We start from the raw sequence: 142411 nt of genomic DNA, 5'->3' as shown, positions 1-142411 counted from the left end.
TCAAAAAGAATCAGACACAACTGAGTGACTGAACCGAACTGAACTGAAGCCTTGAGTTGAAAGCAGTTTGGGTATAATTTTGGCTTTGTCCACACTGATCTGCATCTCTCAAACTCAGCCTTTACAATGTAGGGAATATAGCCAATATTTTATAATAACTGTAAAGGGAATATAACATTTAAAATTGCGGATCACTATATGGTACACCTGTAACTTGTGTAATAGCAATTATCATTGATATTACATCAACTATCTTTGTTCCGTCTTTAAGTTGCATCTGGCTCTGTGGACTGTAGGCCGCCAGGATCTTCTGTCCATTCTTGCCTTGTCCATTCTTCCCAGGCAAGAATACTGGAGTGTGTTGCTATTTCCTTCTCCAGGGAATCTTCCCAGACCAGGGATCAAGCCCATGTCTTCTGCATTGGCAGCCGGATTCTTTACCACTGAGCCACCACCAACTATACTTCAACTAAAAAGAACGACAACAGCTTGTAACTCCTGTTACCTCGGTCCCCCTGAGCCGGACCACCGTGGAATACGTGTTCTCCGACTGGAACTTGTAGGCTTGTCGAAATAACTGAGCTCTACGCTTCCCTGGTGGCCCAGCAGCTAAGACTCCGTTCTCCCAATGCAGGATGCCTGCAAGCCACCACGAAGACCTGGCACAGCCAGATACATAAATAAATAAATATACTATTTATTAAAGAAGTGACCGAGTTCTGGGAGGGGGTGGTTCGTGGCTCCTTGGTCCTCATTTGCTCCTTCTGTGAGCACACACCCAAGTCTGGTGGTCTTCGCTGGGGGCCTTCTCAGGTGACAGAGGAAGTGACGATGGAGAGGAAACCAAAGTGGAAAAAATAACTCACAGGAAAGCAGGAGAAGTAGCAGGCCCCAGGGAAAAGCAAGGACCTCAGAGTCAGTGAAAACTGGTTCTGGACAAATAAAGACTAGGCTCTGACCTGTGGGCACCTAAGGCGCAGGCAGCCACGTTGGGGAGTGGTGGACGCTGGCCTTTTCCTAAGAGGATGCCTCTGTTTCTTTCCTTTTCTGACTTGGGATTTTTCCACTTTGTCTTTCCTGCCCAGGCTTCTCTGGGGATCCTTGCCCTCCTTCTGACCTTGCTGGTGAGAAGGGCTTCTATAAATGCTCCATGGGGTGCTCAGGACCCCCTCTCTGAAGAAGGCAGCTGGATCCCCTTCCATCCCCTATTCCCCCTGTATCTGTTTGAAGGATGAGGGCAGGGATGGTTGACCTTCCTGCACTGGGGCAGCAGAAGCCAGGTGTGGCCACGTGGGCAGCGTCTGGGACAGAGAGGCTGGGGAGTGTGTCTATTTTCCATTCCTCTTGACTTCCTCTTCTGGACCCTCTCCTTCCTCCCCCAACCCCCCTCCCCACCAACACCATTTTTTTCCCAGACACAGAAAGGTGTGAAAATCAGCGTGAAGCAAGAAAAAAAGAGAGGGAAAGAGCAGAGAGAGATGGGAAGGTGGTGCCCGAGGTCACAAGGTGAGGCTTACCTGATGAGCAAAGTCAGCTTACCTTTCTTACCTGATGTAAGAAAGGCTCAGGAAGCAAATCAGGGGTGCTAAGTACCTTCTAGAGAGTTAAGACTCAGGTTGGATTCCTTCAAGGGTAGAGTGGCTCAACTTCGGACTATGAAGATTGAAAATGGTCCCTGAAGGGACTTCTCTGGTGGTCTGGTGGTTGAGAATCTGCCTTTCAATATGCAGGGGACACAGGTTCGATGCTTGCTTGGGGAACTAAGATCCACAGGCCGCAGGGCAACTAAGCCTGCGAGACCCAAGTAGATAAGCCTGGATGCCAAAACAAAGACCCAGTGTGGCCAAAAAGCAATCAAACAAACCAACCAAAATTGGCCACTGAAAAAAATGTATATGAAAGGAGAGAGGCTTCCACCTGCCCCATCAGGTACAATCTGAGTAGTGAGGGGTGATACATATGATGGGGTCACACAGACACACACGCTTCTGCACACACACACACACACACACACGCTTTGGCTTAGAATAAATCTATCTGGCCCTTGGCTTGGGTTAGAGAAGTTCTCAGTGGCTTACGATGGTGACAAAGACAGGACGGACGCCGAACCCTGGAAGGTGGTTTTTGTCTGATGGCGCCAGGACTAGCCCTCAGGTATGATTTTTAAAGTTATTTTATTGTTAACTAAAACCTAAGTATACACATGATAATTAAATAAATTTTAAAATAAAGTATAGGTACAGAGCACCATGCAAAACAAAGGTGTGACTTTAATGAGTGATTCTAAGGTGAACCTCTTTATAACTACTACCCAGGTCTGAAGGGAGACTCTTCCAGCCCCCCTGAAAGTCCCTTCTGCGTCCCCTCCTAATCCACATTCTTCCTTCCCCAAAAGTAGCCTCTCTCCCAACTATTATAGGAATCACAAGCTTGAGCTTTTTACAGTTTTATTGCCCAGGTGTGCATCACTAGATATTATGGTTTATTTAGTCTTGTTCATTTTTTTTAAATATTTATTTATTTGGGGGCACCAGGTCTTAGTTGCAGCATGTGGAATCTTTCATTGCTGCACAAGAACTCTTAGTTGCAGCAAGTGGGATCTAGTTCCTTGACCAGGATTTGAACCCGGGCCTCCTGCATTGGGAGCACAGAATCTTAGCCACTGAACCACCAGGGAAGTCCCAGTCTTGCTCATGTTTTAATTGGATGTGTCTTTTCAGTCTTTTAAAATTCTGGATATTATTATGAATGTTATTGTTATGAATGTTACCAGGTCCAAACTTGTATGTTCACTGCACGACAGGCCAACATGGAATAGCAACTTTATTCAGAAAGCCAGCAGACTGAGAAGATGGTAGTCTAGTGTCCCAGAGAACCATCTTCCCCAAATTAGAATACAAACTTCTTTTATACTAAAAGGCACGGGGGCTAAAAGTACTGGTTCCAGCCAGACTGCAGAGGGAATATGTTCATTTCTTCTCTCCTGTGGCCACTCACAGGTGGGCCTGCTCACGATGTTTCCTGCAAGCTAAAAAAGTGTATTTTAGCTTAAGGTTCATTGCTTGGGAGGCAGGGTTCCCAGAGATGGGCCATTATGTATAATTTAAGCTTATAGGAAACCTTCCATTAGTGACTAACTTGTAATAGAATAAAAAGTTCTTTCCACACTAAGAATTACTTTGGGAGGATCAATTCACCTCCTCAGGCTGGTCATGCAAAGAATGACCCATTCTTTTTTTGTCCCACAGGTAAAAATACATGCCTTTAAAAACATGTCTTAATAAGTTGAAATATGTGTCTGCTTTCCTTCTTCCTACAAGGCTTCTCTTCTCCCTTTGCTCTGGCATTTGAATGTGTCACAGACAAGTGAGTCAGTTGAGATGAGGTCTTCAATTTGCTTAAACCAGACGTGCGTCACCCCTCCTCTGGGGAGGGAGCGGGAAGCGCCCATTTCATACCTCACGTAGGACACCCTGGCTGAAATAACCTCAAAACATGCCCTGCCTTCCCCGAGGGTCTGTTTTTTTAATTTTTGGAAGTCTAGCTGATTTATAATGTCGTGTTAATTTCTGCTGTACAGTGAAAGGAGTGAAGTGATTCAGTTATACACACACACACACACACATATATAAACATTCTTTTTTTATTTTCTTTTCTATGGTGACTTATCATAGGATACTGAGTACAGTTCTCTGTGCTATACCGTAGGACCTTGTTTATCAGCACAAAAACAGGTCTGCTTGGAGGTTCAAACAAGGTGATGAAAGTGAAAGTTGCTCAGTCGTGTCCAACTCTTTGCGACCCCATGGACTATATAGTGCATGGACTTTTCAGGCTAGAATACTGGAGTGGGTAGCCGTTGCCGTCTCCAGGGGATCTTCCCAACCCTGGGATCGAACCCAGGTCTCCCACATTGCAGGCGGATTCTTTGCCATGTGCTTCAAATCCCTTTAACAGTGGAAGCACTGACCAGGGGCTAGTGGTGTTTTTATGTATTTCTTTCTTATAGACCAGGAGCACAGTAAATGGCTCATCCTCATGCCTGGCTAGTGCCGCATGTTCTGGGACCGGAACTGAATCTTGACCCCCCTCTGGGGTAAAGCCTGCTTGACTGCATGCTTAGCTGGGTCTCATGTCTCGCAGCTCCTTCAACTAAAAGCAGTTTAACTGGGATGCAACATGGGAATCTCCATATAGCCAGGCCTCCTCTTCATCAGTTAACAACATTTTGGTTTGAGAAGTTGTGGAAGGTAAGGTGGACAGGACTTGGTGATTAATTGGATAGTGGGGGAGGGGGTGGTGAAGGAGAGGAAAAGAGAAGGGGGAATCCAGAATGATCCCAGGCCTCTGGCCTGGTTTGGGGAGACAAGGGAAGAAGCTGAGCCAGCCTGGAGGGAGTCGATGGGCTGAGTGAACAGAGGCTCTCTGGAGCAGTGGCGGTGCTGTGATGTTTGAAACACCCAACCTCCAAGCTCCTTACACTTGGACCTACTAAATGAATGACCAAGGACACTGGGTAGTGAGTTCCACGGACGGCTTGGCTTGCCTGAAGGCTGAGCTGGGGTGAGCTGGCAGTCTTTGCTTTCTTTCCTCTCTAATCCTTAAACCTTGGTTTGACCTTGTGAGAATGCCTGAAAATGAAAAATAACCAGCCGTTCCACCGCCCCCCTCCCGCCCCCACAAAAAAGAGAAGTTTTGCATGTGAACAGAAAGATGCAAGAGAGTGTTCTAGAAAGCCTGGGCTGATGGTTCCACTTTCTGGGGACCTGCCCAGACTCTGCCCCACGTGACCCTTTTCTGGGGATTAGAATTCAGCTCGATCTCAAAATGGCCCACATTCACTCTCCGCTGTGCCTGTCTTGGAGTACATTGAGGGTGCACAGTGGTGGGAACAGAAGTGTCCCAGGGTGGGTCACGCTGACCTGCAGAGGATCCCGGGTGGGGAGCAGACCCCTCCTCGTGTTCCGGACCCAGCTTGTTTCACTTTTTAGGTCAGGATAACACTGCCTGGTCCTGCTTTGTGGAGGTTCCAGCTTGTCCACCACTGTTTGCCGCCAGGGATGGTATCACCCTGCGGCGCTGACCGTCATAATTCCATGTGACTGATCGCCATTCACGGAATTATGAGCCACACCAAGTGTGCCCTTGAGTCTGTCTCTATTGCCTCTGAGGTGTCCATGACTCTGACACGCAGACCTGAGTCACCTTGTGTACATTTGTTACCCAGGAAGCCCTCCGAAGTGCTGGCCAGTCCAAGGCTGCCACAGTCTTTGTCTTCTAGCCAAAAAGCCAAACAAACTGCTCCCTCTCTGTTAAACTTCTACCCACTTTCTAGACCCAGCACAGTCTTCAAAGAGGCCTCTCTTTGCACAGTAATGTATCCCATTAACTTGAAATCCTGGATATGCTGATCTTCACACACGTGACACTCTACCTGGAGCCATGATCACGTTGTCTGGCAAGTTCAGCGCTGCGCCGTCTCCCCAGCTGGATTTGGGGGACATGCTTCTTCCCTTCTCTCCAGAGGCGGCTGTGTAGAGTTCCCCAAGTTTGATTCTTTCAGAGGCAGTTCATCTGGTTTTATTCTGCCCCAAATATCGAGATGGAAGCGTAAGGTAGCGAAGGTCCCCAGCACAATCCAGGATTTTTGAGCTGACTTCAACATCAATGATGCCCACAGGGATCATGAGGGTGGTCCAGGAGGCATGTGCTGCTGCCTGGGGTACATGTGGCCCCAGGGTCAACCTGCTGCCATAGTCACATTTTGGTTACTAAGACTTTCAATATTTAAGCCCTTCAGGTTCAGTGAACTCAAATCTCCTCTCAATGCCATTGAAAAAGCAATGGCTTGGTCTTGGAGGGAGTATGTGGAAGTGAGCAAAGAGGGTTGTCTTTTTCCTCACACCCTTTCGCTCTTGCATTTTCCTCTTCTTAATTGGAACACAGTTGATTTACGATGCTGTGTTAGTTTCAGGTGTACTTCAAAGTGACTCAGTTATGTGTCTATATCTGTATATCTATTCTTCTCCATTATAGGCTATTACAAGATATAGAATATAGTTCCCTGTGCTATACAGTAGGTCCTTGTTTCTTGTACTTATTTTTTTGTGTGTTGAAAATGGAACCAGGGAGAGGAAATTCAATATTTCTCTGACTGCTCATGGCAAGCCATCCTGTTTCTCTTTTTTGTAACAGTGCCCATCCACGGTTGTGGCTGCTTTTCAGTCTCGCTCTGGTCATTCCTCTTCTTTGAGCATCAACAGCCTGGTGCCTCTCCAGGGGGGCTCAGTTCTTGGTTCTTCAAAGGACCCTAAGAAACCTCTCTGCACTGTCCCCCACGGGACCAGCTGAGGCCCAGCCTCTTCCCTCCGGGCCTCCCCTAGTTGGGCTCAGTGCTGCTCAAAGCCTCTAGGCTGAAGGACAGGGTGTTTTTCTTTATGGCCAATGTGTCACAGATCACTCATCCCATTGTTGTTGTTCAGTGGCTCAACTGTGTCCAACTCTTTGCGACCCCATGGACTATAGCACACCAGAGTTCCCTGTCCTTCACCATCTCCCAGAGTTTGCTCAAACTCATGTCCATTGAGTCGGTGATGCCATCTAACCATCTCATCCTCTGTCACCCCCTTTTCCTCCTGGCTTCAATCTTTCCCAGCATCAGGGTCTTTTCCAATCGAGTCAGCTCTTCGCATCGGGTGGCCAATGTATTGGAGCTTCAGCTTCAGCATCAGTCCTTCCAAGGAATATTCAGGGTTGATTTCCTTTAGGATTGACTACTTCTGTAAAATACATTAAAAATTCCTAGGGAAGAGTGGCAGAGCATGCCATTCTAAAATATGCTGCTTTGGGACTTCCCTTGTGGCACAGAGGATAAGAATTTGCCTGCCTATGCAGAGGACATGGGTTCAGTCCCTGAAACAGAATGATTCTGCATGCTGAGGAGCAACCAGGCCCCTGTGACAAAACTACTGAGCCTGAGATCTAGAGCACGCGAGAACTGCAACAAGAGAAGCCATTGCAATGAGAAGCCCATGAACTGCAATGAAGGGTAGTCTCTGCACACCACAACCAGAGAGAGCCTGTGGGCAGCAGCAAAGACCCAGAGCAACACCCCCTCCACAAAAAGCCATTTGGCTTTGGCATAAAGATTAGTTTAAGCTAAATACATTTTTAACAAAGTAGGTGCAAGAAGGGTATTCTGATTCTCCCCTTTTTCTCCCTAAAAGCAGGAAATACACCCCCAGATGGAAGATGCCCTCCCTATACTGGGAGAAAAGTAATATTGCTATCATCAGGGCCAGGGAGTTGAACCCAGGAGAACTCTGTACAAACAGACCTTGCTGAAATAATTCTCATCTTCCCTTAGCCTCCCTATGCTTTTGTTTCTTTCCTACAGTTGCCTCTCTTTGTTCAACCTACTATAAAAACCACTAAGGGTTTATCCCTTTCTTTGGGTCTGCATTTCCTTACGAGGGCTCTTATGTCATATAAGACTCGTTTTAAATAAAGGTGTGTGATTTTCTCTTGTTAATCTGTTTTATGTCAATTTAATTCTCAGGCCCAGCCAAAAACCCTAAAAGGGCAGAGTAAAAATTTCCTCCCTTACACTAAGAATATGATAAATCCAGAAAACGCAAGCCCTGTTTTGATTATTAGACTCGATGGTCAGAAAATTACTCTGAGAAATTGCTATAGAACTTGCTTAAAAATTTCTCTTGCCTTCTGTACTTATTACTTCTTGGACCAGCCACACAGTTCATGGATCAGCCCCTGTCACTGGAACACAGTGTGTATGGTCCTGATCTAACCCACATTGAAAGAATTTGCTGTGTTTTAATAAAACACATTCTTTACTATTGTGTGTGTGCTAATTGCTTAGTAGTGTCCGACTGTTTGCAACCCCATGGATTGTAGCCCACCAGGTTCCTCTGTCCATGGAATTCTCCAGTCAAGAATACTGGAGTGGGTTGCCATTCCCTGCTTTAGGCTTTACCATTGTAAGTATTAATAATATCCTAATTTTTTGTTGTCTAGTTGCTGAGTCATGTCTGACTCTTTTGCAACCCCATGGACTGTAACCCACCAGGCTCCTCTGTACATGGAATCTCCCAGGCAAGAATACTGGAGTGGGTTGCCATTTCCTTCTCCAAAGGATCTTCCCCACCCAGGAATCGAACTGGCTTCTCCTGCATTGCCCTTAGGATTCTTTACCTCTGAGCCACCAGAGAAGCCCAATATCCTAATTAGTTTACAAACAAAAAAGAAAGCCCAGTATTTATCCTTCCAATTTTCTCACCCTCTCCCCTGCAGGCCAGCACCCCTTCCTACTTCCTTTTCTCCTTCCTCTGCCTTTTTTTTTTTCCAGTCCCAGTAGCCAACTAATTGGATAATTTGACCTTTTGTTGGGAGTTCATTTCTCTCTGTGGGTGGCAGCTTCTCTGGTGGATCAGGCAGGAATGGAGTCAAGGACTCACTCTGAATACAAGCAGTGCCTTGGGTCATATCTGGGGGCAGAGGTGCTGTAACAACCACTGATTCTGTAGGTGAGATAAAAGGAACTAAGCAGTTGGTTGCTCCTGGATTCCACTTGATGGAGGTTCTGGCTCCGGGCACCTCCACCTTTGCTCCTTCTGGCGCAGTGAGGTTCCAGAAGACACTTTCTTAGTATTTCAAGGAGCCCACGTCCCTGTTGGCTCCAGTTCTGGCTCGGCCACTTTACCAAGCTGTCTTTCTCCCTGTGACCCAGCCTGTGGGCTCACCCTTGGGGTCCTTGGTTTCCTAATCACCCCAGTTAGGATCACAGCTGCTGGTGGTGGGTGCCAGACAATGGATTCAGCTCCACACTCTTGTTTCAGCATGCTCTCCCTGGCCCGTGATCAGCAGAATGACAAAAAGATTTGAACGTAAGAGTCCTCTGAAGTTCAGTGAGGAAACAGGGTTTCACATTTATCACACAGGGTTATCACATTTATCACACTGAGGGTTATCACATTTATCATTTCATCACATGAAGTGGAGCCAGATGTTTTGGGGGGCAGGGAGCAGCCAGGGAAGGTTTGTAGTGGGAACTGTGTTCCCTGGGTTAGAGGACTACAGAGATGGGGTGTGGGACCTCCCTGGCGGTCCACTGATTAATAACCTGATCCCTGGTCGGGGGACTAAGATCCCACAGGTCAAAGGGCAACTGTTGAGTTTGAGCATCGAAAAAATTCCATGTGCCACAGCTAAGACCCAACACGGCCAGAAAGAAATAAATAATTTCTTTAGAAAAATGAAATGGGGTATGGGATGTGCAAGGGGATAAGAGCAGGGTGACTGGAGGTGTGAGTGTGAAGTGTGGGTGTGTGGGTGTGAAGGAGGCGCATCCATGGGGCCCCTAACCACTCCCCCCATCCAACTCTCACAAGACTCCTGCAGTCAGGTCCTTACCTTCTGGTCTCCCTTCCTCCTCTCTTGTCCCCTTAAAATCCACTCTCTGCAGCCAAAGCAATTCTTTTAAAAAGTAGTTCAGACTTGTCACAGCCCTGCTCCACTCCGTCCACTGGTTTTCGAATAAAATCCAAACTTGCCACCTAGCCTCAATGCCTGGTGTCAGAGTCTCTAGCACCACCCTCCCTGGCACACTCTGACAGGTGCCAGCCTGATAGTGGCACAGCTCAGCATCACCTGGACAGGGAGAGGAGATGCTGCAGTGGCAGAGCCTCCAGCCCCAGAGGACCACAGGAATGCCATTTTCTTTGTGCAGCAGGCTCTCACGGGCTCATTTGCTTGAGGGGGTGGGATTTCCATTTTCCACATGCTGAATATAAAACTAGGCAACAGTGGGGCTCCCCTGATGGCTCGGTGGCAAAGAATCTGCCTGCCAATGCAAGAGACAAGAGTTCGATCTCTGATCCAAGAAGATCCCACATGCCACAGAACAATGAAGCCCATGCGACGCAACTATTGAACCTGTGCTCTAGAGCCCAGGAGCTGCAACTACTGAGCCCACGCACCCTAGAACCTGTGCCCTGCAACAAGAGAAGTAACTTCAATGAGAAGCCTAAACACTGCAGCTAGAGAAAAAGCCTGGGCAGCAATGAAGATCGAGCACAGTCAAAAATAAATAAATAAATAAAATTATACACACACACACACACACACACACACACACACAGACTGGCATTATCCAGTGAGGGTAAAGATGTGTGAACCCTACAACCAGCCATATGTTCCTGCAGAAATATTTATGTACATGTATGTGGATCTCAGAGGGCAGAGAGCAATAATAAGCTACAGCCCACTGCCCAGTCCTGCCCCCAGTCTGATTTTGTACAGCTTGTGAGCTAAGAATTATTTTACAGTTTTTAGAATGACTTTTCCTTTTTTCCATATTTTAAATTTTATTTCAAAATAAAGAAGAATGTTTGACAAAGACCATTGTTTAATGCTAAGTCCTGTCCGACTCTGGGACAGCGTGGACTGTAGCCCGCCAGGCTCCTCTGTCCATGGGATACTCCAGGCAAGAATATTGGAGTGGGTTGCCATTTCCTTCTCCAAATAGAGACCATATTTGGCCACAAAATGTAAAATATTCCTTCACAGAAAAAATGTGCCAATCTCTGATTATAGGAATGCTCACACAGGATTGTTTGTAATAGCAGAAAACCAGAAACGTCTGAAATAGCTGTTATTTGTACACAGTATTCAGAGGTCCCCAACATTTTTGGCACCAGAGACCAATTTTTTGGGAGACAATTTTTCCACAGACGTGATGGGGGATGGTTTCAGGATGATTCAAGAGCAATATATTTATTGTGAGCTTTATTTCTATTATTATTACATCAGTTCCACCTCAGATCATCAGGCATTAGATCCTGGAGGTTGGGGACCCCCCTGGTGCCCCGGAATAGATTGTTACATTTTAGTTTGTTCACATGAGGAATATTACTCAGCAGTGGAAATGGTCACACGTAACAATCTGGATAATTCTCACAAACCTTCAGTTCAGTTCAGTTCAGTTCAGTCGCTCAGTCGTGTCCGACTCTTTGCGACCCCATGAATCACAGCACGCCAGGCCTCCCTGTCCATCACCAACTCCTGGAGTTTACTCAAACCCATGTCCATCAAGTTGGTGATGCCATCCAACCATCTCATCCTCTATCGTCCCCTTCTCCTCCTGCCCCCAATCCCTCCCAGCATCAGGGCTTTTTCCAATGAGTCAACTCTTCATATGAGGTGGCCAAAGTACTGGAGTTTCAGCTTCATCATCAGTCCTTCCAATGAACACCCAGGACTGATCTCCTTTAGGATGGATTTGTTGAATCTCCTCGCAGTCCAAGGGACTCTCAAGAGTCTTCTCCAACACCACAGTTCAAAAGCATCAATTCTTTGGTGCTCAGCCTTCTTTATGGTCCAGCTCTCACATCCGTACATGACCACTGGAAAACCATAGCCTTGACTAGACAGATCTCTGTTGGCAAAGTAATGTCTCTGCTTTTTAATATGCTATCTAGGTTGGTCATCACTTTCCTTCCAAGGAGTAAGCATCTTTTAATTTTATGGCTGCAGTCACCATCTACAGTGATTTTGGAGCCCAAAAAATAATATAAAACAAAACATTTATTTATCATTTAAAGTATAGGAGATAGAAATTTTAAAAATGGCACTATAGAGAAAGTACAGCAAGGGAACAATGAAAGAAAAAAATCAAAGTACAAAAAAGCAAAGATTACCCCTTGTACCTTTTGCATAATGAATTAACTAGTAAAGACTTAACAAAACAAATTTTAGCTAAGTACCCTGAAACCTGACGAGCTACTTATGAACAATTTACCAAGAACCAACTCATCTATGTGGCGAAATAGTGAGAAGATTTATAAGTAGAGGTGATACACCTAACGAGCCTGGTGATAGCTGGTTGTCCAGAAAATGAATATTAGTTCAGCTTTTAAAATACCAAAAAATCGAAATAAATCCCACTGTATTTTCAAAAGTTAGTCTAAAAAGGTACAGCCTTTTAGAAACGGATACAAGCTTAACTAGAGAGTAAGATTTAACACCACCATAGTAGGCCTAAAAGCAGCCACCAATTAAGAAAGCGTTAAAGCTCAACAATAAAATAATATTAATCCCAATAATAAGTAATCAACTCCTAGCCCCAATACTGGACTAATCTATTAAAAAATAGAAGTAATAATGTTAATATGAGTAACAAGAAGCACCTTCTCCTTGCATGAGTTTAAGTCAGTATCTGATAATTACCCTGACCATTAACAGTAAATAGAAACAACCCAACAATAAACAGTTTATTAACCACAAACCTCAGGGAGCAGATAAGATAGGACACACAAAAAATACAGACAGATTCCATTCACATCAAGATAAAAAGCAATCAAAATTGAGTATAGCATGGAAACATATACATTACCATATGCAAAATAGACAGCCAGTGGGAATTTGCTGTGTGACGCAGGGAACTCAACCCAGTGCTCTGTGACAACCTGGGGCGGGGGTGGGGTGGGAGACGGGAGGGAGCCTCAAGAGGGATGGGACGTGTGTATACCTGTAGCTGATTCTTGCTGATCGACGGCAGAAACCAGCACAATATTGTAAACAATTATCCTCCAATTTAAAAAAAAAAAGCAAACTAATTTAAGAATGCACATATGGATGATAATCTAGGAAGAAAAGTAAGAGTTGTTTTTTTTTTTTTTAAGTAAAATCTGTGGTTATATCTAGGGCTGAGAGAGGAGGTGGTGATCAGGAAGGGCACATGTAGGTTTCTGGGGTGTTGAGTGATGCTTTATTTCCTTCCCTTGGTGGTAGTCCTGTGGGTTTTCCTCAAATAACTAATCTTAGTTTGTGTATCTACGTTTTATGGACTTTCCAGGTGGTGGAGTGGTAATGAATCTGCCTGCCAGTGCCAGAGCCTCCAAAGACGCGGTTTTGATCCCTGGGTGGGAAAGATCCCCTGGAGTAGGAAACGGCAACCCACTCCAGTATTCTTGCCTGGACAATTCCGTGGACAGAGGAGCCTGGCGGGCTACTGTCCATGGTGTAGCAAAGAATTTTACTATGTAAGATTGTACTGGTTAGCTGTTGCTGCAATCATGGTGTGTAACAAATCACCCCAACATTCAGTGGCTGAAGACCACAGTCCTTTAATCTCACAGCCCTGGGTCCTGCAGGATCAGTGGCTCTGATGCATCTGCAGTCATGGGGCCGCTCTGCTTCTGGCTTTAGGTCTGCACGTTGGCTGGGGCAGCTTCACTCTGTGTGTGTTCATTGTAGGCACAGACTCAGGAGGCAGGGGAGGCTCCTTTCACAGCAACGCCAGAGACTCAACTAAGCCACAGTGCCACTTCTACCCTACTGGCCAAAGGAAGTCAAATGGCCAAGCCCAAAATCAAGGGGTGGGGTGAAGCCCACAGTGAAGTAGAGGGTGAAGGATTGGAGCCAGTCATGCAAGTATGTGTGTATTAGTTGCTCAGTTGTGTCTGACTCTTCTCGACCCCATGGACTCTAGCCCACCAGGCTACTCGGCCCATGGGAATCTCCAGGCAAGAATACCAGAGTGGGTTCCCAGTTCCTTCTCCAAATGCAAGTTTATCTCTCCCTGTAAAAGCATTAGTTAGGAACTTCCTTGATGGTCCAGTGTCTAAGAAGACTCTGCACTCCCAGTGCAGGGGAACCTGGGTTTGGTCGGAGAACTAGATCCCACATGCTCTAACTAAGAGTTTGCATACAGCAACTAGGAGTCCACATGCCGCAGCAAAGCTAGAAGACCCCTTGTGCTGCAACTAAGGCCCAGCACAGCCAAACAAATAAATATTAAAAAAAAATAAATAAAAGCATTAGTTTGGACAGAAATTGAGGCTACTTTGGGGCACCCAGTTAGAAGTTAGAAGTTCTAATCAGAAGCTCAGAAAGCTCTCAAATGCAGACTAAAACTTGACTCATCTGCATTTAGGTAGCAACCTCTGCCCCACCAGTGACTGTGTTGTCTGGGGACAGTGTCCCAGGGTGAAGCAAGAGCAACATGTGAGCTGAGCTCAAGACAATCCGGTATGTGTAAAATACACAGGGAGCAACAGAGGGGCTGGAGGAGGAAGCTGAGAAAGGAGAGATCTGAAATTGAACAAAGCAAATGGCATAGACAGTGTCGAGCACGTAACAGTGTGCTGGGCTTCTGCTCTCAGAGGATCACATCAGAGAAAGGAATTTGGTGGCTCTGTAGGGACCAGAGCCCATCTGCAGTGGGTTGAGGCAACTGGAGAGGAAACAGGGCTGTTCTTTCAACCAGTGTGGCTACCGAGCAGCGTTCTCAACCTTCTCCCCACTCCACCCTTCACTGGCTCTTGCCCTGTTGGCTCAGACAGTAAAGAATCTGCCTGCAATGCAGGAGACCTTGGGTTGGGAAGATCCTTTGGAGACTGGAACCGTAACCCGCTCCAGTATTCTCGCCAGGAGAATCCTTGGACAGAGGTGCCTGGTGGGCTACCAGTCCATGGGGTGGCAAAGAGTAGGACGCTATTGAGCGACTAACACACAGCCTACACTAGACTAGTACTTCCCACTGACATCAGTAGCTCATTCACCCCCAGGTGACTTTCAATGGTCCTCACCTTCCTCCAAACCCGTTTTAAGAAACATTGCTATAAAAACAAGACAGAGGGACGATGACTAAGAAAAGATGCTGCACCCAGAGAGGATATCATATGACCGATAAATAGAAGAGCTTGAGTTTCTGCCCTGCCCAAAGGTGACTCCACGGTCAGTGTGCTTGCAGAATTTATTATCTATGGGGAAGTGACCTGTGAATGCCCCACAGCAATCCAAGACAGGGCCCCAGGAGCGCTGAGTACCCTCCCCTGCTATTTGCAGTGCTGGCATTGAGGAAGCAGCAAGAGGGGGCAGTTTACAAAGGAGGAAGCCTTCAGGGAGTGGGCTGAGGTGGAAGATGGATGGGGGAGGGAGAGTGGGGAGCAGAGGGGCACGTGGAGTTAGTCTAGGCAGGAAGGGCATGGGGGAGAAGGCAGCAGATGGGGCCAGAAATCAAATCTGGGGCTCCATACAGAGCATTCCAAATGCAAGGGGTATTCAGGCATACACTCTGCAGGCAATGGTGAGCCACCGTGGGTTTTTGAGGAGGGGAGTGGATGATCAAATTCACATCTTACTGGTAGCACTGGAAAGAATGAATTGACTGTCCGGAAACAAAGAGGGATTACAGGGGGCTATTGCAAGAGAGACAGAAACAAGGTAAATGTCTGGGCATAAAGTGTGACTCAGGAATCTTCCAAGTGAGCATCTCCTGTCCTCTCTGGCACGGTGCTGGGCTGTCCTTCCTCTGGAGGGTAGTGGGTTCAGCTAATATAAAGTCCTCCTCTTCCTGGGTCTCCCATGACATCAAGAAGACTGGTCACAGGACTTCCCTGGGGGTCCAGTGGTTAAGAATCCACCTTGTAAGGCAGGGGATATGGGTCCAACCCCAGGTTGGAGAATTAAGACACTTTGGGGCAATTAAGCTTGCGTGCCACAACTACTGAGGCCACACGCCACAGCTAAGACCTGATGCAGCCAAATACTTAAACTGAATGAATGAATTTAAAAAAAAATGAAAAGATGACCGGTCAGGGCCGAGAGCCAGTGTGACCAGGGAGGATGGAAGCCCGTGTTCCGAAGGAGTAGAAATCTGCCGTCTTCCTGATGTGACTCACTTTTACCGAGAGGAGTCACCATCCAGACTCTCAACCAAGTTGGGTAAATCTCTAAATGAACCCTGACACACTTGCCAGATACAGCAACAGGCCCCTTTCTCCAGAACAGGGCTGGTTTAGAATATCTGTCTAGGTGACCCAGTTATAAACCTTCAGGATGAACCACGACCTCTGACACTGGGGAAAGTGAAAAGTCGCTCAGTTGTGTCCGACTCTTTGTGACCCTGTGGACTCTATAGTCCATGGAATTCTCCAGGCCAGAATACTGGAGTGGGTAGCCTTTCCCTTCTTCAGGGGATCTTCCAAACTCAGGGATTGAACCCAGGTCTCCTGCATTGCAAGTGGATTCTTTACCAGCTGAACCACAAGAGAAGGCCTGACACTTGGGGGGGGGGGGTTCCCATTCAAATGACACCTCCTAGCTCAGCTTTTGTTTTTGTTTTACCAAGAAATACTAAAAATATCAAACCAGGCATCTTGATTGGGGGGTTCCAGTAACATGGGTTTCCTATGTGTATTAATAAAAAAATGTGGACACATGATAGCCAAACTAGAGCCTCTTGCTTTAGTAATAAGTTCCAGGCTCTGGTGGAGTTTGGAGTCTCCTTTGGCTCTGCTCAGTGGGGTCTGCAGCAGTCACGAGTTGCACTGGAGTCCTGACTCGCTGGGATTCCCAGGCAAGTGACTTTCTCTCTCTGTGCCTCCGTTTCCAAACCTAAAACGTGTCAGTGATGATGGAACCTAACTCACAGGTTGCTGGGAAGATTAAATGAGTTAATATAAGTGAAGTGTTTAGAAGAGTGTCTGGCACACAGAGACTGCCCCAAAGTATTAGCTATCATGTTGTTGAAAGTGTGAAAGTGAAAGTGTTAGTTGCTCAGTTCCCTTTGACTCTTTGCGATCCCATGAGCTGTAGCCCCCCCGGCTGCTCTGTCCATGGGATTCTCCGGGCAGGAATACTGGAGAGGGCTGCTGTTCCCTTCTCCAGGGGATCTTCCCCACCCAGGAAGTGAACCTAGGTCTCCTGCATTGCAAGCAGATTCTTTATCGTCTGAGCCACTATGTGGAGGCTGTAGATAATCCATGTGTGGAGGCAATCCATGTGTCTATCATGGATGAGCAAATAAACAAAATGTGGTCCATACATACAATGGAACATTATTCAGCCTGAAGTCAGTTCTAAAGGAAATCAATCCTAAATATTCATTGGAAAGACTGATGCTGAAGCTGAAGTTCCAATAGTTTGGCCACCTGATTCGAAGAGCTGACTCATTGGAAAAGACCCCGATGCTGGGAAAGATTGAACACAAAAGGAGAAGGGGGCGGCAGAGCATAAGATGGTTAGATAGCATCACTGATTCAATGGACATGAATCGGAGCAAACTCCAAGAGATGGTGAAGGACAGGGAAGCCTGGTGTGCTGCAGTCCACGGGGTCGCAAAGAGTCAGACACAACTTGGCGACTGAACAACAATTTGTCCTTTAAAAGGATGGAAATTCTGACACATGCAGCAGTGAGGATGAACCTGAAAGACATTATGCAAAGTGAAACAACCTGATCACAAAAGGACCAATACGGTATGATTCCACTTAGGTATGGTACATAGAGCAGTCGGATTCATAGAGACAGAAAGAACAGTAGTTGTCAAGGGCTGGGGAGGAGGTGGAACAGGGACTTGTTTAATGGAGGGGAGGGGGTAGAGTTTCAGTTCAGGAAGACGGAAAAACCTCTGAGATGGACGGTGGTGATGGTTTCACAACAGTGTGAAGGTTCTTAATGCTGCAGAACAGCATATTTAAAAACAGTGAAAATAATACATTTTATGTTATGCCTATTTCACAACTTTATGAAAATAAAAATATATATGAGCTATTGTTATCTCTAGTCTCAGAAACAGACGTGGCGATTTCTGTCTGCCCTGTGACTGGCCGACAAGGGCTCAAATTTTGCTCCCCCCAAACCCCTTGGTTATAGTAAGTAATCTTCCCCTTTAAATCCAACCCGATCTTTGTCACAGGCTAGGAGAACTATAGGCTTCATGGCTGGGGCTTCCCTGGCGGCTCAGACCATAAAGAATCTGCCTGCAATGCGGGAGACCTGGGTTTGATCCCTGGGTTGGGAAGATCCCTTGCAGAAGGAAATGTCAGCCCACTCCAGTATTCTGACCTGGAGAATCCCATGGACAGAGGAGCCTGGCCGGCTACAGTCCATGGGGTCACAAAGACTCAGACACGGCTGAGCGACTAAGCACAGGAGAACTGTGGAACAAAGAGCCTCGATGGTGGAATCCAGGAAACCTGGAGGAAACAGACTGAAAGCTGTAAGCAGAGGGGCACGCAGATTCCTCTGGAGCTCTCGCCACAGCTCCCCGTTCGCACCATCCTGACCCCATCTGCCACTGCATCAGAGAACAAAGTATCCCCACGAGCTGGATGGCCGCTACAGAGCTATGGAAATGGGTCCTGGTGGTATCTCCTCCAATTAGCACCAAAAGAATGGAGGATCTGGGAGGAGCGAGGCTACGGCTTGGGTGACTGTCGAGTTTGAAGGCTCCTGGGTCTCATTTGTACCCTCAGCAAAGCTGTTTTCCCCGGGACCCCAGGAGGTGAGGGCCAGCACATCTGTGCCTTAGACGTCTGATTCTCATTTACAGTGTGGTCCAGGGTAAGGACCCGTCATCAGTCTCCACAGAAGGAATCCTTTATTGTGCTTAATTTAATGCATCTTTTCTGAATATGTCCCCTAAGCAGGACTTACGCAAGCCGCATGCTCTGAAAGATACAGCAAACTAGTGAATGTAACAAAAAAGAAGTCAACTCATAGATATAGAGAATAAAGTGTTGGTTACCAGTGGATGGGAGGGACAATCTAGGGGATTAAGAGGTACAAATTATTAGGTATAAAATAAGCTATGAGGATATATTGTACAACACAGGAAATATAGTCAATATTCTATTATAACTATAAACGGAGTATAACCTTGAAGAATTATGAGTCACTATATTGTAGATCTGTAGCTTAGATAATATTGTACAGCAACTATGCTTCAGGAAAGGAAAAAAAAAAAACAGCTGCATGTGGGGACTACTTTGGGGAGCTTAACCAATACTGATTCCCACGCTCAAATCCCAGAAGTTTCTGGTTTCACTGGGAAGGTGAAACCCAGGCGTTGTGCTCAGTTGCTTAGTCATGCCTGACTCTTTGCAGCCCTGTAGACTGTAGCCCACCAGGCTCCTCTGTCCAGGGGATTGTCGTCCATGGCAAGGACACTGGAGTGGGTAACCATTCCCTTCTCCACGAGATCTTCCCAACTCAGGGATCAAACCCAAGTCTCTTTCATTTCCTGCATCAGCAGGCAGATTATTGACCATTAGCGCCACCTGGGAAACCCAACCCAGGCACTGGGATTTTTAAAAACTCTCCAGGTGATTCTAAGATGCAACTAAGGTTGAATACTCTCCAGTTCAAACAGTAAGACTATGATCTCAGTGAATGAGGAAGGAGCTGCAGCAGCAGCACATTAGAAAAAATCCAGGGAAACTCAGGTACCACCATCGATGGGCCATATTCCACTATTCCTTTTTTTTAAAACATTTATTTTTATTTATTTGGCTGTGCCAGGTTTTAGTTGTGGGATCTTCTATTTTCGTTACAGCATGCAGGATCTTGAGTTGTGGCATGCAGGCTCTTATTCGTGGCGTGTGGGATCTAGTTCCCTGACCAGGGATTGAACCCAGGCCCCATGCATTGGGTGCATGGAGTCTTAGCCACCAGACTTCCTGGGAAGTCCTTCCTATTCTGCTGTTTCAGGTTGTCAGAAGCCATTAACCTGAAGTTGGTTTGGTCTGTGCACACACAGCAGCATGCAGACCTTGCTTTCTGCATTGAAAACATCGTTTCATAAAATGTAAATAAATTCCCCCAAATGGTCACTTTTCTGCCAGTCATGGTGTCTGGGCTTTTCCCTTTGGCTTATACTGTAACTGCTGAGAGAGGTGTGGTCAAAACATACCCACATCCTGTGGCTATCTGCTGAGTTCAGCTTTCTTGATGTCATAACAGAACTGTCTGATGAATTTCTTCAAGGGGTGAAGTCTGCTGTCTCTTCTGTTTTGAAATCCACAAGTGGCAAGACTGACTCACTCCCCTTAACCTATGGAGTTCTGCTTCCTGGGTCACAAACCCGGCGGCCACGGGAATTTCTGGAATGGGTGAAAGCTACCAGATTTAACTGCAAGGGCCTTGAGTTCAAGTTCCAACTCTCCCACCATTGTTGGGGGAGGCGTGGGGACTTTATGTGGGCAAGTAGGTGACATTTCTGGGCTTTGAGATGCTTTTAGGAAAGGGGAGTTATAAATATAAAATGTGGTGAACCCTAATTCAGACCTTTGAGGGGAGGATGGGAAGATTTCTCTCAGTTTGTGGGCGACTCTGACACCAACTAGCTTTTGTTCAATCATTCAAGAGATATTTGCTTGGACTTTCCTGGTGGTCCAGTGGCTAAGACTCTGAGCTCCCAATGTAGGAATTTGATCCCTGTTTGGGGAACTGGATCCCACGTGCCACACATAGATATCTTGTGTGCCACAATAAGACTTGGCATAGCCAAATAAATAAGTAAAAATAAATATTTTTACAAAAGACTTAATCACCACCAGAAACTGCTCTAGGCTCCTAAAGAGAATGGTTGGTGGGGGGAACCTTTATTTTTTAGAACAAATAAACGGTTATAACAAAATTGAGAGGAAGGTGCAGAGATTTCCATGCATTACCTTCCCTTCAACATGCATTGCTCTCCCTGTTGTCAACATCACTCACCAGAATAGTACATTTCTTACCAAAGATGAACCTACACTGACACATCATAATCACCCAAAGTCCATAGTTTACCTTAGGGTTCACTCTTGATGTTACATATTCTATGGGATTAGACAAATGTATAATGACACGCATCCATCATTACAGCATCACATAGAGTATCCTCATTGTTCTAAAATCTCTCTGTGCTCTGTATTCATTTCCATTCTACTCTCCCAACCCTAGGCAATCACTGATCTTTTTATTGTCTCTATAGTTTTGCCTTTTCCAAAATGTCATAAAGTTGGAATCACACAGTATGTAGCCTTTTCATATTGGCTTCTTTCACTTAGTAATATGTATTTAAGTTTCCTCCATGTCCTGTCATAGCTTGATAGCTCATTCCTTTTTAATCTAAATAATATTCCATTGTCTGGAATATAGTTTATTAGCTCACCTACTGAAGGATATCTTGGTTGCTTCCAAGTTCTGGAAATTATGAATAAAGCTGCTATAAACATCCTGTGCAGGTTTTTGCGTGAACATGTTATCAACCTCTGGGATAAATACCAAGGAACAGATTGCTGGATCTTATGGTAAAAGTATGTTAATTGTGTTCAGTTCATTTCAATCGCTCAGTCGTGTCCGACTCTTTGCAACCCCATGGACTGCAGCATGCCAGGCTTCCTTGTCCAACACCAACTCTCGGAGCTTAGTCAAACTCATGTTCATTGAGTCGGTGACACCATCCAACCATTGCATTCCCTGTCATCCCCTTTTCGTTCTGCCCTCAATCTTTCCCAACATCAGGGTCTTTTCCAATGAGTCAGTTCTTCTCATCAGGTGGCCGAAGTATTGGAGTTTCAGCTTCAGCATCAGTCCTTCCAATGAATATTCAGGACTGATTTCCTTTAGGATGGACTGGTTGGATCTCCTTGCAGTCCAAGGGACTCTCAAGAGTCTTCTCCAACACCACAGTTTGAAAACATCAGTTCTTCTGTGTTCAACTTTCTTTATAGTCCATCTCTCACATCCATACATGACTACTGGGAAAACCATAGCTTTGACTAGACGGACTTCTGTTGGCAAACTAATGTCTCTGCTCTTTGATATGATGTCTAGGTTGGTCATAGCTTTTCTTCCAAGGAGCAAGCATCTTTTCATTTCATGGCTGAAGTCACCATCTGCAGTGATTTTGGAGCCCCCCAAAATAAAGTCTGTCACTGTTTCCATTGTTTCCCCATCTATTTGCCATGAAGTGATGGGACCAGATGCCATGATCTTCGTTTTCTGAATGTTAAGTTTTAAGCCAGCTTTTTCACCCTCCTCTTTCAAGACTCTTTAGTTCTTGGGTTTCTGCCTTAGGTGTGGTGTCATCTGCATATCTGAGGTTATTGATGTTTCTCCTGGCAATCTTGATTCCAGTTGTGCTTCATCCAGCCCAGAATTTTACATTATATACTCTGCATATAAGTTAAATAAGCAGGGTCACAATATACAGCCTTGACATATTCCTTTCCCAATTTGGAACCAGTCAGTTTTTCCATGTCTGGTTCTAACTGTTGCTTCTTGACCTGCACACAGATTTGTCAGCAGGCAGGTAAGGTAGTCTGGTATTCCTATCTCTTGAAGAATTTTCCACAGTTTGTTGTGATCCACACAGTCAAAGGCTTTGGTGTAATCAATAAAACAGAAATATATGTTTTTCTGGTACTCTCCTGCTTTCTTGATGATCCAGTGGATCTTGGCAATTTGATCTCTGGTTCCTCTGCCTCTTCTAAATCTAGCTTGAACATCTGGAAGTTCATGGTTCATGTACTGCTGAAGCCTGGCTAGGAGAATTTTGAGCATTACTTTGCTAGCGTGTGAGATGAATGCAATTGTACAGTAGTTTGAACACTCTTTGGCATTGCATTTCTTTGGGATTGGAATGAAAACTGACCTTTTCCAGTCTTGTGGCCATTGCTGAGTTTTCCAAATTTGCTGGCATATTGAGTACAGCACCTTAACAGCATCATCTTTTAGAATATGAAATAGCTCAACTGGAATTCCATCACCTCCACTAGCTTTGTTCATAGTGATGCTTCCTAAGGCCCATATGACTTCATATTCCAGGATGTCCGGCTCTAGGTGAGTGATCACACCATCGTGATTATCTGGGTCGTGAAGATCTTTTTTGTCTAGTTCTTCTGTGTATTCTTGCCACCTTTTCTTAATATCTTCTGCTTTTGTTAGGTCCGTACCATTTCTGTCCTTTATTGAGCCCATCTTTGCATGAAATGTTCCCTTGGTATCTCTTATTTTCTTGAAGAGACCTCTAGTCTTTCCCATTCTATTGTTTTCCTCTATCTCTTTGCATTGATCACTGAGGAAGGCTTTCTTATCTCTCCTTGATATTCTTTGGAATTCTGCATTCAGATGGGTATATCTTTCTTTTTCTCCTTTGCCTTTTGCTTCTCTTCTTTTCTCAGCTGTTTCTCAGCTATTTGTTAATTGTGTTAGAAATTGCCAAACTGTCTTCCAAAATGGCTGCACCATTTTGCATTCCCACTGACAATCAATGAGAGCTCCTATTGCCCCACATCCTCACCAGCATTTGGAGTTGTCAGTGTTCTGGATTTTGGTCATTCTGTTAGGTGTGTAGTAGTATCTTACTTTGTTTTAATTTGCATTTCCCTGATGACATATGATGTGGATTTTTGGTATGCTAATTTGTCATCTGTATATTTTCTTTGGTGAGATACCTGTTAAGGTCTTAGCCTGTTTTTTAATGAAGTTTTTGTTTTCCTATGGTTGAGTTTTAAAGGTTCTTTGTATATTTTGGATAATAGTCCTTTTTTTAAAGATTTTTTTGATGTGAGCCATTTTTAAATTGTTTATTGAATTTGTTACAATATTGCTTCTGTTTCATGTTGCAGTTTTTTGGCCTTGAGACATGTAGGATCTTAGCTCTCTGACAGGGGATCGAACGCTGGCCCTCGGCAGTGAGAGCGTGGAGTCCTAACCACTGGACCGCCAGGGAATTCTCTCCAGTTTTATTGAGCTATATAGTTGACGTATGGCATTGTATAAGTTTAAAGACATTTGAACTTTGGCATTTGATGTATGGCATTTAAAGTTTACAATGACTTTTTAAAAAACTTACTATTCTTAATCATTTTATCATTTTTGTGTGTACAATTTAGTGCCGTTAAGAACATTAACATTGTTGTGCAATCACACCATTATCTCCAGAACTTTTTCATCTTCCTAACCTGATCCTCTGCCCATTAAATACTAACTGCCCCTTGCTCCCTGCCCCCAGCCCCTGGAAGCCAGTATTGGACAATACTCTCTGTCTCTATGAATTTGACTACTAGAGATCTCCCGTAAGTAGAATCAGACAGTATTTGTCCTTTGTGCCTGGCTTACTTTACTTAGCATAATGTATTCAGAGTTCATGTGTGTGATAGCATACAACATAATGATTTGACTTAGGTATATTGTTGAACTATTCTTCTTAATTAATTAGTAATAGCAAACCCTTAGGGCGTGCTTACTGCAGGCCAGTTTCTGTGCTAAACACATGGTTTGCACTCCTGTTAGAAACAGTTGTATCCTTTTATCACAATTCCCATTCCCCTGACACAACCATCCTGACTTGTTTTGTGTATGTCCTTGTTTGTGTTTTTGGGATTTCAGGTTGTTTTCTAGACATGTGTTTAAATTTATACTGATGTCAAATCTGCTTGTGTAAATTAGGGTAGGTGCACTTTTTCTTCCAGCCTGTGTCAGTATGATCCATAGGTGTTGCTAGCTATACATCTCCATTGCTTCTCGCTGCTGTAGAGGATTCAGAGAGTGCAGCCGCCGAGTTTCACCTGTCCACTGCCACACGGGAGGGCCTTGGACTGAGGCCTGCCCCCGCCATCACCCCATCCACAGCCTTGCCCCCGCCATCAACCCACTGCTATGATGAGCATCCTCATGAAGATGTCCTTATGTCCCTGCATGAGGGACTTCAGGGTATATCTATATGTAAATTCCCAGGATTATTGATTATTAATAATCATTGATTATTGGTTATTATGGATTATTGATTATGTGGTATAGATACAGGTGGTCTGACTGAGGAAGGCTGCACCACCTACCCATGACCTCCAGTAATGTAGGAAGCTTATAGCCTCACATCCTAACCCATTTGGCATTTCTTAGCTTTTTAATTTTTGCCAAACATGTGGCAAGTAGTATCTCATAAGTTTAATTTGCAATTACTTTGTAACCAGTGAACATCTCTCCATATATTTTTCCTTTCAGTTTCTTACTCTGAAAATGGCCTGTTCCTCTTCTTGGCCCATTTTTCCCCTAGTTTCTTCTCTCTGCCTTGTTGATATGCAGGAGGTCCTGTATTGTTTAGACACTAGTCACTTTTGGGCTTGAGGTATTGCAGTATCTTTTCCCAATCTGTTATCTGGTCATTATCTTCTTTTTAACTTTTTATTTTGTATTGGGGCACAGCAGATTTACAATGTTGTGATAGTTTCAGGTGACAGCGAAGGGACTCAGCCACACACACACAGGTATCCATTCTCCTCCTGGTCAGTATCTTTGACCATTGTGTCATTTGTTTTCCAGAAATCCTGTAGTTGGAGGGATCACGTTAATCTTGAGCCTTATGATTGTGCTTTTGGCATTTTTAAGAAGTCCTTCACCTCTTGTCCGTAAAGACACTATTTGCAGTTCTACTACCAGCAGAGTTTGGGTTTCACAGGTAGGGCTGCAGCTCTTCTGCACACTGGCTCTGTAAGTGATGATCCTTGGGGATCCAGTTGGGTTTGCCTTTGCTTACTCTACTCGCTGGATCTTTATAACAGCTCACCGACGGAGGGGAGGAAACTGGGGGCAAAGGTCAAAATGCTGGCAGGTGGCAGATTCCAAATCTGATTTTGTTTCTTTAAGTGCCAGGTGGCTCTACTATACTACGGATTTCCGGGGCTAGGGTGCAAAGAAGCCTGCGGCTCAGCACACATTTAGATATACGTACAGGTACATATAGATATCGCCTGGAGTCTCTCATTTGGGGACCTAGAATTATTATTATTCCCCACTTGATGGACAGATGAGGCCCTCGGTTTCCTGTCTTGGACCTAGCTCAATCAGAAATGGCAACAAACCCTCAGGAAGGGCCACACTCAAACCCCAGTTTCAATTGGAAGCCCGTTCCCATCTCTCTGACCCCTGCACCACATAGCTACACATGTCCACTCCAAAGTAACCTCTCCTTCCTTTACCTAGGACCTCCTACTTCCTGTCCTCATATTTTGTTCTTATGAATGCTAAGCAGTCATAATCACTGAGAAATCAAGAGTAGTTTCCATGTGCCAGGCACTGCTCTAAGCACTTAACATGTAGACATTCATTTACTATTCACAACAACCCTATGAGGTGGGTGTTATCAATGTACCCATTTTACAGATAAAAAAATTGAGGCCATGGTTCTCAGTGTGAAGTAGCAAAGCAGGGATATGAACCCAGGCCACCAAGCATAGAGCCTGCATTCCAACCGTTGTGTCACATGTCTCTTGTAATACCTTACCCTCTTATCCAGATTGGGTAAAACTCTCAAAACTATAAAATACAGGTAACAGGACAAGGCTCTGACTTTTTTTTTTTCATTAAGAATATTTTTTTCAACTTCTCTTGTAGGCCAGTGGTTAAGAATCTGCCTGCCAATGCAGAAGACGTGGGTTCAGTACCTAGTCCGAGACGATTCCACATGCTGCAGTAACTGAACTCATGCACCGTACCTACCGAAGCCCTCATGCTCAAAAGCTCGCCAACAAGAGAAGCGATTGCAATGAGAAGTCCACTCACTGCAACTAGAGAAAGCCCTCCCCAAGCGATGAAAACCCAGACGCAGTCAAAAATAAGTAAAATAAAAATTTTTATTGAAGTATAGTTGATTTACAACGTTGTGTTAATTTCTGGCATAGAGTGATTCACTTATATTAATACATACATATATGTATATAGAAGTGATATATATTCTTTTTCACATTCTTTTCCATTATGGTTTATTACCAGATGCCAGACTATGGTTCCCTGTGCTATACAGTAAGATCTTGTTGTTTATCCATCCTATATATATAATAGTTTGCATCTGCTAACCCCAAACTCCCAATCCTCCTTGCCCCACTCCCCTGCCCCCTGGCAACCACAAGTCTGACTTTTAGTTTGAGCATCAGTGTAACAGTGATCTGGATTGTTGGTAAGAAGGTAGAATAAGGGGGCCGCCCTTGGCAAGGTTGAGTTTGCCTGGAGAATGGGGAGCTCAGGAGTCAGCAGATAATCTACTGCCATTTGACCTTCTAGCATTCAGAACTTCCTGGGTTTGTCGTCATCACAGTGACATGGTGTGAGTGAAAGACCCTGAATGTCTTGATAAGAAAGCCCACCTGACTCGTGAGGGCTTTCTGTACACCAGAACGTTTTGTTCAGCAAGCATTAACTAACTGTAGAGCTGCAGTTCCCTCCCAGCCACATAGCAGGGTGCTTATCCCTGTTTTTGGCAGAATCTCTTAGTCCCCTTTGTATAGCCAAATCTGTGGGCTGCAGTATGAACGCTTCCAGGGCTGTGCTGGCTCTGTCCTGGCCTTTGTTCTCCTCTCCCATGACCCATTGTTCTCCCATGACCCATACTTGGCTTTCTGCATTGTCATCTTGTTTTTACCCCGTCTTGGCTCTGTTCATCATCGCCATGTTTCCCCCATCCTTCACTCTTGCCTCCAGCTTTCATCTCTTCTCTCTACCTCTTTCTGGCTCACATTCAGAAGGACATCTTATCTACCTGTCCTTTCGCCCTTCTTTCTTCTGTATTCTTTTGTCCTAAACCCACACTGGAGCTGGTTCTGAGCAGTCACTTTTTCCTGCCCTGTCCCCACCTCCCTCCTCCGTACTGACTCCTGAGGCCCCCATTCTCTGGGCAAGCTCAGCCTTGCCAAGGGCAGCCCCGTTATTCTACCTTCTTACCCGCAGTCCAGAGAACCAGGGGAGGAGGGCAGTCCGCCTGACTGTGATAATGCCTCCAAATTGTCTTTTGGTCACGTTTGAATGTAATCAAAAAGATAGATCGGGCTGCTCCTTGCTGTGGTTCTAATCAATGTCTCTTCTGCAGAGAAGGTGACTGGTCATGAATCCTTACTGTTGTCACTTTCCTTTCCAGAGAACAATGTTCTTTACTCAGCTCTTCCAGTTAACCCCGTCACTTCCACCCCTCCTGGCTGACCCCTAGTTAGTCCTCCACCTGATGATGTCTCTGAGCACATTGAATTATGACTCCCACCTTATCAAGCATGTCCTCTTTATCCTTTTTGTTCAGGGCACCTGCTCCGACCACATGTTTTTGAATACCTGAAGTCCTGTGTTGACCCAAGAGACTCACCAGTGAAGTTCTTTCAGGGGCATTGATATACTGCTAAAGGCACGGGTGGGTTAATCTAGCATACACAGATTATTTCCCAACACAAGAGTTAACGCCGGGTACTCCTTGACCCCCTCCTGATTGTGAACACCTTTTGCTGTCAGCGTGTTCTTAGCTTAGCTCATTCTGTCCTTTTCCTTGCAACACTCTCCTGTGGCAACCCCCACAGCTGAGACTGCCTCCAGGGCTTTCGCAGCACAATCCTGAGCATCTTCTGGAATCTGACTTGAGTCCCTGAAGATCCCTCCCTGCTTTCTCTTCTCTGAGACCCCACAGCTGTCCCAGCAATACCAGGGCACTCACATCCTCACCGATTGTTGTTTTTCAGTCACTAAGTTGTATCCGACTCTTGAGACCCCATGGACTGCAGCACACCAGGCTTCCCTGTCCTTCACTATCTCTTAGAGTTTGTGCAAACTCTTGTCAGTGATGCCATCCAGCCACCTCATCCTCTGTCACCCCTTCTCCTTTTGCCCTCGATCTTACCCAGCATCAGGGTCTTTTCCAATGAGTTGGCTCTTTGAATCAGGTGGGCAAAGTATTGGAGCTTCAGCTATCGCTAGGAAAATTTTTTTATCTGCTTCTGTTTTTGTCTCTCTAGGAAGATATTTTTCACCTTCATAGCAAAGGATCACATTTTCAGCATTTGGAGTCCAGATGGGCAGAAGGGAAATGATTTGAGAGCCTTCACGAGTATCTGAATGAGCAAACGTGGAATCTCAGATCTCTCCCTCCCGCTATAGTCACAGGCCACCTTGGTCTGTAGCTGTCCAGTACATATCATAGTTTCCCCTACTAGACTGTAAATTCCTAAAGTGATTGGAGTGGGAGTCTCTGAAAGGACCTACCCTGTCCCCCGCCCCCCAGAATTGGCACTGTTGCAGACTAAGCAATTGCCAAAAGTTGTCAAATAGGCATGGAGGTCAGAAGACACAGTTCTCTGCCCAGGGCAGCAGGGAAACAAGGAAGTTCAGGGATCATGGGGAGAGATCAGAAGCACTTGGGTGTCCATCAACTGGAAAATCCATCTTTTCATGTGCAAGACCCAGAAGAGAAGGCCTAGGCAGTTAAGCCCCAGACCAGGAGTACCTAGTATCTTGGCTCTGGGGGGCCCGGGAGGAACTGAGTATTTGAGGCCCTGGGAGTGTTAATGCTGACCACGCATATCAGGGCTCTTGGCTCCATGAGCCTTTGGCCTCCCTGCTTTCCTGCTGAAGTTAGACAGTGCTGAGTGGACTCTAGGGAAACCCAGGACTGGGGATTCAGGAACCGGGGGAGGACAGCTGTGCCATCCTGAGTGGGAGGGGGGGCCCTTTCCGGACTTCTTGTTCCTGCTCTGAGAAACTGTATCACCACCAATTGGTGTAGTTGCTGACGATGTCCAGATTCATTTCCTATTGCTGCTGCAACAAATTGCCACTTGTGGCAAATTGCCGCTTGGTGGCTTCAAAAAACTCAAGATCATTCACAGTTCTGGAGGTCAGAAGTCTCCAGTGAGTCTCACAGGGGCCAGAAACCATCCTTCTGGAGACTTGGAGAGAAATGGTTCCCTGACTTTGCCAGCTTCTAAAGGCTGCCCACTTGGAGGAGGAAATGGCAACCCACTCCGGTATTCTTGCCCGGAAAATCCCATGGACAGAGGAGCCTGGAGGACTACTCCATGGGGTCGCAAAGAGTTGGACATGACTGAATGACTGAGCAAAGGCTGCCCACGTTCATCAACTCATAACCCCACAATTCCAGCTACTAATTCCATCTTCATATCCCCTCTGACTGAGGCACCTGACTCTCTGATAATGAATGACCTGTGATTCCAGCAGTAGTGCTCAGTTGCTCATTCGTGTCTGACTCTTTGTGGACCCATGGACTATAGCCTCTCTGGCTCCTCTGTCCATGGGATTTCCCAGGCAAAAATACTGGAGTAGGCTGCCATTTCCTACTCTAGGGTATCTTCCCAAACCAGGTGGATTCTTTACCACTGGGCCACTGGGGAAGCCCTGATTTCAGCAGGCCCACTGAGATAATCCCTAGATCCCCAAATCCTTAACTCGATCATACCCACAAGGTCCCTTTTGCCTTGTAAGGTCACATATTCACAGGTACTGGGAAAATGACCGGAACGTCTTTGGGGGGATCACAATGTCCCACAGAAGGATCTACATGGCAATCTAATTCTAATTATGAAATATTTCAAGCTTACAGGAAAGCATAGACAATAATGTAATACTCTGACAACAAAATGACTTGTGAATCTAAACAACAAACCTGCCGGGATACTGCACTGTGCACAGATTGACTTCCTCCAGCAAAGGCTTTGCAGGTTTCTGCTGATTACAGTGCTTATTTATTAGAACATCTGTCTGAATGTCTACATCTGATAGAACTCTTTGACAGATTAACTATTGGTTGGAATAACTATTAACATGCACTTCTCAATACTTAGAGAAATGAAATGTTCCACTTACTGTAAGCTGTTAAAATCCTAATTGTCTCCTTGGAGCCCAGCCCTCCTCTCAAGTTCAGAAACCAGCTCATTTACAAAGGAACAAAACCACACACACACACTGGGTGGGAGACTTATGTACCTATCACCCAGCTTTGCCCGATGTCAACACTGTACCGTGTTTGCTTCTTATGTTTTTAAGTAATAAAATGTTAAAACATTACAGGTTCATTTGAAGGCCCTTGTGTGGCTCTCCCCCACATCTTCCTCGCTTCTAGAAATGAAAGCCCATGGAGACCACACCCAGAGGGCCCTTTGTGTCCAGCTGCTGGTATGGGTTTTACTCTCCAGATGATAGATGGTCAGCCTGCAGAAGTGGGGGTTAAGGTCAACAAGTTCAGTTCAGTTCAGTCACTCAGTCATGTCCAACTCTATGTGACTCCATGGACGGCAGCACGCCAGGCTTCCCTGTCCATCACCAACTCCCGAGCTTAGTCAAACTCATGACCATCGAGTCAGTGATGCCATACAACCATCTCATCCTCTGTCGCCCCCTTCTCCTACCACCTTCAATCTTTCCCAGCATCAGGGTCTTTTCAAATGAGGCAGTTCTTCACATCAGGTGGCCAGAGTATCAGAGTTTCAGCTTCAGCATCAGTTCTTCCAATAAACATTCATGACGGATTGCCTTTAGGATTGACTGGTTGCATCTCCTCACAGTCCAAGGGACTCTCAAGAGTCTTTTCCAATACCACGGTTCAAAAGCATCAATTCATCAATGCTCAGCTTTCTTTGTAGTCCAACTCTTACATCCATACATGACTACTGGAAAAACCACAGCTTTGACTAGATAGACTTTGGTTGGCAAAGTAATGTCTCTGCTTTTTAATATGCTGTCTGGGTTGATTATAGCTTTTCTTCCAAGGAGCAAGTGTCTTTTAATTTCATGGCTGCAGTCACCATCTGCAGTGATTTTGGAGCCCAAGAAAATAAAGTCTCTCATTGTTTCCATTATTTCCTCATCTATTTGCCATGAAGTGATGGGATCAGATGACATGATCTCAGTGTTCTGAATATTGAGTTTTAAGCCAGCTTTTTCACTCTCATCTTGCACTTTCATCAAGAGGCTCTTTAGTTTTTCTTCACTTTCTGCCATAAGGGTAGTGTCATTTGCATATCTGAGGTTATTGATATTTCTCCCAGCAATCTTGCTTCCAGCTTGTGCTTCATCCAGCCTGGCATTTCTCATGATGTATTCTGCATAGAAGTTAAATAAGTAGGGTGACAGTATACAGCCTTGACATACTCCTTTCCCACTTTGGAACCAGTCTGTTTTTCCATGTCCAGTTATAACTGTAGCTTTTTGACCTACATACAGATTTCTTAGGAGGCAGGTCAGTCAGGTGGTCTGGTGTTCCCATGTCTTGAAGAACTTTCCATAGTTTGTTGTGATCCACACAGTCAAAGACTTTGGCATAGTCAATCAAGCAGAAGTAGATGTTTTCCTGGAACTCTCATGCTTTTTTGATGATCCAACGGATGTTGGCAGTTTGATCTCTGGTTCCTCTGCCTTTTCTAAAACCAGCTTGATTATCTGGAGGTTCACGGTTCATGTACTGTTGAAGCCTGGCTTGGAGAACTTTGAGCATTACTTTGCTAGTGTGTGAGATGACTGTAATTGTGTGGTAGTTTGAACACTCTTTGGCATTGCCTTTCTTTGGGATTGGAATGAAAACTGACCTTTTCCAGTCCTGTGGCCGTTGCTGAGTTTTCCAAATTTGCTGGCATGTTGAGTGCAGCACTGTCACTGCATCATCTTATAAGATTTGAAATAGCTCAACTGGAATTCCATCACCTCCACTAGCTTTGTTCATGATGCTTCATAAGGCCCACTTGACTTCACATTCTAGGATGTCTGGCTCTAGGTGAGTGATCACACCATCATGGTTATCAGGGCCATGAAGATCTCTTTTGTATAGTAGAATGAAGAGACAGAGCCAAAGCAAAAACAACACTCATCTGTAGGTGTGACTGGTGATGGAAGTAAAGTCTGATGCTATAAAGAACAGTATGGCATAGGAACCTGGAATGTTAGGTTCATGAATCAAGGAAAATTGGAAGTGGTCAAACAGGAGTTGGCAAGAATGAACATCGACATTTTAGGAATCAGTAAACTAAAATGAACTGGAATGGGTGAATTTAACTCAGATGACCATTATATCCACTACTGTGGCAAGAATCCCTTAGAAGAAATGGAGTAGCCATCATAGTCAACAAAAGAGTCCAAAATGCAGTACTTGGATGCAATCTCAAAAACAACAGAATGATCTCTTCATTTCCGAGGCAAACCATTAATATCACAGTAATCCAAGTCTATGCCCCAACCAGTAATGCTGAAGAAGCTGAAATTGAATGGTTCTATGAAGACCTACAAAACCTTCTAGAACTAACACCCAAAAAAGATGTCCTTTTCATTATAGGGGACTGGAATGCAAAAGTAGGAAGTCAAGAGATAACTGAAGTAACAGACAAATTTGGCCTTGAAGTACAAAATGAAGCAGGTCAAAGGCTAATAGAGTTTTGCCAAGAGAACACACTGGTCATAGTAAACACCCTCTTCCAACAACACAAGAGAAGAATCTACACTTGGACATCACCAGATAGTCAACAGCGAAATCAGATTGATTACATTCTTTGCAGCCAAAGATGGAGAAGCTCTATACAGTCAGCAAAAACAAGACCCAGAGCTGACTGTGGCTCAGATCATGCACTCCTTATTGCCAAATTCTTACTGAAATTGAAGAAAGTAGGGGAAACCACTAGACCATTCAGGTATGACCTAAATCAAATCCCTTATGATTATACAATGGAAGTGAGAAATAGATTCAAGGGATTAGATCAGATAGACCGAGTGCCTGATGAACTATGGATGGAGGCTCATGACACTGTACAGGAGGCAGTGATCAAGACCATCCCCAAGAAAAAGAAATGCAAAAATGCAAAATGGTTGTCTGAGGATGCCTTACAAATAGCTGAGAAAAGAAGAGAAGCTAAAGGCAAAGGAGAAAAGGAAAGATGCACCTATTTGAATGCAGAGTTCCAGAGAATAGCAAGGAGAGATGAGAAAGCCTTTCTCAGTGATCAGTGCAGAGAAGTAGAGGAAAATAATAGAATTGGAAAGACTAGAGATCTCTTCAAGAAAACTAGAGATACCAAGGGAACATTTCATGCAAAGATGGACTCAGTAAAGGACAGAAATGGTGTGGACCTCACAGAAGCAGAAGATATAAAGAAAAGGTCAACAAGCCAGAGTGGAAATTGTGGCAGTGTCGCTTCTTGGCTGGTGTGACCCCTTGGAGGTCAGTCAGTCTCTTTGCTCCTGCTTCCTCATCTCTGAAACCAATGCAGTACTTAGATTTATCAAGAGAACTAGTTGAGATAAGATTTGGAAAATTTGCTTGGAACACGAACGGCATTCACTGAGCTGCCATCACACTCCTGTTTGCTTGAAGGTATTAACCGTGTAGGAGAGTGGTACAGGAAGGAGAGAGGATCTACAGCTCCAGAGGTCTGTGGGCGGATCCTTTCCCGGCTGACTGCAGAACGTTCCCTGCAGAAATTCCGAAATTCCGGAGAGGGGAGGAGAAAGCACGGTGGGTGGTGGGAACTTCCCTGCAGCTCAGCCTCCCGGGGAGCAGTGAGGAACCCTGAACACCACCTTTCCAGAGGCTGGGACTCCGGTTTTCTGTCCCCTCCCCCGCCATGTAGCCTGGCCGCCCACCGTTCCCCCCCAACCCCAGCACCCGCACTAGTCCATCAGCAGGAAGTGAGCTGAGAGAGCTGGCAGGGCAGGGATCAGGGACCTTAGGATCTTGGATCCTCCCATTACCATCCTCCCCTTACTCTGTGCTGCTCTAGGCAGGCTCTTCCTCTGATTCATCTTTGCCTCCTGCCCCCACCCCCGCCCCCGCCCCATCCTCCTCCATGTCGCTGCACCTGGCCTCTGGAAGCCCAGCAGGGGTTCAGGTTTCCCTTCCCACCATAGGAGGATCCCAGAGTGGCATTTGCTGACTGTTGGCTGTGGGCCCTTCATGGCCCAGGATTACTTGTGCTTCCAAGAAGAGGCTCAGACACCAGGAGCCTGGGGACAGCGGGTTCCCTGTGAACACAGAACGTACAGAATGTCCTATTCACAGATGAGGGCTCAGAACACCGGCCCTCAGGGAATTGGTTGAGATACAGGGACACAAAAGCAGTTAGTGGCAGAGCTGAGACCAGAGTCCAGTCTCCTGACTTGATTCACTGTCCGTTGTCTTCTCCACCCCCGCCTACCATCAGTACTGGGGGGGACCTCCCAGCCCCCGAGTTCATGAGTCCAGGGTGGTAGCTTTGACTTCTCATGTGATCAAGACCAGACCCAGGGCTGATGAGAGGGAAAGCCCACTGCAGTGGGGAGGGCTCGCATCAGCCATTCCCCAAGTCTTCCCTTGCCAGAACCCACAAGCCCTCCCCAGCTCCCAGCTGAAGCCCCAGGCAGAGGCATGTTCCTCCTCCCTTCACCTGAATCTCCAGCCCCAGGAGGCAAAAACTCCACAGGGAGGCCTCCAAAGGGAGACACTCCCCGCCTTTATAAGCAAAGTTCAGATCTTCTTGTCTCTAAAGTGAACACGACTCATATTACAGTAAGGAATGCATTCAGTTGCAAAAAAAAAAAAAAAGACCACCAATAGTTTTATTTTTAAATTTCATTCATTTATTTATTTAGGCTATGCTGGATCTTTGTTGCTGTGTGCAGGGTTTTCTCCTGTTACAGCAAGTGGGAGCTACTCTCTAGTTGCAGTGCACAGGCTTCTCCTTGGGGTGCCTTCTCTTGTTGTAGAGCATGGACTCTAGGCACAAAGGCTTCAATAGTTGCAGCACATGGGTTCAGTAGTTGTGGCACATGGGTTTAGTTGCTCCATGGCCTGTGGAATCTTCCTGGATGGGAATCGAACCCATGTCCTCTGCACTGGCAGGTAGATTCTTAACCACTGGACCACCAGGAAGTCCCCTGACCAGCAATGTTTTAAAGAAAGAGTAAAGAAGATGATAAGGTTCTGAGTTCCTAGGTTTCCCCTCATCATTTCAAGATGATTGCAGCAGCCCCACACATCACATCACATCACATCCTCACACCATGTTCAGGAGCAGAAAGCAGGTGATGATGTCAGGCAGTTTCTTCCCCCAGCTTCCCCCTTATCAACAAGTAAAGATTGTTTTCAAGAACCCAACAGCTGACCTCACATCACTGGCCAAATAAGGGTTATAAAGCCCTCCCCAGCAAAGCCAGGAAATGCGTATCTGGCCATCCCAGGCTTTACAGTAAGAAGAATACAGGACGAAAGATTTGGGCAATGACTCTGGCTTAGGCAAACAAAAGTACCTTTCTCAGTTAACCAGTTTGAGAACTCCTGGGTTTGAGTAATTTGAGCTGGGTTAAAAATTCACATCATTCTCTGATGAGAAAACCAGAGATTAACCTGCAAAGTTGAGGAAAAGTCATCTGGTTTGGATGAGAGAAGAGAGAATTTAAACCTTATCCCTGAGTGAGACAGAAAACTTCCTGATGAGACATTACTTTTGGGTGGTGTTCCAGTTGTCAATTGCCGTGTAACAAACCACCCTCAAATGTAGTGGCTTAAAAGGTTAAGTAACTATCTTTCACCATCTGGGACTTGACTGGGCTCAGCAGGGCAGTTCTTACTTGGGGTCTCATGAGATTGCAGGATGGCTTGAAGCCATTTGAAGTTGTGTTTACTTAAATGTCTGGTTTCTGGGCCAGGACAGCTAAAATAGCTAGTTGTTGTTCAGTTACTAAGTTTTGTCAGACTTTGCAACCCCATGGTCTGCAGCATGCCAGGTTTCCCTCTACCATCTCCTGGAGTTTCCTCAAACTCATGTCTATTGAGTCGGTGATGCCATCCAACCATCTCATCCTCTGTTGCCCCCTTCTTCTCCTTCCCACAATCTTTCCCAGCATCAGGGTCTTTTCCAGTGAGTTGGCTCTTCGCATCAGGCAGCCAAAGTATTGAAGCTTCAGCTTCAACATCAGTCATTCCAATGAATATTCAGCATTGATTTCCTTTAGTATTGACTGGTTTAATCTCCTTGCTGTCCAAGGGGCTCTCTAGAGATCTCATCTATTAATTTATCTACAATAAATAGTTAAGGGACACACAAAACAAAAAGATACCCAATGTTATGTCAAAAACATTAAACCCAATGGTTGGAGGAAGTAAAAGTACAGAGTTGCTAGAATGTGTTCAAAAACTTAAGATTATCAACTGAAAATAATCATGAACATATAAACCTCATAGTAACCACACACATGTATATATATAAACCTCATAGTAATCACAAGCCAAAAATCTATAATTATAATAGATACAAACAAGACAGAATAGAATCCAAACATAACACTAAGGAAAGTTATCAAATCACAAGGAAAGAGAGCAAAAGAAAAAGAAAGAAGAAAAAAAGAATTACAAAAACAAATGGAAAATGATTAACCAAAATGGCAATATAAGGGTATATTTAATACCAATCAATAATTACTTTAAATGTAAATGGACTAAATGTTCCAATCAAAAGACACAGAGTGACTGAAGCAACCTAAGTGCCTGTCAGTTGGTGAATGGATAATGAAGATACACAATGGAATATTATTCACTCATAAAAAAGAATGAAATCTTGGGGGAATTTGCTGATGGTCCAGTAGTTAGGACTCTGTGCTCTCACTGTCAAAGGCTGGGATTCAATCCCTGGTTGGGGAGCTAAGATCACAAAAGTTGAGCAGCATGCCCCCCCCCAAAAAAAGAATGAAATCTTGCCATTTGGGGCAGCATAGGTGGATCTAGAGGGTATCGTGCTAAGTAATGTCGAACAAAGAAAATGCTGTACCAGTTCACTTATACGTGGAGTCTAAAAGCAAAACAAATGAACAGACATAACAAAACAGAAAGCGTCATAGATACAGAGAACAAACAGAGGTTTGCAGAAAGGTAGGGGAGTGAAGAAAGGAAAGACATAGGTGGGGGAGATTAGAGGTACAGACTTTCAGTTGCAAAACAAATGAGTCATGGGTATGAAATACATTGTGCAGGGAAAGAAGTCAATCATTATGTCATATCTTTGCACGGCGGCAGACGGTGACTAGACTTACTGTGGTGATCATTAGAAACATCAAATCACTACACTGTGCTCAAGGAACTAACATAGGATTGTAGGTCAATTATACTTCATTAAAAAAATAAAACAAACTAAAAAAGCTACATTGAAAAGTGTTTGTAGCAACAAGGATGGACCCAGAGATTGTCATACTGAGGGAAGTGTCAGACGGAGAAAGAGAACTATTGCATGATATCACTTGAATGTGGAATCAAAAAAAAGAAATGAACTCATCTACAAAACAGAAATAGAGTTCCAGATGTAGTAAACAGGCTTATGGTTACCAGGGGGTAAGGGGGGAGGGATAAACTGAAAGATCAAGATTGACACATACACATTACCATACATAAAATAAATAACTAATAAGGACCTACTCTATAGCACAGGGATCTCTGCTCAGTACTCTGTGATGGCCTATAGAGTAAGAGAATATTAAAGAGTGGATTGTATATATATACACATATAACTGAATCACTTTGCAGTATACCTGAAACTGACACAATACTGTAAATCAACTATACTTCAATAAAAGTTTTTAAAAAATTTAAAAAGATAATACACTGGTGTTTTAAAAATATCATTTCCTCAAGTGTGAGTCATATAGGGATATCAAGGAGAAAGGACAATGGCAACTACCTGGAGTCATTCGTGCTCAGATGGAATCAAATACCAGCTGTGTACATTCTTAATATTTGCTCCTCAAACACCTTAATAAGCGGCACCACTGACACATCATATGTCTCTCCTAGACAGCAGTAGCTGGACAAAAAGGAAAAACCCAAACATAGCTGACGTGTGTGCTAACAAGGCATTCTAAAATTTTCCTTGGTGCATGGACAATGCACCTTGACCCTGCAGTACTCCAGTCTGTAGTGTTCGAACTCCACTGTAACCCAGTTTGTTACCATATCCAAGTATAACACTTATCACAGCATGTCTGCCAAAACCTACCCACTAAAGACAGTGTGAAGCTGAATACATGGTTATATTGTCAAAATTATACTGATTTTTGTCCCCTAACATACAGTTAGTTCATGAATAACTGGGGTGTTTTTTTATATTAAAAAGGTGATCCATTTTGGAGAAATGAAAATACAACTGGAGGATGTCAAACGTCTCTCTTTCCATGTGTTCTCGCCACTTGACTAGCTTGGACTTCCTCACTGCTTGGCTGAACTTCTTTCAAGGCAGCTGGCCTCACTCTAAACAAGTGTCCAAAAGACAGGCTCCATCAGAGCCTGCAAGGCTGTTTACGGCCACACCCTGGAAGACCTAGAACGTCTCTTCCACCTCAGACGGAAGACCTACTCACACTCAAGTTGGAAGAGGGGTAACTGGACTCCAGCTCCTGACAGGAGGGAGGGAAGGACTTGATGGCTGCCTTGGGGATGGGGAGTAAAAGGTGACCTCAATGTAGCTACGCTTCAGTGAGCAGAAGAGGGACGTGAGCCTCGGCTGGAGGCACAGAGCGGTCCTGAGGGCAGGAGTCATGTTGGGAGAGGCACTTGGAGGGTCCAGAGGGAAGCGTTGCTGCTGAAACGCTGACCCAGCCCGCAGGGCTCCCCAGTAGCGAGTCCTTGAGCAACCGGTTCTGAGCGTGTTTGATCCTGAGAAACTGCCAACAAAGGAAGTGTAGCCAAATCTCCCCCAAGACTCACGGTGCTTGTGCTAAGTCGCTTCAGTCGTGTCTGACTGTGACTCTATGGACCGTAGCCCACCAGGCTCCTCTGTCCATGGGAATCTCCAGACGAGAATACCAGAGTGGGTTGCCATGCCCTCCTCCAGGAGATCTTCCACACGTGGGAATCAAACCCGCATCTCTTATGTCTCCTGCATTGGCAGGCGGGTTCTTTACCACTAGTGCCACCTGGGAAGCCCAAAACTCACAGGGGGTAAGAAATTATCCTGTGGGAGAAGCCTAAAAACAGAGACGGTGAAGGGCCATTCATGGCTGGGAAGGGAATGATTATTTGTGGTCAGAAGCTGCGTGCTTGGAAAGCGATCTTCTGGTTGAGCAGGCAAAGGTGGAGGAGGCCCAGATTGGAAGTTTGAGACTAACATTTACACGCTGCCATATTTGAAACAGATAACCAGCAAGGATCTACTTACTAGACAGCACGGGGAACTCTGCTCCATATTCTGTAATAACCCAGATGGGAAAAGAACTTGAAAAAGGATACGTGGAGCCTGGTATGCTCCAGTCCATGGGGTCGCAATGAGTTAGAGATGACTAGGCAGCTGAACACATATGTGCAAAACTGAATCACTTTATTGTACACCTGAAACCAACACAACATTGTTAATCAGCTATACTCCAATATAGAACAGAAATTAAAGTAAGAAGAAGAAGCTGAGTGCCTCGGGACCACTAGTGACACCACAGGCTCCTATCTCTCTTGGCGTTTGCTCTTCTCTCGTACAGCCTTTATACTAAATCCAGGCCTGGGCTTGTTTTTATACAACCAAGAACTGAGATTGGTTTTAAAGGATTGCAAGAAAAGAGGGAGGAAGGGAGGCAGAATATACCGCAGGGATGTAACTGGCCCTCAAAGTCTAAAATATTTCCTATCTGCTCATTTACAGAATAGGTTTGAGGACCCATGCTTTAGACAAAAGTGCCCTGGTTGTAGATGAGATCTGAGCTGATTTTAGGTGTCAGCAAGAAAGTTATTCTAGGACTTGCCTGGTGGTCCAGTGGCTAAGACGCCACACTTCCAATGCAGGTGTCCTGGATTCGATCCCTGGATGGGGAACCAGATCCCACATGCTGCAGCAAAGACCTAGTAGAGCCAAATTAAAAAAAAAAAAAAAATTATCCCCTCTTAAACTCTCTTCCAACCCTGCTTTCTTCTAGGAGCAAGCTCAGTTGGGTGTGGGAACATCTTGCAAGCAGGACTGACATTTGAGAATCTCCTTTTGGAACAAAGGAGATTCTCAAACTATCTAGCTAGAATTGCAAGCTATTGTTTGGTTTTCATTGTATTTATTTTTATCACCAATATCTATTTATGGTAATTGTTAGAAAACGCTGCGGGAAGAAAGAGCCACCTCTAAGGACCGTTGATGAAGGCCTTTATTGGGCGATCGCTCTCGGGCAGAACTCCCGGGGGCGGGTGAGTGAAGAGACAAAGGGAGTCTGCAACCTGCGGGAAGGGGGGCGGCACCTATATACCCTGGCGGATATGGAAGCGGCGGGACCTTTTCGAATACGCTTGGAGTCAGGCTCTAGGGTGCTGATTGGCCTTTTGTCCCGTGTCGGTTTTTCTTGATTGGCCGGAGTCTTGGCACCTTCGTGTCCATCAGTCTGCCTGGCAACGGGCTGCTGATTGGTGGATGTCTGTCCCTGGTACTTATCTGGGACCTTTTGGCGGGGACAGTCAGTGTGACCTTTCAGTAATTATATTGATTTTTCATCTAATTATGTAGATTTCCCTTTTAGATAAAGCCACTATGTCGAAAATGAGACAACTTAAAATATTAAATAGAAAATAATAGAAGTAGCATACTGAAATGGCAAATGCAGTGAGGGTGATGTGTGTGATTGTGTTTCAATGCAGGGGTTTCTGACGTTGTGCCTTTATCCTTCTTCTCAGCCCTCTTTCCCGTTCCCTCTGCAGGTTTCCTAGTTCTCCCCACTCAGGCCGTCCACTCCCAAGAGCCATTTATGCTGATGACCTCCAAGCCCACATCACCAGTTCAGCTCCCCCTGAGCCCTAGAACAGAGAATCAACCACCAGTGGGATAGCTCCACACTGATGATCCATGGGCACCTAAACTAGAAAGTTTCCAAAAGCAAACTCCTGGTGACCCCGCCTCTTCTTTCTGTGTTCACATCCCAAGGAAAAGCATCTTTATTGGCTCAGAGCCCCATGAGTCCTCCCTTCCTGGACCGTACATCTGAACCATCTCCATGACCTATTGTTGATTCTACTCCTTAAATACCTTTTGATCCTGTCCATGTGTCCTTCCTGCCACTGCCAAACTCTGGGCCCGCCATCTCACACCTGGATATACTCTGGCTATAACAGACTCCCCCGGCCATCTGGAGTGATCTTTCTAAACTTCAACCCCACTCTTCTTGTTGTCACTGCCTTCAGGATAGAGTTCAAAGTCTTCTGGTTCAAACAGGAGTCCTGCATGGCCCAGCCCCTCCCCACCCAGGCTCAGCTTCCAGGCTCGGCTCTCCTGAAATACACTGAACTCTTCAACTTGCTAAATATGTGCTATTCCTCTTCAGCCTGAGGCCCCTGCATCTGTGTTTCCTCTTCTTAGAAGTCTTGATATCCAGCCTGTGTTAATTCCCACTCACCCTACAGGGCTCCAGAGGACCACTGATTCCCATAAAACAACTTCAGGAATTTATAGGCAGGGCTTCCCACATGGCACAGTGGTAAAAAAAAATATGCCCGCAATGCAGGAGACACAGGTTCAACCCCTGGGTTGGGAAGATCCCCTGGAGAAGGAAATGGCAACCCACTTCCAGTATTCTTGCCTGGGAATTCCCATGGACAGAGGAGCCTGGCGGGTTACAGTCCAAGGGATTGCAAACATTTGGACGCAACTGAGTATGCACTTGTGCATGCATCCGCTATCGCCCACCCATCTGTGCTGTCCAACAAATGAAACATTTTTAACAAAATAGGAAAAGAAGTCAGTTTATGAAACATATAAATGAGAAGAAAACAAAAAATGCCCCCTTGTCTCCCAATCCCCTGCTTCTTCACCCCTGGCCCTGGGCAGAGGGCTGTAACTGGTCTAGTCTCATTTTTTTCCTTCACAGTGGGTGTGGTTCCCAGGGGACAGCAGTTCCATTCAGCTTCCCAGCCCCCGATCCTGGAGGAGAACCAGAGAAACGGGGTTGGGCCTGAAAGAGCCATCTGAAGCAGACAGATGTAAATTCAAGTCTGCGGTCCCGTCTCCAGCCAGGGCTAACCCTCCCCACCCCTTGACAGCTTCTCCGGTTGGAAGAGAACCTGATTCTTGCTCGTGTGCCCTCCAAGCCAAGGTCTCAGGTACAGCGTGATCCTTTCCCACTCCTGCCCCCAAATGAGGCACCACCGCACGGTGGTTAGATCACGGGTTCTTGAGTCAGACAGACATGGTTCAAGGGTCCGCTTAGTACGTGACCTCGAGCAAGTTGCATAACCTGAAGCCACACGGCTTACTGAGAAGAAAAACAATGGGACAATGAATGTTTGGCACTTACACAATCGGGTCTGTGGGAAGCAAATGTCAGCCATTATCATCATTAACTTTTTATTAAAAAAAAAATCACTACAGAAAAATTGACTTACATTATGCATGATTCTTTGAATTTTAGCACCTGTATAGATTCACATCCCTGGAGAAGGAAATGGCAGCCCACTCCAGTATTCTTGCCTGGAAAATTCCATGGATAGAGGAACCTGGTGGGCTACAGTCCATGGGGTTGCAAAGAGTTGGAATTGACTGAGTGATAAACATATAGATTCTTATAGCTATCTCCATAATCAGACACATAACCGCTCTGTTCTTTAACCTCCCTCATGAAAAACCAAACCACTCTTCTGCTCTGCGGTACCCTGACCCCTACTCATAACCTCCAACAGTCACTGATCTACCCTCCCTCCCCATCCTTCTGTTCTCAAGAATTTCAGATAAATGGAATCTCACAGTATACAAACATTTAAGACTGGCTTCTCTCAGTCAGCATAAACACCATTGTGATTCATCCAAGTGGGGTGAATCAATGCTTCCTTCCTTTTTCTTGCACAGGAGTACATACTTGCTGAAAATTGCTTTCTCTTTTTTCATCTCAACCAACTGTTCAGGTCAGATAAATACAAATAGATAAATACAAATAGTCTTGACCTAGAAGTCACTTTCCATAGGGAAGCTGGTAGCCCCATATTTTGTCGGGTCCTCTTCCTATTGACCCCTCATAAGTCCTCCTGAAAGAAGGGCCCTGAGGCTAAATGTACATTTAAAAAAATAATAATTTTATTTACTAATATTTATTTATTTACTTTTGGCTGTGCTGGGTCTTTGTTGCTGCGAGGGCTTTTCTCTAGTTGCGGTGCACAGATTTCTCATTGCGTGACTTCTACTGTTGTACAGGCTCTGAGAGTTCAGGCTTTGCTAGTGGCAGCTCCAGAGCTCTAGAGTACAGGCTCAGTAGTGACAGGGCACGGGTTTATTTGCCCCACAGCATATGAGATCTTCCCATACCAGGGACCGAACCCAAGTCTCCTGCACTGGCAGGTAGATCTTTGCCACTGAGACACCAAGGAAGCCCAGTCTAAATGTACAGTGTGCTGGAGAGAAAAATCACAGGTCCTCTGGATGGTGGCAAATGGAAGACCCTAAAGGGCTGGTAGACGGTGTCTGGGAAATACGATTCTGAGCCTGGAACTCCTTAGGCTTCATGAACAACAATTTGCAGCCAACTGGCCAGGCAGAGTCAGGTGGCCAGTTCTCCCATTCCCCATCCTCACTATACAATCACGGGGTGGAAAGGCTGGTGCCCGTGGGTGGGAGGAGAATTCCAGAGACCGAGAAGAGGGGGAGACTGAGCAGGAGAAAGAGGTTGTTTGTGGCTCTGAATAGCATCCTTCTTTGCACTGTTTTCTTCCTCCTGATTGGCTTGGGGGCACATCCCAGCCACTCCCTTGGCTCTCATTCGGACTTATTATTGTTATTATTATCCTTTCTTAGCACCATTAGAGAACAGATATGACACTGCAGCTGTGAAATTAAAAGATGCTTGCTCCTTGGAAGAAAAATGATTTCAAACCTAGGCAGGGCATTAAAAAGCAGAGACATCATTTTGCCAACAAAGCTATGCTTTTTCCAGTAGTCATGTACGGACGTGAGAGCTGGACAAATAGAGAAGGCTGAGTGCCAAAGAATTGATGCTTTCAAAGTGTGGTGCTAGAGAAGGCTCTTGAGAGACTCCGCAAGGAGATCAAACCAGTCAATCCTCAAGGAAATCAACACTGAATATTTATTGAAAGGACTGATGCTGAAGCTGAAGCTCCAATACTTTGGCCACTTGAAACAAAGAGCCGACTCGTTGGAAAAGACCCTGATGCTGGGAAACGTTGAGGGCAGGAGGAGAAGGGGGTGACAGAGGATGAGATGGTTGGATGGCATCATCAACTCAATGAACACGACTTTAAGCAAACTCCGGGAGAGAGTGAACGAGGGAAGCCTAGCGTGCTGCAGTTCGTGGGGTCACAAAGAGTCAGATGTGACTGAGGCTGAACAACAACATGACACTGGCCTCTGAGTTGCCCATGTTCTCAATCGCTCAGTCGTGTCCAACTCTTTGTGATCCCATGAACTGTAGCCCGCCAGTCTCCTCTATCCGTGGACTTTCCTGGGCAAAAATACCGGAGTGGGTTGTCACTTCCTACTCCAGGGGATCTTCCACATACTCTGAATTGCCCTAGGAATGTCTTTTGTGTCTTTTGTCTGTCCTTCTGTGCATTCCTGGGTGGTCTAGAGCAGAATATTAGAGCAACTGCTCATGGGAGAGGGAGAAAGAGAGAAGGAGAGATTGTCTTTGATTTCTAACAGCAAAGTCCATGCCCAAGCCTCAGAGTCTTCCCAGTGCCTCTCGGGCCCTCGGGGGATACACCACGGAAGTGGCGCTCACAGGTGACCCAGTTCTGTTTGCTAGGGAGCTTGTGAGCGCTGGTTCAGGGGAAATAAGCTTGTCTTGGGTTGCAGAGCAAAGTTAGCTGTGAGGCTGGGCTGTGGCCAGCTGGTCTGTGCGTCCCAGCTGGGGCTGAGGCCAGCTTTCACTTCCTTTGGAAATAACACACACTGGGCCTCAGAAGCTACTGCAATATTCATAGATCCAAAATTCCCTGGGGAGTTTTGGTAGATGGATTTTCTGAGCAGTAGTTCAGTAATATGATACTCAAAGTTAGAGCTTTCTGACCTAGAGAACAAAGATTACAATCCCAAGAATCCTAACAGCCAGAAGCACAAAGCAGTGAGACCAAGTGTGTGACTTAGAAAATACATTCTCTCTTACAAATGAACTCACTTACAAAACAGAGAGTCACAGACTTAGAACACGAACTCATGGTTCCTGGGGCGGGGGGCAGGGGGTGGTGCAGAGGGGGCGGGACGGGGCTATGGATAGATGAATAGTTAAGAATTTTGGGAATTCCCAGGTGGCTCTGGTAAAGAACCAGCCTACAAAAGGAGGAGATGTAAGAGACACAGTTTCGATCCCTGGGTCCGGAAGACCCCCTGGGGAGGGACATGGCAACCCACTCCAGTATTCTTGCCTGAAGCATCCCATGGACAGAGGAGCCTGGTGAGCTACAGTCCATAGAGTCGCAAGGAGTCGGACACGACTGAAGCGACTTAGCATGCACTGTTGTATTTAAAATGGATAATCAACAAAAACCTATTGTATTGGCCACGGAACTCTGCTCAGTGTTATGTGGCAGCTTGCTTGGGAGGGGAGTTTAGGGGAGAATGATACATGTATATGTGTATGGCTGAGTCCCTTCACTGTTCACCTAAAGCTATCACAACATTGTTAATCAGCTATACCCCAATACAAAGTGTTTTTCATGTTAAAATAAATAAATAAAATTTTTTTTTAAAAAAGTACATACTCTCATCTGGACTTGGCAACAGGGGAGATCTGAGTGGTGTCATGGGCTCAAATACCAGCGCCGCCTACAGCCTGGAGACCTTGGACAGACCCTGGGCTTCAGGCTCTTGAGCTTAGGGTCCTCCGGGTTCTGTTATACATTCTGAGTCACTTCACACATGTCCAGGTCTGTGTGAGGACCTGTTAGAGACACGGAGGGGAAGATGGGGGTGGTCCTTTTTTCCAAGGGCAGGTGGAGACATGGCCCACGTACAAAGTAGGATGGGAATGTTGGAGAAGGAGATAAGGAGGACATGATTCAGGTCAATAAGCACTGTAGGAATCAAAGGGTGATGTTGGTGTTTGAAGAGGATTTTCAGAGGAGGAGGAAGGGGGCCTTGGAGGCAGGGGAGGTGGCAGAGGCAAAGATACCAGGGGGGAAGGGAGTGATCCATCCTGGGCCAGCAGGAGGCTGTAGGAGACTCAAGAGTATGTGAACTGAGAACTTCCAGATGTACAAGCTGGATTTAGGAAAGGCAGAGGAACCAGAGATCAAATTGCTGATATCCATTGGATCATAGAAAAAGCAAGAGAATTCCAGAAAAACATCTATTTTTGGTTCATTGACTATGCTAAAGCCTATGACTGTGTAGATCACAATAAACTGGAAAATACTTAGAGAGATGGGAATACCAGACAACCTTACCTGTGTCCTGAGAAACCTATATGCAGGTCACTAAGCAGCAGTTAGAACTGGAAGTGGAACAATGGACTGTTTCAAAACTAGGAAAGGAGTACATCAAGGCTGTATATTGTCACCCTGCTTATTTAACTTCTATGCAGAGTGAAAAGTGAAAGTGTTAGTCACTCAGTTGTGTCTGACTCTGTGATCGCATGGACTGTAGCCCACCAGGCTCCTCTGTCCATGGATTTCTCCTGGAAAGAATACTGGAGTGGGTAGCCATTTCCTTTTCCAGAGGATCTTCCCGACCCAGGGATGGAACCCAGGTCTCCTGCATTGCAGGCAGGTTCTTTACCATCTCAGCCACCAGGGTGAGTACATCATGCAAAATGCTTGGCTAGATGAAGCATAAGCTGGACTCAAGATTGCTGGGAGAAATATCAACAACCTCAGATATGCAGATGTTACCACCCTTAAGGCAGGAAGTGAAGAGGAACTAAAGAGCCTCTTGATCAAAGTGAAAGAGGACAGTGAAAAAGCTGGCTTAAAACTCAGCATTCAAAAAACAAAAATCATGGCATCCAGTCCCATCAATTCATGAGAAATAGATGGACAAAAAATGGAAACAGTGGCAGATTTTATTTTCCTGGGCTCCAAAATAACTGCAGATAGTGACTGCAGCCCTGAAATTAAAAGACACTTGCTCCTTGGAAGAAAAGCTATGACAAACCTAGACAGCATATTAAAAAGCAGAGACATCACTTTGCCAACAAAGATCCATCTAGTCAAAGCTATGGTTTTTCCAGTAGTTGTGTACGGATGTGAGAGCTGGACCATAAAGAAGTCTGAGCACCGAAGAATTGATTCTTTTGAACTGTGGTGTTGGAGAAGATTCTTGAGAGTCCCTTGGGCAGCAAGGAGATCAAACTAGTCAATCCTCAAGGAAATCAACCTTGAATATTCATTGGAAAGACTGATGCTGAAGCTGAGGCTCCAATACTTTGGCCACCTGATGCGAAGAGCCAGTTCATTGGAAAAGACCCTGATGCTGGGAAAGACTGAGGGCAGAAGGAGAAGGGGACGACAGAGGATGAGATGATTGTATGGCATCATCAACTCAATGGACATGAGTATGACAAACTCCGGGAGATAGCGAAGGAGAAGGAAGCCTGGTATACTGCAATCCAAGGGTTCACAAAGAATCGATACAACTTAGCAACTGAACAACAATGAATAACAGGAAACTCTATAATACAGACTCCCATCCAGATCCCTGTCACCCACTCCCCAGAGCTGTGAATGTCTGCTGCTGCTGCCCCACAGAGCATCCTTCTCCAGAGAACTGCCTTCGGCTGAGAGGAGCCACCTGGTCCTTACACCCCCAGGGGGTGGCTGGCAGCTGATGACCAGGTGATACAAGGTTACGAAGTCCCACCCTCTCCTGTCCTGGGGGAACAGCTCTGTGGGGATGCTTGTATACCAGAATCCCCAAGGGATCAGGCTGTTAAGCTGAAAACAACTCTGCTTGGCTCGTCCACCTGCCCCACCCTGCTTGCCTCCTTTCTGACCAGTTTTCATCATCTGCACAAAACCCCCTGTCCCACTCTGCCTCTAAGGAACCCATCAACTAGGGCCAGTACCAGGCAGAATTAAGGGGTCCTTGGATGCTAGACAAGGAGACAGGGGATGAGAGGGTTGGAAGTCATCACTGACTTGATGGATGTGAGTTTGAGCAAGCTCCGGGAATTGGTGATGGACTGGGAAGCCTGGCGTGCAGCAGTCCATGGGGTTGCAAAGAGTTGGACATGACTGAGCAACTGAACTGAACTGGATACTAGGATATTTGATTGTAGGCAGACCAAATAGAAGGAAAACTGGCTTCTTCAACCTGTTCTCACCTGTGCCACTTTACTTTTTTTTTTTTTAATGTAGGCCATTTTTAAAAAGTCTTTACTGAATTTGTTATAATATTGCTTCTGTTTCACGTTTGGGTCTTTTGGCCATGAGACATATGAGATCTTAGCTCCCCAATCAGGGATCAAACCTGCACCCTCTGCATTGGAAAGAGAAGTCTTAACCGCTGGACCTCCAAGGAAGTCCCCACCTTCTTACTTTTAAAGTTCAGCAAGTCAAAGTGAAGCCTGGCATGCTGCAGTCCATGGGGTCATAAAGAGTCGGACACAACTGAGCAACTGAACTGAACTGAACTGAAGTCAAAGGGGCCCACCCCACTTTCTCCTGGGTGCCTACCCCAGACAGAGAATTTCCTATAGATTTCCTCATGGTGCCAGAATTGCTTTGGTTTAGCTAAAGAACAGCGGCAGGTTCAGATTCTGCTGCCCCAGAAACTCCTCTGTTGCTGGGTGGTCCAACAGGGCGGGGGTTCAGCCTCCTCGTTGGTGAAGGCTCTTAAAGGGACAGAGACTGGTGGCGTGTTTCTTCCTCCACGTGGTCGGCCCCTTAAGAGGCATATGAAGAAGAAAGTCAATGGTAGAGAAAGGCCACCTCCCTCCTTCATGCCCCCTTCTGTCTCCAAGCCACCTCCTTCCTTTCCCCATCTTTTCCAAGTACCACCCACCAGTTCAACTAAACATCCACCAGGTGCCAGGCACAGTTCTGGGCACTGGGCTACGGCTGTGGTCATCATGGTGAAGCCTGGCTCTCGGGACTTCACATTCTAGTCAGTGGAGGCTGGAAAAGGGAAGTATACTAAACAGAAATAGTATTATCTACTACAAAGAGAAAAACAGTAATGGCTTAGAGAAAGGCTGAGTCCTACAGGGATGGGCCACTGTGGGTAGGGGTCAGGGAGGGCCTCTAGGAGTTAAGCCATCAGTGCTGAGAAGAGACTGGTCCAGCAAAGATGTGGGGAAAGAGCATCCAGGTAGAGGGAACAGCAAATACGGAAGTCCTTGGAGTACACTGACCACGCCACATCTGGGGGATCCAGGGGAATCTCCAGGGAAACTCAGGTTGTTCTCTCTTTCATTGGTCCTTGTAGGGATGGTCAGGGAAGGAGGGAATCACCTCTATGTGCCTGAAGATCCTACACCTTTACCCCGAGTGGCATTTGACAAAGTGGAGTTCTCTGCGAGGGTATCTCTCCTCTTCCAGACAGTGAGCTGGGTTTTCAACAGTAACCCCAAGGCTTTGAGGACATTGCACAGCCTTGCGTTCTCTATTTAGTGCCTCGTGGGGTCAGATGTGTTGGTCACTCCCTATATCGGACCACTCCTGACTCCCATGTGCCTAGGATGATGAAACTTCCTGTCTGCCTGCAAAGGCTTTAACTTCCTTCTCTTTGGACACGCAAACATGTTGAAAACTTACAAACTGAAACAGTACTTTTAGCAAGGTGGACCCCAAACACCTCTTAGAGCCAAGGGAACAGGGCCCTCCATCTCCTCTCCCAGGAGACGTGGAGCCAGACAAGGTACTGATTAACCTCCGAGCAGGCTCCCTGCCAAGCCTTCCCTAACAGGTCAGCCAGGCCCCAAAGTCAGCTTCCTTCCTCCACTGACCTCTGGGCTGCCTGGTCACTCGCTTGGCTCATGACAATTTATTTTACTTAATTGTCAGGAAGATGCCCGGGGGTCTCAGCAGGAGAGCAGATGGGATTAGGAACTTCAAGCCCCAGTGTCACGCTCTCGTCCCTTTAGCTAATGGCCCTTGAATTAACTCCAGACTTCAGGACCGCGAGATCTGAACCCATCAGCTTGGTTTGCTCTATGAAAATAATCATAATAACTACATGGAGGGGGAGAGAGAATCATTCAAACCCCTCCCAAGTCTCAGGGTGATGTCTGCTTGGCTTCATCACTCTGTGTAAATTTTTGACAGTTTCTCTTTAGGGTCCTTCGAGGACCATTCTCCTCCAGCTATCGTGGGTGACATGAAGGGAAACCCAGACCCCACGTCAGGGAGATGCCTGTCCCTCTTTTCTTTTAACCAGGCACCCCTCTGGCAGGCAGGAGAGTGAGGCTGATGAGGGTCCATGACACAGAGCAGGCTAGAAAGTAAGTCACAGGGAACACAGGAGCGGAACTCAGTGTGAAAGAGACAGAGACGGTGGGAGTGGGTGGGTGTCAGAGCAGGGGACACTCAGATGACATGGGTGTGACTTCCCGGGGCTCAAGGAACAATCTGAAGTCACTTGATTGTAATAAGGAACAGCCTGATTCTGCTGCAGCCCAGCGACATGTTGGATCTTAGTTCCCCAACCAGAATTTGAACCTTTACCCCACGTATTGGAAGGCGGAGTCTTAACCACTGGGCACCTGAAAGTCACCCTGCCCATGCCTCATTTCATGACGCCTTTAGCTCTCTGAGCATCTGTTCTTATCTCCCCGGAGAAGCAAGAACAGTGTATTGATTCTCTTTCCTCATAGCACAAAACATAATATTTCCTAGGAAGCAGAATTTAAGTAAATATTGATGAGTGGGTGAGAAATGGTCTGTCTTTTCTTGGAAGAAATGATCCTTCAGAGCCATCATTAGCCAAGCACTAGATTCTCCCCTGGCCCCAGCGCTGGTAGAATACTTGGTCACACCCATCCCTTCCTCCTTGCAAGAAGATCCAACCTGTCAATCCTAAAGAAAATCAGTCCTGAGTATTCAATGGAAGGACAGATGTTGAAGCTAAAGCTGCAATACTTCGGCCACCTGATGCGAAGAACCGACTCATTGAAAAAGACCCTGGTGCTGGGAAAGACTGAAGGCAGGAGGAGAAGGGGACGACAGAGGATGAGGTGGTTGGATGGCATCACCGATGCTGTGGACATGAGTTTGAGCAAGCTCTGAAAGCTGGTGATGGACAGGGAAGCCTAGTGTGCTGCAGTCCATGGAGTCGTGAAGAGTCGGATATGACTGAGCGATTGAACTGAACTGAACTGATCCCTTCCTGGAGACAGAACAGGGGCTCCTACTCTGAACAGCCCTCCTCTCTGAAGGTCATTCTCCAGAAACACCTGCTCATCTGCAGAGTCTGGGTTGGTGTGTATTTGGCTCCCACAGGTCTCCCTCTCCAAGTGAGCTTCACCTCGCAGAGCTTGACCACTGAGTCAAGTTTGACTCAGAGGAAAGGGCTTGACCAGAGAAAAGGGCTTGACCTCAGAGTCAAGCTTGACCTGAAGGAAAGGGCTTTGTGGTCAGGTGGGGCCGTCCTCAGGGATAATCTTGGAGAGCGGGGTCCTGAGCAGCGCCCAATGAGATGAAGTGAGTCCCCAGGATGACAGAGTACAAAATCCAGAAACAGCTGCTATGGCCTATGGAAAGCTTATACATGACAAAGGAACTGAAACTTTTAGTCGCTCCATCATATGGAGTGGGCATACAAGTCACATGATCCCATGGACTGTAGCCCACCAGGCTCCTTTGTCCATGGAATGCTCCAGGCAAGAATACTGGAGCAAGTTGCCATTTCCTACTCCAGGGGATCTTCCCAACCCAGGGATCAAACCCAGGTCTTCTGCTTTGCAGGCAGATTCTTTACTGTCTGAGCCACTGGGGAAAGAAGAATCATAAATTGTGGGGAAAGAATAACTGATGTAATACTTAGTGTTGGGATAACTGGAGAGCCCTGTGGAATCAGAAACAACTGGAGGCGTTCCTTTTTGTATTCCAGGATACATTCCAAAGAAACTGGAGATTGGGTGTAACAAACGAAACCATCCTGGGACTTCCCTGGTGGTCCATTGGTTAAGACTTTGCCTTCCAATGCAAGGGGTGGGAGTTCGATCCCTGGTCAGGGAGCTAAGATCCCCCAAGCCTTGGGGGCAAGAAATCAAAACATAAAACAGAAGCAATGTTGTAAAAAATTCAATGAAGTCTTTTAAAATGGTCCACATTAAAAAAAAAAAGGAAACACAACAACAAAAAGAAACCATCCAAGGACTAAAGGGAAACATGAATAAATGCTTCTATAATCTTGGGCCAGGGAAATCGTTCCTAATTCTGACTCAACATCCAGAAGCAATAAAGAGAAACAGCAATAAGTTTCATTTAACTGAAGTTTTTGTCATGGCCCCAAAATTAAATAAATAAAAACTTAAAAGACAAACAACAGACTAGTTTAAAAAATTTACAACTGTATCACAAAAGAGTTAACATTCTTAGAATAAATATAAAGTGCTTCTAATATAAATTGATATGTCAACCAACTGTGAGAAAGATGCACTCAAAATGCAAACACTTTACAGAAAAAGAAAAGCAAATAAATATTTCAAAACTACATAAAAAAGTTGCTCAACCAAGCTTGTAGTTAAAGAAATGCAAATTGCTCCAAGGAACTAATTCTTGCTGATCAGATTGGCAAAAACCCAAAAGTTTAACAAAACACTGTCTTGTTCAGGCTGTGAGAAGACAGACATTCTCACACTTTGCTAGTGGGAATGGAACCGTCCTGCTGAAAGGGAATTTGGCAATACCTGCTTGGGTGTTGGCCCTTTGATCTTGTGATCCCACTTCTAGGAATCTATCTTAAAGATTCACCACGAACAATACAAAAAGACACAGAGGCAAGGCTATTTGTTGCAGCCTTATTTGTAATAGCCTAAGCCTATAGACACTCTCTTGTCATTTCCTTTACATTTCATATTGGAATGATCCTGCTGCACGTATTCTTAAAATTGCTCTATAGTTCAGAGGTGTATGCTTGGTAAAAATTGTTTGCAGAAGTCTTATCTGACAGTTTGAACTGTGGTTCAGGGGTACAGATTCTACTTAGAAGAAAGATTTTATTATAAATATTAGCATCTTCATTTGGTAAATTTTCTTGGGGAGCATACAGAACATTCCTGTGATACTTTTGGCTCCGGTATGTACGTTTGTATTCCTGCTAGTTCATATGGGGGAGAGGGCAATGGCAACCAGCTCCAGTGTTCTTGCCTGGAAGGTCCCATGGACGGAGGAGCCTGGTGGGCTGCAGTCCTTGGGGTCACTAAGAGTCGGACACGACTCAGTGACTCCACTTTCACTTTTCACTTTCATGCATTGGAGAAGGAAATGGCAACCCACTCCAGTGTTCTTGCCTGGAGAATCCCAGGGACAGCGGAGCCTGGTGGGCTGCCGTCTATGGGGTCACACAGAGTCGGACACGACTGAAGCGACTTAGCAGCAGCAGCAGCAAGCCTGGAAAAAATGCCAAGTGCCCATCAATAAGCAGAATAAACAATAGTACATCCACACAGTGGAGTACTTTGGAGCCATCAAAGGAATGAGGAATCTTCCTCAAAAAGTTGAAAATAGAATTACCATCTGACTCAGCAATTTCACTTCTTGGTATTTACTAAGAAGAATTGAACTCAGGGTCTCCAAGAGACCCCATGTTCACAGCAGCATTACTCACAGCAGTTAAAACATGGAAGCCACCCAAGTGTCCACTGATGGATGAATGGGTAGGAAAAATGTCATCTATGCATACAGTGAAACATTACTCAGCCTCCAAAACAAAGGAAAATCTGCAATATGCTACATGGATGAAACTGATGACATTGGGCCACTGAAACATAGAATCTCAGAGACATCTGGGCTCCCATGTTCACTGCAGCCTTACTCAAAATAGCCCCAAAGTAGAAGCAACACAAATGCCTATCAGTAGATGAATGGATGAAGACAATGGGGCATAAACACACAGAGGAATATTATTCAGCCTTTAAAAAGGCAGAAAACCCTCTCATCTTCACAGTGTGGATGAACTTCATACTAAGTGAAATAAGCCAGTCACCAAAGGAAAATTACTACATGATTCCACTTATGCTGTGCTGTGCTTAGTCACCTCCGTCATGTCTGACTCTTTGTGATCCTATGGACTGTAGTCCACCAGGCCCCTCTGTCTATGGGGATTCTCCAGACAAGAACACTAGAGTGGGTTGCCATGCCCTCCTCCAGGGAATCTTCCCAACCCAGGGATCGAACCCAGGTCTCTTGCATTGTGGGTGGATTCTTTACTATCTGAGCCACCAGGGAAATCCAAGAACACTGGAGTGGGTAGACTATCCCTTCTACAGGAGAACTTCCCAACCTAGGAATTGAACTGGGGTCTCCTGCATTGCAGGTGGATTCTTTACCAGCTGAACTTTCCAAGGAGCCCCAATCAAACTCCTAGAAACAGAATGGTGGGTGCCAGAGTCTAGGGGAAGGGAAAATAGGAAGTTGCTCAGTGGGAAATAAAGTTTCAATTGTTTAAGATATAAAGCTCTTGAGAACTGTTGTATGACGATGTAAATTGAGTTAATGTTTTCACGTGCATCTTTAATTTTTTATTTTATTTATTTTATTTTTGCCAGCAAGTGGTCTTTGTTGCTGCATGGGCTTTTCTCTAGCTGCAGTGAGCAGGGGCTACTATCTAGTTGAGGGGTGTAAGATTCTTATCACAGTTGCTCCTCTCATTGCAGAGCACAGGATCTAGGGAGTGCGGGCTTCAGTAGCTGCGGCCCCCAGGCTCTAGTGCACAGATTCAGTAGCTTGGCGCACAGATGTAGCTGTTCCCTGGCTGTGGGATCTTCCCGGATCAGGGATCGAACCTGTGTTTCCTGCATTGGCAGGTGGATTCTTTACCACTGAACCACCAGGGAAGTCCCATGTATGCTTTTAGAAAGGATAATCAATCTATCTCTTTTGTTGTTTTTTTTGATGTGGATCATTTTTTTAAGTCTTTATTGAATTTGTTACAATATCGCTCCTGTTGAAGGTTTGGGTTTTTGGCTTCAAGACATGTGCGATCTTAGCTCCCTGATCAGGGATCGAACCCCCATCCCCTGCATTGGGAGGTCTTAAGTCTTAACCACTGGACCACCAGGTGATTTTTACCATGATTTTTTAATATGATGTGGGCTTCCCTGGTGACTCAGGCATTAAAGAATTGGCCTGCAATGTGGAAGACCCTGGTTCGATCCCTGGGTTGGGAAGATCCCCTGGAGAAGGAAAGGGCAACCCATTCCAGGATTCGTGCCTCGAAAATTCCATGGACGGTGGAGCCTGGCAAGTCCATGGGGTTGCAAAAGAGTCGGACGTGACTGAGCAACTAAGTTTCACTTTCAGTTTTAAAGTAATTCCTATGGTGGAGAGGCTGATCCTTAGCCTTGGTTAACCCAACCTTCCCCACACGTGCTCTTCAAAGGAGGTCCCACCCTGTGCTGCCCAGACCAGGCATGGCACCCTCGGGTGCGCAGTGAAAGCGTCAGGGGCAAATCCAACAAAGAAGGGAGTGGCTCACTGGGCGAAGATGCACGTGCAGCCCCGCCCTGCCACTTTGCCGGCCTTCCCCAGTCACTGCAGAACTGCCTGGGTGAGGATATGTCACCTTCCTCTGCAGGCACAGGGCCCTTCCGTTGCTGGGCTCTTGCATGGCTCTCAGCCCATGCTCCTGAGTCCCGCCATCCCCTTTTCTCATATCTCAGTCTCTGCTGATGCCAGGTCATGTGCCTGGACCACTGTGAACCTGGTGCTCGGCAAACTCATCCCATCAGCACTGGTGGAAGCTTAGCTAAAAGGGGACAGTCAACTAATTGTTATTGATGCGTGTGTGACTCAACTCAGTCCTGTCTGACTCTTTGCGACCCCAAGGACTGTAGCCCACCAGGCTCTTCTGTCTGCAGAATTCTCCAGGCAAGAATACTGGAGTGGGTAGCCATTCCCTTCTCCAGGGGAACTTCCCAACCCAGGGATCGAACCCGGGTCTCCTGCCTTGCAGGCAGATTCTTTATAGTCTGAGCCACCCTGTTAAATGGATCCCAAAGGAATTGAGTTTACATGGCTCTAAAGTAACTTCCAGTTAATCCTCTTTGCAATGCCAGCTGGAAGGAACGCTCCTCCAGGAGGTACACAAGAAGTGCAAGCGTCCTTATCTCCCATTGACAGCTGACCACATGGAGGCCCAGAGAGACAGTCTATTTGCCCACGTCCACTTAGCCAGTTAGCAGCAGAGTTGGGACCAACTTCCGTAGGTCTGGCTCCAGGCCTGGTATCCGATCAGGTGAAGTGAAGTGAAGCGAAGTCGCTCAGTCATGTCCGAATCGTAGTGACCCCATGAACTGTAGCCTACCAGACTCTTCTGTCCATGGGATTTTCCAGGCAAGAGTACTGGAGTAGGTTGCCATTTCCTTCTCCAGGGGATCTTCCCAACCCAGGGATCGAATCCAGGTCTCCCGCATTGTAGACAGATGCTTTACTGTCTGAACCACCAGGGGAGTCCAGGACCAGACATGTCTGATCAGGTACATGCGCACAAATCACCCAGTCAGTTCTCCATCATAAGCACCACAGGCCCTGGGCCTAGTGCTCATGAGCATTGCCAAAGCCCAAGAAAACGTGTTGGTCCCTAAACTCAAAAAGAGAATAGCAGGACTTCCTTGGTGGTAGAGGATAGGAATCTGCCTGTCAACGCAAGTGACACGGGTTGGACCCTGGTCCCAGAAGATCCCACATGTTCCCGAGCAACGAAGCCCATGAGTCACAATTACCGAGCCCGCGTGCTGCAACTACTGAAGCCTGTGTGCCTAGAACCTGGACTCTGAAAAAAAGAGTGGGCCCTGCTCACTGCAACCAGAGAAGGCCAAGTGCAGCAACGAAAACCCAGTGCAACCAAAATAATAATTTTTTTTTTAAATTTTTAAAAAGAAACCAGGAGGAAGAAAGGTTGGGGATGGGTGAGGTATGTGATTGCCAAAAACAAAGGGGTGATGTGATGGTAAAGGAAAAAAAGAAGAAGAAAGAAAAACAATAAAAGAATAAGAGTAAATATTGAGAATTTCCTGGTGGTTTAGTGGTTAGGACTCTGCACTTCCACTGCCAAGGGGCTGGGTTCAATCCCTGTAGATGGAACTAAGATCCTGCAAGCCACATGGCATAGCAAAAAAAAATTTTTTTTTAAATTTTTTAAGCATGTGTTTATAAACTGTGACACTGTCACCTATTCAACTGCAGTTGAGTTCAACTATTTTTGGTTACTTTTCCATTAAGTTGAATGAGGGGTGTACCTACATTTTAATGTATTTGCTGTGATACGCAGTGGAGCCTCCAAAATCAGAGTGTTGGGCCCCCATAGGTCTTCAGACAGACACTTGGTAGTAGAACTCTGAAGAGCACAGGTCTGGGCACCCCAGCTCCAATGTGCCGCCTCTGAGATAATTGTATTATTTGGTAAAATGATAGCAGCAAGCCGGACAAGAGAGCACTTGGCAGAAACTCCTCCTGTCTCCAGTGAGCCCGGGGGCCCAAATGCTGCTTAGAAACACTCAACGCCATCTTCTAGGTTTACTTAAGCAGTCATGTAGAATCAGACACTCTGAGAGGCAGCACTGAATCAAAAAAGACCTGATGAAACAACGCTTGGGAAATGGAAGGGGTGAGAGTGATACTTCTGAAGTCACCTCTGGAAGAACCCTGGAGGCTGCTGAAAGATAGCCTGAGGGAGAAGCTTCATGAATGGGAGCAGATCCCAGAGAGAATCATAGAGAGATAGATGGTTCCCTAATGGAACCATGCCTGAAGCCCACTTGATTTCTCAACTACAAGAGCCAACAAATCCCCTTTGTTGCTCCGCTAGTGTGGGTTGAGTTTTGTTGTCTGAAATCAAAACCATCCTGACTGAGGTAATCCTCCCAGCTCTCTCATCTCTCTGATCCTGGAAAGAAAGCAGTAAGCAATCCAGAAGAGAGATCTTAGCTCCTTGCCCAGGAATCAAACCTGGGTAGTTTAGATTAAAACCAGGCATCCTCACCACTAGACCACCAGGGGCTAAAGGCTAGAAGAACAGTGGTCCTGGCTCTTTCCCCTGTTTGAAGGCAAGAATTTTGTTTCTAGGAGGCAAAAACTGTAAAAACAGGTACAAAATTTATTATTAAGACACAGCGCAACATTTAGGAGAGCATGCAGAGAAACAGCATATTTACTTAAGTCAGAAGTTAGGCAGAAATACACACCGGAGAGGAACGCAGGTGTCCTGAAAGAGGAGTGCCGTAAAGAGGTGATACAAATCACTTACCTAGGGCAGTCCTTCTGGGCCTTTGTTTATCTTTGGCCAATTATCTTTTGTTTGTTTGTTTTTTAAATTGTAAATATTTATTTGGTTTTGTCAAATGTTTGTGCGGTGTGTGGTACCAAGTTCCCTGACTAGGGATGGAACCTGGGGCCCCCGCGTTGGGGACACAGAGTCTTAGCCACTGGACCACCAGGGAAGTCCCCACTTGTTTCTTTTTTCACATTTGAAAAATTTTCACTGTCTTACATGCGTGCTCAACTTTTTGCTAAGGTGGATCTCACCTCCATCTTAGGTTTGTAGGTGCGTGCCCACGCTTATGGGGTGGAGCCCCCTCTCTTTTTGATCCCCAAGGCGCCTTCCTGCATGTGTGCAGACAGGGAAGCTTTCCTTGAACTCAGGAGGGGTCATTGTATCTTTATCAGAACAGAGCTTAGTGTCTGCCACCAGCTTTGTCCTTGGAGTGTCTGGGTGAGAACAAAGCTTCAGTTTTACTCCACTTGACAGACACCAGCTGTCCAACCCCAGGGGCCCATCTGTCTCCTGCCTGACATCCACCTCGGGCACAACCTCAGGAGCCCTTCCCTAGAGCGCTTTCTTAGGGGTTGGCCAAGAGGCAGCTGCACTCAGGCCCTCTGACCTTCCCCTTGCTGTGACAGAGCCAATCAGAAATCCGAGAGCTTTACAGAAACATTCCTTTCCCGAGAGGTGGCCGAGAGGATCAGGGTGTCCAGGAAGCTGGGCTTGGGGTGGGAGTGTCTGTGCTGCTGGGCCCAGCATTTTTATTCCTCCCTCTCATGCCCTCCACACCCTCCTAGCAGTAAATTGAGTAAGCAGACAGAATGCCCAAACTCCACTCACCCATTGCATAACCGCTTACTAACCCCACTGTAAGACACCCCATGATGGGTCCTGGGCAAAGACAGGGGAGCGGTGAGCAGAGCACGGGCTGTAGCAGAGGCCTGAGTAACCTGGGCAATGGGAGGGGAACTAGGAGGACTTAGAGTGTGGGGTCTGGAAATTCCCTTGTGGTCCAGTGGTTAGGACTCTGAGCTTTCACTGCTGGGGCCCGGGTTCTATCCCTGGTTGAGATCTCACGAGCCTGTGGCAAAAAAAAAAAAAAATTTAATTAAAAAGAAAGAGTATGTGGGCTTTGGATCTGAAGTGCAGTTGTCCTTGGGCAAATCACTTTGTAATTCTGTGCATCAGTTTTCTTATCTGGCAAATGATTGGCATATCTTGTAAGTATTAGTTTTTTATTATTAGTTGTTTTTACTATTAAGCATTAATTTTTATTATTATTGGATTCATTTTTAAGAAAGAGAATTGACTTTAACCCACCCAGCTGGGCAGAGCTTGGGCTCACCGAGGACCCCTGACCTTGGAATACAGGAGTCTTTAACTAAAGGGCTTTAAGCAGGGACGTCCTTGAAAATCCAGTGATTAGGACTCCATGCTTCCACTGCAAGGAGCACTGATTTGATCCCTGGGGAACTAAGATCCTATGAGACCGATTCCAATTTCACCTCTGAGGTTCCCATTTTGGGCTTCTATTCAGAAATGCAGGAGGGGTCCTCCCTAATTCTTAGTTAAGTGCAAAGAACCATGTTTGAGGGAAGGAGGGACCTTCCTGGGACAAAAGGATTCCTCCTTTTCACAGCAATTCAGTTCTACACAGCCGGAATTTGCACTGAGTACCTGCTGTGTGCCAGGGCTCAGGCTTGTGTACCGGGAGTAGAGAAGAAAACAAGGTTCCTGTGACCACTGAGCCCTCAGCCTCGAGACCACGGAGGGATGGTGATGGAATGACATCAGTGCCCGCTGTCATTCAATAAAGGCTGAAGGGACCAAGGTCAGAGGAAGAAAGACATTAGCTCTGAACCCTGCAAGACTCCTCAGTAGAAGCAGGATCCAGACCATGGGAGATGGAAAGAAGGGCAGGCCTCTGATAGGCCGAAGGGCACGGCTCTGGGGAGGAAAGATAAGAAAAGGCACAGAGGTGGGGCCCACAGGGGCCGGCGGGCACAGTCAGGGCGGGAGTGGGTGAGGTGGGACGCCAGGGGAGACATCGGGAGGACTGAGACCTCCTGCAGCCCCAGCTGGCTCGGCCACCTGTCAGACAACTGTGCCTGGCACTCGGGGGCAGCTGCTGGTAGCAAATGCGGTGAAAGGTCAGTGAAGTTCAGAAAGACCAGAGTGAGGGACTTCCCTTGAAGTCCAGTGGTTAAGACTCTGTGCTTCCACTGCAGGGGGGTGTAAGTTCAATCCCTGGTCAGGGAATAAGATCCCATGGGCCCCGCAGTGTAGCCCCAAGAAAAGGGAAAAAAAGACAAGGGTGAGCCAGAGTGGGTGGGGGGGGGTGGGGTTTGAGGGGGGAGGCGGAGCAAGGATCCTTGATGGTCCCGCCCCAGGTGCCCACTTGGTTTGATTCCAGCTCCAACCCCCTCTGACTCTGGAATCTGTTCCGGCCAGGTCCAGGCAGTGTTTCCACAGGCCCCACGATCAGTTGCTAATTGCTGCTCGCTTGCCCCAGGGCCCCGCAGGGAGTTGACTTCAGGGCTCAATGCAGCCGTTGCAGCCAGCGGGTGTGGCCGGCAAGGTAGCCACTACAGATGCCCGAAGGGGTTGTGGTCAGACACGACGGGAACTCACTTGTCACTGCATCTCCATGGCTCAACCCAGTACTGACTGCGTAACTGAATTGTTTGATTGCTTCTTTGGCTGTTCCCTACGGGGCAAGGGGTGTGTATGTGTGTGTGATTTTCATGTATGTGTGTGTGCTGAGTTTTTCATAAATGCAGTTTCAATTGTGGACAGCTCTGTATCTTCTCCTTCTCCTCTGTCCCTTTCTCTGCTGCCCTGACCACTTTGCCTGCTTTGCCCAGGAAGCAGTGCTCACTGTGCTGAGCATCTAGTCCTCCATCTTTCTCACGCTCACATATCCATCTGCATGCACTGCACTGGGATTTAATCTCAGGAAGCAGACAAACATAATGAGAGAATGCTGGCTTGGGGGTCAGGAGGCCTACGTCCTGGTCACTGGCTCCACGACACATCTTCTGTGAAGCCCTGAGTCAGGCCTCTCCTCTCGGTGGGCCTCGGTTTCTTTACCTAGGGTCTGGCCCAAAACCAGCGTTTAAAAACGTTGACTGAATGACTAAATTAGATTAGATCGTCTATAAACGAACTTCCTGGCTTGAAAAATGCTGTGACCCATGAAGGAATTAGTTGCCCTTTAGGTGATTTAAAAAGTAAGTTGGGCAATTCCCCAGCAGTCGTGTGGTTAAGACTCTGAGCTCTCAATGCAGAGAACACAGGTGCGATTCCTGGTTGGAGAATTAAGATCCTGCCTGCTGCCCGGCATGGCCAAATAAAATAAAATTTTGTGTAAAAAAAGAATATGTAAAAAAAAGGAAATTGACTGGAAATGTGTTGCATTTGTGTCTCTCTCCAAATGTGGGTACAGAGGCCATTCTAATCATAGCACAGGGCAGGGAGTGGAATGGGGGTGGGGGGCAGGTGGCGGAATGCCTCCCTGAAGGAAAATTTGGATCCAATACCTAGAAGTTGGGGTGGATGTGGGGAAGTAGGGGTGGATCTTGGGGAAATCATCAATTTCAGAAATAGCAAAATATCTGGATTGCTGCCACTACCACCACATACACACCCACAGGACTGAAAGGACAGCTGGACATGTGAGCAAGTATGAAAAAAAAAAAAAACAGAGAGAGCTGCTGAATTCCAACTGACTCCAAAGAATTACAAAAGGCAGGGATGTTTGAAAGGGGGTTGGAATGTCATCCTTGCAGCGAGAACTAAAGAAGGGAAGGGAAAGAGCACGTTTTACCCTCCCTTGGGAAGGTTCCCCTGGGTCAGGCACAGGCATCTGCCCTAGACCACATGCTCTGTCTGAATGGCGGGTGAATTCTCTGCTGAAAAGGCCAAGGGTGGGCTGAGGCCCTGCTGAGGGATTGGCATTGCCCCAGTTGAGAAGCAGGTCCTATGTGCCCTGATGTGTGGGCAGCCTCAGTGGCAGGGACCCAGACATTTCTTTTGGGAAAGTTCACACGATTCTCAGATTCTCCCTGGGAATCTGAGGAATCTTCCAGGGCTGCAAACCCTGGGAAGAGGCATTACTGACAGCTCCCCAACCTTGGTGTGTCCAAGGGGAGCTCAGGCCCATGGGGAGCACAGGTATGTGAGGAGCTAGCCTTGGTCCCTGTGAATAGTATATTCTAGGAGGAGACGTGAGTTCGATCCCTGGGTCAGGAAGATCCCCTGGAGAAGGAAATGGCAACCCACTCCAATATTCTTGCCTGGGAAATCCTGTGGACAGAGGAGCCTGACAGGCTGCAGTCCATGGGGTTGCAGAGTTGGATATGACTTAGCAACTAAATAGCAACAAGCCCAGAGTACTCTCAGGGCTCAGGAGTGGGTCTGGATCCAGCTGCCCCACTCAGAGATGCCATGGAATAGCCAAGGGTCTCCAGGCCTTCCGGTCACCTCTTAGGCCTGCCAGCCACAAGTGCCAAGCTTGGGAGATGACTCAAGACCAACTGCACAGCCTGAACCTTGTCATGGGGTCCCCAATGATGCCTTCTAAAGCATCACAAAACTCCCACCAAGCAAATAGACTCTGGTTACTAACCAGATCAGCTTACTGGTTTTAAAAACTGCCTGTAATAGCTGCTAGTGGAATTGCAGCTTTGAATGTGTCAAGTGTCAACTGCCAACTGGGGCATCTTAAAGCTGGTCAAAGATGGGGGCTGGCTTGCCTTTGCCTGGATTTGGAGCTGAGGAACTGCTCTCTACCTACAAGCATATTTCAGTCTCCAGGCAACCGGAATCTCAAAGGTTTTCTTTCTCCATGCTTTGTGGTCCAGGGTCATGGACTATGAGAATTGTACTACGTACTTGCTCCTTGGAAGAAAAGCTGTAACAAAGCTAGACAGCATATTAAAAAGCAGAAACTTCATTTTGCCAACCAAGGTTCATACAGTCAAAGCTATGGTTTTCCCAATAGTCATGTACGAACATGACAGTTGGACCATAAATGCGACTGAGGGCTGAAGAACTGATGCTTTTGAACTGTGATTCTAAAGAAGACTCTTGAGAGTCCTTTGGACAGCAAGGAGATCAAACCAGTCAATCCTCAAGGAAATCAACCTTGAATACTCATTGAAAGGACTGATGCTGAAGCTGAAGCTCCAATACTTTGGCTACCTGATTCAAAGAGCCAACTTGTTGAAAAAGACCCTGATGCTGGGAAAGACTGATAGCAAAAGGAGAAGGGGATGGCAGAGGATGAGATAGTTAGATAGCATCACCAACTCAATGGACACAAATTTGAGCAAACTCAAGAGACAGTGAAGGACAGAGAAGCCTGACATGCTGCAGACGATGGAGGTGCAAAGAGCCGGATGTGACTTAGTGACTGAACAACAACAATCAGGGCCGCAGATCTGGAAAATTACCCCACAATTAGACTCTGAATTAGTCACACGGCCTTGCCTCTTACCCAGCTGTGGGACGTCCAGCCCAGCAGTCACTGAACCAAACCACTCTGACTGTCAGTTTCCTTCTCTGAAAAGTGGAGAGTGCTTCTAGTACCAGGACCTGCCCCACCTCCTACTCAAGAGATGCAGTTGGTTTCAGCCACAATAAGGTGTCAACTTACTTTATGTAAACTCTCTGGCATGTTATGTTTGTAGGATGTAACGATTCTGAGAATGCTCTAATCCCATCTCCAGGAAGCACATTGCTTTATTTTCTTGGCTGCACCATGCAGCTTGTTGCATCTTAGTTTCCTAAACCAGGGATTAAACCTTGGTCCCCAGCAGTGAGGCTGATTCCTAGGTGGTGTAGTTGGTAAAGAATCCACCTTCTATGCAGGAGACACAGGTTCAGTCCCTGGGTTGGGAAGATGCCCTGGAGGAGGAAATGGCAACCTACTCAAGTATTTTTGCCTGGAGAATTTTATGGACAGAAGAACCTGGAGGGCTATAGTCCAAGGTGTCCCGAAGAGTCAGACACAACTGAACACACATGCATGCATGCATGCCCCAGCAGTGAAAGCTCCAAATCCTAACCACTGGACTGTCAGTGGATTCCACGTAGAGAGAATCCATCCTTCTAGTTTTCCTCCCTGGCCCCTAGTGACCTCCCACAAATTCCTCCAGCCGAGGAAACTCTCTGTGGCCACCATCACAGGCAAAGGGAACAGGTCCACAGTGCAGGGAGCCCCTGATCCCACATGCCATCACTGTCCCCATGGCCCAAGTGGTCACAGACCGCTCTGCCCTGCAGTGTCCTCAGCTCTCTGTCAGGAAATAATCCTCAGACCCCACAGAAGCTCGTGTACTCTCTGCATCTTCCTCGTGAAGTGCAGGAAGAACTGGGCTTAAGATGGAAAAAGTAAACCTACAAGGCAAGAGGTGGGAGGCCTATCCTTCAATAACAGGACAGGTGAGTAAGATCTGGCCTCTTAAATGAATCCAACACACAGTTCTCGGTAGCCTGGGAGCCTGGCGCTTTGAGGGTCTTGTAGTGGGGAATGTGAGGCTCTGCCCAGGTGAACAGGCCAGGAGCTCCTCTTCTGGTGCGGGAGGCAGGTACAGAACAGGTCACTGCCTGTGGCCCTGGAGAAATGTTCAGAGCATAGGAGGGCACAAAGAATGGAAATTCTCAGCTCTGCAGGGTGATAGGGAAACATCATGGAAGCTAGGTGAGCTGGGTGTCAAAGGCTGGGTTGTCTTCAGACAGAAAAGTCAGGGCAGCACACAGCCTGGACAGAGGGACCAGCTGTCACAAGCCCCGAGGTATAGGGGACTGCTCCTGGGCAGCAAGGAATAGCTGAAAAGGAGGACCCGGGGGAGAGTGGGTGGCAGATGGGCAGGGCCTCTCCCTCCATGGTAGACCTGGACTTTTATCCTGAAGGCAGAGTACAGCCTGGCAGCTGTTATAAGTGGAGGAGTAAAGCGCTTACCTTTGCATTTCATAAAGCTGAGACAGGCAGAAAAGAGATTACAATCATCCATATCTGTGGCTTCCTTGGCCACAGATTCAACCAACGGATCAAGAATATTTTTGAAGAAAATTCTAGAAAGTTCCAAGATGCAAAACTTGAAATTGCCATGTGCCTGGCATATTTACATTGTATTAGGTATCATAAGTAACCTAGAGACAATTTAAAGTACACAGGAAGATGTGCATAGGTTATATGCAAATACCATACCACTTTATTTTCTTTCATTTTATTTTTTGGCAGTGCCACATAGCATGTGGGATCCTTTACCTAGTTCCCCCATGAAGGATGGAACCCATGCCCCCTGGAGTAGAAGCGCAGAGTCTTAACCACCAGACTGAAGGGAAGCCCCAATACTACATCGTTTTATATAAGGGACTTGGGAAAGATTGAAGGTGAGAGGAGAAGGGGACAACAGAGGAAGAGATGGTTGGATGGCATCAGTGACTCAATGGACATGAGTTTGAGTAAAGTCCGGGAGTTGGTGATGGACAGGGAGGCCTGGCGTGCTGCAGTCCATGGGGTCACAAAGAGTCGGACACGACTGAGTGACTGAACTGAACTGGGCATCTTTGTAATTTTTTTCTTTTTGCATCTTTGGATTTTGGTACCCACAGGAGTCCTGGGGATGCTGGTAGTTAGAGAGGGGTGGGGCTGCAACCCGTAGTACAGGCAGGAAATAGGAGCCAGGGACACTGGTAACCGCCCAGGTTGACTAGGGTCTTCTCCATCAAAACGATGAGGTCTTCTGGATCCTTCCCCTCTTCCTGGGACATGTAGGACTCCCCTCTGCTGACCACTGAGGCCCCATCTGCTGGCTCAGCCAGAAAAACCAGCTTGCCTGGACCGCCCCTACTGCCCTTCCCAGAAAGTCAATGAATCACCCTTCCGCATTCTACTGACTCCCAGCTTGGTTAGCCCCAGGCTGATCTTTATACGTCAGCCTGTCCTCTGCCCCAGGCTACAAGGACTTCCTAAGGAGCTTCAGTATCCTGTCCCAGACCCTCCCACCCCCTCCTCAGTGCAGCCTGAACCTGAGCTTTTGCTCAACCTCCAGCAGACAGAGCACTGTGCTTGTGCCGCCTCGCTGGGTGTGGGTGAGTGAGTGTCCGCGGCATGAGAGGCAAGGCAGACACCAGTCTGCACGTCCACAAGGAGGCAATCCCAGCCCCTGCCTGCCCAGCCTTGCCAAGACAAGCGCACCACCCTACTCTTGCCCCCTGTCCAAGGCTGCCTTTTGTGGAACCAGGCCTCTGCTGAGTTGACCAAGGTGGGCATGACTGAGCCTGGACTGGGTGACATGGGTATGCCATGTGGCTGGGTATAAGCTCATGGGGTGCAACATGAATCATGGTGACAAGAGCACCCAAAGTGTGTGTGTGTTGGGGTGGGCACCCAAGGTAGCATGGCAGAGGGTTGACTCCAGAGACTGTAAATAAATACAAGCATCCAAGTTGAGAAAGGGAGACTTCCCTGGTGGTTCAGTTGTTAAGACTCCCAGCTTCCACTGGAGGGTTCAATCCCTGGACTGGGAACCAAGATCCCACATGCCACGTGGTGTGGCCAAACAGAAAAAAAGTTCAGAAAGGCCAGGTGACTTCATCGAAACTTTCAGAATGTGGGCATATACCCAGCAGATCCTTTGGAAGGGTATAGCAAGAGACCAGGCAGAGACTAGGTATTCCACTGGGCCTGATGATTTCAGAGAAGGGCCCTAGGGCTGAAATCTGTCAGAACTGGAAGGGCCCCTGGACTGTGCTAGGGTCTGGGGATACCTGTTAAAATGGAGCCCAAAGTTCAGTAGGAAGGCAGACAAGTAAACGACAGCTAGGGCCTGTGGGATAAGGTCTCTGGCATAGGTGTGGTTGTGGGCTTGCCCAGAGGGAGCTCCCATAGATGCCATAAGGCCTGAGTTGCCATAAAAAGTGAGCCTTCTGGGATTTCCTTGGCAGTCCAGTGGTTAAGACTTTGCCTTCCAATGCGGGGGGGGGGGGGGGGGGGGGGGGGGTGAGGGTTCAATACCCCACTGGGGAGCTAGGGTCCCACATGCCCCAAAAAACCAAAGCATAGAACAGAAGCAATGTTGTAACAAATTTAATGAAGACTTTGAAAAAAATGAGGCTTCCATTCTCAAGTTATCCTCTAACATCCCAGGTCGTGGTTCCTGACCTTAACCTCCTGAGAAAGGGGGAACCTGAGTGCCTAGACTAAGTCTACATTGCCTGATGGATTTTCAAGACACAGTTTAAGGACAAACTCTCTGAATCATGGTTGCAACATCCAGAAATGTACCAGAATCTGATTCAGTACCATGTTTTCCAATTTCTGAACTCTGATTTCCCCACACTTCACTCTTCTAACTCCAGGGAAAATCCTAGTTACTTAAAACACCGGCTCTTCTGTGAAAACATCATTTAACCCATTCTTGCCCAATCCTCAGCCATGCTTCAGGTCTGGTGATCCTCTTCATGGTCATCAGCTTTGCACAAACTATTTTGGGTTCTGCTTTTGCACATAACATCGTTTCATATACACGTTCCAGCCACATATTTATCCATTTTCATGACCACACCCTCATGTGTCTTGTTATCAGCTTGTGTTTCTGACAGTGATAATGGCCTTAGGCACGCCCTGGCATTTTAACGGCCTCTCACTTCTTTTTCTGTAAAATAGGCTGATCTGGAAACTCTAAGGTCCTTTCTAAGCCCTTAATATTCCAAGGTCTATGATTTCCTGGCTGTGGAATCATAACCTCGTAGCAACAATCCCTAGAAAGGAGAGAGCTCCAACATCTGTTGAGAACTCACTGTGAGGCAGAAAAGCACTGAGAAAGAAATGGGTACAAAAAAAAGAAAAGAGAATTCCCTGGTGGTGGTCTGTGGTTAGGATTCTGTGCTTTCACTGTGGAGGCTCTGGATTCAATAAGATCCTGCAAGCCATGCAGCGAGGCCAAAAAAAAAAAAAGAAAAAGAAAAAAAAAAAAGATTTTTTTTCAAAAAGAAGAAAAACAAAAACTGACACCTCCCCTTTCCTGCAAAAATACCATCTGAGGTCTGGCTGGGGGAACTAGACCCTTTTGTTCCTTCCAGCCTGGACACCTAGCCACACTAGGAAATGTGGCTCACTCTAAGATAAAATCCTCCAGCTGGCTCCTTCCCTCCATGACAAAGCACTTTTGGAGCCCAAGCCCAACCCCTCCAGCCCAGCAGAGTGCTGAGTCATGGTGGGACAGCAGCTCTCCACCCCGCCCCCCACCGCTCCCTCCCCCGCTCCCCTCCAGTTCCCGGATGCGCGGCTCTTCTCCAGAAACTACTGGCCTGGCTCTTCCCTTGTCTCAGCCTCCTCCCGCCTAGGCGGCTGTCCCGGGAGGCCGGCCAAACCCCCCTCCTCCATAGAGTCACGAGGAACTGGAGGAGCGGGAGGGGGAAACCTGGCCAACAAAGGTCCAAAGATCAGGCCAGGGCTTCGGAAGAATCTAGAAGCTTGGAGATGGCAGTTCTGACACCCCAGGGCTCCCAGAAGGTGGGGAACAGGCCCAAGCAAACACACACACACACACACACACCACTCTCAGACACACACACATCACACACACACACCAGCACAAGATTCCCCTTTCATTTTTCCCAGCCAGCCTCCCCCAGCGGCCTTCTACATATTCCAAGCTGATTCTCAGTTTTGCCGTGATGGTCACTGTGGCTGCATGTGTTTAACCAAGCACAGAGCCAAGAAACCTCTTTTTTGCACTGGAACAACTTCTGGTAGGGCCAACTTCACGTTGGCTGTGTCCACCTGGATGTCCCAGAGGCCCTGAAACTTGGCACAGATAGTACAAATCCAAGCTGTCCTTCTTCAAGAGCCTTCCCCCCAAACTGCATTTCCTTCTGTGCTCCCATCCTCAGTAAATGGCAGCAGTAATCCAGCTCCCCAGGTCAGAAAGCTAGGGGCTCTCTTGCCCACTCCCACCCCTTACCACCCTGGAGACACTATCGAATCAGCAACCTCATCCTGTCTGTTCTATCTGCTCCATATCTCAACTCTGCTGTCTCCTTTGCTTACTGAGAACTTAGGGCTGTAATCTCTGAATAGGTACTCAGCCCTCTTGTCTGACTTTAATCCATCCTCCACCTTCAATGATGCATGCATCCATCCATTCAGTGTATACTGAGCACCAACTTATAAGCATCTTGCAAAATGCCTGAAGTGTAGGATGAAGACAGGACCAACGCCTGCCTTCCAGGAGCTTACAGTATATAGTTAACAGGGAAGACAATCCAAAAATGATCTATGTGTCTACGATATACAGTTAAACATACAAATATTTATTTCCTAGTATGGTTGTTAACCTTCACTATTTAACAAGCTACAAATATCAACTTACTTTATATTTGCATTTTGTTTATGGCATCTTTGAGCTTTCCTGGTGGCTCAGTGGTAAAGAATCTGCCTGTCAACGCAGGATACAAGGATTCAACCCCTGGGTCTGGAAGATCTCCTGGAGAAGGAAATGGCAACCCACTCCAATTTTCTTGCCTGGGAAATCCCATGGATAGAGGAGCCAGGTGGGCTGCGGGCCAGAGTCTGACATGACTTAGTGACTATACAACAACAACATGGCATCTTTTGTCTTACAGCTTTTCATTTTTATATTTGTATGATTTCATTTAAGTGAAATTCCAGAACATGCAAAGTTAATTAAGCAATATTGAAAAAGTATCAGAAGAGTGGTGGTTTTGAGGGAAGTGGGGGAAATCTACCGGAAAGGGGTTCAAAGGGACTTTCTGGGATAATGAAAATGTTCTGCATCTTGTTTCAGCTGTATTCAAATGTCAAAACACATTTAATGAAACACCTAAGATTCTGCATTTTATTTATGTTAATTATACCTTAATTTTTTTTAAATGAAAAATTATTCATTTTTGCAAAGAAAAGAGTTTTGTTGGCTCTTTACCTGCTTGGTACCAGTCAGCTTCATATTCCTAGATTCAGAATATTTTTCTAGGTATGTCTCCTAGGTATAACTCCACATATTTTGAATTCATCAAGCTTTGGTGGGATCACACTCTTTGTTCTCTTTCCCTAGGTGCTTGGTCCAACTGAAAGAACTTCCTTGCAACTACCTTGATCTGTTCAAGACATTTTACCAAACTATGTGACAGCCATGACCTTGATTTGGTCACTGCCGGGAGGATTCATCTTAATCAGCCTTTGTTACTCAAAGTATTTCTTGATTTTATTTGTTACTAATTGAAAAAAAACAGAGATCTATCTTAAATACAACAAGTGCCAGAAATTTTGGATTTGCTACTTTCCCCTTCATTCCTGCTTGCAGAGGCCAATTCGGTTCTGAATTCATCTCTTTCCTGTAATTAATTAAGTAAAGTCGCTCAGTCATGTCCGACTCTTTGAGACCCCATGGACTGTAGCCTACCAGGCTTCCCATGGGATTTTCCAGGCAAGAGTCCTGTAATTAAATGTACCGGATAACCAAGGCACTCTTGTAATATTCTGCTTTGCAACCCTGTTACTTTTTGAAGCTCTTTTGGGAACTTGAGTGTCACTGATCTTCTCTAGTTTGGCAGATTCTTTCTTTTCGGAAGACTTGGTCTTTTTGCTTTGGTGCGCTTCAATAGTTGGGCCTTCTTCCTCTGCCATTGCCTCTCCATGGAGGCTGGGGTGAGGTGTGGTAGGAGTGGGGGTGACCTCTGCCCCACCTGTAGCCCAGAATATCCCACCCTCCACGTCACCAAACCAGTCAGCCGCCCAGATTTTCATTTTTAAGTAGTTAAACCTGCCAACTGGCTGCTTTTTTATGACAGCCTCAGAACACTCCCTACGCCCAAGTTCTGAAAGATAATCCTCTATATAGTCTTCTGGTGACGTTATAGGGTTTGTTTTGTTTAAGGCCTGGATCTTTAATCCATCTAGAACATATTTTGAAATATTGAGTCACTTTCCCCCACATGACTACCAATTGTTTCAACATCATTTGAACCCATTCTTGCCCTCCCACCCAATTGAAATGCCACTTTCAGTTCAGTTCAGTCGCTCAGTTGTGTCCAACTCTTTGCGACCCCATGAATCGCAGCACACCAGGCCTCCCTGTCCATAACCAACTCTCGGAGTTTATTCAAACTCATGTCCATCGAGTCAGTGATGCCATCCAGCCATCTCATCCTCTGTCATCCCCTTTTCCTGCTGCCCCCAATCCCTCCCAGCCTCAGGGTCTTTTCCAGTGAGTCAACTCTTCGCATGAGGTGGCCAAAGTACTGGAGTTTCAGCTTCAGCATCAGTTCTTCCAATGAACACCCAGGACTGATCTCCTTTAGGATGGACTGGTTGGATCTGCTTGCAGTCCAAGGGACTCTCAAGAGTCTTCTCCAACACCACAGTTCAAAAGCATCAATTCTTCAGTGCTCAGCTTTCTTCACAGTCCAACTCTCACATCCATACATGACCACTGGAAAAACCCTAGCCTTGACCAGATGGACCTTTGTTGGCAAAGTAATGTCTCTGCTTTTCAATATGCTATCTAGGTTGGTCATCACTTTCCTTCCAAGGAGTAAGTGTCTTTTAATTTCATGGCTGCAGTCACCATCTGCAGTGATTTTGGAGCCCAAAAAAATAAAGTCTGACACTGTTTCCACTGTCTCCCCATCTAGTTCCCATGAGGTGATGGGACCAGATGCCATGATCTTAGTTTTCTGAATGTTAAGCTTTAAGCCAGCTTTTCACTCTCCTGTTTCACCTTCATCAAGAGGCTCTTTACTTCCTCTTCACTTTCTGCCATAAGGGTGGTGTCATCTGCATATCTGAGGTTATTGATATTTAGCCCGGCAATCTTGATTCCAGCTTGTGCTTCTTCCAGCCCAGCGTTTCTCATGATGTACTCTGCATATAAGTTAAATAAGCAGGGTGACAATATACAGCCTTGACGTACTCCTTTTCCTATTTGGAACAGTCTGTTGTTCCATGTCCAGTTCTAACTGTTGCTTCCTGACCTGCATACAGGTTTCTCAAGAGGCAGGTCAGGTGGTGTGGTATTCCCATCTTTTTCAGAATTTTCCACAGTTTATTGTGATCCACACAGTCAATGCCACTTTAGCATCCACCAAATTCCCATTCCTATGAGGTAACACCGTTTAGTAGCGTTGATCTATGCATCTCTTCCTGTTCCAGTACCAACTTGTTTCTAGTATATTATACTACTTTTTTTTATATATCAGGGAGGGCAAATCTAACCTCATAATATTTCCCCCCTAAAATGCTTGTCAGCTTTTCTATATACTTTTCCAAATGAACTTTAGAATCATTTTGTCAAGTTTCCAAAAGACTACTGAGTTTTACAAAAACTGCCCTGATTTATAGGTTTATTTGGGGGAGAATTGACAGCTTTACAAAACCGAGGTTGGCTATCTAGAAATACGGTGTCTCTTCATTTATGAAGTTTTCCTTTCTGTCCAGCAGTAAACATACATAGTTTTCACATATTTGTTAATTTTATTCCTAGGTACTTCGAGTTTTTGTTGCCACTATAAATGAAAACAATGCGTTTCCTTCATTATGTTTTCTAACTGGTGGTGACTGTTACATAGGAAAACTGCATCTGGTGACTTAACCATACTCTTATCCTACTAGTTTTTCTGTTAATTCAGTAAAAGTTTTCTTAAAATTAACACATTATTTCTCTGGACAGAAATACTTTAGTGTCTCCATGTTCTTCAGGATGAGATTGAACCCCTTTTTACAGCACACAACCCTTCCTAACTTGGCCCCTATCCTACCCATTCAGCTTTCTCCAACGCTGACTCTCAGGCCAAGGTATTTCCTTAAGGTGCCTTGGACAGGCCATGCATTTCCACACCTTTTACCTTTGAACATAGAGGCTTCCCAGGTGGTTCAGTGGTAAAGAAATCCTCCTGCCAACGAAGGATATTCTGGTTTGATCCCTGGATTGGAAAGATCCTCTGGAGAAGGAAATGGCAACTCACTCCAGTATTCTTGCCTGGGAAATCTCATAGAGGAGCCTGGCAAGCTACAGTCAGTCCATGGAGTCCCAAAAGAGTTAGTCACAGCTCAGCAACTCAACAACTGCTTGGAATTCTCTCCCCACCTCCCTTTTTACCTTCCCTTCAGACTTTGTTCCTGTGTCACATTCTTAGGGAAGCTTTCCCTGACTTCTTATCCCATACTGGGTAAGACCCCCCTCGTCTGTAATCTCCCACTATACTTCTGCTTACCTTTTTGTAAGCAGCTCTTGTCCCATTGAAAACATTTTTCCTGAAACAAACATATGTTCATTTTGAAATGAATACTCAAGAGAAACCCTTATAATTCAATCAGCAACTTAGTATTTTAGTCGTCCTTAAAAAAAAACTTTTCATAATTGAAACAGTTGATTTACAATGTTGTGCTAATCTCTGATGTACAGCAAAGTGATTCAGTTCCAAAGACACATCTTTTTATTTTTTTGTCTTTTTTTAATTAAAAAAAAAATTTAAGGGTTTTTTTTTTTTTTAATGTTTGAAGGCCAAGCTTCTAGTTGCACGTTTGTGAATATCCTGCAAAGGTTCTTCGGTAGGTCCTCCAAACCCTGTGTTTCAGCCCCTGGCTAAGAATAGTGACCCGGAGGGTAGCCGACTGGGAGCAGGTGCCTGGCGGCTCTCCATTTCTGCCATCCACGAACTCACACGCACTCCGTGCACAGCTGCAAGCCACACGCATTGCCCCCTCCCCCAGGGTCCCTGGCATCTGTCAGGAAGTGCCATCAGCTTCTCTCCAAGGACAACCCCGAGGGTGGCTCCCTGTAGGGTCTCCTCAGCCAGAGGCTTCTGGGACTGGGGCTGATGAAACAGGCCACTTCAAAATGGCCTCGAGGTATCCTTTCAAGATCCAACTGGCTTCGTCCCTCTTTTCTAACCCCGGCCCCTGTGTTTTAAGTTACCGGAGATTTTCTCAGAGACCAGTGCCTGGGGTCGCAAAGTCGGACACGACTTAGCGATTGAACAACAGTGGCTCAGCCCCACCGTTCTCTCGGGAAGGCGGTCTCCGCCGTCTCTCGGGAAACACAGCCCGCCCAGTCTTTGTTGTATCAAACGCACGAGGAGCCATGTTTGCTTTCAGCAAAAGGCGGACAGGGTCGCCGGAGCCCAAAGCGGGCGGGGCGGGCGACCTGCGACGGGCGTTGGACCCCCCACCCCGCCTGCATTCGGCCCCTTTCTAGGCTTTGAGGAAGAGAAAGCGAGCCCCTTTCTTAGCCCCCCCTCACTCGGCCTCCCCGGGCCCACGTTCACCCTCGAGGTTCCCTATTTGCATTAAGAGGTAACCACCTCGGGCTCTGGGGATGGCAATTGCGGCTCTAGGGCTCGGAAGTTTCAGGTCCCCTTGGCCAAGAGTCTCGGGGAGCCCTTTGGGACCTCGGATTCGCCCCGACGCCCCTAGGATCAGGGGCAGTTTCCCGTTGTTTCCTAGACCCCAGGACGCCATCGGGGTCAGGGCTTCCAGCTGGGCTTCCTGCCCCCCCTCCCCGCTCAGGTCTTCTTCAACCCTATGAAACGCGCCCAACTCTGCAAACAACAAGCAGCTGCCTTCAGGGCCCCCAGGCCCCACCACCGCCGCCCCCGCCTCCGTCCCTTTCCCTCCCCTCCCCCAGCCCAACATCCCAGCTGGTCGGGACCGCGCTTGCACCGGAAAGGGCGGGGCTCGGCAGGCGGGCAGCGTGATTGGCCGTGGCGGGGCTGACGCCCGCTCCGGCTATAAGAGGCGGGCGACGGCCACCTGCGCCACAGTCTTCGCGGAGAGTCGCCGCGGTTTCCTGCTTCAACAGTGCTTGAACGGAACCCGGCTGCTCGTCCCCCCCTCCAGCCCCGGCAGGCTACTCAGAGCCAGCCCTCGTCACCACTTGACAACACCCTCCGACCGGCCCAAGGTCCCCGCCGCCGCTCCAGCGCAGCGCAGCCGTCGCCGCCACCGCCCCTTCTCATCCGCCCGCCATGACGACCGCATCCCCCTCGCAGGTGCGCCAGAACTACCACCAGGACTCGGAGGCCGCCATCAACCGCCAGATCAACCTGGAGCTCTACGCCTCCTATGTGTACCTGTCCATGGTGAGCGCGGGCGGGCTGGCCGGCGCGGCCTCCCGGGACGGCGGGGCGGGGTGGGGGTGGGGTGTGGCTCCCGGGCGGGCCCTCCCGCCTCCAGTCTCCCGCCTCCTTGCGTCTTTCTTGGAAAATGGAGGTTGCTCCAAGTCCCCGAGGACTTCTGCGCAGAAATTTTGAGCAGTTGTCCCCTGGGAGTGCTCCCATAGGCCGGGGCCGCTTCTGCGCACCCTTTTTTGTTTAAAGGGAGCTGAGTTTCCTTATGGGGTTGCTACGCTTGCCACCAGTGCGACCCCGCAGTTTGGAAAGTGGACTTTAGCATTTTCATCCCTTCTTGTGGCTCCCATCACGTGATGGGGGGGGGGGGGCGGGTTGGGTGGAGTTAGGAGGTTAAGCTCCCATCCCCCTGAGTGCGGCGGAGCCTTCTGGGTAATGGTGTCCAACTCTGGGAGCTGGCGCGAAATGGTTTATCTCCTGGGCCGAAGAACCAGCCGCACCTCTCTGCTCTGCTTATCTCTTAAGTCCCACTTAAATGGAAGCATATCCAGAAATCTCCCCTTCTGCCGACACTGGCGCCTTCTGAGTCACGTCCTTGTGCCAGGCTAATTTATCTTTTTTGTGTCTTAAGGGTTGTGGCGTAATTGAACCCTTAGTTCTCGGAGAAAGTCCACCAACAGTTACGGGGCCAGATATTTTTCCATGCAGTAATGCGTGGAATCAGTTTTCCAAAATCCTTGTTTTAGGCGGTGTGATAAGAGTTTTAGTTAGAATTGTTTTTAACCGCCAGCGTTGTGCAAATCATCCGAGAATAGACATGTTGCAGATGAGTTTGGAACAGACCTGGATATCTGTGACTGTCATTCCATTTTAGGAACACCTGAATACAGAAAGGGTGTAAAACGGAATCAAATTTTTGTTTTGTACTGGTAATATATTTAGCATTAAATGTGCAATAGCGTTTCCGATAACTGTTAACTTGCCTACCTGGGATAATTTTAGAAATCATCAGCCTGCTGTAAGCTGACAGCTCGAGTTTGAACAAGGATTGTTCAGAGAAGAGAAGGCGCTAATAGTGCAGAGTAAATACTCCCAAGGTCTCTCTGAGCAAATTCGACAGTGGTTGTAAAAACTTTATTTTGCACTAACAGAAATGCTTAAGAGTTCCATGGTAGAGACAGTTCCCATGATATTGTACAGGAAACAAACTTCCAGTTTCAAGGACCAAGTTTCATTTTTGTGTTTCAGAGTAAAAATGAATTACTATTCAATCCGGGAACACACCCTGCTCCAGTCTCCTTAGGCTCAGAGCCTTGCTGCATTTTGAGAAACCAGCTAGCAGACTGCTTTCTTTTGGGACTCTAACATGTTCGTGTTCCACTTTCAGTCCTACTATTTTGACCGCGATGATGTGGCTTTGAAGAACTTTGCCAAGTACTTTCTTCACCAATCTCATGAGGAGAGGGAACATGCTGAGAGACTAATGAAGCTGCAGAACCAGCGAGGCGGCCGAATCTTCCTTCAGGATATCAAGGTAAACGAAAGATCCTTGGGTTGTTCTAGCAATCCTCACGTATCAGAAATCCCTGATGCCACCAGTTGTCATTGTCAGGTGGGACCTTGGGCTTTTGTCTTTTGTGCTTTTTCAAGCCTCCCATCTAAGCTAAAGCAGACAGACAGTAATGAGCCAGGATATTAAGTTGGAAACCATTGTCGGGGGAACTTGGCACTCTTGCTTGTGCCAGTCGCGGTTGTGACACTAGATGCTTGCTGGCTTGGTGTGTTTATGGCAGAGGTTGCAGGTACACTCACCTAAGCGCCTCTCATTCAGAAACCAGACCGTGATGACTGGGAGAATGGGCTGAATGCAATGGAATGTGCGCTGTGCTTGGAAAGAAGTGTGAATCAGTCACTACTGGAACTGCACAAACTGGCCACTGAAAAAAACGATCCCCATGTGAGTACGCTGACACCTGGGAGTAAATGGAGGAAATCATTGCCTGAGGGGCCGGGGAGGCTTACCAATAACTTTCTTGCCCATTCTCTTTTCTAGCTGTGTGATTTCATTGAGACTCATTACCTGAATGAGCAGGTGGAAGCCATCAAAGAATTGGGTGACCACGTAACCAACCTGCGCAAGATGGGGGCCCCTGGATCTGGCATGGCAGAGTACCTCTTTGACAAGCACACCCTGGGACACAGTGAGAGCTAAGCCTCAGGCTGGCTTCCCACAGCCACAGGGGTGACTCCTGGTCACCAAGGCAGTGCATGCATATTTGGGTTACCTTCACCTTTTCTATAAGTTGTAACAAAACATCTACTTAAGTTCTTTCTTTCGTACCATTCCTTCAAATAAAGTAATTTGGTACCCAGCTGTTGTCTCTTGAATTTTTGGGATGGGCTGGAAAAGTATCTAGGTCATCTTGATTGAAAGTGTAAGTACCACCATGGTCCAGTCAGGCCTAGTCAAAATGGAACACTGGGGAGGATTTGTATTTATTTATTAAATTCCTTAGTTTGGGAAAGATACCAAGACTTGAGTGTATTGAATTCACACAGAACTTCAGGACTCCTGATTCTGAATTAGGTGTTCTATGTTTCCAGCAGCTCTAGCTCTCACAATTTATATGTACAAAAAGCATTTTAAGGCTTAAAGTAGATTTGCAACTACTGATTTTTGTTATCCATGAAGCTAACCATTTATTTCATAGAAACATACTCTTCGGTGTGGACAGCTATATGCCTATGACTGGATCAGTGTCCTGCTGGTGTACACGCAGGTAGGACCAGGCCGGTGGAGCATCCCCCTTGGAGGAAGCAGGCTAGGAATGTGCTTCATCCCTAGTGAGAATTTGAGAAAGTTTACATGAGTATAGAAAGATACCTTCATTTCAGTAAGATAGCAGCTGCAGTAGGAGGGCGAAAATGGAGACATCTTAAATATTCACCAGTGAGTAGTGTTGGAAGACAGCAGAGATTCATTGCTAGCCTGCTCTATTATCCCCTCAACCAGCCACAGTGATTTGCTAAACATTTAGTTTTCAAAGCTATGTATTATGACCACAGAAGAACTGCTTTTGAGAGTCCAGAAATGGGAAGTTAAACTTCCTCTCACATGGTGATTAGGGGTGGGATAGTGTAGATCTAACTGGGTGAGTGGATGTCCAGGAAATCTGGAATAAAGGGAAACCTCTGGTGGTATTGCAACAGCTTTAGGTTGACCTCAAAACAGGAAGAGCTCATTTAAGTTCAGAAGTCTTTTTAGTGAGGTCCTCAAAGCATAAGATCCATAAGATAACCCCAATGGATCTGGATTCCCCCACCCTATCTACTGTTTCTCAGGGTTGTAGGTGGTATACTCAGAAGTGCTTCAGGACCCCTGTTGTTAGGGGGCAGAGCTCATATGTGACTTCCCAGCTAAGCCTGGGCAGTAAGTTGGGTTCTTGGGCAGCAACAAGAGTTCTGAGTTCTGCCCCATGTTTTTGTTTGCCACCCCTGCTTAAAGTGAGCTCAGTCCACTGGTAACATCTGCCCATCTAAACCTGGCCTCATGGCCCTTTGACATCATTCCTGTCAGTACTACCTCATCTTCCTCTACCTGGGCCCCAGAGAAGTCCTGGTGATGTCAGCCTCTTAGGTGAAATAAGCAAAAGTTGCCTGACACCTTTTCATGGGCCTGCTGTGGCAGCCAGGTGTGTACCCTAAGCCAGTGCTGGGCATAGGGCCAGCATGCTCTGGCCGTCACAGGACCACAGGAGAACTGTGAACGAAAGGGGATTCAGAGCAAGGGAAGCTGGTGAGGGTCACCCCTGGGGAGCTGGGGGGTTAGTGGCCCTGGTTTGAGTAGAGGACAGACCTGTTGTTCCAAGTCCCAATAAGGATCTCCATGATCTTTGAGTATAGTGTGTATGTTGCTTGTTGACTGTCCCAAATGTGGTTCTCTGAGATGTTCAGGGGCCTCTGACATGTCCATCAGGTTAAACTCGACAGTTTTCCTTTTCATGTGAATCGCTTCTGGGTGCTCTGTTGAGGCCCCAGGATTCTCTGGGAGCAATTCAAAACTCTTCTTGGACCTGGGGGTTGCAGGCTGAAGGCTTTGATCTTTGACAGGGTCATCTATGCCTGAGATTCTGCGAAGACTTGAGGGTGCTGACTGTCCAGGTGGGAAGACCATAGGGGTGTGGCTGAGTGGTGTCTGTGGGGCACTGTGGTAGCCTGACCTTCCATAGAGCACCACGGACTTGAAAACATCTTCCCCCTTCCAGGCCTTTCTGTCTTCCTGGTCGCTAGTGTTCTGTCCGGCCCCTCCAAGGTTCTTGGGCTGGTTCTCATGCGAAAGGACTTCTTTCTTGGGCCACAGTAGTTTGGTTTTTGAGTTTGTCTTGGGGGACTGGCGGTCGTGGGATTGCAGCCCTAGGAAGCGGCTAATGATGCCAGTGTGAGCACCCTCTTGCTCCTCTAGATCTGGCTGAAACTCTATGTCTTCCTTATCCAGACTGGAAAGAAACAGAAGACCCCGGGGTTAGTGGAGGGCCAATGGCCTGAAGCCTGATGTGACTTCTGTACCTTCTCATCTCCCTCCCTCTGGCCCTAGGCCTAGAACAGTCTTCCTCACCTCACCTTAGACTTGCCTCTCTGCTGATCCATCCTGTACCTCTCAATTAATCCCTCCTGGCTGAGCTCATGTCTTGTCCCTGTTAATGTCCAAACTTCCCAGCCAGGTATTTAAGGACTTCCTCTTCAGCACTCACATTTTCCTTTTAAAACCCCTCACTCCAGGCAATCAACTATTTGTCCCCAGGTACAGGGAAAAACCTGACTTCCTGGGAGTCCAAAGCCTATACTCTGTGAAGCAAAACCTACCTACCCCAGAATGTGGCTGCCCTGGCCCATGTCCAGATTCTCCCCATGCTTCACGGTCCAGCTCCTAGTTCAGCTGGAGGCCACCTCTCAGGTGGCCAAAGGTGATCTCTGTTCTGTACTCTGTCCCTTACCCAGGCATCCAGTACTTTGTACCTTGTATCAGAGACTGGGCCCTGGATTTGAGCTCCCTCACTCAACTGTGCTTCTTGGAGGCAAGTCTATGTGTTATTAGTCTCTGTTATCCACCTTACCCAGCTGCTGAAGTACAGTCCATGAGAAGAGGTGACCTCCAGAAACGTTTCTGACCTAAGCAAACCTCCATCCTTAATCATTTGATCACTTACCCAATCATTTGATCACTTCCTTACACAAACTGGACTCTAAATTTCTTAACTTGCTGCTGCTGCTGCTGCTAAGTCGCTTCAGTCGTGTCCGACTCTGTGCGACCCCATAGACGGCAGCCCACCAGGCTCCCCCATCCCTGGGATTCTCCAGGCAAGAACGCTGGAGTGGGTTGCCATTTCCTTCTCCAATGCATGAAAGTGAAAAGTGAAAGTGAAGTTGCTCAGTTGTGTTCGACTCTTAGCGACCCCATGGACCGCAGCCTACCAGGCTCCTCCATCCATGGGATTTTCGAGGCAAGAGTACTGGAGTGGGGTGCCATTGCCTTCTCCACTAGCTAATTCTACTGACTGCTTAATAGGATATTCAGTTTTTAGAGAACAGTGATTTTAATCATGCAGCAGAAAACCTTGATGGGATGGACCCTGAGATGCAGCGAACACTCTCCAAAGTTCCCCCCACTCTGTCATCTGGGGAGACAGAGCTGTCTGGGGCAGCCCCTTGGCCCACTGTGGCCCAGCTACAACTCTAGAGGTTCTAACCAAATCAGGGAAACAGGACCCATGTGGGGCAAAGTGTGGCTGCTGTGGGTGACATGAGGCCTATATCCTTTAGTAAGAAGTCTACTCAGAAGGTGCCTGTGATGACCCAACCTCCTGCTTGCTCCCTTGCCCAGGGAACCCCACTCCCACTCTTCATCCAAACACCCTAGCTTATTAGAAAACAAGAATTCTAAGCCAGAGTCAGGAACCAGGCCCTGACATAGCTGCATCACTAACCACTGACTGCCCTTGAGTAAGTCCCTTCTCTCTCTGAGCCTCAGTTTCCAACTCTGGACACAGAACGGTTTGATTGGAGGTACCTAAGGGCCCTTATAGCTTTAAGAGTCCTTACACAGCACAAGATAAGTGTTAAGGGTGTGGAGTTGGAACCAGACATACCTGGCCCACCTGTGCTGCTTGCTAGCTATGTAACCTTGGGTTGGGCAACTGATTTAAACTCTTTGAACCTGGACTTAATCATCTAAAAACTAAAGATAACAAACCAAGGTTAGTGGAACAAGAACAGAATGGCTTATATATACATATAAAGAGCAGAGTACAATGCCCAGCACTTAAAAAGACACCCAATATGCATTAACTGGCTTCCCTGGTGGCTCAGTGGTAAACAGCCAATGCAGGAGACATGGGTTCAATCCCTGGGATGGGAATATCCCCTGGAGGAGGAAATGGCAATCCACTCCAGTATTCTTGCCTGGAAAATGCCATGGACAGAGGAGCCTGGTGGGTTACAGTCCATGGGATCACAAAGAGTTGGGTATGCCTGAGCAACTGAGCATGCACATGCATTAACTAACCCTAAGTTCTTAATTAAGCAGACCCTTGCATTTGGGGTTTTATACCCACTGAAATGGCTCCCTGGCACTTCCCACCTGATGTTGAAGGTGGAGCCAAAAAAGGAAGGTCGGCGAGATTGGGCAGAAGCAGCTGTGTAGGGGGGATGTGGTTCTGGCTCATTCCAGTACATATCTCGCTCCATCGGTGGCAAGTCCTGATGCATCTCGTCGACAGCCAATAGGGACACCTGGTCATCAGGGACAGAAGGAGAAGTCCAACAGAAAGGTAAGCCGTAACTGACCATGAATTTGCCAGGTGACTTGGAGAGGTCACGGGTGGCTCAGATGGTAAAGAATCTGCCTGCAATGCGGGAGACCCAGGTTTGATCCCTGGGTTGGGAAGATCCCCTGGAGAAGGGAATGGCAATCCACTCCAGTATTCTTGCCTGGAGAATTCCATGGACAGAGGAACCTGGCGGCCTACAGTCCGTGGGGTTGCAGAGTCTGACACAAATGAGCACCTAACATTTTGGAGGGGTCACTTCTCTCTCTTTGGGCCTCAGATACCCTTCTGAAATGAAGAGACTGATGCTACCTATAGCCTCAGAAGTTAGACTGAGAATCTTGGGAGTGAATGGTTGGAGGGCAATTCACAGAACTGTGGGCCTCCTCCCTGGGTCCAGGGGACAGGTTCTCTTCCTCCCCTCATACCTGCAAGCTCCTGTCAACAATCCAGTTGGTCTCAAAGTCATCGTCATCCTCTCCAAATGGGTTGATGAGTTGCTCTGCCACCTTGAGGGTAAATGAGGTTCCGGAAATCCTCAGGTGGAAGCCCCTGCAGCCTTGCACCCACCCTTAAACCTGGGCTCCTGCCATTTCTACCCCTCCACCCCCTCAATGATGTCCTTCCTGCCTGACTACTGTCTCCAAAGCCACAATGTAGGGACCCTCCTATCCTGGTTGGCCATGACCCTTGGGCCACAGCCAGCCTTGTCCCAGGAGGCTCACCTTCAACCAGCCAGCATAGAAGAAGAACTGCAGGAATGTGAAGAGGGGTACAACGAGGTCCATCTCATGGCCAGGGTAGGCCTTGGCTGGGTTCAGAAACTGCCGCCCAATCAGGCAAGCCAGGAAGAAGCTGTATACTGCCACGGTCACCACCTGGGAGGGAAGGGAGGGAGTGGCAGATACGGGCTGGGTGGGGACTGTGGGGTCAGGAGTCTCCCTAGGCTGGGAGGACAGGCCTTGCTCTGACTTGCACACTCGTGTGACTTTGGGTCTCTGTGTCTCTTCTTTAAAATGGGGAGGAGAGTGCTTGCTTCGACAGCACATATACTAAAATTGGAACAATACAGAGAAGATTAGCATGGCCCCTGTGCAAGGATGACATGCAAATTCGTGAAGCATTCCATATTTTTAAATACTTAGGAGTATATCTACCTAAAGAAACAAAAGACCTGTAATGTACATAGAAAACTATAAAACACTGATGAAAGAAATCAAAGGGGACACAAATAGAGGGAGAAATATACCATGTTCATGGATTGGAAGAATCAATATTGTGAAAATGAGTATACTACCCAAAGTAATCTATAGATTCAATGCAATCCCTATCAAGTTACCAATGGTATTCTTCACAGAACTAGAACAAATAATTTCACAATTTGTATGGAAATACAAAAAACCTCGAATAGCCAAAGCAATCTTGAGAAAGGAGCATGGAACTGGAGGAATCAACCTGCCTGACTTCAGGCTCTACTACAAAGCCACAGTCATCAAGACAGTATGGTACTGGCACAAAGACAGAAAATATAGATCAATGGAACAAAATAGAAAGTCCAGAGATAAATCCACGTACCTATGGATACCTTACCTTCCACAAAGGACGCAAGAACATACAATAGAAAAAAGACAACCTCTTTAACAAGTGGTGCTGGGAAAACTGGTCAACCACTTGTAAAAGAATGAAACTAGAACGCTTTCTAACACCATACACAAAAATAAACTCAAAATGGATTAAAGATCTAAATGTAAGACTAGCAACTATAAAACTCCTAGAGGAGAACATAGGCAAAACACTCTCTGACATAAATCACAGCAAGATCTTCTATGACCCACCTCCCAGAATATTGGAAGTAAAAGCAAAAATAAACAAATGGGACCTAATTAAACTTAAAAGCTTTTGCACAACAAAGAAAACTATAAGCAAGGTGAAAAGACAGCCTTCAGAATGGGAGAAAATAATAGCAAATGAAGAAACAGACAAAGGATTAATCTCAAAAATATACAAGCAACTCCTGCAACTCAATTCCAGAAAAATAAATGACCCAATCAAAAAATGGGCCAAAGATCTAAACAGACATTTCTCCAAAGAAGACATACAGATGGCTAACAAACACATGAAAAGATGCTCAACATCACTCATTATCAGAGAAATGCAAATCAAAACCACAATGAGGTACCATTACATGCCAGTCAGAATGGCTGCTATCCAAAAGTCTACAAGCAATAAATGCCGGACAGCATGTGGAGAAAAGGGAACCCTCTTACACTGTTGGTGGGAATGCAAACTAGTACAGCCACTATGGAGAACAGTGTGGAGATTCCTTAAAAAACTGGAAATAGAACCGCCATATGACCCAGCAATCCCACTCCTGGGCATACACACTGAGGAAACCAGAACTGAAAGAGACATGTGTACCCCAATGTTCATCACAGCACTTTGTAATAGCCAGGACATGGAAGCAACCTAGATGCTCATCAGCATACAAATGGATAAGAAAGCTGTGGTACATATACACAATGGGATATTACTCAGCCATTAAAAAGAATACATTTGAACCAGTTCTAATGAGATGGATGAAACTGGAGCCCATTATACAGAGTGAAGTAAGCCAGAAAGATAAACACCAAAACAGTATACTATGCATATATATGGAATTTAGAAAGATGGTAACGATAACCCTATATGCAAGACAGAAAAAGAGACACAGATGTATAGAACAGACTTTTGGACTCTATGGGAGAAGGCGAGGGTGGGATGATCTGAGAGAACAGCATCGAAACATGTCTATTATCAAGTGTGAAACAGAACACCAGCCCAGGTTGGATGCATGAGACAAGTGCTCGGGGCTGGTGCACTGGGAAGACCCAGAGGGATGGGATGGGGAGGGAGGAGGGAGGGGGGTTCAGGATGAGGAACACATGTAAATCCATGGCTGATTCATGTCAATGTATGGCATAAACCACTACAATATTGTAAAGTAATTAGCCTCCGATTAATAAAAATTAAAAAATAAAATGGGGAGGGGATTCCCTGGCGGTCCAGTGGTTAGGACTCCACACTCTCACTGCTGAGGGGCTGGGTACATCTCTGGACAGGGAACTAATATCCCACAGTCCTCACAGCACAGCCGAAAAAAAAAAAAAAAATCAAATGAGGGTAATCACATTGCCTCCACTGCCTGGACCAGGCAGGGGCCCAAACTCTTTGAACTTGGCACTAAAAAGACCCTGCAGAGTCCAGGCGTGATTTCCAGAGGAAGCCTCTTCTTCAGTCTCTAAGTGAGCCCTTCTCATCATAGGCTGCTCCCTGGGTCCTTCTCAGTTTCCCAAAGGGGCACCTTCACCAGCCTAGTCCTCACCTGAGTGTACACCAGTGGGATGCTGATCCAGTCGTAGGCATACAGCTGTCCACACTGAGTACGCAAGGTGTTCATTTCCTAGGGGAGCAGGAAGGAAGGGAGGGTCAAGAGGGTGGTTCCTCTTGACCACCACCTGCTCTCCAGCCTCAGCCCCCAGCTCGTCCCCAGATACCAGGGTCTGGAGCTCAGACCCTGGCTGTGTGGTCATGAACAACTCACTTCACCTCTCTGTGCCTCAGCCTCCTCAACTATCAAAAAGGAACCAGGATCTTGGAGGTTCACTTTAGAAAGAGGATGGGAGGGGGAATTGCAAAGGGGCCACCTTGGGCTATGGAATCCTGTTGGGAGAGATCTTACAGTCGCAAGGCCGGCTCTGGGAAGACCCTCGGGGGCTCAGGCCTTCTCTTTGTAGGAGACCTGTTCCTCGTGGGGCAGGACCCTGCCCGCTCCGCAGCAACCCCATCAATGTAATGGGCTCACGTTGAGCAGGCTCTGGAGCAGGATAGGGTCCCGAATCCGACCTCCAATCCATGCCTTTGTTGACAGGTTGGCAAACCACACCCAGGGCATCCAGAACGAGTTGTGTGGCAAGCTCCGTTTTTGTAAGTGTTTGTGTTCCGAGGGTGTCATGAAGCCTGCAGGAGAGAGTGGAGAAGACAGTGGGCAGGAGAAGCTGCAGAAGGCGTGGCTGGCCAGGCCTTGCCTGGACGGGTCCAGAGTTCAAGACCAAGTCCCTGCTGAGCCCACAAGGACCTCAGCGCTCCTTTGCCATCCTCTTTCTCTCAACAAATAATCACTAAATTTCTACTCTGTGATACTCTGGGCTGAAGACGAGAGAAGGATCTGTCTTATTAACCAGGATCTCGTCAGGCAAGCCAGAGACAGAGGTTGCTGACATACAGGCTGCAAACCGGACAGCAGGAAGCGAAAGAGCAGACGGAGGTAGACTCTGGTTCCTCACTAGTTCCCGAAGCCCCACTGGGGCCCTCAACCCTCACTCTTCCCTGACCCCTCCATGAGTCCTTAGCCCTGTCTCAAAGCCCTGTCTTCTGAATCGGTTCCTGGCCTCTACCCACTTCAGGCCCCTGAACCGCCCCGCCCAATTCAGGTCCCTGCCCACCAGATCCCGAGCCCACCCCGCTGGTCCCACCCAATCCTCAGCCCAGGGACCTCTGACTCCACCCATCTTCAGCTGTGGCTCCGCCCCATCACCTTCTGGCCCCGCCCACTGCCCTCGCTTGACCCCACCTGCTTTCACCAGGTGCTGTGGGCTGGGAAAGCGTTTGTAGACCGCAGCGCTGACGCTGCGCAGGATGAGCACGTTGCCCAGGTTGGCATAGCGCATGAGCGTGCGCCGCAGCATCCGGCCTTGCTCGTCCTTGCCCTCCACGAAGGACGACACCAGGTTCATGAGGCGGTCGGGCCACGGCAGGTTCTCATACTGGTTCCACCAGCGGGTCACGACTAGCGTCACGTAGAAGCCTGGGCAGAGGGGCACGGGGGGGCGAGGGGCAAAGGCCCACGCTGCGGCCAGAGCCCAGCGAGGGCGATGCCTCGGTTTCTCCATCCTTCTAATTGGCTGAACCCAACCCCAATCCTGCTGGAAGGCGCTCGGGAAGGAGAGACCATCAGAGCCTTGCGTGAAGGCACAAGAGCCTTGATTGAGTTCTCCCTGTGGCCCCACTGGCTTTCCCGGAAATCCGCTGGATCCCTCCCCTCCTGCGTAAGGATCCAGAGACCCCTGCCCTCAGAAAGTGGAATCTCAAGTGCTCTTAGCTGGACATTTTTCCTAATGCCTAATGTCAGTCCCTCTGGCTGCAGGCTCTCCATTTCCCTGAACCACCGAGAGGCACTGACGTGCAACCGGCCTTCCCAGGAGCTCCTCGTGATCTGCCTGCCTGGAGCCTGGAGAAGCCACCCGGACCCCCACGCGTGGAAAGGGGAGCTCACCCAGTACGAAGGAGATGGGGATGAGCTGGATGTAGCTGTCACAATACAGAGTTAGCTTCTCAAAAATCACCTGCTGTTCGTCTGTGAGGGCCATCCTGGGGGAGGTGAGGGGTTGGGGGCAAAGATGTGTAGACACTAGAAGATGGCTGAGATCCGTCCCAGGTCCAGCCACTCCCAGGGTAAGAGAGTGGCAGCCTCATTTCCTCCCTGTCTCTCATTGGCCTGCCTGGGGCCCCTCCTCTGGCCTGAGCCAGGTCCCCCTTCTTTCTCCCACAGCCCCCAAACCCCAATGGGGCTTCTGCTCCATGCCTGGAGGAGAAATCCTCAGGAAGTTTTCTGTGATGTCGAGGAAGGCAGGTCCTGCTGAAGGAGTCAGTTTTAGGCACTGCTGACTCTTTTAAAGGATCCAAAAGACAGTTGTTTGAAAGCAGGTTGAGGGACTTCCCTGGTGGTCCAGTGGCTAAGACTTCCACTCCCAATATGGGGGCCCAGGTTCGATCCCTGGTCAGGGAGCTAGATCCCACATGCCACAACTAAAGATCTAGTGTGCCACAACTAAGGCCCAGTGCAGCCAAATGAATAAAAATAATATATTAAAAAATGTTGAAATAAAGTGTTTTGTCTTTGAAAAAAATGTCTGGTGAGAGAACGAATTGGTAGAGCACAGAGGGGGTTTTAGGGTTTAGGGCAATGAAATTATTCTGTATGACACTGTAATGGTGGATGCAAGTCATTACACATTTGTCCAAACCCATAGAGTGTACATCACCAAGGAGGAACCCTAACATAAACTATGGACTTTGGGTGATAATGAGGTGTCAGTGTGGGTTCATCTATTATCACAGACATCCTGCTCTCTGGTAGAATGTTGATAGTGGGGAAGGCTGTGTGTGTGGCGGGAGGGGGTTGGGTATATGCGAATTCTCTGTACCTTCTGCTCAGTCTTGCTGCTGCCCCGTAAAACTGCTCTAAAAAATAAAGCCTAATTTTCTAAAGTATTTTGGTACCCTAGTAACAACCCAAGAAAACAAATGTGCTGTTATTAGTATTATCCTTATGAACTCGAGAAATTTATGTATTTGATATTTTTCAATTCATTGTCATCACTAATGCTTTTCTCATTAAAAATGCTATATTATATATTCTGTAGTTTTATTGACAACAGAATATATTGCTATCCTGCTTAAATAAACATTTGTATTGGGGGAAAAAAGCATGGTCTGGGCCTGTGAGAGAAACCATGTAGGATTCAGGAAAACAGGCTAACTGGATGGGACCAGATAAGGGCCCTCCCTGGGATGGAGGAAAGGGTGTCTGAGATGCTCTGACCTGCCCTGCGTTTCCCTCCTGGCTGTCTCCTTTCCTGTCCCCAGCCCCCAGCCCTAGGGGTTTTCCAAAAGCTTAGCACAGACTTATAGGTCTCTGTGCATTGGCCTCCTAGATCGCCGAGGCCTCTGGAGCTCCAAGCTCTGGAGCTGTCCCCCCTTGTCCCCCCGAACCTGTAAATGAAGCGGATGATGTAGTAGCAGAGCAGAAAGATGAGAAACTCGCCGTAGAGCAGTTTGTAGATGCTGCCTCGCCAGCACAGCAGCAGGCGGGAGAAGGAGCCTAAACGGGCATTGGCCACTTGGCTCGAGTAGGTGACAGTCATGGCCAGGCCCTGGGCTGCAGCAGGTGGGCTTGGGTCCTGGTGGACAGACAGAGTGGGATACTGATGGGGGCTGGAAGGAGGGAGCAGGGACCCCTTCAGTGTCTGTCCAGAACTCGTGAGTGACCCTTCCCTGCTCTGGGCCTCAGTTCTCCCATCTGGACACTGGGAGGAGGGCAGGGAGGTACCCTCCAAGAAGCTAGGGAATTGAGCTCAGGGGCTGTCCTTAGCCTTGGTGTGGAGGACACACAGAAGTCTGTCCCCTTTAATTGTACTACAAAGGCAGCAATACAAGTGTCCAAAAACCTGTGTGGGCTCCTTCCTGTGTTCTAAGCCTATCAAGTTCAGTGCCCCCCACCTCAAGCTCTGCCCGCCACCCTGGAGTAAGAACTGGTAAAGGACATGGGCAGCCTTGGCCACCACCCTGTCCCCAGTGCTCAGAACAGAGCTTGGATGGTAGAGATGTGACCGAATGATGACCCCAGGGCCTTTCCACCTGCTGATCCTCGTTCCTGGGGGACGCTCTTCCTAATTTAACTGTATGGCTCACTCCCACTTTAGATCATTTCCTCAGAAAGAATGTCCCCAGCCACCCTACCTGGAAATAGCATCCTAGTACCACCAGCCCTCTCTTCTCCTCACCTTGCTTGATTTTTCTACATAACACTTATCGTGTTACACTCGCAGTTATATTTTGCAGGCTATCTGCATGTTTACTGCTTATTCCCTCCTGGGAATGGAAGCTCCCATTGTGTTCTCATAGGAGGTGCTCAAAAAAATTTCCTGATTGGCCACCCTCCCACTGCTCTGGTGCAGCCGCACTGGCCGTCTCTGTGCCTGGTGTTCCCTAAGTTCATTCCCACCTCAGGGCCTTTGCACAGACACACAGGTTTCCACATACCTGTGTATACCCACCATGGGCACATGTGCAGGGTCATCCACCCCAGTGGCCCTCAGAGCCCCAGCCCAGCCTGCTGGGATAACCCCTTACTTACAGCTCGGGCTCCTGGCTGGCCAGGCGATGGGACTCTCTGGGGTCCTATGGCCAGTGCCCCTGCCCACACTTAGGGGTTGGCACTGCCCACGTGTGTGCTATATGGTCACTTGACTCTCTAAGCCAGAGGCCTTCCACAAAGGAGCCCTTGTCTTGGCCCCCTCCTCGTAATCTCCCCTTAAGCAGCAGGCAGCACAGTCCAGCCAGGGCCTCTCTAATTCCTTCCGGAGGATGGGGGTGGGGGTTGGGTTGAGACCAGGGCTGGAATTGAGGGCAACCCCCTCCACCTTGGGCCTTGATGATCCTGCCATTTCCTCTGGGCCCTAAACTGAGGGGTCTGTTTCCGATCCCTGAGGTCTTGCAGGGAGAGCAAGATCTTGTGGGGAAGAGGGGGCCTTGGGCCTTATCTCCAGTGCCAGGAGCCATCAAGAGAGGGGAGACTTTGACCAGGACCTGTGGGCTTGTGCCGCACTTTGGGTACCAGAAAGAACACTGGACCACAGTCAGAAGTTCTGGCTTCTAGCCCTGGCTCTGCCACCTGAGGAGGTGACCCTGGGTGGGCCTCTGCTTCTCCCTAGGCCTCAGTGTCCCTCTCTGAAAAAGGATGGCGTTGCTTTGGAACTCCATCCCCTCAGGGAGATGACAAAATTCTGCACATACTCATGAGGAGCTCTGATTGGCTTCTGGTGACATCATAGATTATTCGGGCTGTGATTGGCTGGCAGGGCCCAGTTAGTTGGTTGCTTTAGAGCCCTGGAAGGAGAAGGAGGGGCAAGGGGGCTGCCGTGTGGGGACAGGGCCTGGTGCGGGATGACACTGCAGTTGCTTATGCTGCTGGCTCCCAGCCAGCCCGTGCAATAGGGGAGTGCGTGCCCAGGTCCCCAAGGAGGGCTGGTTAATATCGCAACAGCTGGTTCCGTACATTTTAATACATCAATCCATATGTGAGAACTCTCCTAAGCCACTGGAAGTGATGGAGTCTAGGAGGTATCTCCTCTTGTATTAAGTGAAAGCTTGAAGCAGCAGTGGCGCTTGGTCTTCGGTGGCTGTAAGAATAATCTGGAATGTTTTTTAAATATGTGGCGTCTCAGGATCTTTCTCCAGAGCCTGATTCTGAGACCTGAGGGATGCTGTATGTCTAACAAGCACTGGGGGAATTATCATGCCAGTGGGCTCCCAACCACACATTCCAAAGTCCTGATTTACAATGTGACCTTGAGCCTTAAAATAAACCCACTCCTTCCTGCCCCCTCCCTCTCTCCTTCACTTTCCTCTTCCCTACCCACCCCCACACTCCGCCCCAGTGTTAACGATGCTGAGACTGCAGGTGATTTTTTGCATGGCATTTTTGGCCTTTATAATTCTCTGCCTGGAAAAAGAAACAATTCCACAACGCCCTTGGGTGCTCTTCTAATCACAGCAAACAGTCGTGCCATTACTGTTGAAAGGGAGTCTCTGCAGAGATCAGGGGCCATCTTCGAGGAGTATTCACTGCATCTCTGCTACCTGTGCTGTGGGAGACTTCTTCCCCAACGCTGTCCTTAACCAAACAGGGGAAAGGGGCAGGTTTACCTGAGCCTCAGTCTCCTCATCTGTGAAGTGGGACAATAATGCCTACCTCAGCAGCCAGGTGAGAATGTTGGGTGCAAAACATTATAGTCAACTCTCCAAACCAGAGAGTTCTTATGGCTGTTAACTCTCCCTGGGGAACATCCACAAATCCTTGGTGCCTCTGCCCCGCCCTCCAGAGTCAGCTGGTCTGGGTGGGGTCCAGTGGTTGGTATTTTCCAAGTTCCCCAGGTGAGTCTAGTGGGTGGTGTGGGTTGAGGATCACTGCTGTGAGAGAATTTTTTTCCTTCCTTCTATTCCCTCTTCACCCACCAACACATAACAACACTCAAGAGGGAGAGCTTTCCATTTAGCACATGCTTAAACATTTAAAATTAAAATTGAAACCTATGCCTGACACCACACTTGGCCTGAGGACACTTTCTCGGTGTTGGAATAAATGAACCATCAGCCTTTGTGCAATCAGGTTCCTGCCTCCAACTGTGGTGGCCACTGGAGGGCGTCCTTGACCAGCTGGCTTTGGCCTGGGAAGCCTGGTCACTGGTCTGTGTGGATGGTGAAACTGGCACTGGATGGCACTTCATCTCCTTGACCCTGACCAGCAGCCAGAGAGCCAGGAGAGGGATTCGGGAGACACTGGAGTCCTCCCTGCCTTTCCCTGAACCTCGAGTTCCTTGGCAGTGCACCCCAAATCCCAGCAGGACCAGTTGACTGAGTTGCCCCAGGACATCCCCAGAGACACCCCATGAGCAGCTGCTCCTGGTCACACCCCACTCCTAAGACAGGCACACCCCAGGCATAAGTCATGGTCTTTCCCACCGGGTCTCAGTCATGTAAATGTTCGCAGCCAGGCAGGCATGACTCAGGCACACGGAAAGGCCACCACGAAGCCTGATTGACCCAATCCATCTTGGACGAAGGTCCCAGGATTGAACCCTGCAAGGATGGGGCCCAAACGCATCCGTGTCAGTCTCTTCTGCTTTCCATTCCACAGTCAGTCAACAAACCATTTCTGAAGCCAGAACTGAGCCTAATCCGATTCCTGCCTTCAAGAATTCATGATTGGACTTCCCTGGTGGCCCAGTGGTTAAGAATTCGCCGGCCAGTGCAAGGGCCATGAGTTCAATCCCTGGTCTAGGAAGATTCCCCATGCCACGGGGCAACTAAGGCCTAGTGCCACAACTACTGAGCCCACACAATCTAGAGCCCCTGCTCCGTAACAAGAGAAGCCACTGAAGTGAGAAACCTGTGCGCCCCGACTCCAGCAACGAGAGAAAGCAAAGCCTGTGTGCAGCAGTGAAGACCCAACAGCCAAAAATAAACAAACAATTAATATTTATGGGAAGAATTCATGGTCACTAAAAACCAGGATAATGCTTAAATAGCCCTAACACAGAGGGACAAGGCCTAATATCTGTGCCATGTGCACGGAGGTCAGGGAAACTTTTACAGAGATGGGAGCATTTGAGCTGGGTCTTGAGGTATGAGCAGGAGTTTGAGTTGAGAAGAATGAAAATGCATTACATATCAGAGGAACAGCCCATGAAAAGTCACAGAGGCATTACTGAGAATAGTTAAGTAAGGCATTATTATCCACATCGTACACAGAAGAGGACACTGAAGTTCAAAGCCTGCTTTGTCCAAGGTAGCATGGTTATAAAGAGCCAGGTTGGGATTGGAAACTGGGTCTTCTGATTTTAAATCCTGTGCCTTTTCCACTAACCTGTTGTCTGTCATCTTTCCAGTGGAGGTCAGTTTCTGAGTGGTGAAACTAGTCTCACCAGTTAGGGTAGTGGGGTTGAAAAGAGGTCTGAGGGATGGGGGGTGCACAGAGGAGACTCTGACTGCAATAGAGACCATGGCTTTGAGGAGCCCCCCAGCAGAGAGCCATCTCTCGGGGCAGATGTAGCAGAGCTGGGCAGATGCATGGAGATTCCAGAGGTGGAATGCTATGGCTTTCTCATCTAGGATCACCATGGCAACAGGAGCATCACAGAGGGCCTGCCACTGTGCCCTTCCAGGCCCTGTTTCAGCCGGGCAGGAAGGAGGGGACCCAGCTTGGCTGGGGGCACTGGCAGGGGGCCCTGAGGTGGGTCAGCCAGGCCTGGATGCTGCCTCCAGGCTCTGTGTAGGGCACCTGCCAGCCCATACCCCTCTCTTGGGCCAATCACTGTACGAACAGGGCAGAAGCCAAGAAAGAAAAGGAGAGGTCTTGGCACAGCTGGACAGGGGAGTGGAGGGATCCTGCCAGCCTGGGGCCTGAAAGCAAGACAGTCGACAACACCTCTACCCTGGAGCCAACCGCCCTGATCCCTGAAGAGCCAAACAGACTTCACAGTCACAGATATGAACACATGAGCTCTGGTTACTGCAGGAAGACAACAGGGACCAAGGGAGGCAGAGAGGCTGGGACACACTCAGGTCCAGTTTTACCAAGCCCCGCCCTGCCAATGACAATGGAATAGCATGGAATAAACCAGAGCCGGCCCAACTACTGATGCAAGGCGAGAGGACTCACCACAGACTTGGAGAGAACCCTGGAATCTCCAAGTTACCCCATCCGCATGGACTCTGTCCCCCTGAGGTCAGCCAGGTGAGGCACAGACCCCATCCACACCCCTCAACCCACCCGCTCAGGATTGGGGCTAATGGGGAGGGGAGGGGGAAGAGGGGCCTCGCAGGGGGACTACACTGAGCGTGAGAGCCCAAGGTGCTATCAGGCATTCCCCATGAGTCAGGAGCCTCAGCTTTCTCATCTGCCGAATGAGCATGTAAGCAGTTTCACAGGCTGCACACAAACTAAAGTGTAGAGGCAGAAACTGGCTTGCCCTGAGTCATAGAGAATTAGAGTCAGAGCTGAGATATATAGGCAGGTCAGAGTAGTGTCTCTGCTGTTCTAGCAGATTCCTGAGGTTCAGCTCCACAAGCACGCACTAACTGTTGGCTGAGATTGGTGTTGTGCTGGGCATTGTAGGAGGAAAAAAGAACGGAAAACAATGGTTTCTTCCATGTCTTCAGCACTTACTGGGTGCCAGGCAGTGCGTGTGCGTGTGTGCTGTCGCCTCAGTTGTGTCCAACTCTTTGTGATCCTATGGACTGTATGAAGCCTTACCAGGTTCCTCTGTCCAAGGGGTTCTCCAGGCAAGAATACTGGAGTGGGTTGCCACGCCCTCCTCCAGGGGATCCTCCCAGGCAGTGCACTAAGCACTTTTTAGAAATGGTCTCAGCTCATCATCAGAACTGGGGAATAGGAAGCATTGTCCACCCGTGACAAGTGGATGTCAAGCCCAGAGAGAAGGTAAGTAACCTACCTGTCTCCATTCAAAACCCTAGCCCATCTGGTCCCAAGCCCTTGTGGTAATGACTGTGTAAGCTGCCTCCTGGTTGGACTGGGCAGCCTGCTCCGAGTCTGTGTAAGGCTTCAAGGCAAGCCTTCCTCAGGAGGTGGTCAGACCCAAGAGCAGTGGGAGTAGAAGACACAAGGGCAGGTCGCTGAAGAGTAAGCCATGGGGACCACCAGGACCACCGAGCGAGCTGCCTTGAGTAGCCTGGACTGGCCTTGGACACAGGTTGCCTGGCAACCCCAGGTCCATTCCCTCTCCAACACAGGCCAGGGCTCCAGAGTCAGCAAGTAGAACTACAGGACAGTCAGTGGCATACAAATTTTGGATAAACAGTGAATAACTTTTTAATGTAAATATGTCCTGCACTAGGTTTCTGGGGGAGGTCATCCGGAAGCAATGGTCTTTTCTATGCTGGCATCTCAGCTGCAGTGAATTGCTCCATCCATCGCCCCCTCCTCCCTACTGTTGACTTCTGGAGCCTGGCTGCTCAAAGGAAGGAGGGGTTGTCTGCAGTCCAGGTGCAACAATATCATTTAGAAGTTTTATTATTTTTTTTTGAAGATTTTTTTCTAGATAAGATTAACCTTTATTTATTTTTGGCTGTACTGATTGTTTGTTGCTGTGGGGTTTTTTCTCTTATTACAGGGAATTACTATTATTATCCACAAGGGAAGCCCAAGAATATTTGTGTGAGTAGCCTATCCCTTCTCCAGCAGATCTTCCCGACCCAGGAATCGAACCGGGGTCTCACCTGCATTGCAGGCGGATTCTTTACCAACCGAGTTATCAGGAAGCCCCTTATTACAGGGAGCAACGGCCATGCTCTGGTTGTGGTGCGCTGGCTTCTCGTTGCAGTAACTTCACTTGTTGCGGAGCACGGGTTCCAGGGCGTGTGGGCTTCAGAGGTTTCAGTTCCCAGGCTCTAGAGCACAGGCTCAATAGCTGTGGTACACAGGTTTAGTTGCTCCATGGCATGTGGGATCTTCCCAGATCGGGAATCAAACCTGCGTCTCTTGCATTGGCAGACGGATTCTTTACCACTGAGCCACCAGGGAAGCCCTGAAAGCTTTTTTTAGAAATGCAAACTCCCAGGCCCTGTCCTAGACCTATTCAATTCGAATCAGTGTTTTAAAAGGGTCACAGGAGATCTGTGTGGACATGAAAGTTTGAAAGGCTAGCTTCAGACAATGACGAGAGAGATAAGGAAGATTTATTACTGTACTACGTGCTTATTGTAAACAGGAAAATAAAGAGCGGCAAAAACACAAAAATCGCCAAAGGTATCATTTTGATGTATTTCATTCTAGTCTTTTCAGCAGCTTTTAGTTTATTCAACCATTACCAGTATCTAATTCCAGAACATTTCTGTCATCCCCAAGGGAAATTTATTCTCATGACACAGTCACTTCCCATTCATTAGCAACCAATCTCTAGCAACCATTAATCTGCTTTCTATCTCTATGGATTTACCTAGTCTTGACATTTTATATAAATGGAATCATAAAGCACTTGTCCTTTTATGTTTGGCTTCTTTCATTTAGTATAATGTTTTCAAGATTCATCCATTTTTTTGCATGGATCAGTACATTCCTTTTTGGGTTGAGTAATATTTAATTGTATGGATGTTCCACAATTTTTTTTACTCATTCATCACTTGATGGATATTCGAATTGTTGTGTCTTTGTCTATTATGTATATTCATATACAAGCTTTTTTTTTTAACTTCTGTCTTCTATGTACCCAAGAGTGAAATTGATGTGTCATATGGCAATTCCATGGTTAACTTTTCAAGGAACTACCAAATTGTCTTCCACAGTGACTATACCATTTTGCACTCCTACCAGCACTGCATCAGGATTCTAATTTCCCCACATACTCTCCAACACTTTATTTTCTTTTGTTGTTGTTGTTGTTTTCTAGTCACTAAATTGTGTCCGATTCTTTGCGACCCCATGGACTACAGTATGCCCGGCTCCCCTGTCCTTCACTATCTTCTGGAGTTTTCTCAGATTCATGTTGAGAAGTCGGTGATACTATCTAACCATTTCATCTTCTGTCCGCATTCTCCTTTTGCCTTCAATCTTTCCTAGCATCAGAGTCTTTTCCAAAGAGTTTGCTCTTCACATCAGGTGGCCAAAGTATTGGAACTTCAGATCCAGCATCAGTCCTTTCAATGAATATTCAGGGTTGATTTCCTTTATGATTGATTGATTTGATCTCCTTGCTGTCTAAGGGACTCTCAAGAGTCTTCTCCAGCACCAAAATTCAAAAGCATCAGTTCTTCAGTGCTCAACCTTCTTGATGGTCCAACTCTCACATCTGTACATGACTATTGGACTACTGACTACCTTAGAAAAAATGTATATATACTAGTGTGTATGTAGTGGTATCTTACTGTGGTTTTAGTTACTTCTTTAATGACAAATGATGTTGAACATCTCATTCTCCCACTCTTGGTTGTCTTTTCACCTTCTTGAGAGCATCCTCTGATGCACAAAATTTTTAAAATTTTGAGGAAGTCTCAGTTCAGTTCAGTTGCTAAGTCGTGTCCGACTCTGCGACCCCATGGACTTCAGCACACCAGGCCTCCCTGTCCAACACCAACTCCCAGCGTTTACTCAAACTCATGTCCATTGAGTCGGTGATGCAATCCAACCATCTCATCCTCTGTCCACATTCTCCTGCCACCTTCAATCTTTCCCGGCATCTGGGTCTTTTCAATGAGTCAGTTCTCACACCAGGTCGCCAAAGTATTGGAGTTTCAGCTTCAGCGCCAGTTCTTCCAATGAATATTCAGGACTAATTTCCTTTAGGACAGACTGGTTGGATCTTCTTGCAGTCCAAGGGACTCTCAAGAGTCTTCTCCAACACCACAGTTCAAAAGCATCAGTTCTTTAGCGCTCAGTTTTCTTTATAGTCCAACTCTCACATCCATAAATGGCTACTGAAAAAACCATAGCTTTGACTGAATGGACGTTAGCTGGCAAAGTAATGCTTCTGCTTTTTAATATGCTGTCTAGGTGAGTCATAACTTTTCTTCCAAGGAGCAAGCGTCTTTTCATTTCATGGCTGTAGTCACCATCTACAGTGATTTTGGATTCCTCCAAAATAAAGTCTGTCACTGTTTCCACTGTTGCCCCATCTATTTGCCATGAAATGATGGGACCAGATGCCATGATCTTCATTTTCTGAATGTTGAGTTTTAAGCCAACTTCTTCACTCTCTTTCACTTTCATCAAGAGGCTCTTTAGTTCTTCACTTTCTGCCATAAGGGTGGTGTCATCTGCATATCTGAGGTTATTGATACTTCTCCTGGCAATCTTGATTCCAGCTTGTGCTTCATCCAGCCTGGCATTTCACATGATGTACTCTGCCTATAAGTTAAATAAGCAGGTGACAATATACAGACTTGACGTACTCCTTTCCCACTTTGGAACCAGTCTGTTCCATATCCAGTTCTAACTGTTGTTTCTGACCTGCATACAGATTTCTCAAGAGGAAGGTCAGGTGTCTGGTATTCACATCTCTTTCAGAATTTTCCACAGTTTGTTGTGATCCACACAGTCAAAGTCTTTGGCATAGTCAATAAAGCAGAAATAGATGTTTTTCTGGAACTCTGTTGTCTTTTTGATGATCCAACAGATGTTGGCAATTTGATCTCGGGTTCCTCTGCCTTTTCTAAATCCAGCTTGAACATCTGGAAGTTCATGTTTCACATACTGTTGAAGCCTGGCTGGGAGAATTTTGAGCACTACTTTGCTAGCGTGTGAAATGAGTGCAATTGTGCGGTAGTTTGAGCATTCTTTAGCATTGCCTTTCTTTGGGATTGGAATGAAAACTGAGCTTTTTCAGTCCTGTGGCCACTGCTGAGTTTTTCAAATTTCCTGGCATATTGAGTGAAGCACTTTCACAGCGCCATCTTTTAGGATTTGAAATAGCTCAAGTGGTATTCCATCACCTCCACTAACTTTGTTCATAGTGATGCTTCCTAAGGCCCACTTGACTTTGCATTCCAGGATGTCTGGCTCTAGGTGAGTGATCATACCATCGTGATTATCTGGGTTATTTTTTTGTACAGTTTTGTACAGTGATATCTGGATTATCTTTTTTTGTACAGTTCTTCTGTGTATTCTTGCCACCTCTTCTTAATATCTTCTGCTTCTGTTAGGTCTGTATCATTTCTGTCCTTTATTGAGCCCATCTTTGCATGAAATATTCCCTTGGTATCTCTAATTTTCTTGAAGAGATTTCTGGTCTTTCCCATTCTATTGTTTTCCTCTTTCTTTGCATTGGTCACTGAGGAAAGCTTTCTTATCTCTCCTTGCTATTCTTTGGAAATCTGCATTCAGATGGATATATCTTTCCTTTTCTCTTTTGCCTTTCACTTCTCTTCTTTTCACAGCTATTTGTAAGGCCTCCAAAAGACAACCATTTTGTGTTTTTTCATTTCTTTTTCTTGGGGATGGTCTTGATCCCTGTCTCCTGTACAATGTCATGAACCTCTGTCCATAGTTTAGTAGGCACTCTGTCTATCAGATCTAGTCCCTTAAATCTATTTCTCACTTCCACTGTATAATCATAAGGGATTTGATTTAGGTCATACCTGAATGGTCTAGTAGTTTTCCCTACTTTCTTCAATTTAAGTCTGAATTTGGCAATAAGGAATTCATGATCTGAGCCACAGTCAGCCCCCAGTCTTGTTTTTGCTGACTGTATAGAGCTTCTCCATCTTTGGCTGCAAAGAATATAATCAATCTGATTTCAGTATTGACCATCTGGTGATGTCCATGTGTAGTGTTGTCCATCTCTTGGGTTGTTGGAAGAGGGTGTTTGCTATGACCAGTGCATTCTCTTTGCAGAACTCTGTTAGACTTTGCCCTGCTGCATTCTGTACTCCAAGGCCAAATTAACCTGTTACTCCAGGCATTTCTTGACTTCCTGCTTTTGCATTCCAGTTCCCTATAATGAAAAGGACATCTTTTTTGGGTGTTAGTTCTAGAAGGTCTTGTAGGTCTTCATAGAACCATTCAACTTCAGCTTCTTCAGCATTACTGGTTGGGGCATAGACTTGGATTACTGTGATATTAAATGGTTTGCCTCAGAAACAGAGGTCATTTTGTCGTTTTTGAGATTGCATCCAAGTACTGCATTTTGGACTCTTTTGTTGACTATGATGACTACTCCATTTCTTCTAAGGGATTCTTGCCCACAGTAGTAGATATAATGGTCATCAGAGTTAAATTCACTGATTCCAATCCATTTTAGTTCGCTGATTCCTAAAATGTCAATGTTCACTAATGCCATCTCCTGTTTGACCACTTCCAATTTGCCTTGATTCATGGACCTGACATTCCAGGTTCCTATGAACATTGCTCTTACAGCATTGGACTTTGCTTCCATCACCATCACATCCGGAGCTGGGTGTTGCTTTTGCTTTGGCTCCGTCTCTCCATTCTTTTTGGAGTTGTTTCTCCACTGATCTCCAGTAGCGTATTGGGCACCTACTGACCTGGGGAAGTCTAGTTAACCTATTGTTTTCTTTTGCTGCTTGTGTTTTTGGTGTCATGTCTAAGAAACCATTGCCAAATCCAAGATTATAAAAATTTAGCCTTAGGGACTTTCCTGGCAGTCCAGTGGTTAAGACTTCATGCATCCACTGCAGAGGGTGACGTTCAACCCCTGGTTGGGGAAAAAAGCTGCAATCCCACATCCTGCATGCCTCGTGGTTTGGCCAAAAATTAATTCAAAGGACTTCCCTGGTGGCCCAGTGTTGCAACTACTGAGCCCAGACACTACGGAACTCCTGCACCACAACTAGAGAGAAGGCCAGGCACTGCAAATGAAAGAGCCCGCATACGGCAATGAAGATGCAGTGCAGCCAAAAATTAGTAAAGTTTTTTTAAAAAAGAAAAATATGATTTAAAAAAATAAGAAAAAAAAAAGATTCCCTGTACCACAATTAAGACCTGACACAGCCTAATTAATTAATTTCTTCATCTTATTAATATGGTATATTACATTGATTAATTTTCATATGTTGAACCACACTTGTTTTCCTGGGATAAGTATCAGTTGACTATTTGGGGCAATATAGGGCTAGGGGAAAAACGGAGGTACTGTGGAATTATAAGAAACCATTAAAGTTTTGAAAACTGTAACACATTTTAGAATTTAAGGAATCTTTTCTTTAATTAAAAAAAAAGAGGGAAAATTTTTTCTTGTATTTTGTTGAGGAGTTTTAAATCTATATTCATAAGGGATATTGGCTTATAAATTTCTTTCCTTATGATGTCTTTGGCTTTAGTATCAAGGTAATACTGGCATAATCTAGGAAACACACTGATTTATTTTTTTGGAAGAGTTTGAGAAGGATTGGTATTAATTCTTTTTTAAATGTTTGAGAGAATTCACCAATGAAGGAGTCTGGTCCTATCCTTTTCTTTATTGGACTTTCTTTTTTTGGCTACTGATTTAATCTCTTCTTATAGGCTTATTCCAATTTTTCTTTTCTTCTTGAGTCAGTATTAGTAGTTCGTCTGTACCTAGGAGTTTGTCTTTTTTAATCTAGGTAATCTGATTTGTTGGTAAATAATTATTCATAGTATTCTGTTATAATCCTTTTTATATCCATAGGGTGATAGTAATGTACTTCCATTTATTCCTGATTTTAGTAATTTGAGGTTTTTTTTCCCTTGCTCTAACAAAAGTTTCGTCAATTTTGTTGCTCTTTTCAAAGAAGTTCTTCTGTTTTCACTGATTCTCTCTGCTGCTTTTCTATTCTGTATTTCCTTTATTTCCACTCTAATCTTTATTGTTTTCTTCCCTGGTAGTTCAGCTGGCAAAGAATCGCCTGCAATGCAGGAGACTCCAGTTCAATTCCTGGGTCGGGAAGATCAGCTGGAAAAGGGATAGGCTACCCACTCCAGTATTCTTGGGCTTCCCTTGTGACTCAGCTGGGAAAAAATCTGCCTGCAGTGCAGGAGACCTGGGTTTGATTCCTGGGTTGGGAAGATCCCCTGGAGAAGGGAAAGACTACCCACTCCAGTATTCTGGCCTAGAGATTTCAGTGCACGGGGGTCGCAGAGAGTCGGACATGACTGAGCGACTTTCACTTTCCTTTTGCTCACTTTGGTGTTGTTTTGTTCTTCCCTTTCTAGTTCCTTAACTTGGAAATTTAGGGCTGGACTTGAGTAAGAGTATGAGGTTGGAGACTCCATAGCCATCTTGCTGCCAAGAAGGAGCATCAATCTGAGAATATAGTCAAGCCAGGATGCAGACAAGAAAGACTCTAGATCTTAAGGACAGCACTTAGCCCCTGAATCATCCACATCTGAAGCAAATTCTGTTGCCAGACATTCAGTTACATGATTCAGTAAATTTTCCTTGTGTTCATAAAAGAAATGTTGGAAGTTCAGATCATTGATCTGAAATCTTTCTGCTTTTTAATATAGATGTTTAGAGCTATAACTTTTCCCCTGAGAACTGGTTTTACTGCAGTTCTTGTGAGTTTTAGTATTCTGAGTTTTCATTTTCATTTATCCTATATAATTTCCCTTGTGATTTCATTTTTATCCATTGGGCATTTAAGAAAGGTTTTTTTAGTCTGTTTTGTGTTTTGGGGTTTTTCTGTGCTATGCAGCACATGAGACCTTTGATCAGGGATTGAACCCATACCCCCTGCAGTGAAAGTGTGAAGTCTTAACCACTGGACTGCCAGAGTTGCAAAAGATATTGTTTATTAACAATAATTTCCACATATATTCTGCAAAATTTTCAGTTTTCCTTCTTATTAATTTCTAGTTAATTTCATTCTGGTCAGAGAAAATACTTCATATGAGCAGTGTTTTTAAATTTACTGAGACTTGTTTTGTTTTGTAAATATGGTTTTTTTGAGGGACTGTTTCTTGTACACTTGGAAAAAATGTGTATTCTGCTGTCTTGGGGTAGAGTTAGGTCTATTTGGTTTGTAGCATTGTTCAAATCTTCTATTTTCTTGTTTATCTTTTGTATAGTACAGTTGACCCTTGGACAATGCAAGGGTTGGGGCACCAATTCTCCATGCGGTTGAAAATCTGTGTGTAAATTTATAGTTGGGCCTCTGTAAAAGCAGAAACACCACTTTGCTAATGAAGGTCTGCATAGACAAAGCTATAGTTTTGCCAGTAGTCACGTATAGGTGAAAGAGTTGGACCATAAAGAAGGTGAGTGCTGGGTCTGAGAATTGAGGCTTTCAAACTGTGGTGCTGGAGAAGACTCTTCAGAGTCCCTGGCACTGCAAGGAGATCAAACCAGTCCATCCTAAAGGAAATCAACCCTGAATATTCATTGGAAGGACTGATACTGAAGCTGAAACTCCAATATCTGGCCACCTGATGCTAAGAGCAGACTCATTAGAAAAGCCCCTGTGTTGGGAAAGATTGAAGGCAGGGAGAGAAGGTGGTGACAGAAGATGAGATGGTTGGATGGCATCAATGACTCCATGGACATGAGTTTGAGCAAACTCTGGGAGATAGTGAAGGATAGGGAAGCCTGGTGTGCTGCAGTCCATGGGGTTGCAAAGAGTTGGACATGACTTCCAACTGAATGACAACAATTATATCCACAGATACAACCAACACATGTTGTGTAGTACCATAGTATGCATTTATAAAAAAAAGCCCACACACAGTGGACCCATGCACTACAAACCCATGTTGTTTACGGATCAACTGTAGTTCTACCCATTATTGAAAGTAAATTATTAAAGTCTTTATTATTGTTGAGCTATTTCTCCCTTTAATTCTGTCAAGTTTTGCCTCAGATATTTTGGGGCTTTGAAGTTAAATGAATATATGTTTATAATTATTATATTTTCTTGGTGGATTGAGCCTTCTTTTGTTATATAATGTCTCTCAGAATAATTTTGGCCTTAAAGTCTATTTTTTTTCTATTAGTTACAGTCACTTCATCTCTTTTTTGTTGTTGCTGTTAGTCTCCAGAATATATTTTCCTTCCTTTCACTTTCAACCTACTTGAGTTGATTGAGCTAAAGAATAGGTCTTTATAGACAGCGTATTGTTAGATTATATGTGTTTTTATTTAATTAATTAATTTATTTGGCCATACCACACAGCTTGTGGGATTTCAGTTCCCTGACCAGGGATTGAACGTGGACCCTCAGTAGTGAAAGCACAAAGTCCTATCCACCGGAAAGCTGTGTGGGCTTTCTCTAGTTACGATGAACAGGGCTACTCTGCTGTGCATGGACCTCTCGTTTCCCTGGCTTCTCTGGTTGCAGAGCGCAGCCTATAGGGTGCACAGGCTTAGTGGTTGTGGAGCACAGGCTTGGCAGTTATGGCACACAGGCTTAGTTGCCCCAAGGCATTTGTGATCTTCCCGGAGTAAGGATCGAACTCATGTCCCTTGCATTAATAGGTGGATTCTTAACCACTGAACCACTAGGGAAGTCCTGGGAATGTGCTCTTAATTCCTGAAGGATAGTTTCACAAGACACAGAATTCCTCATTAACCTTTTCACCCCTCCTTTCAAAACTTATCCCACTACCTTTGACCTCCAAGTTTCCTGATGAAAAATCAGCTATGAGTCTATTTACCTGCATTTTCTTCATAATTATCCATTTTAATAGTTCATGTAGCAAATATTTATTGGATACCATGTATCTGGTGGTCACTCTACAGAGACTGAGTATATAGCAATGAATAAAACAAGACTCTGGCCTTAAGGAGTTTACACTCTAGAAGGTAGAGAAATAAGCATCACATAAATATTCATTCCCTTTAACTGCTGTAAAATATTCCATCATAAGACTATAACTCTATAACTAGTATGAAAAATATCCCTCCAGAGATATTGAGTCCTAATCCCAGAAACATGTAAATGATATCTTATATGGAAATAGGGTCTTTGCAGATACGATTAAGGTAAGGATTTTGGTATGTGGAGGTTATCAGGATGATCAGAGTGGGCCTTAAATGCAGTCAAATGTGTCCTTCTAAGAAGGAGGAAGAGGGACTTAAGAATCGACCTTGCAATGCAGGGGATGTGGGTTTGATCCCTGGTCGGGAGTCTAAGATCCCATCTGCCTTGGGGCAACTAGAGAATCCTCATATGATGCAACTAAGACCTGACACAGCTAAATAAATAAATTAAAAGGGAGGAAGGGGGAATTTGACTTGTGCAGAAGAGGAAAAGGCAGTGTAACAATAGAGGCAGAAACTGGAGTGACGCCAACAAGTGCCTGCAGCCACTTCCAGAAGCTGGAAGAAGTAAGGAACAGATTCTCCTCTAGACCCTCCAGAGAGGTACAGGCCTAGCAACATTTTGATTTTGGCCCACTCATGCTAATTTGGGAATTTTGGCCTCCAAAATGGTGAAAAATAAATTTCTGTTGCTTAAAGCCACCTAGTTTGTGGCAATTTGTTACAGTTACCATAGAAACTAATACAGATTTCTGGAACTGAGAGTGGGGTGCTGCTGTAACAGACAACTGAACATGTGGAGATGGCCTTGGAATTGGATAATGGGTAGAGACTGGGAGAATTTTGAGAAGCATGATAGAAAAAAGCCTAGAATGCCTTGAACAAGGTGTTGGTAGAAAGATGAATGTTTGAGGCTCTGCCAGTGCATGCTAAGCCACTTCACTCATGTCCAACTCTTTGCCACCCCAAGGACTCAGCCCACCAGGCTGCTCTGTCCATGGGATTCTCCAGGCAAGAATACTGGAGTGGGTTGCCACGCCCTCCTCAGGGGATCTTCCCAACCCAGGGATTGAACCCATGTCTCTTATGTCTCCTGAATTGGCAGGTGGATTCTTTACAAAATGAGGGAAATGTAACTGGAAGCTGAAGGAGAGGTGATTTCTGCTACACTGGAGCAAAAGTCTAGATGAATTGTGTCTTACAGTGGTGGAAAGCAGCACTTTTAAGTGATGAACTTGAACTTTAGCCGAGGCCATCTTGAAGCAAAACTTTAAAGGAGTGGCCTGGTTTCTTTTTGCTGGTTATAGTAAAATGTGACAAGAAGAAGATATTGAGAAGAGAACTGTTCTGCAAAAAGGAACAAGTACATCATGATTTTGGAAACTTGGAGCCTATCCAGGTTACAAAAAATGCTAAAATTAGGTGATTTCCTGTTAGAAAACTGCTCTAGAGAGCAGGCCATAGATATGGTTGGACAGCCTTCTGCTAGTGTTGAGAATGTTATGTTGATGACCCATGGATCCTCTCAATAATCTCAGCAGAAGTCAGAAATAAGAGATGATATTTTCCAGGAGAGATCTGTGGGGGACTCTCATTTAATGGTGTGAGTCTCTGTGACATACAAAGGAGACACACGAGTCCTTGAAGAATGTTATACGAGCAGAAAAGCTGCCAGCTTGAACTGGAAGGAACAATGAAATAAAGGAAGGTTGTTGTACTCCCCAAATTCTACTGGCAGGAAATAGGTTTACAAGACTACTCAGCTTCAGCCATGCACTTACCATTAAGAAAAAGGAAGAACGACTCAAAAAGAAGAGCCTCAGGCTCAGAAATCTGAGCCAAGGATGTCCTAGGCCTTGGGAAAAAAGAAAGAAATTTGCTCTTTGTCTCTTCCGTTTCCTCTCTTTTGGAATAGGAATGCCTATAACTGTTATACTGCGCCTGTCCCACTACTGTATTTTGGAAACAGACAACTTATTTCTACTTTCATATTTTCAGAGATGGAGAGGAATTTTCTCCCCACAATAGATCATACGCAGAGACTCACCTATGCCTGGTTTAGATGATGAGCTTAGGGATTTTGAACTGATTATATGTCAAGAATTTGGACTTGAGTTGACATTTTGATGGGTTAAGACTTTTGAAGATGTTGAGATGGGGTAAATGTATTTTGCTTGTGTAAAACAAGAATCTTTTGGGGCCAGAGGGCAGATTCTGCAAGGGTCATAAATGCCTCCCTTTCCCAAAAGATTCTAATTCCTGAAACCTATTAGTGTTACATTATGTGGAGTAACATATAACGAGTCTTTACAAATGTGATTCAGTTAAGGATCTTGAGAGCTGAAGATTATCTTGGGTTATCAAGGTGAGCTCTAGATGCAATCATTTGTGTCAGAAGAGGGAGGAAGAAGGAGACTTGACACAGATAAGGGAAGGCAACAAGAAGATGATGGAGAAATGGTGAGGTCACAGGAGAAGAAATGCCAGCCATGCCCATAAACTTTCAAATTGTGGAGCTGAAGAAAACTCTTGTGAGTCCCTTGGACAGCAAGGAGATCAAACCAGCCAACCCTAAAGGAAATCAACACTGAATATTCATTGGAAGGACTGATGCTGAAGCTGAAACGCCAATACTTTTGCCACCTGACGCGAAAAGCAGACTCATTGGAAAAGACCCTGATGCTGGGAAAGATGGAGGGCAGGAGAAGAAGAGGGCAACAGAGGATGAGATGGTTGAATGGCATCACCGACTCAATGGACATGAGTCTGAGCAAACTCCGGGAGATAGTGAAGGACAGAGGAGCCTGGTGTGCTGCCGTCCATGGGGTCGCAAAGAGTCAGATATGGCTGAGCAACTGAACAACACCAGCCATAAGCCAGAAGAAGCAAGGAACAAGTTCTCTCCTACAACCTCCAGAGAAAGCATAGACCTCCTGACACCTTGATTTTGGTCCAGGGATACTAATTTTGGGCTTCCTGCATCCAGAATGGTGGAAGAACAAATTTCTGTTATTTTAAGTCTCTGTAGCTTGTTATAGTTGCTATAGGATGCTAATATGATAACACAGTGTGTTTATCCAGTCTCTGTTCATTGGGCATTTGAATTGCTATTATGAACAATCTTATATTGATACATGTTTCCTGGTGCAAATGTGTTTTAGTTGTACCAGTTTACACTCCTATAAACACTGTAGTTTCTGTGGATTCACATTTTGTGTTTCATTTGGTATAATTAGATTTCTTCATTGTTAGCAATCCTATTGAGTATAAGGTAGTGCTTCATTGTGATTTTATTTGAATTTCCCTGATTACTGATGATTTGGCTTGAGTATCTTTTCAAAGTCTTATTGGCCACTTGTAGTGCCTCTTCCTTGAAATGCACATTCATGTCTTTCCTATTTTTTATATTGCCAAATAACATGTGTATACTGACAGCTTTTTATTAATTGTTTAATCTTTTGACTTCTTATTTAAAAGTGTTTAGTGTGTACCGGCTTAGTTGTATCTGACTCTTTGCAGCCCCATGGACTGTAGACCACCAGGCAGCTCCGTCCATGGGATTCTCCAGGAAGGAACACTGAAGTAGGTTGACATTTCCTCTTCCAGGGGATCTTCCTGACCCAGGATGGAAACCACATCTCCTGCACCTCCTATATTGGCAGGCGGATTCTTTACCACTAAGCCACCTGGGAAGCCCCCTTATTTCATAGAGGAGAACTTAATTCCTTGATATCACCATGGGTTAAAAAAATAGTATTTAGATGAAGATTTGGCATTAATATTTTTATGCCTACTCAAATATTATTCATAGCTGAGCACTAAAACAATTATATTTAGTGCTGTTAGTTTTCCCTAAAGTTAGTAATTGTCATTTAAAAACTTTTTCAGATTTCTTTGTACCTATTGCTAATTCTTCCTACACCTTTCAGTATTTTCAATCACAGCAGTTAATCTATCCATTCCAGTGATTTTTCCCTGGAGACATTATTCCTCCTGACCGTTTTTCACCTCTTCCTAGGCTGGTTACTCTCCATATTGCTGCATAGCCATTGTCCTGGGACTTTGCTGTTGTCCTTGGAATAATCTTACTCATTCTCCTGGTTGGAGTCCTTGTTTTCCTGCCTCCTTTGTGTTTCTTTCTTATGGTTTTACTCTTCTGTTTTAATGGCACATACCCCGTAAAAGTTCTTGAGTTCAAAGTGGTGGGACAGTGGCAGAAGGCATGGTAATAACTACTTTTAACATACCAGTTTGGGATCTTCTCTCTTCACGTTTGGTCTGATTGTCATCTTTGCTGTCACAAGATCCCAGCATCTGTCCTCAAGATCACCTGAAGACTCTCTTCTCTTCAGTCCTGTGTTGGCTTTCCAGTCTCCTGACCTATAGGATTTTTTCTTAGTTTCCCCCTCATTTTATTGGAGTGCATCCTTCAGTGGTTCTTCTCTTTTTTAAAATATTCATTTATCTATTTGGCTGTGCCGGGTCTTGCAGCACACAAGATATTCAACCTTTGTTGCAATATGTGGGCTCAGTCCCCTGATCAGGGATTGAACCTGGGCCCCCTGCATTGGGAGTGTGGAGTGCTAGCCACTGGACCACCAGGGAAGTCCCCTTCAGTGGTTCTTGAGAAAGAGTACGTGAAAGTTAAATTTTTTGAGACCTTGTATATGCGGAATGATAATTTAGTTGGCACAGAATTCTAAGTTGGAAATAATATTCCTTCAGACTTTTGAGGGCGTCCCTGGTGGCTCAGATGATAAAGAATCGGCCTGCAATGTGGGAGACCTGGGTTCAATTCCTAGGTTGGGAAGATTCCCTGGAGGAGGGAATGACAACCCATTCCAATATTCGCGCCTGGAGAATCCCCATGGACAGAGGAACCTGGCAGGCTACAGTCCATAGGGTCGCAAAGAGTCAGACACAACTGAGCGACTGAACACACATAGACTTTTTTTTTTTTTTGAACACACATAGACTTTTGAAGGTGTTTTTCTCCCTTGTTTTCTTGCTTCTGGTATTGCTATTGAGAAGTCAAAATCCATTCTGATTCTAGGTTCTTTGTTGTGATTATTTTTGTGTTTCTAGAAATTTGTAAGATTTTCTTTTTGTCCTCAGTTTCCTGAAAATGTACACTGATGTATCTTAGTATTTTCATGGACTCTACTAGGCACCATGTGGGCCTTTTTAAAAAATCATATACTTCAGTTTGGGAAATGATTTTAAATTATTCATTTCATTCTTTATCCCCATTTTCTTCTATTCTCTCTTTTTGTAATCCTCATAATGCAGATGTTGACCTTCCTAAATTTCTCCCTGAATTTTCTAATATTTTTAACTTCTTTATTTTGGGAGGTGCCGTATTCCCTCAACCCATCTTCAGAATTTTTAATTTCTGTCATCACATTTTTAAAACACTATTAATTTCCAAGATTTCTTTTGTTCTCTCAATGTTCATTTCTATAAATTCATGTTCTTATCTCATGAATGCAATACCTTTTTCTTTCTCTGGGGGATAGTAAAGAAGGGTTTTTCTTTTTGTGTTTTTCTTTGTTTTGTTTTCCTTCTCAGAGTCTGTTTCCTGCAAGTGCTTTCTTTTTGCTTACTGGGTTTGATTTCCTTCATGTTGGAGGTTCTCCTTCATTGTCTTAAGAGTTCTTGGCTGTCTGCTCATTATTAAGAATGAGAGCTTAAAAATTGATGGGAAGCTCTAAGCATGTTGACTTTGACCTTCCCAGTATGGTGATCTGATGGGGCATTTCATGGATAACACTAATCTTAGGGTCTTTAGTTCTCTTTTAGCTTGGCCTGAGTTCCCAGGGAAGGCTCATCCAATTTGCTGCCTGGAGGGTAAAAATCTGACTGCCACAGTTCTGACTGCCAGGTGAGGGAAGAGGATTGGGGAGGTGGAGGGTGGGGTGTCAATTTTCAACTTGTATGCAGTCACTTAATCCCATTAGTCAGTTACTCATGCAATGTCTCTGTTTTATCAGCTCTAGAAAACAAATTTCCAGTCTTAGCTAGACTTAGAAAGGGGAATTTGCTCAGTGGCATGAAGTAAGGGAGGGGATACAGTCACCTAATTGCTTTTCAATCAGCTTTGATCTAGAGCTTCATGTTTTAGCCTTTACTACCAATGCTAGGGGGCTTCCCAGGTGGTGCTAGTGGTAAAGAACCCACCTGCCAATGCAGGAGATGTTTAAGAGACACAGGTTCAATTCCTGTGTGGGGAAGATCCCCTGGAGGAGGACATGACAACCCACTCCAGTATTCTTGCCTGGAGAATCCCATGGACAGAGGAGCCTGGTGGGCTATAGTTCATACGGTTGGAAACAGTCAGACACGACTAAAGCAACTTAGTATGCACGCACGCATATATATCTATATCTAGACTTCCTCTGGTCATTTAAAAATCTGTTAAGTTCTCTTTGATGATCTCGTTGTTTATCTAAAGTTCATACACAACCTTTCTATATTGTATGTAAGGCCTGAATATCTGGAGTTCCATAGCATCCAACTCTGTTACACTGTTTCTTCTGATTCTCACTCTTAGCACTAGCTTCCTTCTGTGCTGGTGATCGCTGATCCTGAGCTCATTGCTTGATATTAACCAATGGATCCTTCATACTTAAAACTGGACACTTTCCTCCAAAGGGGACTTGCGTCTGCTTCTGCCAGGAGCCAGAGGGTGCCACCAACTTCAGTCCTCCTTGTCTGAGGTCCAGCTCCTCTACCTCTCCCTAGCTTCCTTACTCTAACTTTCCTTTGGGGTCAGGGAGTGGATTTTAGAGATCTTGGAAGACAACGGGGCCTCAAGGAATCATGGCCTCTCTCTGCGGGATATTCTTCTATAGCAAGAAAGTTCCTCGCTGCTCTCAGTCTGCCATATGAGGAGAAGCAGAAATGCTCCTATCCATTCCACACACATCCATTGTAGATCTGATCACATCACACTCTTGCTTAAACCCTTCGATGGCTCCCTTTTTTCCCTGAAGTATAAACTTGAACTCCTTAGGAATTCCTTGGTGGTCTAGTGGTTAGGATTCAGTGCTTTCACTGCCAGGGCCTGGGTTCGACCCTTGGTCAGGGAACTAAAATCCCACAGGCTCCTTGGTGAGGTCAATTGAAAAAAAAAAACAACACACACATAAAGTTTGAACTCCTTGCTCAGCTTACAAGGCCCTATGTGATCTGGCCTCTGACTCCCTTACCAGCTTCATCTCTTTTAATAGCCCTCACTCCCATTCGCAAACTCTTTCCCAGGCCCCAAGTCTAGGAGTTCCTCAATGTACTTCCCGTCCTTGTACCTGTGACATAGTGCATAAAAAAGTTAGATATCTGAATTGCCCTGCACACCCTCCCCAGACTGTATACTCTGCATGAGTGCATAAACTTTATATATCCACTAATATCTCCCCAGTACCCAGCACAAATGCTTATTAAATATTTGTTGAATGAATGAACACATTTACTGGGTTCCCAGTGTTTTTCTTTACTTTCTTTCTTTTTTTTTTTTTTGATGTAGAGAGTTTTTAAACTTCAAAAAAATTTATTTATTTTTGGCTGCACTGGGTCTGCATTGCTTTGTGCGAGCTTTCTCAGTTGAGGCAAGTGGGGGCTGCTCTTCGCTGCCGCGCTGGGGCTTCTCATTGCAGTGGCTTCTCTCTCTGTGGAGCACAGGCTCTGGAGTGCGTGGGTTTCAGTAGTCCTGGCACATGGGCTTACTTGCAGACAGTCTTTAAAGTCTTTATGGAATTTGCTACAATATTGCTTCTGTTTTATGTTTTGTTTTGGTTTGGTTTTTTGGTTACAAGGCATATGGGCTCTTAGATCCCAGCAGTGGAGCCTGTGCCCAATACGTGGGGAGCTCAGAGTCTTAACCATTGGCCCACCAGGGAAGTCTCAGATCATGATCTTTTGGAATCAGACAAATTTGGATGAAAACCCTAGCTCCTCCCCTTGTTCACAATGGTCCAACCCTTTAACCTTTCCAGCTCTCAGTTCTTCATCTTTAAAATGTGAAACTCGCTCAGTCACACGCAACTCTTTGCAATCCCATGGACTGTAGCCCACCAGGCTCTTCTGTCCATGGGATCTCCAGGCAAGAGTACTGGAGTGGGTTGCTATTTCCTTCTCCAGGATTTCCTTCTTCCCCATCCAGGGATCAAACCTGGCTCTTATGCATTGCAGGAAGATTCTTTACCGTCTGAACCACCAGGGAGTGCTCTTTAAAATGCAGAGAGAATGCAATGAAAGGACCACATGGGTGGCTGCCAGAGTGAACCAAGTCTGATAACATGAAGTCAAAGATCCAAGCATAGTTCCCATCTCACATGCAGCCATTTCAGAAGGGAGTCACCAGCTGCCCTGGGGTCATACTCTCTCCCAGTCATATTTGTCCATCAAGTTTGGTGGTAGCGGTGGTGATTCAGTCACTAAGTCATGTCTGACTCTTGCAACCCCATGGACTGTAGCCTGCCAGGCTCCTCTGTCCAAGGGATTTCCCAGGCAAGGATACCAGAATGGGTTGCCATTCCCTTCTCCAGCAGATCTTCCAGACCAAGGATCAAACCCGTGTCTCCTGCATTGCAGGCAGTTTCCTGCATTGATTGCATGTGGATTCTTTACCGCTGAGCCAGTGGGGAAACCCTCAAGGTTTGACTGGTTTTAATTCCATTAGGTAGCCTGAGCTTTCCTGCTCTGAAGCATGGAGTGGGCAAACAGCTTCCACCTCAAGTAATCCAGCTCAGGCCTCCAGGCACCTTGGTGGGACTTGTGAATTTCAGTAGTTTTATACCTGGGAAATATTTAAGTCTCCAAAGAGACCCCCCCCCCCCCCCCCCAGTGCGCTCTGCCCCTTACCGTCAGCACCTGGCATGATGCTGGGTCCAGCAGAGCAAGGGCAATCCTCCCAATTTTAAGGTGGGTAAACTGAGGCTCCGACTATCTTCCAGACAGTTGGGTCTAGAACTTGTGTGTCTTCTCAAGGAGCTCTGGGAGGCCTGGGCAGCTGCATTGGGAGACCTGGGGGGAGCTCCAGCCCCAGAGCAGGAGGTGGCACAGGAACCCTGGCTCTCAAGGCCTCCGCTCCTTGTTCACAAGGGGTTAGCATCACTCTCTGCTGGTGGGGAGCTCAGTGTCCATGTATTCTTCGTGACCCTACAGGACTGTGCTCAAGTAGCTTGTTTTGCCTGTGTTGTTTGGGGAGAGCAAGGAGGACAATTCACTGGCTGGGGTGGGTGTGTGTGTTGGAGGTTGGGGGTGAGGATGAGGATAATCTGGACAGTGAGAAGGGCAAGCTTAGGGTCAGGAGCCCTGGGTTCCAGCCCAGTTCTATACCCAGCATGTTGAGTCCCTTGAGACGAGCGCCTCCCCCTCTGGACCCCAACTGCTCTGTTAAGTGGGAGTGATGGTGGATGGACCGACCGTGGTCGTGGGATCAAAACGCTGTCCGGGCCCGGCCACTCCCTGAGCCCAGACTGTCCCCTGGGTCTGACTTCACCCGACTGGCCCCAGCAAACCTCTGACACCATTCTGCTGCCTCCACCCTCTGTCCTGTCCTTCCCCCAGGGGCCTGACTCCAGCTCCCCACCACACAGCAGGCTGGGCGGGCAGCGGTATTGGTCAGGCCTAGGCGGGGGGCCTCCAAGCCCACAAATAACCTCTTGAGCTTCCTTCTGGAGCCAGCATCCTCTCTGTCCCCTCCTCTTGAAATCTGAGCTCAGGGATCCAGGGAGGACTCTCCCTGCCAAATATTCCATCCAGTTGTCCAAACACTCTGCACAGCTGGCGGAGGGAGGGGCCAGAGCCCGGCTCTCACCCTCGGGCTGTTGTTTTCATGGAAATGGCTGCATTCTCACTTGGAGGGCCAGCCCATGGGTTGCTTTAAGGGGGTTTGTGGGGCCAGGAGGATCAAGAGCCCCCAACATGCCCTCCTGCTAAACTGGAAGGAAAAGGTCAGGCAGTGGTCTTCCCCTGGTTGGGAGGATCCAGGTGTGTGTGGCCGCCTCACGCCGGGAGGTGGCAACGGGCGCTAGCAGCCTCGTGAGCATCCCCTCATGACTGGGCTCGGCGCGGTGGCCGGGGGAAGGGCAGGTGGTAACGACACAGAGAGAGCAGCCCGAGAGCTGACTTAGGACAACAGCTTTTCCGGGCAAGCAGCCCCAGACCTGGCTGCCTTGTGGTTCTGACCTACCAGTGACCCGGGACGAGTCTCCAAGCCTCAGTTTCCTCACCTGCAACAGGAAGGGCTTTGGGGCTGCTTCTGCCTCTGATTTTCCTAAGTCATGGCCAAGGACAAGGTCCTCATAGCTCCCCCCTGCAGTGCCAGCTGTGCCTAAAAGTCCAGGAAGTGGCAAGACTTTTGTCGACAATCCTCAGAACAGCTCTGACTCAGTTTCCCCTCAGAGAGGATGGCTAGGACTTGGCAGAGCGGGACCATCGCCTATACACTGTCACCAGCCAGGCTCAGCCCCTTTGTCTCCTGCCATGTCAGGGTGATGGAGAGGCAACCCCCTCCCCTTCCTTCACACATCCTGTTTTTCATTAATTGTTTCCAGGTGGGCCCAGAGGTTGCCCTGCAGAGGAAGGTGGAGGCACGGGAGAATTTAGCAGGGGGATCAGTGAGGAGCAAAAACAGGAAGGGGTTGGGAGCAGGCCATGGAAAATTCATTGCCAGGAAAGAAAGGCCAGCATCTGGTTTGCATTAAGCTGAGAGAGCTTCGAAGGCCAGAGCCTGAGTGGGAGATATTGTTATCCATCCACAGGGCAGGCAGGGTGTGACTGCTAGTCAGGAACTGGCAGCTTCTCCCCGCAGGAACTCAGGGGCTAACAGGAAAGAAGAGGGAAAGCAAGGAAGAAGGCAACAGGAAACTCAGTCTCCATTGTGGCTGACATCTCATGAATGTTATCTTCTTTTTTTTTGGCTGCACCATACAGCATGCAGTATCTTAGTTCTCCCACCAGGGATTGAACCCACACCCCCAGTAGTGTGGAAGCTTGATGTCTTAGCCTCTGGACCACCAGGGAAGTTATCTGAATGTTATCTTCTTTGATATTCACAACTTCACAGGGGAGAGTTGTCCCCATTTCATAGCTGTGAGAACTGAGTCCCAGACAGATTAAGTGACTTGCCCAAGGTCACACAGCCAGGGAATGGCAAAACTCCAGATTAGAATTCAGGCCAAATGAGATAAGATGGAACATTCAAAGCATCGCACGGGTGGATTGAGGCTGACTATGTGCCAGGCAAGGGGCCACTGAGGATTTGGTGATGAGTGCAGGCCAGCCTCTGCCCACGGGGTCACTCCGTTTGTGTAGGGGCATCTGATGGTGCTATGAGACACTCATCATGACACAAGGTGGACCATGTGTCTGAGGGCTCCAGTCCAGTGCAGAGGAAAAAGCAATCCAGAGGGGAAGGTTTCCTGGAGGAGGGGATATGAGCAAAAGAAAGAAGCTTATCAGAGAGGATTGTGATGGAGAGGAGGCTGCAGAGAAGGGGATACTGTGAGGATAGTGGGAAGGAGGGGCGTACAAGTCATGTCTAGGTAATAGCAGCTAGCCTGGTGTGGCTTAGAGAGTGAGGGTTCATTTCATAGTTTGGGAAACAGAAGCATGGTGAGCCTAAAGTGCCCAAATGTCTGGAAGTGGTTGAATCCAGCCTCTCTGACTCCAGGTCTGTGTTCCTCCTAATTGCTACACTGACTGGTCCCTTTTGATGGTAGTTAAATCTGCTCACAATGCAGATGATACCACCCTTATGGCTGAAACTGAAGAAGAACTAAAGAGCCTCTTGATGAAAATGAAAAATTGGCTTAAAACTCAACATTCAAGAAATGAAGATCATGGCATCAGGTCTCATCACTTCATGGCAAATAGATGGGGACACAATGGAAACAGTGACAGACTATTTTTTAGGGCCCCAAAATCACTGCAGATGGCGAATGCTGCCATGAAATGAAAAGACGCTTGCTCCTTGGAAGAAAAGCCATGACCAACCTAGACAGCATATTAAAAATCAAAGGCATTACGTTGTTGACAAAAGTCCATCTAGTCAAAACTATGTTTTTTACAGTAGTCAGGTATGGATGTGAGAATTGGATTATGAAGAAAGCTGAGCACTGAAGAACTGATGTTTCTGAACTGTGGTGTTGGAGAAGGCTCTTGAGAGTCCCTTGGACTGCAAGGAGATCAAACCAGTCAATTCTAAAGGAGATCAGTCCTGAACATTCATCGGAAGGACTGATGCTGAAGCTGAAACTCCAATACTTTGGCCACCTGATCTGAAGAACTGACTCATTGGAAAAGACCCTGATGCTGGGAAAGATTGAAGGCAGGAGGAGAAGGGACTATAGAGGATGAGATGTTTGGATGGCATTACCGACTCAATGGACATGAGTTTGAGCAAGCTCTGGGGGATAGTGAAGGACAGGGAGGCCTGGTGTGCTGCAGTCCATTGGGTCGCAAAGAGTTGGACACGACTGAACGACTGAACTGAACTGAACTGAACTGAACGCAGTAAACCTGGGTTCGATCCCTGGGTTGGGAAGATCCCCTGGAGAAGGGAATGGCAACCCACTCCAGTATTCTCACCTGGAATATCCCATGGACTTAGGAGCCTGACGGGCAGCAGTCCATGGGTCACGACTGAGTGACTAACACACAAAAGTTTTAAGAGGATATTGAGGGCAGGGACCACAGGAAGGTCGGGGTGGCGGTGTTACATGAGACCACAGAGCCAGCCAGTGACAGGGCCAGGGCCGGACAGGCTCTTTCCATCTTGCCAACCTGGGCAGGGAGGGGACAGACTGCCCCAGCCATGGGCCTTGGAAAAGCCAGGGGCTGTGGGCATGCTAAAGCGAGGCTCCCCCCTCCCTTTGAGGTATCTCACCTTCCCTGGGAGGAGAGCCCGGCATCATCTGCTGCCCGCTGAGCCATGGGAGTTAATAATTACTGGGTTTAAGGAGATAGAGGCCTGTCGGAGAGGCACCTCCCTCACAGGCCGCTGCTCCTCAGAGATAGCAAAGGTTACTGTGAGCCTCAGCCTGGGGGTGGGGAGAAGGCTTCTGCCACCTTCCCACCTGGCCGACTCCAGAGGGATCCTGGGTCTGGCCCTCCAGCCATGGACCCCGCAGAGAAGCCTGCTGAGTGCCCGGCCCGAGGAAATTGTCCTGTGTTCCTGGCAGTGAGCTCAGGGACTGTCCGCTATGCTCCATCAGGTCTGGGCCCTGAACTCGAGGGGAACTTAGGAGAGTGGCCCTGGGACACAGACAGGTGAGCTAGTGACCTGGGGAAGGGGGAATCTCGCCACTCAGCAGGGGCCTTGGGGGAGGGGGAGAGACGGGGCTCCACACAGGGGCTGCTGTTGCTAAGTCGCTTCAATCGTGTCTGACTCTTTGTGACGCTATAGACTGTAGCCCGCCAGCCTCCTCTGTCCATGGGATTCTCTAGACAAGAATACCGGAGTGGGTTGCCACGCCCTCCTCCAGGGGATCTTCCCGACCCAAGGATTGAGCCCGCGTCTCTTTACCACTAGCGCCTCCTGGCAAGCATAGAACTAGGAGGAATTTCAGGAGCCTTCTACAGGGTTAGCCACCAGGGAGGGCCCTGATTTGTCTCCTCCAACTTGTGGTACAGATCTGTAGCATCTGAGGCTCAGAGAGGGCAAGACACTCATCTTTGGTCACACAGTGAACTGAAGTCTAGATCCAGGGCCTACGTCATCCAGGCTGGCAAGTTTCTCCCGGATGGGGTCTGTGGCCAGGGCTGCCAGGCTGCAGATGGCAGGGGTGAGAGGGGGCGTTTGGGGGAAGGCAGTGACTTGGGGGGCAGAGGACACACCTTTTATATTCCCTCTCCGCTGGCTGCCAGGCATCTAATGGGCTTCCCTCATTGCCGGATAGCATGGAGCTGCTGCTTCCAGAGAGCCCTCTGGTTTCTGGGCTGTCTTTTCAGGAAACTGGCATAGGGGCCATAGCCCTTCCTTCCCTGGCTGTGTGACATTCAGAAGTTTCCTTAACTTCTCTGAGCCCATGGTTTTCAACCGAGGAGCATTTGTCGGAGGAGCTAGTGAGGCCTTGGGAGTCCTAAGCAGCTGCTTAGATCATGGGGTATTTTTGGCTGGTAATTAGGGTGGTGACAGTGACTCCTCACTTGTCCTTCAAAACCTCGCTCAAGGGTCTCCCCAGCTGAAGACTCTTTCCCTGGGGCTGTAGCCCTGGGCTGACACCCCCTACACCCGTTATCTCCCACCAGTCTGGGTTACCATGACTTGGACCGGGTCTTATCTCCTGCCAGGGCTTGTGAAGACCTGGAGGGTAACCTCCCTGTCCAGAGCTCCTTCTGTGTCCTTCTTCCCGCTCCCCTAAAGAGTGAGCAGAGCAAGGTCCAGGAGGACAGCAGTTGCTCAAGACTTATTTGGTGAAGGATTTGTCAACAAACATAATGACATGCTTTGGGAGAGACCCTGGGCTGGACTGCAGTGGGTGGAGAAACACAGACCTAAGGAGGAGCTGGTCGCTGCCCTTGGGAAACCACAATTGTGGAAACGAGTGCCCTACAGAGTGAAGGAGAGAGATCTGTGCAGAATGAAAAGAAAGTCACAGAGGTCTGCACAAGTCAGGTTCACTGCGCAAGGTGCCAGGGGGCATGAGAGCAAGGCATCGAGTCTGGCTTGCCCTCCACTCACCAAGTCCTGTTCCTGTTCCTTCCTAGTCCTGCCCACCTAGGAAAGGAAGACTGTTTTCTCTCTCTCTCTTTTTTCATTTTGGCCCGACCAGACAACATGTAGGATTCTAGTTCCCTGACCAGGGATGGAACCCATGCACCCTGCAGCGGAAATGCAGATTCTTAACCACTGGATCCATTGTTCCAGTAGCCTGTTGTTCTCTATTTTGAACTAAGACACTATCCACTTTGCAAGGTGTGCCTTGGGAGTGCAGGTCCCCACTGTCTATCTTGCCACAATACTGAGGACATGTATACTGAGGACTGTCTTCCTCCTCGCCCCAGGAGGACAGAGCCTGTCTATGTAGTTTCCTTTTGGGTCCCCAGATCTCATATGACCCATAGTTTGTGTTCAGAAGGGGTCGCTGAATGCATTGTTGTTGTTCAGTAGCAAAGTTGTGCCCAACTCTTTGCGACTCCATGAACTGCAGCACGCCAGGCCTCCCTGTCCATCACCTACTCCCAGAGTTTACTCAAACTCATGTCCATTGAGTCAGTGATGGCATCCAACCATCTCATCCTCTGTTGCCCTCTTCTCCTCTTGCCCTCAATCTATCCCAGCATCAGGGTCTTTTCCACTGAGTCCAATGAGTTGAATGCATGCATGAACAACATGTGTGTCCCCAGAGGAAGACCCAACAAAACTCAAGCCTGGGGCCCCAGCCCTAGCTCCGGGTCTAAGGGTAGTGCCTCAGGTTCTAGCAATATGAAAGAGAAATAGCTCTTCCCAGTCTCCCAGGCCTCCTCTAGACAAGGAGGGTGGAAGCCACGGTCCCTGGCACAAGAAGTGGGGTTATGCTCTCAAGGAATCAGCCCCAGGCTGGAGTCGAGGCCGATGATCAGGGCTCCAGATAAGTGACAGAGGGACAGAGGGGTTGAGGGACAGGCTAGACCAGTGTTTAGGGAATTTGCAGATGAGGGACCTGACAGGTGTATGTGTTGGGGGAGGGGTGGATGGGTCCTAGTCCCCCAGAAAGTAGGTGGTGGGCAAAGGCAGGGGTGGGCAGAATCTGTTCAGAACAAGAAGGGAGGCCCCCTAGTTTGGGGGTGGGGGGAGGTGGCTGCAGACTTGGGCCAAAGGTGAGGCCTCCCTTGGAAGAAGCACTTAATAGGAGGGAGAAAACTGGTTTTGGGGTGAGCCCCCCTTCTCACCAGGAAGGATGTTGCTGCAGAGCAGAAGCCCAGGGAAGGAGTGATGGCCAGAGGGCCGGGTGAGAGGGACGGGGTGGGAGGGCATCCTCTAAGAATTCAGGAGCTGAAACTTGGAGCCATGGTAGGTGCTTGAGCAAGGGTAGTCTTGCGAGGGAGCTGCGGGGCGCTGGGCGGAGCGGAGTCAGCTGGGAGCATCCGAGAGCCTCGCGGGCCGCGGGGTGCTGGGGATCGGCTCCTCTCCGCCTCGGGCAGTCGCACTGTCAGCCCCGGGCTGGCGGCCCGAGCCGGGCTGGGCCGGGAGCGCGCGCGAGTTCTCCGCATCGGCCGCCGGAGGGGCGGGGCCGGGCACGTGTCCTCGGGCCACCCCTCTGCCACGTGACCGCCGAGGGCAGGGTCGCGGCGGGACCCGGGGCCCGGGCCGCGCAGACCCACAGGCAGCGGGCAGCACTGACAGGCGGTGGGGCAGCCCGGCGGGCCCCGCGCGGAGTCGGCGGCGGGCGGGGACGGCGCGAGGAGCTAGCGGGGAGATCGCCGCGGCGGCGCAGGGAACCTACGCCGGCGGGCCCCCAAGCGCCGGGATGTGGAGCGGGTAGGTCCCCGCTGGGTTGGGCCGCGGCTGCCTCCGGGGGTGGGACAGTGGGGGGGGGGGCATCCCTGCCGTGTGTGCACCCTCACCGGGAGGTGCTTTACGCCCTCATTCCTGCCCGCGACTGGGGATGGAAGGACACCCGGCCCGGAGCGATCAAGGGGTTTCTCTGCGGGGCAGGGAGTATGAAGGGTGGGCTGCAGACCGTCCTGAAGTGATGGCACCAACTCCTCAGTGCTAGTTGGGAGCGCAAGTGAGATTGGGGGAAGGGAGTGGGCGGCGGAACGCAAGCCAGAGCAAGCCTGGGAAAAGACCTAGAGGAAGGACGCCCCCCCCCCCCCCCCCCCCGCCCCCAGGCTGGGTGAACCCTTGAAACACAGTGCATTTGGGAAAGGGGGACTGGGTCTGTGTTAAGTTGGCTTGCAAGCTGGTGAACCTCCGTCTGGGGCTCCTGAAGCGTCTGGGCTCAGAGGTGTGGGTTGGGACCTGCCTGCAGGCTGGCAGCCGGCAGCACGGACTGGGCCGGTAGTGGCTCTGGTACCCATATCTGTTCACTGATGCTCAAGGGTCCCTGGGTGACCTGATGTGGAATCCCTTCCCTGTATGTGCAGAAAGACTGCATGGTCTTCTCACCAAGTGGGGTAAACACTTCTTCTTCCTCATGAGCCTGGAGAGACCAGGTCCTGGCGGAGATGTGGCCAGAGGTGGTGGGGGTGGGGGCTGGTATTCCTGGGTGGAACCAGCCAGATGGGTGGTCCCAGGACAGGGCTCCTCCCAGTCGCAGCTGGGGAGTGAGGGAAGCCCCAGAGGAGAGGCTGGCGGGCTGGGAGTTTGATGCAGGCTGGATCCACTTTACTCCACGGCACCTAGCAAAGCTGGAGCTGAGATGCTAGGGGAGGAATGGGGTGGGGGGGGAGTTATCTCCAGAAAGGGGCTCTGAGAGAATGGGCTCCTGTAGGGGTGAGGTGTGGAGAGGCGTGAGAACTTTTAAAGGGAAAGAGTTAGGCAGAGCGTGGATTCTTTTGGAATTGCGCCCTGGGGGAAGGAGACTGAGCTTAGGGAGAAGGAGGTTGAGGTGGGCTTCTGACAGTTGGTGAGGTTAGAGTGATCCTGCTGGGGGTTAACCATGTTTGAGTAGCCTGGGTGGAGGGAGCTCGTGACTCCTTGCGTTGGGTGCACCCAGGCACACACACAGCCACCGAGGAGTTGTGTGATCCTGAGGATATGGCCTCACTTCTCTGAGCCTCTAGGTTGTGTGGTGGGACTGATCCAGGCCCAGAGTGTGTCCTTTCCCGCAGGCATCCAGGCTGGGCCTGCCAAACAAGTCTGGGACCTCTCAGTAGATGGATGCTCATTTTAAAGACAGAATCAGAGTCCCAGGACCCTCTGGATGGACCAGGCTTCTCCAGCGGATCCTCACTTGATGCTCAGTGTGGCTCACTTGGATTCCCCAGGGCTTAGCTGAGTGCAGAGTACACACTAGGTGCTTCATAGATGCAGACGGAAAGCATGAGACAGAATGAGGCATTTGGGGATCGAGAGGCAGAATTTGGGGGTTACCATGAGCACTGCCTTCTCATGGACCCTTCACTCGGGTATTGGAGGCAAGGACTGAAGGATCAGGAGTCAAGCTACTAGCACCCACTGGGGGCCTGCTGTCCTGGGAGATCACAGACCCCAGCAGCAGTGGGGAGGGATACTGCTTGGGCCATGCTTGCCCAGGTAACTGATTGAGCTGCTGTGACAATTCTGGGCAAGTCCCTACCTGGGATCCTTCCTCCTAGACTAGGTGGGGTGGTGAGGAGTCGATGACCCTGGCTAAGCCACTGATGTCTCTGGGGCTTGGTTTCCCCAATCTTGAAGACAACTGAGATGCATGTCTTGGGTGACTGCTCTGTTAATGGCCAGGTCGTGGTGCCAATTCACCTTCTTGGCCCTGGACCATGGACCGCTCCTCCAGGGTGGGTGGCAGTGACAGGACTCTACAGGAGCTCGAGTGGACCATCTTCCTTAGGACTCCTTGAGTGTGGGCCCTGAACTCAGAACTCAGAGGTAGTTCCCCTGAAACAGAGCTGCTGTCCCCTCCCCCACAGAGTCCCATGCCCATAGTCTTGGATGCCTAGCCAGCTCCGAAGTGATGGGGTGAGGATGATGGGATACTTGGGATACTTCTGCTGCTAACACAGCAGTAAGCGCTTGAGACTTGGTCATTGGAGGCCAGAGTTCGGGTTCTGGGGTAGTTTACTGCCACTAAGTGGCCATGTGGGTGTAGCGCCTCAGTTTTCCCATCTGCCAGATGGGGGTAATCATACCTATCCCTGAGGGAGGACAGGCTCTGATGCACTGCCCAGGAAGGGGAGAGAGACCACCCCAGCCTCCCAGGGATGGGGAACCGTGTCTTTGCTGCAGGCCTAGAGATGGGCTGTGTGATCTTGAGAAAGTCACCTAACTGCTCTGGGACTTGGCTACCCTAACGGGATTGGATCTGTGAGGTCCTGCTTTAAGGTGTCACAGGGAGCTCCGGGCTCTGAAATGGCATCTGAAGTATGGCCTAGGGGCTCCAAGGTCGAGAACAGGGGAAAAGGGTACAACCATCCCTGTCACCTCCTCCTGGAAGCCCGCCATGATTTACCTACCTCCCCCCTCAACAGGTGGAGATCGCTTTCCTGCCGTTAATCAGCCCACACCAGTCTGTGGGGCTCAGATGCTCAAGAGAGTTCTGCGTGTCCTAGACTGTCCTCCCATCTGCACGGGATTTGTGCCCAACAGAGTGGGGGAAGGGAAGCAAAATGAATTCAGCTGTGATGAGAAGGGGGCATGGTGAAGTTGCTGCCAGAATCTGTGCTGATTGCATGAGGGTGGGCTGGTGGTGTGCCTGGCACAGAATAGGTGCTCATATATATGCGTCGCATCTTTGAGGCCTTGGGGTATCTGTTTCTTCTAGGACCAGACAGGCGAGTGTGTGGCACATGCTGTGTGCCCTACTCTGCCCCAGTCATTGAGGGAGCCCTCCATCCTCTTAGGCCTTGTGCCAGCTCCCAGTGGAGACATCTAGGCTGGGCTGGGCGGGCAGCCTTGGAGCTATGGCTGGGAGAGGCTTGGCCTGGCCCACCTGCCTCAGTGTTCTGAGCTGCCTGCTTACCATCCCGAAGCTGTCCCTGCCCTCCTCCTCCTCCTCTGCCCTCCTGCTCCCTGCCCGGTACACACCTGCGTCCCCCTTCCCAGAGTGGTCCAGGTCCACCCTGTCCTACCCCAGGGGTCCCGCTTGCCTCAATTCTCAGCATTCCTGTGTTCCCATCTGTGACCCTGTTCTCTGATTCTTCTGCAGCCCTCCCGTCCTGGCCCTCAGCTCCTCTGCCACCCATCCCCTCATCCAGGCTCAGGGCTGCAGCTGCTTCCTCTGGGCTGGTGCCTCCCCTCAGCCACCACTTCCCAAATGCCTCAGCCACCCCCCTTTCCTTCCCTGAAAGACCCCCTCCCAGTTCCTCATTCCTGTCCTGGGCACCACTGTTGTCATTCACCTCGTCTTTGGTTTTTAATTATATTAATTACTGTTAGCTATTTTGGTCCCCCTCTCCAGCCCCTGGGCTCCCACTGATTCCCCCACCCAGAAGTCTTTTGTCTCTGTGTGTCCTCTCTGCATGTCCCCTCCTAGCCTGCAGCCAGCCTGCCTGGCTAGAACAGCAGCCTTGGGTGGAACCCCCCACCACTACCACCATCCCCAGCACCACTCCGGCACTGGCTCTAACTTCCTCAAAACCCTGTCTGCATCCCGCCTCACTTCTCTGAAACCACCATTCATCCCCTTTCCTCCCATCCCGCCTCTTCTGGTTGACAGTTCACATGACGCACTAGTGCCTGGGCTCTGGGTTCAGATCCCCTGTTGCCGCTTCCTTGCTGTATGTGTTCAGCCAGCTCGCTGTCCCTCTCTGGACCTCGGGTACCTCGTCGTTCACCCAAACTGGGGAGAGCCTCTCGCCGTGGCAGCATCGTAAGTTCACCTGTGGAGACACGGAGTAGTGGGCTGGCATGAACATGAGCGGGAGCTTGGGAATCTGATCTGGGTCTGGAGCTGAAGACTTGGGCAACACGCGAAACCTTTCCTGGGACCCCCTCGGCCCCTGGACGGGAGTCACTTGGTTGCCAGCCTTAGTGTCCTCAGGGCAGGCTTCCTAACCCTGTGGCTGTTCCCTGGGTCAGGATTCCTGCAGACCAGACCTGCAGAGGCAGAGATGCTGCCTGGGCTTCGTGGTCCCAGGCAGAAGGCGAGAGTCCCAACTCTCTCCCTTCCCCGGTTTTCAGCACTTCCCTCGCTGGCACCTCCCCTAATTGTTTGAATGAACCCACTGTGCCCTGTTAGTCTTTAACTCACAGAGGTGACCTGGGCACTGGGGGGCAGAGAGGGGAAGAGCAAAAGGACCGCATGGCAGGCTGGGCCCGGTGGGGCTTGCTGGGTGACTGGGGACCATAGCCTCCAGTGTTGCTCCTCATTTGGCCATTTTTTTTTCTGGTTAGGGATGAAAGCCCTGCTGGCCCCTCTAGGGGTGGCCTGGGGACTGAGGATTGCAGTTACTGCTCCCCCCTCTCCTGCCCCCACTGCCTGTATGCTTCCTGGGGAAGTGACCCAGCGGGGCCTTTCCTGTACGAACTCCCCGGGCTCTAGGCTGCGGAGCTGGCTTGGGGATGGGGGATGTTGGCCGCCCCCACCTACCCCTGACCTTGACTCATTACCTCCCTCCCTCCGGAGCGGACCCCTTCCCAGCGGCCCCTGCGGCGTGTCCTGGACACTGACCTCTGTTTCTGCAGGGAGTATGGGGGCTGAGAAGGTTTGAGGAGAAGGCCATGAACCTGGACTGGGGGCAGAGAGGCAGGGCAAAAGGACTTAAGTGGTGACCCGTGCTGTCCAAGGAGTGAGCTCCCCACCCCCACAGGTGCTCGCACCTGAGTTTTTGGCCTTCCCGTGCTGAAGTGTATAGATGATAGCGGATTCTGGCTTGGGTAGACCCGAGGGGCTTGGAGTCCTTCCTTCATCTGAACTTTGAGTTACAGGAGCTGGCTCCATGGCCCCAAGTGTGAGGGAGAGGGTCTGCAGACTCCAGTGCAAGGTGGGCCCCCCTCCCCTCCTGCTCCTGCACCGCGGGCCCAGACACCGGGAAGTTGGTGACCATGGTGTGGTCCTGCTGTCCCCACACTTTCCGCCATGAGGATTTGCTCGTGGACTTTTCCACTGGGGAGAGAGAGGGGTGGGTATCACAGATGCTCCGTCTCAGGCCTCCCTGAGACACTCTTTCCTCTGGCTGCAAAATAGGGGCCCATCCCCCCCAGCAGCAGGCCAGGTGAGCCCGTTAGGAAAATGCTGGGGGAGGGGGGCTTCTGGACACACCCCCAGCCCATGGCCAGAGACCCAGTCCACACTGGTGGATGAAGTTCAGGCCTCGTGGGAGAGGCTGGCGGCCTGTGGTCCCCTCCATCTCCCTTGTGCTTTCTCAGTTGTTTCTGACTCTTTGTGACCCCATGGGTTATAACCCACCAGGCTCCTCTGTCTATGGGATTTCCCAGGTAAGAATACTGGAGTGGGTTGCCATTTCCTTCTCTTTGTCCCCTAGGCGGGGGGTATGGGCAGTGGCAGGGTGATGCTAGGTGTCTTGAGACCTGAGATCATGCCCTGTGTCCCATGCTGTCCCTACAAGTCACCTCCTGCCCTTGGCCTATAGTTCTTGCTCGTTCTATTGTAGTGGGCAGCCCCGAGGTGGGCTGAGTGATTATGGCCATCCTCTCAACTGAGGAAGTGGGGCTGGGCTCCAGGTCTCCAGGCTCCCCCCGTGGGTGCATCCTCAGGGTCTGGGGTTTCAGGTGCAGGACACAGAGCCTGGGCAGGAATGGTGAGAGTGGTGGGATGCATGACAAACGTGGGTGCAGACAGCCCCACTATTTCCCTGGGGCTGTGACCAGTGACTTCCTCACTAGATTCTTGGTGAGTCCCTTGCAGGTTTTATCCTCACCCCACAGGCAAGGAAGTAGGTTGAAAGAATTTCAGTGACTTTCCCAGGGGCTTGTGTGGACCCCAGGTTGGAACCTGACATGGACCCTGCCGTGCCCGACTAGCCTGTGCACTCAGCCACAGCTCCCCCAGTCCTGGACTCCCTTCTGGGAGGCAGTTTGGGCTAAAAATGGGTCAGCTCTTTCTGTCACAGCCAAGGAGGAGTCTCCTGACTGCTTGGGGGCTCAGTGGCCCTTGATCTCCAAGCAGATGCATGGTTCTGGCACCCGCTCCCCAGCCTTCTATCGGCTGTGGCTGGCAGCTTTGGGCTTGGGCTGAAGACCCAGCCGCCTGTCCCACCAGTGCCCCCCACTAGCTGTGTGACCCTGGGCAGATCCCATCACCTCTCTGAGCATCATCCCACAACTGTAGAATGGGGGCAATACAACAAATGCTATTGAGAGTTTTAAATGAGATAACAGGGGCAGAGCTCCCTGTGATAAGTCCCCTGGGTGCAGCTCCCAGCCTGGGGCCTCCACAGCACTGCCATAGCCCTTCAAGCTTCCTGGGCCCCCTTGCCAATGAGACCCCCCCACCCACACACACACACAAGGGTATTAGGAGAGACCCCATCTGGCATAAACACTGTTGATGGAGTGGTGGGTGCGCATTCCCACTTTATTCATCAAAGCCCCCTGTCCCTAGAAGGCAGAACCCAGAGCCAGGAACCTCGGGGCCAGTTCCAGCATATGGCAGGCCAGGCTGGGCAGCTGGACGAGGCCATGCGGAGGGATGGGAACGGGCTCATTGCTAGGGTCCCTAGGTGCCTGGTATTCCTAAGGGGAAACTGAGGCTCAGAGGCTGCCAAGTGACTGTCCCAGGGCACAGGGGACAGACCTCAGCTTTGCCTTACCTCCCCTCCGCAGTCCTGAATTTTATGACCCCTGGGCCTTGTCTTTCCTCTCTCCTGTGTGGGCCCCTCTTGGCCTCCTTCCCCTGCACTTCCCCCCTGCTATCAGCAGCCCAGCCCCCCCACCCTCAGCCCCGTCAGGGCCGCTCAGAAGCTGCTGGCTCAGCTTGTGCTGAGTGAGCAAGTCCAGAGGTGCTGTCTTGGCACAAACCGCCACTGTCGGGCCCTCTCCTTCCCTCCGTCCTCAGGGTCTGCTGCGAAGGGGCAGCGTGGAAAGGAGGGGAGGGGCTGCAGGGGGGCAGAGGCTGGTGGCCCGCGCCTCCCACTGCCTCTGGGGTCTTCGACTTCAGGGAGGGGGGTCCTGAGGGCAGGGGTGGGGGCGGGCAGAGGGAGGGGGCTGTTTGCCTGAGGTCACAAGGCAGACCAAGCGTTGAGCTGGGAGTGCCCTCTACACCGTCCAGAAGGCAGGAAGTGGGGCTGTCGTTCCCAGGCCGTTTGCACAATCTTCCTGTCTTGGCCTTGCCTGCCCTTGGCTGGGTCCTTCCTCTATGGTCCACCCTAAATGGGACTGAATCTGCATAAAATTTGTATGAGTGCTAGCAATGAAGGCAGTTCCCACTTAAAGGTCTTATGTGCTGAGGCGGATCCATTCAGAATGTCCCTTGGAGACTCAAGGAGATCCAACCAGTCCATCCTGAAGGAAATCAGTCCTGAATATTAACTGGAAGAACTGATGCTGAAGCTGAAACTCCAATACTTTGGCCACCTGATGCAAAGAACTGACTCACTGGAAAAGACCCTGATGCTGAGAAAGATTGAAGGCAGGAGGAGAAGCGGACGACAGAGGATGAGATGGTTGGATGGCATCACAGACTCGATGGATACAAGTTTGAGCAAGCTGCGGGAGTTGGTGATGGACAGGGAAGCCAGGCGTGCTGCCGTCCATGGGGTCGCAAAGAGTCAGACACGACTGAGCGACTGAACTGAACTGATCCATTCAGTGCCCTTGAGGTAGGGCCATTGGGATTGTCCCAGTTTTGTAGGAGAAACTCAGGCTGTCAACATGGATGCATTTATAGTGTCTGCTGGGCAAACAAGTTCCTGCTGTGTGCTGAGCACTTATGTGGTCCTAGGCTGGAGGGAGTGGTTGATGAAGGTGAATGAGTCCTGTCCTTGTCCCCAGGAGACGCTATGCTTGGTCATTCTGCCCCTGTGACAACCCCAATGACGGCCCATTTTACAGATGGGGAGACTGAGGCCCCGGGTTGCAGGTGCATTGCCCAGGGCTGGTCCCTGGGCTCAGTTCTCCAGGCCTCAGGACCCACCCCTGTATCTGCTCTTTGCCTTGCAGCCAGCCTCACCCGGACGAGGGCCACCCACCACCCCTTGAAGCTGTCCCAGTCCCCTGGAAGAGCGTGGGCCCCTGCAAAAGCCACAGGGAGTCCCTGGGAGGCCTGCCGGAGACCCCTGCAGGGGAGGAAGCCCAAGGCGAGGAGGGCCCTGCAACCACCCAGCTGGACGTGTCACGCCTGCGCAGCTCTTCCATGGAGATCCGAGAGAAGGGCTCGGAGTTTCTGAAGGAGGAGCTGCACAAAGCCCAGAAGGTGGGCACTGAGGACGGGGGAGACACGGGTGGGTGCGGGGGGCAGGGCGAGACACGGGGGGGGACACGGCAGGTGGGGGGCACAGGGGGGACGGGGAGACACGGGGTGGGGGGGCGGGGGAGGCGCGGGGCGGACAGGGGGAGACACGGGGTGGGGGGGCGGGGGGAGACACGGGGTGGGGGGGCGGGGGGAGACACGGCGGGTGGGGGGTGCGGGGGGACAGGGGGAGACATGGGGTAGGGGACGGGGGAGACACGGGGTGGGGGGGCGGGGGGGAGACACGGCGGGTGGGGGGCGCGGGGGGACGGGGAGACACGGGGTGGCGGGGCGGGGGGAGACACGGGGGGACGGGGAGACACGGGGTGGGGGGGCGGGGGGGAGACACGGCGGGTGGGGGGCGCGGGGGGACAGGGGGAGACACGGGGTTGGGGGCGGGGGAGACACGGGGTGTGGGGGTGGGGGAAGCAAGGGGCTGGCCGGTAGCCGCGGGCTCTCACCCAGCACCCAGAGATGTCACCCTCCTTTGAAGGCCACCTACATGCTAGGCCTGTGCTGGGCGTGAGGGCAGCGCAAACAAAACCAGTTCCTGTGACTTTTAAAGGACTTTTCTAAGCCTTGACGTCCCTGAAAACCGGTCCCAAGGTCTAAGGAACTGACAGCTGGGGTTCAAAGAGGAAGCAAGCTCGGGCCCTTAGGCCCGTGTGAGATGACCCCCCGGGCACGGCGCCTCGTTTCCCCAGGAGCTGAAGCTGAAGGATGAGGAGTGTGAGCGGCTGTCCAAGGTGCGGGAACAGCTGGAGCAGGAGCTGGAGGAGTTGACAGCCAGTCTGTTCGAGGTGCGGCCCGGGGCGCAGTGGGGAACGGGCCTGCTGGGCGTCCGTGGCGCCCCCCCCGACTCACGCGGAGCCCGCCCTTTGCCCAGGAAGCCCACAGGATGGTGCGGGAGGCCAACACGAAGCAGGCGGCGTCGGAAAAGCAGCTGAAGGAGGCCCGGGGCAAGGTGAGGCCCTCCTCGGCCGGACCTCCTGCCCACCTCCCAGCACTGCAAGCGCTGGCCTTTGAGACCTCATCGGACCCCGGCGTGGCCTGGGGAGCCGGCAGGGATGGGCCAACCAAGGCCCAGCAGGGAGGGGCAGAGGTCTGAGACAACCCCGCTGAAACGTGCCGGCTGGTATGGGAGCCCAGCGATCTGGGCCTCTAGCTGAGCTTCCACAGCAGAGACCGCGCTGGGGGCTTTTCAGGGGCTGGGAAGATCCTGTGGCCCTGTAACTTCTTTTCCCTCCTCCCATGCCGCTTTTACACAGCAGCATCAATCTGGCTGTGTGAGTCTAGACAAGTAGCTTTACTTGGAGCCCGTTTGCCCATCTGCAGAAGTGTGAGGGCCAGGCTTGTTTCTGACTCCTGGGGACCCCTCACTGGGAGGCCCAGCCCGCTCCCAGACCCGTACACCTCAAGAGTCCTGGTTTCTAGGATGACCTTCGCCAGGCTGTATCTCTTTTTTGAACCTCAGTTTCCCCATCTGTGGTGGCTCCGACGGTAAAGAATCTGCCTGCAATGCAGGAGACCTGGGTTCAGTCCCTGGGTCAGGAAGATGCCCTGGAGAAGGAAATGGCAACCCACTCTAGTATTCTTGCCATGGAGAATTTCATGGACAGGGGAGCCTGGCAGGCTACAATCCACGGGGACGCGAAGAATCAGATACAACTGAGCAACTAACACTTTCACTTTACTTTCCCTATCTGTAAAATGGGTATCTCAGCCCCTGCCTCCGAGGCTGTTCCAAGGGTCAGGGGTGGGGTGAGGTGTTGGTTGCAGTCCTGAGCTGGGGTAGGGCAGCGGGGTGGCCTCAGCCCTGGGCTCACATTAATGACCATCTCATCCTGGCCAGATTGACATGCTGCAGGCAGAGGTGACAGCTTTGAAGACACTGGTCATCACGTCTACACCAGCCTCTCCCAACCGCGAGCTCCACCCGCAACTGCTCAGCCCCACCAAGGCCGGACCCCGCAAGGGCCACTTGCGCCATAAGAGCACCAGCAGCGCCCTCTGCCCCGCCGTGTGCCCCGTTGCCGGGCACATCCTCACCCCGGACAAGGAGGGCAAAGAGGTGAGGGGCATTGTGCGGGCAGTGGTCACGGTAAAGGCAGCCAGCGCCCCCTGTCAGGCAGACAGCAGTGCCCAGTGGGGACCCGCCTGCCCCCAAGTGTGTGACCAGGAGCCTGTCCTGCCCTCCCTGGGCCTCTGTGTCCTCTGGTCATGAGGGCCGAGTGAGTTCCTTGTGGTATGAAGTGTCTGACCCTCAGGAGGGCATGAGGGGGGTCCCTGTTCAGGCGGACAGCAGCTGTGATGTCCTTGGTTGTGGGTCTTGGGCAAGCGGGACCCCTGTCAACACCTCAGTCTCCTCGCTTAAATGCGGATTCCTGGGGCCATGGGAGCTCAGCTCAGGGCCGCACCCAGTGAACGCCCTGCATGCCCACAAGGACTGTAGTGGGATTCGGGTTCCTGGGGTCTCAGGCCCAGATGGCCCCAGCTCCATCCTGCCCCAGGCCTCCAGGGAGGACGCCCAGGCCAAGCCTCTCCACCCCTTTCTGAGCTCTCAGCTGCCGACTGGCCTCTAACGTCTCCTTCCTCTGTCTTTCTCTGTGCATCCGTCTGTCTGTCTGTCTGTCTTGCCGGCCCAGCCGGGGCTGCCTCCCCTTCTCTCCCTGCTCCTCTGCGTGGTCCCCAGCAAGGCGGCTCACCTCACCTACGAGCCGGCCTGGCAGCTCCCGCCTGGGGAGCTGCCCGTGGGCCTCACCTCCGCTACCTCCCTCTCCTTTTCCCGACAGGTAATGGCTCTGGAGGGGGGCCGCCCCCTGCCCCCCAGCCTCTCATTCTGCATGTGCCCCCAGGGCAGCTGGCAAGTTGTGCACGTTCCCTTCCGTGTGCACACGCCTCTGTGTGCCGTGGCTCCCAGCAGGTCCCCACATGTACTGGCGGGTACCTGCAGAGTCACTCTTCAACTATCCCTCCTCAAGGAGGCAGCCAGGGTCTTTGGGGTGAGACCCCGGAGTGAGTGAAAGTCGCTCAGTCGTGTCTGAGTCTTTGTGACCCCATGGGCTATACAGTCCATGGAATTCTCCAGGCCAGTATCACTGGAGTGGGTAGGCTTTCCCTTCTCCAGGGGGATCTTCCCACCCTAGGGATCGAACCTAGGTCTCCTGCATTGCGGGCGGATTCTTTACCAGCTGATCCACAAAGGAGGCCCAAGACCCTGGGCCCACGTCTAATTCTCTAGTGCCAAGAAACTATAAACACACCCGGAAGTGAAACTTGGGAGTTCGTATCTCAATTCTGCAGTGCAAAGGGAAAAGAAGAGTCCTTTTCGAGGACTTGGCTCCTCTGCACAGCCTCAGGCCCAGCGGGCCCTGAGCTTCATCCTCCCTGGCTCCCCACCTCCTTAGGCTCTGCCTGTCTCTGCTATGCTGCCCTTCCCCACCCCCCCAGCACCCTGACCCCTGACCCGGCTCCCCCGCCCCCACAGGTGGACACAACCCTGTTTGCAGAGTTCCAGGCCTGGAGGGAATCGCCCACCCTGGACAAGACCTCCCCGTTCCTGGAAAGGGTGTACCGGGAGGATGTGGGCCCCTGCCTGGACTTCACCATGCAGGAGGTGAGGCAGGCAGAGGGTGGCCTGCTGGAGGGCCCAGCCCCGTGACCGGACGCCAGCCCCTCATCGCCTCCTTTTGCCTCCCTGCTCTGCCGCAGCTCTCGGCCCTCGTCCGGGCCGCCGTGGAGGACAACACACTCACCATCGAGCCCGTGGCTTCGCAAACCCTGCCCGCAGTGAAGGTGGCTGCCGTTGAGTGTGGTCGCACCAAGTAAGCTTAGAGCCCTGCACCCTTCCTGCCCCCTGGGAAAGGCCCGGTGTAGCTTTGGGCTGCATCAAGGGGGTGGCCGGGGAGGGCTGAACCTCAGAGCTGCTATGCTGGGTCCGGCAGTGGGACCCGAGGGTGGGCAGGGGCACCCGACCAGAGAGGGACAGTGGCTGCCCCCATGCAGGGCAAGGAGGCATCTGTGGCCGAGATGTCGCCTCTAGTTCTGGAGCTGGGGTCTTCCCCTCCAGGCTGGCCTGACGTGCTTCCCTCTCCACTCCCTCTCTCCTGCAGTGGGTTCCGGGCCCCGATTGACACGTAAGTGATGTCATTTGTTGACTCCACCTCCTGACAATGACCTAAGGGCCCTGGGATCTGGTCCTCCTTGCTTCTTAGCTGGCACTGGGCAGGGCCAGCGTCAGAGCTAAGCTGCCAGCATGGAGCGAGGGCAGGCACTGGAGCCTGTGAGGGAGGCCCACAGTGGGAGCCTTGTCACAGAGGGGAATATTTGAGCTGGGTTTTGAAGGATGAATGAGTTTCCCAAGCAGGGAATAAGTTTCCTGGGGGTTAAAGAATCTGCCTGCAGTGCAGGAGATGTGGGTTCAATCTCTGGGTCAGGAAGATACCCAGGAAAAGGAAATGGTTACCCACTCCAGTACTCTTGCCTGGAGAATTCCGTGGACTGAGCCTAGCAGGCTACAATCCATGGGTTTGCAAAGAGTCAGACATGACTGAGCGCTAAGCATGTATGCATGCAAGCAGGGAAGGGCCTTTGAAACAGAGGCAACAATTTGAGTAAAGGTATGAGAAGCCGGAATGGTAATGGAAAACACCATTGGGTGGATAGGCACAGAGTTGGGACTCAGGCAGCAGAGCGCATATGGGACCAGTGTGTGAAGGGCCTCAAATGAAGTTTGGGCTTTAACCCACTAAAGCCAGCATTTCACAGATCATCGATTAACATTGTCTGAAAAGAGGATTCCCTGTTCAGATCCTGGAGGCAGCAAAGGTTCTGATAAGCAGCCAAGGAGCCTATTTAACCTCGCTTTAGTTGGGATTCTCCATTAACTGTTTCCTGGGCAGTAGGAAACGGTAGTGTTTAGATGTGGGTTTGGGGAGTAGCCCCTGGCTGTAACATGGAGAAGGGTAGAGATGAGGCAGAGAGCTGTTGGAATGAGTGAAGGCATCCAGGCCAAAGGTCCTACTGGCAGGACCTAGGACTTGGTGACCTAAGTGGAGGAGAGAGAAGACTCCTGCTTAGTTGGAGGAAGGGGTGACTGGGTCTTGGGGTTCCAGGAAAGAAGGGGGGTGCACATTTTTAGGGGCTGCAGAGGATGGAGCTTTGGTATACCTGGCCTGAGGTTGACCAAGCCCTCCTGTCCAACAGGGGTGAGGTGAGGGGGTTAGAGATGGGGTCCAGCTTGGTTTAAAAGTCTCATCCGGGGTCTTCTGGGGTTGCCCCCCTCCTTGGCTGGGCTCTAGGCTCCTTGGGAAGCTGGGGCTAGGAGAGAGGGCACCAGTCCCCACTCTGACGTCTGTCTGCCCGCCCTCTCCCTATGCCTTCTCTGGCTGCTGCTGCTTCCCTGCATGAACTGGGTGGGCAAGCCCCAGCCATCCCCATGGTCCCCTCTGCTTTTTCACAGTACATGTGCCCTGAGTGGGCTGGCCTGCGCCTGTCGTCACCGAATCCGGCTCGGGGACTCTGAGAGCCACTACTACATCTCACCGTCCTCCCGGGCCAGGGTGAGTCATCTAGTGGGAGTGTAATCTGGTTCCTCAGGGGCTCCCTGGGCTGGGACTCTGAACCCCAGGCTGCACAACCTACAATCTGCAGATCAAGGCACAGGCTCAGAGAGGTGCAGAGACTGACTTGGGCCACACAGCCAAGCCAGGTGTATTTGTTTGCTGTTGCTATGTAACAAGTTACTATAAACTTAGTGGAGTATCTATTACTTATCTCACAGACTCCCTGGGTCAGGAGTCTAGGCACAGCTTAGGGTCTTCTGCTCAGGGTCTCATGGGTTGCAGTCACTGTGTCAGCAGCTGCATCCTTTCTAGAGATCCAGGCCCTCTTCTGAGTTCACATGCTGTTGGCAAAAGTCAGTTCCTTGTGGTTGAAGGACTGAGGTAGTCATTTTCTTGCTTGTTGAAAAGTAATCATGGGAGTGATACCCATCACCTCTGTCATTCAATGTAACCTAATCAAGGGAGTGTGAATAGTGTGATTAATCACTCCAGGGACACTAGAGTTCAGGGGAAAGTTCCATGCTCCTGACCCCTGGCTCTAGCCCCGGGCTTTGGAGAAAGAAGGTTCTGAGACTTGTCTGACAGTTAGCCATGGGCACCGAGGGGCCTCTAGGAATCCCAGCTTCCGCCCTCACATGCCGGGTGACCCAGGATGAGGTCACTGAGCTGGGATGAGGGTGGGATGGGTGGACCCCAGACAGTGAGGAAGAGTTGGAAGAACAAAAGTGTGGAAAACTCTGAAGCTTGGTGTAAAGGTCACACAGTGAGGAAGGCCCTCTTGGAGGAGCAGTCTCCTCCCCTTGACCTTCTAGAGGTGCCTCATGGGACTAAAATAGGCTGTTTGCCATCACTGGGCAGCAGACTGACCAGCCAGGCAGCTCATCTGGTCCTGATGCCTCTGCCGGGCATCCCAGCATGGGTGTCCTGGTGAATCCTCCCAGCAGCGAGCTGTGCTCCCAGTACAGAGAGGAAGCTTAAACCTTAGAAAGGAAAAGGGGTGCACTCTGGGTCACTCAGCCTAGACCTCGGGTCTCCCCATCCTGGATCCAGTCTTTCTGCTGCAGCCTTCACCCTCTGCGTCTGTGTCCAGAGTCTTGTTCAGTGGCCATGGGCCCCCTTTGTGCTTTTTTGGCCACACCCTGTGGCTTGCAGGATTTTAGTTCCCCAACCAGGAGTGGAACCCATGCCCCCTGCAATGCAAGCACTGAGTCTTAACCAGTGGACCGTCAGGGAAGTCCCCTCTTTGTTCTTTCTGATCCCAACCAGGAGATCCATCAGGCACTCCCAGGCCTACAAAATTACATCTAGAACATCGGTTCTTCCAGGCCCGTGTGTCTACTGTGTTGGCTGGAGCTAGGAGGGGAGAGGAGGGGGTGAAGTTTTAGGATGTGGTCCCCGCCTTGAGGGGCTTCCCTTGTGGCTCAGTCGGTAAAGAATCCGCCTACAATGCAGGAGACCGGGGTTTGATTCCCGGGTTGGGAAGATCCCCTGGAGAAGGAAATGGCAACCCACTCCAGTATTCCTGCCTGGAGAATCTCATGGACTGTAGCCTGTCAGGCTCCTCTGTCCACGGAATCGCAAGAGTCAGACACGACTTAGCAGCTAAATTACCACCACCACCACCCCGCCCTGAGGAGACCAAGGAGTGTGGAATCCATAGGAAGAAGAGTTCTGTCCCCAAACCGCGGCTCTAGGACCACTGCTCTCCTCCCCTCCCTACTCAGGGGTCCACTGTGGGGCCCACTGGCCACTAGGCAACACCACGGCCTGGGATTTGAGCTTCTCTGGCCCGCCCCACCCCGCCCTGTGCAGCCCTCCCAGGCGGCGCCTCGGCCACCCTGGGTTAATCCCCTGACCTGGCCTCTCTCCCACCTCCCTGCCTTTGCCAGGGCCACCAGCCCAGCGCACCACTCTGTCGTCCTGGCAAGGGCTCTTGTGTGTTTGAGGGTCCAGGAGGAGCATCACCCCTCCCACAGCTTTCTCCACTTCCCAGCTGGTGCCCCCGCCCCCCACTTGATGTCCCTCCCCCAAAGCACTCGATATTCAGTAGGGGCAGTCGTGAGCACAGCTGCCAGCGGTCTTCCACCCTGTCTTAGGCTGGGTTCCCTAGAGGCAGAGCCCAAGATGGAGAGAGTGTGCAATTCTCAGGAGGCGAGGGAGGGAGGCAGAAGTGGGGACAGGCAAAGGTGAGGCCGCCGCTGGAGTCTGCCTTCATCGCTCTGCAGCCCAGAGTGGGTTCTACTCTGAGGCAAGGGTGTGGCCTTTTCTACTCCACACGCCAGTCATTGGCCCAGGTTTGTGAGGGTACTGGGGTGCAGGGGGGTATTAGCAGCCAGCACACTAGCTGTGGGGAGGTGGAACCCCAGCCTGGGGGAGGGGCCCTGGGCGAGGCACCAACAGCACACTCTCCAGGGTTTGAGTCTTTGTGACCAGCATCAGATCTGAGCCAGCCCAGGGTCTCCGGTGCCCCACAGAGGGCCTGGCATGGAGCAGCCTTAGGCAAAGCAGCTGGGGGCCTCAGGCCGGGATCCAGGGCAGCCAGGTGGGCAGCTTCTGATCCCTCATCTTTCCTGGCACCACACATGGCACCTCCTAAGGACTGGATGCCCCGGGGCCTCCAGCATTCAGACCTAGCAGGCCCCTCAACGGACCGCGGATTCTTGGCAGCCTGCCGGGGTTTCATCTTCCAGCTCAGCCGCAGTGGCCTCCGCAGTTGTTGTCCGGTCGTTCTCGCAGCCTCCACTCCCCCCACGTGTGGAATGGGAATGGTAGGCACGTCGGCCTCTTCGGATCCGCCCGCTTGATTACACTATAGTTGCCGGCATCGTTTTTTTATTAGGAGTAATAGTATTGCTCCTGTTAACTGTAACGTTAGAGCCCAGCGGTAATCTGACTCTGCCAGGACGTGGGACTTCCCAGTGTGATCTCCGATCTTTCCTGGCCTTTGTGGCGGGGACCAAGGGGTTCACACCTTGTCCGTTCTGCCCACAGATCACGGCCGTGTGCAACTTCTTCACCTACATCCGCTACATCCAGCAAGGCCTGGTGCGGCAGGACGGTGAGCGCCCCCTAGTGGCCGACCGGGGGTGGCGCCCGGGAGCGGCGGCGCGGGGCGGGGCGGGTCAGCGGTGGCCGGGCCCACCCCAGCACTTTGCTGCCCTGCTCGGAGGGAGGACTCTGCGAGAGGAAAGCTTGTGAATTAGCAAAGGGCTCCTCGAAGCGTCTCTTGCTACGCCCTGAGGAGAGAGGAAGAGCGGAAGGAGCCTCCCGGGCGTTGCCTCATCAGGAAAACCAGCCGGAGGCCCCTGCATACCTGGATCCTGCTGCTTTGTTCTGTGCAGAAACCTCTCCCAGCCCCCAGGGCCTGAACGAACAGCATCCCTGTTACTGGCCTGGCTTCTGAGGCCCTACAGGGTGGGGCCTCCCCTGTGAATCAGCTCCCTGCCGCGTGGCCTCCCAAATGGTGGCTGAACACGGGCTTGCCCACCTTCCTCTGTAGACCCTCCCCCACCCTTGCCCGACAAGTCCTCTGCCCACCCGCTGTCCCCCTGCCCCCATTCTGCCAGGCCAGGGGATGGGCCCTGCTCACGGTGGCTGGAGAGCATTTGCAGCCTGTCTTAAGTGTGTGGCAGTGTGTGTGTGTGTGCATGTCCGTGTCAGGCTATGAAAGTGACCGTAGTCACCTTCAAGCCTCCCAGGCGTTCAGCACTCAACAGTTTGCAGGACCTCAGAGTGGAGCCTCTAAGAGGTCCGGCCACTCACAGAGGTCATCTGTCCTGAGGGACTGGGGAGTCCTAGGGGTGCCTGCCAGCTGCTGTGCCCAAAACCAGGAGGAAGGGCCAGGCCATCTGCCTGAGGTGACCCTGGGGGTCACTGAGCTGTCCACCTTCTCTTTTTACCTACAGCGGAGCCCATGTTCTGGGAGATCACAAGGCTGCGGAAGGAGATGTCACTGGCCAAGCTAGGCTTCTTCCCTCACGAGGCTTAGGGCATGGCCCAGGCCTGGAGGGCGGCTCTGAGCTGGAAACAACACCCGTCCCAGGACAGACTGACAGACGGGGTCCTGGAGCCAGCCCTGAGCTAGAAGCTGAACGGAGGGACAAATGGCCAGGCCTCGGAGGCAGCACTGAGCCGGCCCCAAATGTCCAACCCTGGACAGGACCTCAGGAGGTGACCTCCTCTCCTCCATAGTACTGCAGCCACCAGGAGACTTTCAAGAAAGCGCCAAAGACCAGGAGCTGGGAGCCATTGCAGAGGGGCTCATCCCTTGGCAGGGGCCCCCGGGGCAGCCAGCACCTCCTTGCTATCCCGGGAGCTGTTGCCTGCTGGTACCTCGCTGGTCCCATCTCCAGGGTATCGTTCTCATCCTTCCAGTTCGCAAGCCCTGGGCACCAGCACCCCCTAGTGGCCATGCTTCACCCCATCCACAAATGGCCTCCCCACCGAAGGCCTAGTGGGCCTGCCATCCCAGGTACCCATGGCACAGCAGAGTTAGGAGGGGCGGGCAGGGCCTCCCCGGCTGTCTTCCACTCCATCCTGTATCTGCCAGAGATGGATCGGGGCCCTCGTCCCCCTCCCTCCCTGCTGGCTGAGCCCTACGCTGCAGGGAGCCCCGCCTGCAGCCCTGCTGGGAGGATGGGGGCACTGTCCTCCCAGAGTCAAACACAGATGGGCCACAGGACGCCCAGGCCTCTTTTCAGCTGTGCCTGGCCATTCAGACAACGGGGGCTGAGATCGCCCAGCCCTGCACGCAGGCCTGGGGTGGGGCGGGCAGGACCTGGGCCCCTCCTCACCCCGCATGGTGCCGGGGAGCCAACCTGGACACATCCCTCACCACGTCCAATTTCCTCCTCTGAATGGAATGTAACGCAGTCTATTTAATAAAGGATGGCTTTGTTGGTAGAGGCTGGGCAGCCACGCGCCTTCACTCCTGCACCCTGGGGCTTGGGCCAAGCCTTGGGCATCTGAAGGAATGAAACAAAATCCTTTCCTTGCCCACCCTCGTGCTTGGGATTAAACCCAAATCCTGAAGGGATTGCTGGAAGCAGCACCCCCCGAAGTCCTCCCCAGTGTTCCGTGGGCCCGTGGGTTATTGGGGAGGGGGTGGTGAGCCCCAGCTCCCCCTCCTTGTGAGGAGGGGTCTGCTGTTAGGAGAACAGGAGAATCTGTCCCGGCCTCCCCAGGAATCCTGGGCAGATCCCCTTGAGGTCTCTCTGCCCGGTGTCATGTGGAAGGCTGGAGCTCAGAGTCAAGGCATTGAGGGCTGCCCGGCGCACGCAGGACGGAGGCAGGATTGATTGGTGATGTCTGCCAGCAGCACAGCAGGGGCTGTGGTCACTCTGGTTTTCCCCACCCTGGTCAAGGGACAGTAGTGGTCAGAGGTAGAAGAAAGTGGGGGTGGCCCGGGCCTCTGAGGCCCCATGGTGGACTTTGAGAGGTGTCTTGGGGTGCCCGGTCACCTCCCTACTAGTATGTGGGTGTCCTTCCTTGGGGGGGCATGGCAGCTTCTGGGTTAGTATTTACTGAGGCTGGTGATCCCTCGAGGGGACTTCTCTGAGACCTTGGGGCCACTCAGCTGGTAGGTCAAGGCCCCCCACTTTATCACTCGTTCCAGCCAGTAGCCTCTTCCCTCTTGCTCTCCCGCCTCCCAGATTCTCCCTTCACCGCAGACCCTCCTCTCCACTCCACTTGTGATTTGAATACCTTCTGTCTCCCCATCTCCCCTGGGATGTTCACCAGCTAGGCCTCCTGTCGCAGACGGTCATTTACTCACTCAACAAACACTGGGCAACTCATGTGCAGACACTGTTCCTGGTGCTGGGGGTACCTTGTTGGAGCTGAGACTCTCATGGGGAAGCTGGTAATAAAAATAATGCGTGGGGGAACATCCAACATGGCAGATGGAGGAAGTGAAGCGAGGAGGGCGATGGAGGGTGTCAGGGAAGGACACGTTACCTGGAGTCACCTATGTCCTCTCTTGCCTACAGTCTCTCTGTGTCCTGGGTCAATCCTGGGTCAGCTGGAGGACTGAGGAGGATGGAGGTCTGGGCCCTGGAGCCACCCCAACCGTGCCCCGAGTTTCTGTGCTCCTGGCCCAGCCGTACCCACCACCAAGGAGACACCAGGCAACACTTCAGAGCCCTGGCAGAGGGTCCCCACCCCAGACTCGCTCTGCCTGCACCTGCATAGCATTTCCTGTTGTCAGGCCCAGATGAGGCGAGGTCAGCAAACAGTATGCTAAGATACCTGGAGGCGCATGTGACCCATACAGTAGCTCAGTATTTATGAGCACTATTATGTCCTGGGGTGGGTTCTGAGCGCTTTACATTGTGAAATGAAAATACCTCTTGCCGTATTAACAAACAAGAAATGTCACAGCCATCAGCGATTTCTGACCTCCAAATGTCAATGGGGATGCGACCCAGCGATTGCTGCCACCCCCCATGGTGACTGCTGAAGAACTGGGGGAATACAAAAAGCAAAGTGAAC

At 48.7% G+C, this 142411-nt stretch overlaps 3 protein-coding genes and 1 non-coding gene across 14 annotated transcripts; 3 read left to right on the top strand and 1 right to left on the bottom strand.

Moving 5' to 3' along the window:
• Positions 1 to 75667: 75667 nt before the first annotated feature.
• FTH1 (ferritin heavy chain 1) lies at positions 75668 to 78354 on the top strand. The gene is made up of 4 exons (XM_070457482.1): positions 75668 to 75989; positions 77365 to 77511; positions 77809 to 77934; positions 78031 to 78354. The coding sequence occupies exons 1-4, from the start codon at positions 75876 to 75878 to the stop codon at positions 78187 to 78189; spliced, it is 546 nt and encodes a 181-aa protein (XP_070313583.1). The 5' UTR covers positions 75668 to 75875; the 3' UTR covers positions 78190 to 78354.
• An 865-nt stretch (positions 78355 to 79219) lies between these two features.
• BEST1 (bestrophin 1) lies at positions 79220 to 94256 on the bottom strand. Its single transcript, XM_020916835.2, is given in 11 exon segments — positions 79220 to 79838; positions 79840 to 80473; positions 82615 to 82766; positions 83230 to 83310; positions 83527 to 83679; positions 86163 to 86240; positions 86643 to 86797; positions 87411 to 87644; positions 88113 to 88207; positions 89612 to 89799; positions 94047 to 94256. Coding segments are annotated over 10 exon segments (1770 nt in total). The 5' UTR covers positions 89764 to 89799; positions 94047 to 94256; the 3' UTR covers positions 79220 to 79802.
• On the top strand, positions 83830 to 83936 carry LOC139031942 (U6 spliceosomal RNA). The gene has a single exon (XR_011484491.1). It is a non-coding gene; the product is annotated as a U6 spliceosomal RNA (small nuclear RNA).
• Positions 94257 to 94328: 72 nt separating the features above from the next.
• RAB3IL1 (RAB3A interacting protein like 1) lies at positions 94329 to 140824 on the top strand. Of its 11 annotated transcripts, none has more exons than XM_020916836.2 (13): positions 94329 to 94916; positions 125667 to 125819; positions 130070 to 130322; positions 131063 to 131158; positions 131245 to 131322; positions 132211 to 132429; positions 133004 to 133150; positions 133846 to 133974; positions 134070 to 134182; positions 134471 to 134494; positions 135820 to 135919; positions 138914 to 138980; positions 139828 to 140824. In XM_020916836.2, the coding sequence occupies exons 1-13, from the start codon at positions 94888 to 94890 to the stop codon at positions 139908 to 139910; spliced, it is 1491 nt and encodes a 496-aa protein (XP_020772495.1). In that variant the 5' UTR covers positions 94329 to 94887; the 3' UTR covers positions 139911 to 140824. The 11 variants fall into 11 exon arrangements, with proteins under 11 accessions (XP_020772495.1, XP_020772497.2, XP_020772500.1 ...); XM_020916838.2 differs by lacking the exon at positions 125667 to 125819 and adding an exon at positions 111155 to 111247; XM_070457475.1 differs by lacking the exon at positions 94329 to 94916 and adding an exon at positions 121627 to 121831.
• Positions 140825 to 142411: the final 1587 nt, after the last annotated feature.

This window comes from Odocoileus virginianus, chromosome 28 (genome assembly GCF_023699985.2).
Source record: "Odocoileus virginianus isolate 20LAN1187 ecotype Illinois chromosome 28, Ovbor_1.2, whole genome shotgun sequence".
NCBI classification, from domain to species: Eukaryota; Metazoa; Chordata; class Mammalia; order Artiodactyla; family Cervidae; genus Odocoileus; species Odocoileus virginianus.
The sequence above is the reverse complement of the archived record's forward strand: the minus strand, read 5'-3'. Positions and strand labels throughout refer to the sequence as shown.

What these genes read in the sequence shown, in the direction of transcription:
- FTH1 (XM_070457482.1), top strand. Translation starts at nt 75,876, where the DNA reads ATGACGACCGCATCCCCCTCGCAGGTGCGCCAGAACTACCACCAGGAC. An exon ending in CCTATGTGTACCTGTCCATG is followed by an intron (nt 75,990 to 77,364) that starts GTGAGCGCGGGC and finishes TTCCACTTTCAG; the next exon opens with TCCTACTATTTTGACCGCGA. An exon ending in CTGAAAAAAACGATCCCCAT is followed by an intron (nt 77,935 to 78,030) that starts GTGAGTACGCTG and finishes TCTCTTTTCTAG; the next exon opens with CTGTGTGATTTCATTGAGAC.
- RAB3IL1 (XM_020916836.2), top strand. Translation starts at nt 94,888, where the DNA reads ATGGACTCTGTCCCCCTGAGGTCAGCCAG. An exon ending in TGAAGGAGGCCCGGGGCAAG is followed by an intron (nt 131,323 to 132,210) that starts GTGAGGCCCTCC and finishes CATCCTGGCCAG; the next exon opens with ATTGACATGCTGCAGGCAGA. An exon ending in AGGCCTGGTGCGGCAGGACG is followed by an intron (nt 138,981 to 139,827) that starts GTGAGCGCCCCC and finishes TTTTACCTACAG; the next exon opens with CGGAGCCCATGTTCTGGGAG.